The sequence below is a fragment of the Cebidichthys violaceus genome, unplaced genomic scaffold (assembly GCF_023349555.1).
Source record: "Cebidichthys violaceus isolate CVI_PGR_0920_01 unplaced genomic scaffold, fCebVio1.0.p SCAF_5, whole genome shotgun sequence".
Lineage (NCBI taxonomy): Eukaryota > Metazoa > Chordata > Actinopteri > Perciformes > Stichaeidae > Cebidichthys > Cebidichthys violaceus.
The window spans coordinates 13,527,314-13,665,486 of record NW_027176705.1 but is presented as its reverse complement, the minus strand read 5'-3'; the positions used below and the strand labels follow the sequence as shown (position 1 = coordinate 13,665,486).

The window sequence follows — 138,173 nt, the reverse complement described above, 5'->3', positions numbered from 1 at the left end:
TCCGTCCGAGTGATGCAGACAGACAGACACTCCATCCGAGTGAGGCAGACAGACAAACACTCCGTCTAAGTGAGACAAACAGACAGATACTCCGTCTGAGTGACACAACCAGACAGACCGAACCTCCGTCTGAGTGAGACAAACAGACTGTTTGTTTCACTCAGATGGAGTGTTGGTCTGTCTGTCTCACTCAGACGGAGTTTATGTCTGTCTGCGTCACTCAGACGGAGTGTCTGTCCGTTTGTCTCACTCAGACGGAGTGTCTGTCTGTTTGTCTCACTCAGACGGAGTGTTTGTCTGTCGGCCTCACTCAGACGGAGTGTCTGTCTGTCGGCCTCACTCAGATGGAGTGTCTGTCTGTCGGCCTCACTCAGACGGAGTGTCTGTCTGTTTGTGTCACTCAGACGGAGGGTCTGTCTGCGTCACTCAGACGGAGCGTCTGTCTGTCGGTCTCACTCAGACGGAGTGTCGGTCTGTCGGTCTCACTCGGACGGAGTGTCGGCCGGTCTCTTGGTCTCACTCAGACGGAGTGTCGGCCGGTCGGTCTCACTCAGACGGAGTGTCGGTCTGTCTGTCTCACTCAGAGTGAGACTGATCGGCCGACACTCCGCCTGAGTGAGACAGTGAGACCGACCGACCGGCCGACACTCCGTCTGAGTGAGACCGACAGACCGGCCGACACTCCGCCTGGGTGAGGCAATGAGACCGACCGACCGACCGGCACTCCGTCTGAGTGAGACAAACAGACAGACACTCCATTTGAGTGACGCAGACAGACAGACACTCCATCTGAGTGACGCAGTCAGATAGACACTCCGTCTGAGTGACGCAGACAGACAGACACTCCGTCTGAGTGACGCAGACAGACACATACTCCGTCCGAATGACGCAGACAGACACACACTCCGTCCGAGTGATGCAGACAGACAGACACTCCATCCGAGTGAGGCAGACAGACAAACACTCCGTCTAAGTGAGACAAACAGACAGATACTCCGTCTGAGTGACACAAACAGACAGACCGAACCTCCGTCTGAGTGAGACAAACAGACTGTTTGTTTCACTCAGATGGAGTGTTGGTCTGTCTGTCTCACTCAGACGGAGTTTATGTCTGTCTGCGTCACTCAGACGGAGTGTCTGTCCGTTTGTCTCACTCAGACGGAGTGTCTGTCTGTCTGTCTCACTCAGACGGAGTGTTTGTCTGTCGGCCTCACTCAGATGGAGTGTCTGTTTGTCGGCCTCACTCAGATGGAGTGTCTGTCTGTCGGCCTCACTTAGACAGAGTGTCTGTCTGTTTGTGTCACTCAGACGGAGGGTCTGTCTGCGTCACTCAGACGGAGCGTCTGTCTGTCGGTCTCACTCAGACGGAGTGTCGGTCTGTCGGTCTCACTCAGACGGAGTGTCGGCCGGTCGGTCTCACTCAGACGGAGTGTCGGTCTGTCTGTCTCACTCAGAGTGAGACTGATCGGCCGACACTCCGCCTGAGTGAGACAGTGAGACCGACCGACCGGCCGACACTCCGTCTGAGTGAGACCGACAGACCGGCCGACACTCCGCCTGGGTGAGGCAGTGAGACCGACCGACCGACCGACACTCCGTCTGAGTGAGACAAACAGACAGACACTCCATTTGAGTGACGCAGACAGACAGACACTCCATCTGAGTGACGCAGTCAGATAGACACTCCGTCTGAGTGACACAGACAGACAGACACTCCGTCTGAGTGATGCAGACAGACACATACTCCGTCCGAATGACGCAGACAGACACACACTCCGTCCGAGTGATGCAGACAGACAGACACTCCATCCGAGTGAGGCAGACAGACAAACACTCCGTCTAAGTGAGACAAACAGACAGATACTCCGTCTGAGTGACACAACCAGACAGACCGAACCTCCGTCTGAGTGAGACAAACAGACTGTTTGTTTCACTCAGATGGAGTGTTGGTCTGTCTGTCTCACTCAGACGGAGTTTATGTCTGTCTGCGTCACTCAGACGGAGTGTCTGTCCGTTTGTCTCACTCAGACGGAGTGTCTGTCTGTCTGTCTCACTCAGACGGAGTGTTTGTCTGTCGGCCTCACTCAGACGGAGTGTCTGTCTGTCGGCCTCACTCAGATGGAGTGTCTGTCTGTCGGCCTCACTCAGACGGAGTGTCTGTCTGTTTGTGTCACTCAGACGGAGGGTCTGTCTGCATCACTCAGACGGAGCGTCTGTCTGTCGGTCTCACTCAGACGGAGTGTCGGTCTGTCGGTCTCACTCAGACGGAGTGTCGGCCGGTCTGTCGGTCTCACTCAGACGGAGTGTCGGTCTGTCTGTCTCACTCAGACTGAGACTGATCGGCCGACACTCCGCCTGAGTGAGACAGTGAGACCGACCGACCGGCCGACACTCCGCCTGGGTGAGGCAGTGAGACCGACCGACCGACCGACACTCCGTCTGAGTGAGACAAACAGACAGACACTCCATCTGAGTGAGACAAACAGACAGACACTCCATTTAAGTGACGCAGACAGACACACACTCCATCTGAGTGACGCAGTCAGATAGACACTCCGTCTGAGTGACGCAGACAGACAGACACTCCGTCTGAGTGACGCAGACAGACACATACTCCGTCCGAATGACGCAGACAGACACACACTCCGTCCGAGTGATGCAGACAGACAGACACTCCATCCGAGTGAGGCAGACAGACAAACACTCCGTCTAAGTGAGACAAACAGACAGATACTCCGTCTGAGTGACACAAACAGACAGACCGAACCTCCGTCTGAGTGAGACAAACAGACTGTTTGTTTCACTCAGATGGAGTGTTGGTCTGTCTGTCTCACTCAGACGGAGTTTATGTCTGTCTGCGTCACTCAGACGGAGTGTCTGTCCGTTTGTCTCACTCAGACGGAGTGTCTGTCTGTTTGTCTCACTCAGACGGAGTGTTTGTCTGTCGGCCTCACTCAGACGGAGTGTCTGTCTGTCGGCCTCACTCAGATGGAGTGTCTGTCTGTCGGCCTCACTCAGACGGAGTGTCTGTCTGTCGGCCTCACTCAGACGGAGGGTCTGTCTGCGTCACTCAGACGGAGCGTTTGTCTGTCGGTCTCACTCAGACGGAGTGTCGGTCTGTCGGTCTCATTTAGACGGAGTGTCGGCTGGTCTGTCGGTCTCACTCAGACGGAGTGTCGGCTGGTCTGTCTGTCTCACTCAGACGGAGTGTCGGCCGTTCGGTCTCACTCAGATGGAGTGTCGGTCTGTCTGTCTCACTCAGACGGAGTGTATGTCTGTCTGCGTCACTCAGACGGAGTGTCTGTCGGACCGACCGGCCAACACTCCGTCTGAGTGAGACCGACAGACCGGCCGACACTCCGCCTGGGTGAGGCAGTGAGACCGACCGACCAACACTCTGTCTGAGTGAGGCAGTGAGACCGACGGACTGGCCGACACTCCGTCTGAGTGAGACAAACAGACAGACACTCCATCTGAGTGAGACAAACAGACAGACACTCCGTTTGAGTGACGCTGTCAGATAGAAACTCCGTCTGAGTGACTCAAACAGACAGACACTCCGTCTGAGTGACGCAGACAGACAGACACTCCATCCGAATGAGGCAGGCAGACAAACACTCCGTCTAAGTGAGACAAACAGACAGACACTCCGTCTGAGTGACACAAACAGACAGACCGAAACTCCGCCTGAGTGAGACAAACAGACTGTCTGTCTCACTCAGACGCAGTGTATGTCTGTCTGCGTCACTCAGACGGAGTGTCTGTCCTTTTGTCTCACTCAGACGGAGTGTCTGTCTGTTTGTCTCACTCAGACGAAGTGTCGGCTGGTCTGTCGGTCTCACTGCCTCACTTAGGCAGAGTGTCGGTCGGTCTCAATGCCTCACTTAGGCGGAGTGTCGGTTGGTCTCACTGTCTCTCCCAGGCGGAGTGTTGGCCGTTCGGTCGGTCTCACTGCCTCACTCAGGCGGAGTGTCGGTCGGTCTCACTGTCTCACACAGGCGGAGTGTTTGTCTGTTTGTCTCACTCAGGCGGAGTGTCGGTCTGGTTGTCTGTCTCACTCAGGCGGAATGTCGGTCTGGTTGTCTGTCTCACTGATGCGGACTGTCGGTCTGGTTGTCTGTCTCACCCAGACGGAGTGTCGGCCGGTCGGTCGGTCGGTCTCCATACCAACCTTGCAATTTGAAGTCAAAAAGATAACATCAGATGATTTGTCTCTTTATACAGTTGAGACGTTGGCCATTTTAACAGCACTGCAGTGGGTAGAGGAGGTTCGGATAAAAAAGGTAATTGTCTTTTCAGATTCCAGTTCAGCATTATCCTCATTAGAATCATTCACATCCCATAGCAGGCAGGATTTAATTAATAAAATATACGAAACACTGTTCCGACTTAAGAATATGGGTTTGTTTGTATCGTTTATGTGGGTACCAGCACACAGAGGGGTAAAAGAAAATGTAAGAGCAGATAATTTAGCAAAACAAGCTTTAGAAAGTCAGCACAAGATAGCCATTTTATTCAGCAAAGCAGAAGTTGAGGAACTAAATCTAGAAGATGCATTAACCTTGGGGGCAGGAAATGTACTACAATACTTGAAAGAAACAGGATTGAGTAAAAGAATTTAGGTGACCGAAATGATAGAGCTCTTTTTTTTTTCTTTTATTAGTTTTGTTTGTTTGTTTTTTGATTTTGTAAGGGGATAGATACTCTGGTCCACACTCCAATACATTGGAAAGATTGTGGAACACTGGGAAACAAGTCGGAGCACGGCCACCTGGATGGGTTAAAAGTAATGTTCCTGTATGTGTAATGTCTCTTTTACAGGCTTGCCAGCTAGCGGTGGTGACCACGCCGCGGGACGGCCACGCCCTGTGTCTCTTGGGGTCTGGCACAGCTGGCTCAATATGACGACAACCCAAATTCAGACGGGTCAAAGGAAGCCATAGCTGTCTGCATAGTGTGCTCACTGTCTCTGTCTACGGTAACAGTTATGATGGCCTTTTGGAAACGACCTGCTCGTCCACATTAAAGCCCCTTTTTCCTGTTTGCTCAGAACAGAGGTGGTGGCAGGACCGACCGGAGGTTGAAAATCAGAGAGCTGCCAAGCAGTCCATCGCCCAACCAGCAGGAGTGAAGGGGTCCTCTGAGACCAGCGTGGCCAAGAGAGGAGCTAAGCGGACAAATCCAGCCAGAACCCCTGCAGCCAGGTGAGTCGCGCGCTTGGCCGACGTGTTGCGCGGTTGTTTGTTCGCACTGGATGATTTCCTGTGTGATGCTTACTTTTCCTCTCGTCTATCCTGCTGCATATTTATGTCCGGCTTCATGTGGGTTAGCTTCACTGGAACGAGTTTGTTTTCCTCGTAGGAGCTGCAGGGAATTATTTGAATGAAGGAAACATTTTAAAGGTCTTGGAAAGTTTGAGTTTGGCAACGCTTAATTGTGTCAAAAAGAAGTATATTGTATACTGTATATATTCAGTCTGTTGTGTATCAAAACGTAGATTATATGTCTTATGTGTTGTGTCCTGTAGGGGGAGAGCTGGAGCAGCAGCAGCAGTCAGGCCAGAGAGATCAGCCAAACCTTCCAACAAATGAAGCTCTAGCGTAAGTTCAGACAAGAAGACTATACTCATGCATGCCTAAGCCCATAGCTTATTTACCATACATCTGCCGTCACTCCTCATGCATGCATGCATGCACACATTATTTCCTTGTTGTTATTGTTTGGGGCTGTCAATCATGATATCGGCTGTCTAGATCAACTGGTCTCTAGCCAATAGCACAAGGACATCATTAGCATATCATCTTGCCGCTGTCTGTCTTTAAATACGATTGTCTCTCTACCTTCAGTACGTTCACGCTGCTGTTACGGAATCCTCCACCTCCCCATCTCCGCCCAGTCTTCGCAGATTCATCAGCTTCATCAACCTCATCATCCTCATCAGCCACCATCACCACCAGTGTCTGGACTCCACGGAGAGGGATTTATATTGTTGCCGCTCGGGACGATCGCAACTGGATCACAAATCTCCTCGTCGTGTTCAAGCGTCAAAGAAGTTCTGCGTAACTCATGAACGCATCATCTGTCATAATAAATGTTAACTACTTGTTTTTAATTTTATATTCACTTGTCTCTCCTGATTGAACTGCACAAAAGCCCAGCTCCCCACCAACAGGTCTAGACGGGACTGTTGAACCCGAAAAGGTTGAGACAAAAGCATTGAGAGTGACACACATGGATGGATGGAAACCTTTCTACCCCAAAGTCTTAGTTTTTCATGATTGAACAAATGGGATCTGAGATATACGTACATCACCAAATATTAAATTCTCAATCGAAGAGATAAGAGTCACATTGCATCATCACACCTCGCTCTGGTTCTGGTTTCTTTAAACTTTTTTTTTTTTAAAGAATATGTAAATATTAAACAGGTCAAGTATGCAATACAAAAATAGTGTAATTTTGAAACCTCACATATGAGGCATTAAATAACGTCAGCAGCAACTCTTTATTTAATTTTTTACACAATATAATAGTCTGACATACGACCCTAACGTGTGTGTGTGTGTGTGTATATAAACCTTTGACTGTAATATGTCGACAACATGAAAGAAGAATTCTGAACGAGACCAAAGCCTGAAGCAGCTGTTTAGACTCTATTGTGTTCCTAGATAAAGTAATCCTCTAGATAAAGTAATCCTCTAGATAAAGTAACGTAATCCTCTAGATAAAGTAATCCTCTAGATAAAGTAATCCTCTTGACGTTACTTCCTGGTGTTATAAAGGAGCCGTTCATATTAGACACAGGACAATAAGAAAAATGTTTTCTCCAAAAGGCACATTTAATTTCTCAATAAAAAACATTTTAAAAGTGACAACTTGAACAAAACAGGAGAACATCGGCCAACAGTGCAACAAAAGACCAAGAAATGAAATCTTGATCTCTAAAGTCTTCTTCTAAAACTCATTTCTTTTTCCCAATAAAGGCTTTTTTTAATAATATGGGGAATCGCTGTGTTACAGGAATATTTCTCTGCATTACAGGTTAACTCAGCATTCAAGAGACACAATAGAATAAGAACAAAGGATCTCAGAGTTCATTTAAGTAAAATGTTTTTTTTGGCGAAAATTGCAAAAAAACCCATCTAGATGCCAAGAGCTGCAGAAGGACGTCGTTGTCTTCTGATAAAAGACGAGTGAGCCTCACAGAAGTGATTCACTTCCTGTTTGTGTCTCGTACAGATCCGGACCTCCTCGGTCTCGGTCTGCGTCTTTACGCCACGTTGGGTTTGGTGACGATGAGCACGCGGACCGTCTGGTGGAAGCCCGAGCACATCAGTTATGTGATTGGACGCTGCAGCCGATCGGACTGACTGACTGGAGTTTCATACCAGAGTGAAGACGGATCACAGATTAAACTCAAGCTTTATATTTGATATGTTTTCTGATTCACCGTTTGGTTTAAATAGATGTTCATTGTAGTCTGAACAATGGACCACAAAGAACTTTCTTCATTTATTAGAAAGATTTGTCTTTTCATGATCTGATATTTCCCTCAATAACTTTTATTATGGAAACAATTAAAGTCAGAGAGCTTTTTACATCATTTATCATCATTTCATTCAGTCACGTGAGACTGATCATTCCTGAGGGTTTTATACCTTAAATTGAACCTGAAACATTGAGCCTAATACATTTATTCCAGTATTCAAGACAAACCATAATCATATTTTGGGTTAATTAATAATGACGTCACAATCTGAATTTCAAAACGTACAAACGCATTCTGCCTTACAAATCGATCCTGCGCTCATAAACAGGTCACAGTATGTTAAAGATGTAACAGTATACAGAGAGAAAACACCGGTACAGTGATGATTACTGGGTGTCTTTATTAGTTATTAGTAGTATTAGTTACTATTATTAAGTACAGTGATCATGTGAACAGACACAAACTTCTCAAAAGTCTCTCCAGCTGTTAAAGCCGATTGACAGCTCAGCTGTGATCAGCTGTGATCAGTGGCCTCCGTCATCAGAAACAAACGTAGCTTCATGTGATGCAACAGAGGAAAGGACGGCTCATGTCTCTTAAAACCTCTTGGACCCTAGCCCTATTTTTAAGCCCTCGGCTTGAAAATAGCATACCCATAGGATAATGAGAGTAGCGTTGCAACGATAAGGGCTATTTTAATAATTTTGGTATTAAAATAACCCTAACACTTGTGAGATGTGTTGATATGTGTAAATATCAGTATATATGTTACTGGTTAAGAGTACATTAAGATGGCACACAGCACAAATTGAAAATTCTAATTTTCAACTGAAAAAAACAAACAATTTCAGGATATTTCTTTTTAGAAATCATGTAGCTACGAGCTTTCAAGCTCTCCCAGATCATAGAACTATATGTTTAGGGTCTCTATACAAATTTTTACTTTGATAAAGTGAAGCTTTATCTAGTACATCTTGATCTAGTACAGAGAGGTCAGATGAGGTCAACCAAAATGTAATCTTGTTCCAGCTGTACCATTGTAATTTTATATACTATATAATTATATATTTCACTTCTTTTATCACTAATAGTGTTCAATCTATCCAAATGCAGCAGTTTGGCATCATTTTGAGAGCCTGGATCCTCTCTGAGACTGTTAATGTTTGTCATCCATGGGATTTTATCGTCTGAATTCCAGTTATTTTCTTTTATTATTTTTGGATGAATGCGTTAACCCCACCGGTGGGGGCGCTCGGGCCGAAAAGGAAAGCGTATTTCCTCGTTCCTCTCTCCTCGCATGGTTTCCTCCATGCATCCCTGGTGGGAGGGACTAAGACGCAAGGAAAGGACGCAAGTGAGGGAAACGGGGATGCAATTAAGAGACTTGGGATGTACCCCCGGTAGTTTTGGAAAACAACAATGCGCATGCTCAGAGCTCGTTGCCAGGTGACAACCATTTTTTCAATTTTTGTTTTCATTTAATTGGCAAATTGATCAAGTCATGAGGTCTCGAGGTCTGCCTTGTGTTCATTTCGAGAGAGGAGCTTGCAGAGACGACACCAGCTGAGGAGATTTCGTTATGAACCAAACTTCGTATTTTTTTGTCAACACTGCTAATGCTAGCTAGCTAATTCGTTGGACTCATTTCAGCCGCGGTTTTCATCTGGTCTGCAGACGTTTGAAGCTAGCTGAGGACACAGAAGGAGAGCTACACACAGTAAGAGCTGATATAACTACTTCTTATTTGTGTTGTGCTGCTTTGTGTTGTGTGGCCGCCGTGTCATCTCTAAGCCGATATGTTTGTTGTGTCCGTGGTGTTATGTAGAAACATGTCTTTTGCTAACTTTATTAGCCGAACATTAGCTTATTAATACTGAGACTGACTGGATTCCCACTCTAGGTAGCTACTGTTACTTTCCATTTGTGCCATGTTTTTATCTTGAACTAGCTAAAGCCTGCTTGTGTTGCTTGTGTCATTTCTGAGGCGATATGTTTGTTGTGACCGTGGTGTTATGTAGAAAAATGTCTTTTGCTAACTTTATTAGCCGAACATTAGCTTATTAATACTGAGACTGACTGGATTCCCACGCTAGGTACTGTAACTTTCCATTTGTGCCATGTTTTTATCTTGAACTAGCTAAAGCCTGCTTGTGTTGCTTGTGTCATTTCTGAGGCGATATGTTTGTTGTGACCGTGGTGTTATGTAGAAAAATGTCTTTTGCTAACTTTATTAGCCGAACATTAGCTTATTAATACTGAGACTGACTGGATTCCCACGCTAGGTACTGTTACTTTCCATTTGTGCCATGTTTTTATCTTGAACTAGCTAAAGCCTGCTTGTGTTGCTTGTGTCATCTCTGAGGCGATATGTTTGTTGTGACCGTGGTGTTATGTAGAAAAATGTCTTTTGCTAACTTTATTAGCCGAACATTAGCTTATTAATACTGAGACTGACTAGATTCCCACGCTAGGTACTGTAACTTTCCATTTGTGCCATGTTTTTATCTTGAACTAGCTAAAGCCTGCTTGTGTTGGTCGTGTCATCTCTGAGGCGACATGTTTGATGTGTCTCTGGTCCTTTTAGTCTGGGTGGTAGACCCCTGAAAGATTTTACATTCGTTGAAGGTGCTCAGATGTTCCCATTGCTGGGGTGGAAATTGTAATACTTTAGTTAAATTGGTACACTATTGTGCTGATGTAGATGAGTTATGTTTTATTTCCATAAGAGGATTATTTAAACTTTGTTTTTAAAGATTCCTCTTCACTTGCATTGTTTGAAGTGCCATGGTCTTCATCATGTTCTTTATAAGTGAAGTTAACTTTTTAGTAGTGCTGGGCAAGTTAATATCGCGTTAACGCATTAATTAATTAGCTTCAACAATTATTATATCGCGCATTAACGCCGTTTTTTTTAATTTATTATTAAGCGGACATTTTTAGCACAAGAACCGGTGTTATGGTTTAAACAGGGACCCTGTTAACTGGCGACCTTCAGCCGAATGTGTCAATTTGCAACAGCTGCCGTAACTATGACAACAACAGATGCATTGCTTAAATCATAACACCGGGCAGCCAGCAGTGAACCGCTGTTTGTGTGGCGTCTCTTCCGTCTCTTCCTGTTTCTTTCACCTTCATTCCCCTGGGTCCTAAGTCCCTCCCTGTGCAGCCTTTTATCACCCTCTATGTACCAATGTACATTTATAACAAATACCACACATATTACAAGGCACTCAGCGTTGAATATGTGTCTGACCAAAATACCAAAAACCCCCAAAAATAAATGATTAATTTAAATAATTTTTGTAGAGTTTTTAAAGTGTTTTGTTTGGAATATGTATAATAAGCATATCATTTAGTTTTGCTACTGAAAATTTAACAAACATAAAAAAGAGAGAGAAAAAACATGACTGAGCATGACATGAACTGAGATGGACTGAACAAGAGACTGGAGTTATTGATGACTCCACTTCAAGTGCACATGTTGTTGATTTGAACTTCATATTCATGATTTGGTCTACTCATGTGCTGATAAAGCTAAATTCAGTTGTTTAATTTCCATTTGTGCCATGGTCTTCATCTTAACAGACTGGTTGAACCAGCTATAGACTGGTTGTGTAGTGCTGCTTGTGTAGTGCTGCTTGTGTTGTGCTGCTTGTGTTAACTGGCCGCTGTGCCACCTTATTGTTTATTTGTGTTGTGCAGTTTGTTCTTTTTTGGCCGCCGTGCCATCAAGGAGCCGATATTTTTGTTGTGACCCTGGTCCTGCAGCAGGAGTGAAACATTGAAGGCTTGAAATCCTCTTCACCTCATACATTGTGAAGTGCCGTGGACGTCCTCGCTACAGCCTGAACGCAGAAGGAGAGCTACGAACAGTAAGAGCAATTTATTTTAATATGCATTGTGCTTGTGTTGTGTTTTGTGGCCGCCGCGCCATCACAGAGCAGATAGGGTTGTTGTGACTGTGGTGTTATGTAGAAAAATGTCCTTTGCTAGTTTTATTAGCCGAATGTTAGTGTCTCTGTGACACTGTCGGAGTGTCGGTCTGGTTGTCTGTCTCACTCGGTCGGGGTGTCTGTCTCAGTCGGGGTGTCTGTCTGATTGTCTGTCTCAGTCGGGGTGTCTGTCTGGTTGTCTGTCTCAGGCGGAGTGTCTGTCTGGTTGTCTGTGTCAGTCGAATGTCTGTCTGGTTGTCTGTCTCAGTCGGAGTGTCTGTCTGGTTGTCTCTCTCAGTCGGAGTGTCGGTATGGTTTTCTGTCTCAGTCGAGTGTCTGTCTGGTTGTCTGTCTCGGCGGAGTGTCTGTCTGGTTGTCTGTCTCAGGCGGAGTGTCTGTCTGGTTGTCTGTCTCAGTCGGGGTGTCTGTCTGGTTGTCTGTCTCAGTCGGGGTGTCTGTCTGGTTGTGTGTCTCAGTCGGAGTGTCTGTCTGGTTGTCTGTCTCAGTCGGAGTGTCTGTCTGGTTGTCTGTCTCAGTCGGAGTGTCTGTCTGGTTATCTGTCTCGGAGTGTCTGTCTGGTTGTGTGTCTCAGGCGGAGTGTCTGTCTGGTTGTGTGTCTCAGTCGGAGTGTCTGTCTGGTTGTCTGTCTCAGTCGGAGTGTCTGTCTGGTTATCTGTCTCGGAGTGTCTGTCTGGTTGTCTGTCTCAGGCGGAGTGTCTGTCTGGTTGTCTGTCTCAGTCGGGGTGTCTGTCTGGTTGTCTGTCTCAGTCGGGGTGTCTGTCTGGTTGTCTGTCTCAGTCGGGGTGTCTGTCTGGTTGTCTGTCTCAGTCGGGGTGTCTGTCTGGTTGTCTGTCTCAGTCGGGGGTGTCTGTCTGGTTGTCTGTCTCGGAGTGTCTGTCTGGTTGTCTGTCTCAGTCGGTGTGTCTGTCTGATTGTCTGTCTCAGTCGGAGTGTCTGTCTGATTGTCTGTCTCAGGCGGAGTGTCTGTCTGGTTGTCTGTCTCAGTCGGAGTGTCTGTCTGGTTGTCTGTCTCAGTCGGAGTGTCTGTCTGGTTATCTGTCTCAGGCGGAGTGTCTGTCTGGTTGTCTGTCTCAGGCGGAGTGTCTGTCTGGTTGTCTGTCTCAGTCGGGGTGTCTGTCTGGTTGTCTGTCTCAGTCGGGGTGTCTGTCTGGTTGTCTGTCTCAGTCGGGGTGTCTGTCTGGTTGTCTGTCTCAGTCGGGGGTGTCTGTCTGGTTGTCTGTCTCGGAGTGTCTGTCTGGTTGTCTGTCTCAGTCGGAGTGTCTGTCTGATTGTCTGTCTCAGTTGGGGTGTCTGTCTGGTTGTCTGTCTCAGTCGGAGTGTCTGTCTAGTTGTCTGTCTCAGTCGGGGTGTCTGTCTGGTTGTCTGTCTCAGTCGGAGTGTCTGTCTAGTTGTCTGTCTCAGTCGGGGTGTCTGTCTGGTTGTCTGTCTCAGTCGGAGTGTCTGTCTGATTGTCTGTCTCAGTCGGGGTGTATGTCTGGTTGTCTGTCTCAGTCGGAGTGTCTGTCTAGTTGTCTTTCTCAGTCGGGGTGTCTGTCTGGTTGTCTTTCTCAGTCGGGGTTTCTGTCTGGTTGTCTGTCTCAGGCGGAGTGTCTGTCTGGTTGTCTGTCTCAGGCAGAGTGTCGGTCTGGTTGTCTGTCTCACTCAGGCGGAGTGTCGGTCTAGTTGTCTGTCTCACTCAGGCGGAATGTCGGTCTGGTTGTCTGTCTCACTCAGGCGGAGTGTCGGTCTAGTTGTCTGTCTCACTCAGGCGGAATGTCGGTCTGGTTGTCTGTCTCACTCAGGCGGAGTGTCGGTCTAGTTGTCTGTCTCACTCAGGCGGAGTGTCGGTCTAGTTGTCTGTCTCACTCAGGCGGAATGTCGGTCTGGTTGTCTGTCTCACTCAGGCAGAGTGTCGGTCTGTCTGCCTGTCTCACTCAAACGGTGTGTCTGTCTGCCTGTCTCACTCAGGCAGAGTGTCGGCCGGTCGATCGGTAGTGCTACTTGTGTTGTGCTGTTTGTGTTAACTGGCCGCTGTGCCATCTTATTGTTCATTTGTGTTGTGCAGTTTGTTCTTTTTTGGCCGCTGTGCCAGCAAGGAGCCGCTATTTTTGTTGTGACCCTGGTTCTGCAGCTCCGTCTGACTGACGCAGACAGACAAACACTCCGTCTGAGTGACGCAGAGAGACAGACAGACACTCCATCTGTGTGACGCAGACAGACAGACACTCCGTCTGAGTGACGGAGTGTCTGTCTGTCTCACTCAGACGGAGTGTTGGCCGGTCTGTCGGTCTCAATCAGACGGAGTGTCGGCCGGTCGGTCTCACTCAGGCGGAGTGTCGGCCGGTCAGTCTCACTCAGAGTGAGACTGATCGGCCGACACTCCGCCTGAGCGAGACAGTGACACCGACCGACCGGCCGACCCTCCGTCTGAGTGAGACCGACAGACCGGCCGACACTCCGCCTGGGTGAGGCAGTGAGACCGACCGACCAACCGACACTCCGTCTGAGTGAGACAAACAGACAGACACTCCATCTGAGTGAGACAAACAGACAGACACTCCATTTGAGTGACGCAGACAGACAGACACTCCATCTGAGTGACGCAGTCAGATAGACACTCCGTCTGAGTGACGCAGACAGACAGACACTCCGTCTGAGTGACGCAGACAGACACATACTCCGTCCGAATGACGCAGACAGACACACACTCCGTCCGAGTGATGCAGACAGACAGACACTCCATCCGAGTGAGGCAGACAGACAAACACTCCGTCTAAGTGAGACAAACAGACAGATACTCCGTCTGAGTGACACAAACAGACAGACCGAACCTCCGTCTGAGTGAGACAAACAGACTGTTTGTTTCACTCAGATGGAGTGTTGGTCTGTCTGTCTCACTCAGACGGAGTTTATGTCTGTCTGCGTCACTCAGACGGAGTGTCTGTCCGTTTGTCTCACTCAGACGGAGTGTCTGTCTGTCTGTCTCACTCAGACGGAGTGTTTGTCTGTCGGCCTCACTCAGATGGAGTGTCTGTTTGTCGGCCTCACTCAGATGGAGTGTCTGTCTGTCGGCCTCACTTAGACAGAGTGTCTGTCTGTTTGTGTCACTCAGACGGAGGGTCTGTCTGCGTCACTCAGACGGAGCGTCTGTCTGTCGGTCTCACTCAGACGGAGTGTCGGTCTGTCGGTCTCACTCAGACGGAGTGTCGGCCGGTCGGTCTCACTCAGACGGAGTGTCGGTCTGTCTGTCTCACTCAGAGTGAGACTGATCGGCCGACACTCCGCCTGAGTGAGACAGTGAGACCGACCGACCGGCCGACACTCCGTCTGAGTGAGACCGACAGACCGGCCGACACTCCGCCTGGGTGAGGCAGTGAGACCGACCGACCGACCGACACTCCGTCTGAGTGAGACAAACAGACAGACACTCCATTTGAGTGACGCAGACAGACAGACACTCCATCTGAGTGACGCAGTCAGATAGACACTCCGTCTGAGTGACACAGACAGACAGACACTCCGTCTGAGTGATGCAGACAGACACATACTCCGTCCGAATGACGCAGACAGACACACACTCCGTCCGAGTGATGCAGACAGACAGACACTCCATCCGAGTGAGGCAGACAGACAAACACTCCGTCTAAGTGAGACAAACAGACAGATACTCCGTCTGAGTGACACAACCAGACAGACCGAACCTCCGTCTGAGTGAGACAAACAGACTGTTTGTTTCACTCAGATGGAGTGTTGGTCTGTCTGTCTCACTCAGACGGAGTTTATGTCTGTCTGCGTCACTCAGACGGAGTGTCTGTCCGTTTGTCTCACTCAGACGGAGTGTCTGTCTGTCTGTCTCACTCAGACGGAGTGTTTGTCTGTCGGCCTCACTCAGACGGAGTGTCTGTCTGTCGGCCTCACTCAGATGGAGTGTCTGTCTGTCGGCCTCACTCAGACGGAGTGTCTGTCTGTTTGTGTCACTCAGACGGAGGGTCTGTCTGCATCACTCAGACGGAGCGTCTGTCTGTCGGTCTCACTCAGACGGAGTGTCGGTCTGTCGGTCTCACTCAGACGGAGTGTCGGCCGGTCTGTCGGTCTCACTCAGACGGAGTGTCGGTCTGTCTGTCTCACTCAGACTGAGACTGATCGGCCGACACTCCGCCTGAGTGAGACAGTGAGACCGACCGACCGGCCGACACTCCGCCTGGGTGAGGCAGTGAGACCGACCGACCGACCGACACTCCGTCTGAGTGAGACAAACAGACAGACACTCCATCTGAGTGAGACAAACAGACAGACACTCCATTTAAGTGACGCAGACAGACACACACTCCATCTGAGTGACGCAGTCAGATAGACACTCCGTCTGAGTGACGCAGACAGACAGACACTCCGTCTGAGTGACGCAGACAGACACATACTCCGTCCGAATGACGCAGACAGACACACACTCCGTCCGAGTGATGCAGACAGACAGACACTCCATCCGAGTGAGGCAGACAGACAAACACTCCGTCTAAGTGAGACAAACAGACAGATACTCCGTCTGAGTGACACAAACAGACAGACCGAACCTCCGTCTGAGTGAGACAAACAGACTGTTTGTTTCACTCAGATGGAGTGTTGGTCTGTCTGTCTCACTCAGACGGAGTTTATGTCTGTCTGCGTCACTCAGACGGAGTGTCTGTCCGTTTGTCTCACTCAGACGGAGTGTCTGTCTGTTTGTCTCACTCAGACGGAGTGTTTGTCTGTCGGCCTCACTCAGACGGAGTGTCTGTCTGTCGGCCTCACTCAGATGGAGTGTCTGTCTGTCGGCCTCACTCAGACGGAGTGTCTGTCTGTCGGCCTCACTCAGACGGAGGGTCTGTCTGCGTCACTCAGACGGAGCGTTTGTCTGTCGGTCTCACTCAGACGGAGTGTCGGTCTGTCGGTCTCATTTAGACGGAGTGTCGGCTGGTCTGTCGGTCTCACTCAGACGGAGTGTCGGCTGGTCTGTCTGTCTCACTCAGACGGAGTGTCGGCCGTTCGGTCTCACTCAGATGGAGTGTCGGTCTGTCTGTCTCACTCAGACGGAGTGTATGTCTGTCTGCGTCACTCAGACGGAGTGTCTGTCGGACCGACCGGCCAACACTCCGTCTGAGTGAGACCGACAGACCGGCCGACACTCCGCCTGGGTGAGGCAGTGAGACCGACCGACCAACACTCTGTCTGAGTGAGGCAGTGAGACCGACGGACTGGCCGACACTCCGTCTGAGTGAGACAAACAGACAGACACTCCATCTGAGTGAGACAAACAGACAGACACTCCGTTTGAGTGACGCTGTCAGATAGAAACTCCGTCTGAGTGACGCAGACAGACAGACACTCCATCCGAATGAGGCAGGCAGACAAACACTCCGTCTAAGTGAGACAAACAGACAGACACTCCGTCTGAGTGACACAAACAGACAGACCGAAACTCCGCCTGAGTGAGACAAACAGACTGTCTGTCTCACTCAGACGCAGTGTATGTCTGTCTGCGTCACTCAGACGGAGTGTCTGTCCTTTTGTCTCACTCAGACGGAGTGTCTGTCTGTTTGTCTCACTCAGACGAAGTGTCGGCTGGTCTGTCGGTCTCACTGCCTCACTTAGGCAGAGTGTCGGTCGGTCTCAATGCCTCACTTAGGCGGAGTGTCGGTTGGTCTCACTGTCTCTCCCAGGCGGAGTGTTGGCCGTTCGGTCGGTCTCACTGCCTCACTCAGGCGGAGTGTCGGTCGGTCTCACTGTCTCACACAGGCGGAGTGTTTGTCTGTTTGTCTCACTCAGGCGGAGTGTCGGTCTGGTTGTCTGTCTCACTCAGGCGGAATGTCGGTCTGGTTGTCTGTCTCACTGATGTGGACTGTCGGTCTGGTTGTCTGTCTCACCCAGACGGAGTGTCGGCCGGTCGGTCGGTCGGTCTCCATACCAACCTTGCAATTTGAAGTCAAAAAGATAACATCAGATGATTTGTCTCTTTATACAGTTGAGACGTTGGCCATTTTAACAGCACTGCAGTGGGTAGAGGAGGTTCGGATAAAAAAGGTAATTGTCTTTTCAGATTCCAGTTCAGCATTATCCTCATTAGAATCATTCACATCCCATAGCAGGCAGGATTTAATTAATAAAATATACGAAACACTGTTCCGACTTAAGAATATGGGTTTGTTTGTATCGTTTATGTGGGTACCAGCACACAGAGGGGTAAAAGAAAATGTAAGAGCAGATAATTTAGCAAAACAAGCTTTAGAAAGTCAGCACAAGATAGCCATTTTATTCAGCAAAGCAGAAGTTGAGGAACTAAATCTAGAAGATGCATTAACCTTGGGGGCAGGAAATGTACTACAATACTTGAAAGAAACAGGATTGAGTAAAAGAATTTAGGTGACCGAAATGATAGAGCTCTTTTTTTTTTCTTTTATTAGTTTTGTTTGTTTGTTTTTTGATTTTGTAAGGGGATAGATACTCTGGTCCACACTCCAATACATTGGAAAGATTGTGGAACACTGGGAAACAAGTCGGAGCACGGCCACCTGGATGGGTTAAAAGTAATGTTCCTGTATGTGTAATGTCTCTTTTACAGGCTTGCCAGCTAGCGGTGGTGACCACGCCGCGGGACGGCCACGCCCTGTGTCTCTTGGGGTCTGGCACAGCTGGCTCAATATGACGACAACCCAAATTCAGACGGGTCAAAGGAAGCCATAGCTGTCTGCATAGTGTGCTCACTGTCTCTGTCTACGGTAACAGTTATGATGGCCTTTTGGAAACGACCTGCTCGTCCACATTAAAGCCCCTTTTTCCTGTTTGCTCAGAACAGAGGTGGTGGCAGGACCGACCGGAGGTTGAAAATCAGAGAGCTGCCAAGCAGTCCATCGCCCAACCAGCAGGAGTGAAGGGGTCCTCTGAGACCAGCGTGGCCAAGAGAGGAGCTAAGCGGACAAATCCAGCCAGAACCCCTGCAGCCAGGTGAGTCGCGCGCTTGGCCGACGTGTTGCGCGGTTGTTTGTTCGCACTGGATGATTTCCTGTGTGATGCTTACTTTTCCTCTCGTCTATCCTGCTGCATATTTATGTCCGGCTTCATGTGGGTTAGCTTCACTGGAACGAGTTTGTTTTCCTCGTAGGAGCTGCAGGGAATTATTTGAATGAAGGAAACATTTTAAAGGTCTTGGAAAGTTTGAGTTTGGCAACGCTTAATTGTGTCAAAAAGAAGTATATTGTATACTGTATATATTCAGTCTGTTGTGTATCAAAACGTAGATTATATGTCTTATGTGTTGTGTCCTGTAGGGGGAGAGCTGGAGCAGCAGCAGCAGTCAGGCCAGAGAGATCAGCCAAACCTTCCAACAAATGAAGCTCTAGCGTAAGTTCAGACAAGAAGACTATACTCATGCATGCCTAAGCCCATAGCTTATTTACCATACATCTGCCGTCACTCCTCATGCATGCATGCATGCACACATTATTTCCTTGTTGTTATTGTTTGGGGCTGTCAATCATGATATCGGCTGTCTAGATCAACTGGTCTCTAGCCAATAGCACAAGGACATCATTAGCATATCATCTTGCCGCTGTCTGTCTTTAAATACGATTGTCTCTCTACCTTCAGTACGTTCACGCTGCTGTTACGGAATCCTCCACCTCCCCATCTCCGCCCAGTCTTCGCAGATTCATCAGCTTCATCAACCTCATCATCCTCATCAGCCACCATCACCACCAGTGTCTGGACTCCACGGAGAGGGATTTATATTGTTGCCGCTCGGGACGATCGCAACTGGATCACAAATCTCCTCGTCGTGTTCAAGCGTCAAAGAAGTTCTGCGTAACTCATGAACGCATCATCTGTCATAATAAATGTTAACTACTTGTTTTTAATTTTATATTCACTTGTCTCTCCTGATTGAACTGCACAAAAGCCCAGCTCCCCACCAACAGGTCTAGACGGGACTGTTGAACCCGAAAAGGTTGAGACAAAAGCATTGAGAGTGACACACATGGATGGATGGAAACCTTTCTACCCCAAAGTCTTAGTTTTTCATGATTGAACAAATGGGATCTGAGATATACGTACATCACCAAATATTAAATTCTCAATCGAAGAGATAAGAGTCACATTGCATCATCACACCTCGCTCTGGTTCTGGTTTCTTTAAACTTTTTTTTTTTTAAAGAATATGTAAATATTAAACAGGTCAAGTATGCAATACAAAAATAGTGTAATTTTGAAACCTCACATATGAGGCATTAAATAACGTCAGCAGCAACTCTTTATTTAATTTTTTACACAATATAATAGTCTGACATACGACCCTAACGTGTGTGTGTGTGTGTGTATATAAACCTTTGACTGTAATATGTCGACAACATGAAAGAAGAATTCTGAACGAGACCAAAGCCTGAAGCAGCTTTTTAGACTCTATTGTGTTCCTAGATAAAGTAATCCTCTAGATAAAGTAATCCTCTAGATAAAGTAACGTAATCCTCTAGATAAAGTAATCCTCTAGATAAAGTAATCCTCTTGACGTTACTTCCTGGTGTTATAAAGGAGCCGTTCATATTAGACACAGGACAATAAGAAAAATGTTTTCTCCAAAAGGCACATTTAATTTCTCAATAAAAAACATTTTAAAAGTGACAACTTGAACAAAACAGGAGAACATCGGCCAACAGTGCAACAAAAGACCAAGAAATGAAATCTTGATCTCTAAAGTCTTCTTCTAAAACTCATTTCTTTTTCCCAATAAAGGCTTTTTTTAATAATATGGGGAATCGCTGTGTTACAGGAATATTTCTCTGCATTACAGGTTAACTCAGCATTCAAGAGACACAATAGAATAAGAACAAAGGATCTCAGAGTTCATTTAAGTAAAATGTTTTTTTTGGCGAAAATTGCAAAAAAAACAAACATCTAGATGCCAAGAGCTGCAGAAGGACGTCGTTGTCTTCTGATAAAAGACGAGTGAGCCTCACAGAAGTGATTCACTTCCTGTTTGTGTCTCGTACAGATCCGGACCTCCTCGGTCTCGGTCTGCGTCTTCACGCCACGTTGGGTTTGGTGACGATGAGCACGCGGACCGTCTGGTGGAAGCCCGAGCACATCAGTTATGTGATTAGACGCTGCAGCCGATCGGACTGACTGACTGGAGTTTCATACCAGAGTGAAGACGGATCACAGATTAAACTCAAGCTTTATATTTGATATGTTTTCTGATTCACCGTTTGGTTTAAATAGATGTTCATTGTAGTCTGAACAATGGACCACAAAGAACTTTCTTCATTTATTAGAAAGATTTGTCTTTTCATGATCTGATATTTCCCTCAATAACTTTTATTATGGAAACAATTAAAGTCAGAGAGCTTTTTACATCATTTATCATCATTTCATTCAGTCACGTGAGACTGATCATTCCTGAGGGTTTTATACCTTAAATTGAACCTGAAACATTGAGCCTAATACATTTATTCCAGTATTCAAGACAAACCATAATCATATTTTGGGTTAATTAATAATGACGTCACAATCTGAATTTCAAAACGTACAAACGCATTCTGCCTTACAAATCGATCCTGCGCACATAAACAGGTCACAGTATGTTAAAGTTGTAACAGTATACAGAGAGAAAACACCGGTACAGTGATGATTACTGGGTGTCTTTATTAGTTACTAGTAGTATTAGTTACTATTATTAAGTACAGTGATCATGTGAACAGACACAAACTTCTCAAAAGTCTCTCCAGCTGTTAAAGCCGATTGACAGCTCAGCTGTGATCAGCTGTGATCAGTGGCCTCCGTCATCAGAAACAAACGTAGCTTCATGTGATGCAACAGAGGAAAGGACGGCTCATGTCTCTTAAAACCTCTTGGACCCTAGCCCTATTTTTAAGCCCTCGGCTTGAAAATAGCACACCCATAGGATAATGAGAGTAGCGTTGCAACGATAAGGGCTATTTTAATAATTTTGGTATTAAAATAACCCTAACACTTGTGAGATGTGTTGATATGTGTAAATATCAGTATATATGTTACTGGTTAAGAGTAAATTAAGATGGCACACAGCACAAATTGAAAATTCTAATTTTCGACTGAAAAAAAAGCAATTTTAGGATATTTCTTTTTAGAAATCATGTAGCTACGAGCTTTCAAGCTCTCCCAGATCATAGAACTATATGTTTAGGGTCTCTATGAAAAAAATTACTTTGATAAAGTGAAGCTTTATCTAGTACATCTTGATCTAGTACAGAGAGGTCAGATGAGGTCAACCAAAATGTAATCTTGTTCCAGCTGTTCCATTGTAATTTTATATACTATATAATTATATATTTCACTTATTTTATCACTAATAGTGTTCAATATATCCATATACAGCAGTTTGGCATCATTTTGAGAGCCTGGATCCTCTCTGAGACTGTTAATGTTTGTCATCCATGGGATTTTATCGTCTGAATTCCAGTTATTTTTTCCTCCAGGGCCTAACAGACTGTGTGAAGGGCCGATTTGACCCAATGAACCTTCAATAGACAGCCTGCTCTGTTGAGACAACCCAACATTGGCATAAATGTGGCGAGTGGGTCTGCCTAGGGGGCGCTATATGGATTGTGATACTTGGTATTATATGTAGCTTTGTCACGGAGTGTCTGTCTGTCGGCCTCACTCAGACGGAGTGTCGGTCTGTCGGTCTCACTCAGACGGAGTGTCGGTCTGTCGGTCTCACTCAGACGGAGTGTCGGTCTGTCGGTCTCACTCAGGCGGAGTGTCGGCCGGTCTGTCGGTCTGTCGGTCTCACTCAGACGGAGTGACGGTCTGTCTGTCTCACTCAGACGGAGTGAGACCGACTGGCCGACACTCCGTCTGAGTGAGACAGTGAGACCGACCGACCGGCCGACAGTCCGTCTGAGTGAGACCGACAGACCGGCAGACCGGCCGACACTCCGCCTGAGTGAGACAGACAGACACTCCATCTGAGTGAGACAAACAGACAGACACTCCATTTGAATGACGCAGACAGACAGACACTCCATCTGAGTGACGCAGTCAGATAGACACTCCGTCTGAGTGACGCAGACAGACAGACACTCCGTCTGAGTGACGCAGACAGACACATACTCTGTCCGAATGACGCAGACAGACACACACTCCATCCGAGTGAGGCAGACAGACAAACACTCCGTCTAAGTGAGACAAACAGACAGATACTCCGTCTGAGTGACACAAACAGACTGTTTGTTTCACTCAGATGGAGTGTTGGTCTGTCTGTCTCACTCAGACGGAGTGTATGTCTGTCTGCGTCACTCAGACGGAGTGTCTGTCCGTTTGTCTCACACAGACGGAGTGTCTGTCTGTTTGTCTCACTCAGACGGAGTGTTTGTCTGTCGACCTCACTCAGACGGAGGGTCTGTCTGCGTCACTCAGACGGAGTGTCTGTCTGTCGGTCTCACTCAGACGGAGTGTCGGTCTGTCTGTCTCACTCAGATGGAGTGAGACCGACTGGCCGACACAACATTTAATGGTCTTGGAAAGTTTGAGTTTGGCAACGCTTAATTATGTCAAAAAGAAGTCCTGACTGTATATATTCAGTCGTCTGTTGTGTATCAAAACGTAGATTATATGTCTTATGTGTTGTGTCCTGTAGGGGGAGAGCTGGAGCAGCAGCAGCAGTCAGGCCAGAGAGATCAGCCAAACCTTCCAACAAATGAAGCTCTAGCGTAAGTTCAGACAAGAAGACTATACTCATGCATGCCTAAGCCCATAGCTTATTTACCATACATCTGCCGTCACTCCTCATGCATGCACACATTATTTCCTTGTTGTTATTGTTTGGGGCTGTCAATCATGATATCGGCTGTCTAGATCAGCTGGTCTCTAGCCAATAGCACAACGTCACAAGGACATCATTAGCCTATGTCATCTTGCCGCTGTCTGTCTTTAAATATGACCGTCTCTCTACCTTCAGTAATTCATGCTGCTGATACGGAACCCTCCACCTCCCCATCTCCGCCCAGTCTTTGCAGATTCATCAACTCATCATCTTATCAACCTCATCAGCCACCATCACCACCAGTGTCTGGACTCCACGGGGGGATTTATATTGTTAAATCACAACTCAATCACAAATCTCCTCGTCGAGTTCAAGCGCCAAAGAATTTTCTGCGTAACTCATTAACGCATCATCTGTCATAATAAATGTTAACTACTAGTCATTCACTTGTCTCTCCTGATTGAACTATACAAAAGCCCAGCTCCACACCAACAGGTCAAGACAGGACTGTTGCCCCGAAAAGGTTGAGACAGCGGCGGGTAAGGAGAGACAAAAGCATTGAGAGTGACACACATAGATGGATGGAAACCTTTCTACCCCAAAGTCTTAGTTTTTCATGATTTAGAGCCAACAAATGAGATATGAGATATACGTACATCACCAAATATTAAATTCTCAATCTAAGATAACTGAGTCACATTACATCATCACACCTCGCTCTGTTTCTGGTTTCTTTAAACTTTTTTTTTTAAGAATATGTAAATATTAAACAGGTCATGTATGCAATAAAAAAATATTGTAGTTGTGTCATTTTGAAACCTCACATATGAGGCATTAAATAACGTCAGCAGCAACTCTTTATTTAATTTTTTACATGACTTACAAAGTGCTCATGGTAAAGATGAGAGCCTTTATATTGTTACAGTCATTTCTTTTGTAATTGTGCATGCAGCTAAGTTGTGCTTGAAATACAAAGAAAGATAAATTTGTCTGTTTCAATGATTTATTGTAGTTGTTCACTGTTACGTCTTTAGGGTGAACACATTTAAACTTATGTAAACACAGACACACAATTCAGTGTTAAAAATACACTTTCATGTGTCATAAAACGACACTGGGAGTGTCAGATATTTAACACTACTAAAGAGTTAAAATATTAACACTATCCAAAGTGTAAATTTAACTCGGAACCTGTGAGAATTATATAAACACTGGCATAGTGTTAATTTGAACACTAAGCGAGTTGAATTCACACTTCCGATTTTGCTGTGTATGGACCTCAAATGAACAACGTCTTCCGGCAGTAGCAGCCATACTGTTGAGATTTCTTGCGAAACTTTCTAGTCATCTATTAGACTGCAGTTAGAAGCATGCATTCCCCTCCAAACTCAGCCTCATCACTAAAATATACTGACGTCTTGTACAAAAAGGGTTTCAGGCAAACAGTTCATGTGAAACATTTCATTAACAGCTGGATGTTTCTCTTCCTGGTGCTCTTTGGTCATCGTCGTCTCACGACAGCGTGCAGGTGGAGGACTTTGGCTGCTGCTCCAGGATCGATTCACGTCGCAGGTCGTTGGGCAAAGCGCCGTCTGCTCCCCAGAGAGTGAGCTCGTCGTAGATTCCCGTCTCGATCATCTCCTCCTGCCAGGGGATGGAGATGTTCCCAGAGGCAAACTCATCAAAAAAATCCCTGTCCTTGTTGTCTTCCAACTGCACGCCTTTAACCGTGGAGAAGGCCCCGACGTCGCCGATGTCCTTGGCATAAACTGTTTTTGAGTCTGGCACGAAGGGCGGGGTGAGGATCCCTGAGGAGTGTATAAAACAAAAATCATCTCAACACTTTTGACTCAACAGAAAAGTCTCTGTTTTCAACCAGGTCTCAGCACAAGGTGTTCATCAGTGTGTTTTACAGAATGGATGAAAACATGCAAAGACAGATTTCTGTCAATCATCCAATAAATTGGGCGCCTCTAAAAGATGCTGTACCCCCATACATGGAAACGTTTTAAAAATCAAACAAAATGTAGCAAAAACCACAAAAAAGAGACACAAAACAGAGTGAAAGAAATAAGAAAAACACACCTTTAGTTATCTTTTATCAAAAACTGTGTGGGTGTGTTTTGATCCGTTTGATAGTATCCTGGACACATCACAACTGTCCCCACAACTGAATGTTTCTAAATCCTGATTCTCAGCTAGTTAACAACACAAAAACTACAAAAATATCATGTGAAAAAGCCCAAACTGTTCAAACGTGTCACGCTCACTGCTCAAAGTAAGAATCTGATTTACAAAATATGGTTTCAGGACATAAGAAAATATTGGAAACTGCCCAAAGAGAGCATAAAAGCGACATAACTCTCCTCTATGAAATAACCATAACATTCTTCAAGATGTGCATATATGATGCAAATATATGTATGTACTTCAGCAGTATGCAATATGGAAATACTTTTATAAAACTAAATGAATGAGCAAAAAGTAATTAAAACTGTAAAAAGCTGCAGAAACAGATTTGTGCAGACAAAACAGGCAAACGTTGTGAATCTTTACTGATATGAAGTGCAGACCTGCATTGAGTTTCCTCCAGTTGATCTCGCTGAAGAAGGCGTGCGTCCTGATCTCGTCACATGATCCGTTCTTGAAGCCGAGCCTCTTGTCGACCTCTTTGAACAGCAGACCCTCACAGATGGACCGCGCCTTCTCACTGAACTTCTCTGGATACGTTACTGGATCATTCAGAATCCGCTTCTTCACCACCTTGTTCTCCACCTCGAAACAGCACAAAGAAGAATGAGAGATTCATTTGTTCCTCTCATTTAATGAGTCCAACTTTGACACATTTTTCTCTGAAACGTCTAGAAAACGCACCGGACTGTCACACCTGTATGTCAAGCTGGGTTTTTGTCCTGTCTCCACGTTTGTTTTGTGACTTCCTGTTTTATTTTGGAAATTAACTCTCCTCTCGTTTCAGGTTCCTTGCCCTTCCTCATGTGTCACCAGTCTGATTGTCTTCCCTGATTCCTGATTGTGTCCACCTGTTCCCCCACTTCCCTCATGTGTACTTATAGTCTGCGTCTCCCCTTGTCCTGTGCCAGTGTGTCATGTCCTTTCGTCTTGCACACCCGCCCTATGCTAGTATCAAGTCCAAGTCACAGTTTTGTCTGTCCCGAACCTTGTTATTGAGTCCTTGGTTGGCCTTGTGCCGTTTATTGATTCACAGCCCTTAGAATTATTTCAGAGCCTTTTTGTTAGTGACTGATTATTTTCTTGTTTCCTCGGTAAGAGAGATTTTGGTTTTGCATTTTTGCCTTTTTGACTATTCAGCTCTTCGAGTTAAATCAGAGCATTTTACTTGTAGTTTAATACCTTCCTCGAGAAGAGATTTTTGGTTTGGCTTTTGCCGTTTTGACTTTGCAGCTCTTGAGTTAAATCAGAGCATTTTTAGTTCTACTTTGTTATTTTCTTCTTTCCTCGCTAAGAGAGGTTTTTGTTGGCTTCCCGTATTTAATATTGCCCAGCTCCATTAGTTTAGCCAGAGCATTTCCCCGTTCTTCCCTCTTCGGAGGAGTTTTTTGTTTCCAGGGATTTCCCTGTGTATTTTTGTTGGAAATAAAAGATTGTCAGCTGAACCTCTACTCTGCGTCCGAGTCCTCCTCAAGAGCTCCCTTCGTGACACCGGACATTCTTAAGGAATAACCAATCGAGGCATTTACCTGCACAACTCTTATTTTGTATTTATTTGGGGTTATATTCTGGATATTCAGGTTTATGTACAGGCACAGTTATCCGCATATGCTGTACAATACCACTGTAAATCCTCTATAAAGTAAGCATGTACATCAAGGCACATAAATGCTAATAATAAAATCAGTTCTCTTTAACGTTAATGCAGGAGAGAAAAGTAATACTTTTGATACTTGAATTTGATGCTAATTTAAATGTTTTCAGAGGCAAATATTGTCGTTTTGTACACATATAGTTACTTTGCAGATTTTACAAACAAAATATATCATTCATTATAAAATGTGATGCAGTGCTATAGATTAAACAAAACAGCATACAAAGTAGTTGGCTAGAAGTGTCCACAAGTACTTTTACTTTAGTATGTTAATAATGATTTTGTACTGTAGCAAGCACTGTTCCAGTGTATTGGAGTTAATTGGAGGGTGATTCAGACCACCTGTTGTGCAAGGTGTGAGGACAGGCTTCTAATTAGGAAGTGAGAGAAACTTGGTGCATTTCCTCTCTCGGCCAATCAGGGTGTGACGACGCCCTTCCTTTAGGGCTAAAGAGAGGTGGGGAACAACACACTCAGCGCGTTCTGATCCTTCCTTGATTTAATCCAAACCTAATTTTATCAGATTTAGCCAGAAACTCTGGTTTTTAGGTCTTTTTTAGACTTCTTTGCGGTCTTAGTGTGATTCTGAACTTTGTGAAAGTAGAGTGAACATTAGAGAATACCTTTCCATTAGGTTTCCTGCATCAGGGAAAATCTTGGTGCAAAGAGTTTGTGCTTACCTAACGATACACACCCTCTATTTAGTGCATTGGTTTATTTTCACTGAAACCCCAATTATACACATTTCCTTATTATCGAAGAGGCATTTTATTATAGTTGAAGAGGCCTTTGTTCACTGAGAAGAGACTTGTGAGATGTGTTTCTTCAAATATTCCTGTATTATGTGGTTGGAAACGAGTTTTAAGCCTGATCTAAACTGATCTAATCTAGGGAATCTGTATCCACAGAAGTCAAATATTCTACTTGTAACAAAGTACTTCTGCAGAGTGCTACTTTTATTTAAGTGAGAAGTATGAGTACTTCTTCTACCACTGGTTAAATGAGGGCTTCATGTTTCACAGCAGTGTCAGCTTCAGGCCACAAGTGGGCAAAGTTGAGCCATAAAATCTTTAAAAAAAACGTTGCTGTATTACTATGAACATCACTTGACAGAAAGACTAACAGCTAGAAGACTGTGACAAAAAAGACAGCGAGAGAAAAAAAGCACACAATAAATGTAAAAACAGCTCTGAATGTGGATTGAGGATCGGAGAAACAGGTCATATACAGAATATTTACCTTCTCTCCTCGGGTCCTGAAGGGTCCCTTAGCAGCCATAAACTCATACAGAGTGACCCCCAAAGTGAAGTAGTCGACGGAGAAGTTGTACTCTTCTCCTTTCAGCAGCTCAGGAGCCATGAAACCTGCCGACAGTAGAAAAGAGGTTTCAGTTTCACTACATTTGGATAAGTCCTAAATAATAAATACTTAAAAAAAATCTCAAAGAGTCACATTATCAGATTTCACTCCCTTAAAAATACAGCTGCTACTATTAAAAGCTACAGTAAGTCACATATACACCTGTTACTTGAGTATTTCTATTTATACACTACTGTATGTGCTACTTTTACTACACTGCATTTCAGAGGGAAAAGTTCTTACTCCTACGTATGTATTCACTTGTGCAGTGACTGGTTACAGAATTAGTTTGTTCAAATTATTAACTCAGAAAACAAAAGGATTACTTTACATTAAACGATCTAATGTATTGTAGTTCTTGTATACAGTATGTTTGGCGTTGCACCAACCGATTAGGCCGTAGCCAGGGTTTTAGAAATACTGTCTTAATTCCTCCAGGCAGAACACCACCCAACTGAGAAATATCAACAATATGGTATGAGATAATACCAGCTCCAGCATCATGCATAGCATCTATTCATACTGATACACAGTGATTATATTCAGGTCTGGTATTTGTTTTGTTTGTTTGCAGCATTCTTTCAGTCATTCAGGGATCACTGGTTGGTTGGGTGAAGCTACATGTCCTATATTAACTACGGAGTGAGACAGAGCTGTGTGGTTTTGCAGGTGTGGTTGTCGTTCACAGATCCTGTTGTAAGAGCAACTAAATACAGATAAATGTCAGCTTGGTGTTGTTTCAACTGTACCTGGAGTCCCGGCGTAGCCCTTGATTTTGAACTGATAATCAGCCAGCTCCACAGCCAGACCAAGGTCAGAGATACGCACGTTACCTGCGAGAACAAACACACACCTGGGTAAAGTCAAGAGCCGTGCGCGTCACTGATACCAATGTTGACCTGCAGCAATAGGTCTCTGACACGTTTAGCTGTAGTGGCATGATAACGGAAAGACGTCCTTGTGTTGGAAGTGAGACTCAGCGTGTAACGTTACTGAAGGTGTGAAGGTGTGAAGTGTGTTTACACAGCATGTGTGTGCGTGTGTGTGTGTGTGTGTGTGTGTGTGTGTGTGTGTGTGTGTGTGTGTTTTGACCTCAAGAGGACAATAATGAGACATACTTTTTAAAGTCAAGGTGAGGGACTTCATCACAAGTAATATAAGCTAGTATATCTGTTCAAAACTCCAGGAAACCACAGAGTAAAACCACTTATTAAACAAACAAGATATATAACATGTTAATCAGTGAGCTTTTGAGCTGCTGGTAGGTGGATTTTGCCATCTTTGAACAGAACCACGCTAGCCATCCCCCCTTGTTTTCAGTCTTAATGCTAACATTAAGCTTCGCTAACCCTCTCCCGGCTACGACTTCATGTAAAACAGACAGACATGGCAGCGGCATCAAAACTCTTGGCAAGAAAGTGAATGAGCAAATTTCTAAACTGTCAAACTATTGTTTTAATAAAATATTCTATTGGTCCAACCAAATGACAGTATCCCATAATTTACTGTTGAACCAATATGGTGTAAAACTGACCTCTAAAACAAGATTCATCAACAGTACAACAACAAACACACTCATGTACTCATCTTTATGAGTACATGAGTGTCTGACCTTGATTGTCCAGCAGCACGTTCTCTGGTTTGAGGTCTCTGTAGATGATCCTCTTCTGGTGGAGGTGCTCCAGGCCCTGAATGATCTGAGCAGCGTAGTAACAGGCCCGCGGCTCGTCCAACCCCGGGTTGTCCTCATCCACGTTATAAATGTGATACCTGGTGGCCCAATAGAGAGGGTGTAGGGTGTGTAGACCTCTATTTTAACCATACCGTGCGCCAAATTGTTTTCATTTCATTCACACTGACATTTAAAACGATCTGTTAATAAAAAAAAAGAGAATCATCAGGTAACTGGCACCATGTAGCAAACCATTTATTCCATTGTTAAGGCTACATGAAATAACTCAAAAGCCTCAGATTTAAATTTCAATGCATAATCCCTATTTTTAAATATAAACTGTTAACATTGGGATGCAAGACGTCTCAATTAGATTCTGAGAGGCTGAAGCATAAAAGACTGAAATATGCAGATGCTGTGGTCAGTGTATGTCAGTGAGTGAGATCTAACCTCAGGTCTCCTCCGTTCATGATGGTCATGACCAGACACAGCTCTGTTTTTGACTGGAAGGCGTACGCCAAAGAGACAATGAACCTGCTGTGAACTCGAGCCAGGATGCACTTTTCCACCATAGCCCCCTTCAGGACGGGAAGGGACAGCAGAAATGAGCACATGTTTACAGTGTTTACAGCTGTCATCTTCATCGGACATAGTAACGACACACTAACCTGTCTGCACATAATTTATCTTAGTTTGCTGTAAAACGTGTCAGGTTATCAAAGAAACAAGGTGAAGCAATAGCTTAGCTACACTACATTGAAGTCTAATTTCCTCGTAATAAACTTTCTTTCCTTTTCCACACTATAGAAGGTCAATGAATTGACGTTGTCAAGCTTTAGCATGTGCATTAAAACAGGTGTGACACATCTGGAAGCTCTGACATCTGATACTTGAGAATTGGCTGCACAACAGCTTTGCAACATCCAGTCAAGAAACTAATTTCTAAAGATACATGTTTGCATTTGAATGCATCGTTTCAGTCAACTTTCATCAGAAACTCGTTATTCCATATAAAGCGGCCTACACGCAGCTAACCATATTGTATAGTATCGGACGTTGTTCACTTTGGTGCAGCAACATCAGCATTAACAGTATTGTACAGGGAGTTATATTTTGAACATTTTGTTTAATCTGTCAAGGCATAGTAAGCTAATACATTTTGAACAGAAGTTATATTTAGATTGTTTTTATGTCGATTGAGCAGATGATTAGGAAATCCACTCCAGCGCTGCTCCATTTATAAAAATGGCAGGATTGGCACTTTATAAGGAGATCAGCATGCTCTTATGCTGAGGACACTAATCATTTAAGCCAAAGATTGTCTAACGTCTTCTGCAAGCCTTCATGTAGTCACTGAATGTTGTTTAGACGGGGGGATTACAACAAGAAACAAACTAGACCTCAACGTTTGTTTCTGTACAAACTGCAATGTTTACTAGACGGTGATACCTTCTCTTGTGCAGCTACATCTGCAGAAGTTACACTCCTGATGAGAAAGAACTTGTCTTCTTACCTCATTGCCTTTTCTCTTCTTCAGCCTCTTCTTGTTGAGCTTTTTGCAGGCGTACAGTTTCCCCGTGGCCTTCATCTGACAGGCAGACACTTCCCCGAAACCCCCTTTCCCCAAAACACGGAAATCCAAAAACCAATCCTCACCCATGGGCTGCATCTCCAACCACTTCCACTGCAGAAACCTTTTCAGATACATACTCTCCAGGAAGAAGGTGTAGGGCGCTTCCTTGAGAAAGCCCATCACATTGTCCATGGTCTCACTGAAAAGCTCATCCCCGGCCTCTTGGTGTTTCTCTTTGACCTTTGTGATGCCGTTTTCTGGCAGGAAGGGGCAGAAATACTTGGCGTCAGGCTCCATGTACCGGGACAAGATCTTGCTGGCTTTCTTGGCTCGATCCTCATCCTCGGCCATGTTGTATTCCTCAATATCCTTCCACAGGCGGCAGGGGCCTTTATAGTCTTTGTTGGAGTCCAGGAACTCTTGGAAGAGACGTTTGCCGATGGGCTGCTCCACACAGACTGTGTGGAAGCCCAGATCTAAAGTCTCCCGCAGGCCTTCACACACTGTGATGTGAGGCAGCTTCAGGCGGGAGTGGTACTTCCTGTCTCGGTTGGATGCAGGGTTGGCAGTGCCATCAAAGCTCCCGCGGGCTGAGATGTAGGCAGAGTTGGCCACCACTGTCGTCAGGCCACCGATATCCATGGCGACGCAGTTGAAAAGTGAGGAGGAGGGACGGAGAAAAGTGCGAGGTGCAGCAAAAAGCTACAGAGAAGAGATGCAGGAGTGGAGGTGACCAGACGGCACAAAGAAGAGGAAAGCAGCTGAGATGCAGATGATGTGTGATTGATTCCCAGATAAGAACGAGATGTGGTGCAGATTGTGAACTCTTCAGAAGCAGAGGATATTGTACATCCCACCGCTTGCTCGCTGCAGACAGCCACAGAGAGCTCAGTGTTTCCCTGTCATTAAACCTGAGAGTCCCTTTCACACACATGCAGACACACACATGTGGATCTACCTGACTCATCACCTTTCCCCAAAGGGATTTATCCACTCTGTAACACTGTAATGCTTTATCCTGCACAAACCCACGTGCATCCTGTAGAGGAAGAGAAGGGAACAAAACAAAGACTCGGGAAACGTGATGGAGAGGAGAGACAGAAAGGAGGAGGGATGAATGTGGTTATGCATGTAGTGGGCTGGTAATGACAGGAATGCAATGCAGCGAAGCTGAGAGAGAGAGAGACAGAGAGCGAGAGAGAGAGAGAGAGATAAACAAAAGTAGCCTCGGCTATAATAATACGTCTGCACAGTTCTAGTTTTGTATTCTTTTGGTCTTATTTTGTCTATTTAAACCTTATCTCTCTATTCCCTTTTACCGGAAACAAACACCGATCCAATCTAAAAACCTGCAAGGATTCCTCTAATAATTGCTAGCAGTAGCATTTAGCTCAAAGTATCTTTTAAGTCAGAGCTAGCATGGCTGCAGACTTGTAGTCTTGGTTTGTGTTTGTGTCATGGGGCACGTTGGTTTAGAGGGGACGCCCATGGCCGTACAAAAAGACACAGAGAGTTCTAACAATGGTGATAAAGACATAATGATACGGATTATGGGCGCTGGGCTTTGTCATCCATCTGTCCTCTCAGATTTCTGTTGCTTACAATATGATAAAGGTAGAAATGTAACAAATGTAAAAATGCCCTAGTGGGGATGTCATTTAATCAATCTAGTCGATGGAAATCAATTACTGGTAATAATTTATGTTGTGTTACAAGCAGCCATGCTAGCACCTCCGTGGAGTTGTGCTTTAGCACGGCGGTGCTTTGACCTAAATGCTGATGTCAGCATGCTAACATGGCCACAATTGTCACCTTTGGCTCTGGGAACTTGTGATGGGCATTTTTTTTTACCATTTTGATCTAATCTATAACAATATTGTTACAGTATCCAGTCCCGTTAAAATGTCCTCTTTCATAACTGTGAATGTTTAAACCCCAGATCATCTCTTTGGCGGGTACAGAATCAATGAGAGACAGACTTTGGTTTTATGTTTCAGTTCATATGCAGTCGTTCACCTTGACTGTTGTCATCAGTGACCCATGTGGTTCAAGGTGATCCTCAGGTCCCTCTGAGGAGGGACGGACGTTGTTGCTGAAGAAGGAAGTTCCCCTGTTTCTACTTTGTCCCCCCTCAGCCTCCGTACTGCCAGCATGCCCACCTTATCTTGGCCTTATAAATAGTGAACACGAGATAACGCATTCATCACACTCTGGAGCGACGTCCAGGGAGTTTTAGCTTACATAACTGTAAAAGGAAGACAGGGACCAAAAAAGACATAAGAACACACCTGAAAGTGCCTCAAATTCTTTGGGGAGGGACAGGAAGGAGAGAGGAGAAACAAATATCACCGTTTGAATCTCACTGTCAGTGAGGGAGAGAGGAGGAGAAGTAAAAGGTAAAGTTGAGTGAAGGGAAGAAAAGGTCTGCTCATCATGGCCGCCTTGAAGGAGAAGAGGAGTTGTGGGCAACGATGTGAAGACTTTGGTCATTTTGTCTGGAACTCCGATGAAGGGAAGTTAATGGGGAGAACACCAGAGAAATGGGGTAATTATAACTTCATTAACTTCTCTTGTACAACATTAAATAATATAATACAGTGCAGGGGCTCAGTATTAAATACGAGACTGCACGTATCATTTATAAGACTGTAGTTTGTAGCGCTAAGCGCGATTCATTCACTGCTGGTGAGGGTCTGCTTTCTAATTTCACCAGCAGTGACTGAGAAACACGTTACTATAGGCTACTTGTTTTTGACTAACAGCACTTTAAGCACCAGAGGGACCTTTGAATTAAATTAACATGTTTTAATTAATGTTCTTCAGTGAAGCATAAGCTGGCAATGCAGGCTTCCTCCAACAATTAAACAAACAAATATGTATTTTAAAAAAAGGTTTTCATGTCAGTAAAATATGATAAGAATTTTAAGACATAAAATAGTGCAGCATGGTATGTACTTAAATGTATAACTATGCTTTACATTTTATAAGATCTTCTTATGTTTTTGTGAATATAATTTAAACCTGCAAAGCAAATGTGCTTTTACGTTACATCCCACCACTCCATGTGAGCATTGGCATGTAAATGATGCACCACATACATGCAACGCTGTGTGTGTGTGTGTGTGTGTGTGTGTGTGTGTGTGTGTGTGTGTGTGTGTGTGTGTGTGTGTGTGTGTGTGTGTGTGTGTGTGCTACAGTAAAAGATAAACACCCATCATGAACTTATACGAACCGTTCTGTCACTTTTCCTGTACTTTTAATATCACCACAGCGAGTGTGTATGTTTGCAGCTTGTGGACAGAGAAAGATAAGCCTGCTGTTGTGATAAGCCCCCCCCCCCCCTCTGTTTGATCTTACAATCAGAGTAAATTGAGCTCATATCGACAGAGAACACTTTGACCTCTGTGAAGGTGGACATACATTTTTCTCCGTCTCTATTTTACTGTTATTACACTGTGTGTTAATAAAAAACCTCTCGTTCACAGTGTACATCAGTCTGTATTATGTGGCCTTCTACGCGGTGATGACGGCCCTCTTTTCTCTGGCCATCTGGACGCTCATGTACACTTTGGATCCGTACGCCCCGGACTACCAAGACCGGTTAAAATCTCCGGGTAACACAACAACAACAACAACAACAACAACAACATGAGTTAAGACAGTGATGACTTGAAAATTAAACCTCAGTTAACCAGCTGTTTTTTTGCCTCTCTGTTCAGGGGTCATGGTGTGGCCGAACACTTACGGGGAGGAAATTGTTGAAATCAACTACAACACATCAGACAAGGCCAGCTGGATGAAGATGACCAACATCCTTAATGAGTTCCTGAAGCGTTAGTATTTACTTACTCTGCCCTGATGGACCGACACGATTTAATGTAAAAAAAGACATTTAAGTCTGTATTTCTGTCTTTCTCTGTCAGCCTACAATGACACCAAGCAGCTTGAATGTAACAAATATAACTGCACAAAGGGAAAGTACTTCATCCAGGACACCTTCTCTGCCCCTCACCACACCAAGTGGGCATGCCCCTTCATGCAAAGCATGCTGGGAGACTGTTCAGGATTTGAGGACCCGACCTTTGGCTACAACTGCTCCATGCCTTGTGTCATCATTAAGATGAACAGGGTAGGTTTAATCCATTAATAACCTTCTAATATCAGATTAAACAGTAATGACTAAAGTCACATGTTCTGTTTTGTCTCTGCAGATCATCAACTTTTTGCCCACTAATAACACTGACCACGTCCCTTATGTCAACTGCACTGTACTGGTGAGCAACAACTGCAGACACCGACTTTAACGGCATGCATTAAAGAAAATGTGTCTGAAGTTTTACATGTTATTTTCAGGGAGTACTGCAGTGATTTAGACTTGCACTTCTATAAAGTTGGAGGGCTTCCCGAGAGACAAATCAAAGATCATAATTGATGCATCAGAGGCTGAGATATGCAAGTTTTATGAATTTTGAGTCAGTAGCTTTTTCTGAAATCCTGCTGACAAACAAAACAAAACATAACCTCCTTAATGGAGGTAATTATACAACTGTTTTCTCAGGCTGAGTAAACTGATCTTCCTTAGTAAAATTGGTGCCCCATTAAATACGATGAAATTCTGTGTCTATGCTCATGTCTATGTTTAGGAAGGACAAAACAATGTGGACAAAATCGAGTATTTCCCGGAATGTGCAACTATGGATTTATCTTACTTCCCTTACTACGGAAAACTGGCACAGGTGAGCGAGAATCAAGATCTGTTCCTGTCCTTAAAAATGTGCTCTTTAAAAGTAAATCTGAATCACATAAACACACATGCCATGTAAATTTGTGAGATTTAAAGGTGCTGGTAGAAGGAAAGGCTAGCTGCTTCCCCCTGTGGGCAGTCTTAATGCTAAGCTAACAACATACTAATCAGCTTGTGGTATCAATCTTAAGTTATTCTTCTTAAACACAACACTTTCAACAATCTCTGCTTTGCCTCCTTCCTCCTTTTCTTCAGCCTACTTACGTCAACCCGCTGGTGGCCGTTCGGTTCAGCCTGGTCGGAAAGAAGCAAGCCAAGATCCAGTGCAGAGTGGTCTCCAAACAGATCAGCTATGAAAACTTCCACGACCCCTATGAGGGAAAAGTCATCTTCCAAGTCAAAGCAGTGAAATGAGAAGATGCTCTGACATCCCATAATCACGTAACAAGGAACCTTTCAGTGTCGGAGATAGAGCAGGCGTCTACAGATCCACACTGACTGTTATTTAACAACCTTGGAGCCACTTGTATTCAACAGTTTAGGCCCACTTGTAAATGTCTGTGTGGTGCGTTGAAAATAATTTGTCATGCTTTGCTATTTGATTCATGACCTTCTTTGTCATCTGATTTTTTTACCCATGACATAAAAAATAAAATCTATAAATCTATGTGTTGTTATGTAACACGACGCACGTTAACAAACTCCAGCATCTGTCTGCATGTGTCTCTCTCTCCTCTCTTCACAGTCAAGAAAGGAACAACAATCTGAGGACGTCTAAGGGGAAAATACTAGATTCTTGAGGTGGATTTGAGATTTTTTTAAAACAACACTGCAGAAAATGTTGACAAATGTTGCTAATGCAGATGAAAAACCTCAAGTTCTGTTTGGTCTCATCTGGCAGAGTTGCCTGCTTGTAGTTTCGGGATGATTAGATTTAGTAGTGGAAGAAGTCTTCAGATCCTACTAACTACTAACACCACACTGAGAAAATACTCAACTACAAATAAAGTCCTGCATTCAAAACCTTACTTAAGTAAAAATATCTAAGTATTATCAGCTAAATTTACTGAAGTATCAAAAGTAAAAATACTTACTTATACTTTTTAAATATTTAGATTAAGGATGGGAATAATTTTCCCATCACATAAAGGACCACTTCACCCTTCAGTTTATCACAAACATTCTAAATCTCGAGATACGTGGTTTTCACTGGACAAGAAAGGATATTTAAAATAGAAATCCGAAAAGTAACTAAAGCTGTCAGACAAATCTATTGAAGTAAAAGGAACATTTGCCTCTAAAACAAAAGGGAGTAGAGGTTTCAGGTAGCACAAAATGAAAATACTCAAGCAAAGTACAAGAGCCTTGAAATTGTACTTCAGTACCACTGTTGTTTAGTTTACATCAACATAACCAAAACTAACAGCGACAAAGTTGTTACTAAAGCAGGACACTTCTGAAAAATATCTATTCAAATACAGACTGCAGAGTGTTTGTAACTGGTTACGTCTACAGTAACACCGCTAATAGGATGATGATGATGATGATGTTACTCACAAATCTGCTGACTGCAGAGTTTGTGGGTCATCAGCTTACACAATGCAGACACAAACACACACACACAAAGTCACATATGAACAAACCTGTTAATATGTATATGTATGTATGTATGTATATACTGTATATGCCTTCTTGTTTCTTCATGTTGAGATAAGTGATCTTTAACCTGGACAGAGGATTTACATTGTGATATATTGTCTTTAAAAAAGGTGCAATTATATCTAAAATGCTGCAACATTTACTATTAAAACCAAAAGACTACATCCTCGACGGAGGGTTGGGGAGAAATGAAGGGACTGAAGAAAAGCCTGGTGGGACTGAGTGGCTGATATGGAGTTAAGAGAGAGGGAACATATGCAGGTATTGGATGCAGGAGGTAAAAGTGAGATTTAGAAGATTACAGCTTCATGGTCGGTTGGAGGGAAGTCTAGAAATTACAAAGAAATCAGCCATGTGCCCAAAGCACGGAGCAGAGAGTGACCGTCGATATGAGTCGGCCCACTAACTACCTGGACAACATTTAAATGAGTCAATCAAATGAATAGAAGGATGTTTGCAAATCAAAACACATAAAACAGAGCTGCTGTTGTTGTGAATTAAAAAGAGCAGATTCTCAAGAGTTATGAAATTGCTGAGAAACGTGAGAGTGAAAGTTTCCAGTATTGACAGAGAGGATAGAAGACCTGGCTTTCTTTAGCTGTATTAGCTTGTTAGTGGCTTTTGCTTATGTGTTTTACTACGATTAGAAAACTCATTTTCATGTACAGTACTCCAGAGAAAGTACTGCATTCTGGGAGCAGAGTAAATAAAGATCACAAGCGAGACAATTCTTCTTTGTTATCTTATTTTTAATAAATAAATGAATGAATTCATCAACTTAAAAATACATGAACATTTTGATGAGAACAGCATTTCTTTGGGCCTGGGAGCGTCAGTGATGGCCGTTTATACATGATGAAAGCTGAGACGAGGACGTTTACAGCAGATGTCACAGAGGTGCAGAGCAGCGTTGAACAGGCACATAGTTTGACATTCAATGGTAACTAGTGCAGGACTTTCCTTTTAACATCAGTAAATACATAGTGATGAGCATTTTCTCTTCTTGTTAGCTGCCCTCTAATATTTTATTATCTCCATTATTTACTTTTTACTAATGTGTATTATAACAGAGTTTATATAGATTATTTGATTTGACGAGAATGGTGAGCCCAAAAAAATGAATAAATTAAGACAGATATAGTCTTTGTAAAAAGGAATATTTTAGGTAACATTAAAGACCACAGAAAGTCCTCACAGCTTAATTCACAGTAGTACAATGTCTTCAATAAATACAAGTACCATCTATTAAATACAGCAGATAGAAAGTTTGCACTTCAGTAGGGATTTGAATCTGGCATTTGCAATAACCGAAATTTGGCTTAAGACCGAAATAGTAATGTGAGATGGTCAAATATAGGAAAAATGGAAGCAATATAAAATATACAAAAAGTTTTCCCCTATTTAAAACCAACAAACATTTTAAATGTGAAGTTAAACCTTCAGATTTGGTCACTGTGATTTTTACAAGGAATAAACAAAAAGGGGTTGAAAGTGCAGAAACAAAGAAATCATTCATACAGTAGAGAGAAAGAATCTGTTTTTCTTCATAACGCAGGAGAAAGTGCATTAATATTAAGGATATCACAGACTTGTGCTTCTCCAGGGAACTGTGGAGCAGGTGTGCTTCATATCAATCAAAATATTTTGGAATGTGTTTGTCAAATAAGACCTTCAACAGTATAGAGTATCAGTACCTGGATTGTCATGGTTTTACGCTCATGACGTGGAGAAACAGCAGCGAATCTTTCTAAATGGACAATTAAGACTGGACTCTTGCTTCTTGCTGTCGGCGTTGTCGGAGTCACAGAAGAACCTTTTGTCCCAGAAGCCGGTCCGGTGATGTGACTGTTTTGCGTTCGGCCCGGGAAACCCACCTGTGTGTGGTTACTCTCCACAGCACCGGTGCCAGCAGCAGACTGAGGGTGGTGACACTGAGAACCAGCAGGTACACCTGAGCAGAGAGAGACGTAGAAAATAGAGACGGAGAAAATCTAATCATTGTTTTTTACTATTTCTTACTAAAAGACCAGCCTTCAAATAACTCAGTTGTTAAATCATGCAAAAATAATGTATTTTCCAGTTCGAGCCTCTCAAAGATTTGCTGCTCTGACATCATTCTGAAGCTGCATATTTATGTTTTATTCCAGACAACAAAAAGCATTTGAAAATGTCATCTTGGGCCCCAAGAAATTGCCATTATATAGAGTAAGCAGCTAATTGATTAATACAAAAAAATTAAAAAAATTGACAGATTCATTGATAATGAAAATAATAGTTAGTACTAGCAGCCCTACTGTACTTTATTTATAGAGTGCCTTTCAGAACTCTGGTAACAAAATGTTTCACACAAGTCGGCCAAGTAGAAATCAGCACCAATGAAATCAAAACAAATCCCAGCAGTGAATATAAAAATAGACTGGGGCACTGTCTGCCGAGTACAATAACACACACGCACACACACACACACACACACACACACGTATATGTATATGTATATATATATATTCAGTCATCACTGACCTCTCTCGAGATGATGCCAGCCCGACGTGCACGGCTGCTCAAGACGAAGGAGAATTCGCTGACCTGAGCCAGACCGGCTGAGACAATCCAACGTATGTGTCGAGAGCCTGGAGGCAAGATGGCCAACAGCACCAGTACGGCCATCACGAACTGGGAGAAAAATTAGGAGTAAAGCATAAAGAGGAGGGACTGAGAGCGTGGAAAAAAGTGAACTGCAGAAGGAGAGGAGCATAAAGAGAGAAAAATATAAAGGCGGCGTACCTTCATAATGACGAGTGAGAGAGTCAGCACCAGCAGGATGGTGAGTTCATACAGCACAAATGTCGGGAACACGTGGAGACCTGCAGCGTCACACAAACACACAGAGGTGATTCGGGGATGTCTCACCACTGAATAAATGTAACACGATAACAAAGCCGGGGTCTGTCTTAAAGTGACATGTTGCATCTTACCGATAGAGGCGAAGAAGATGATGGCGAGGAAATCTCTGATCGGCTCGATGCATCCCATGACCTCCGTGGTGACCATGTGACCCTGTGTGGACAGCAGAGCTCCGGCGAGGAAACAGCCCAGCTCCATCGAAACATCCAAAAACTCAGTCACCTGCAGTATCAGTCAGCGAGAGGTTAAATCAACACTAACAGCTTCTTCAGGGGGGGATTAAATGATACTGGGAGAGAAAATACCAGAGGTAATCAACGATCAAAAGCAAAGTGCATACCGTCAGCATGACAAAGACAAACGCTGCCATCCCCAGCACCAGGATCTCTTTGTTGCCTTTGCTCTCAGCATGCAGCTTCTTGTAAAACGGGCCAATCAGGTACGATCTGAGGAACAAACACAGCAGCAGCACAGCAGCCAGAGAGACCAGGACCTGGGCCAGGAGGTAAAGCACGCGGAGACTTCCAAACAGCACGCTGTGACTCACAGAAAGGGAACACCAGATTTAAATGAGCCGTGTGTCTGTTTGGTTGAGGAAAGAAAAAAAGAAGAAAAAAAAACGACGGCAAACTGACCTGTCCAAGTCTCCACTCTGTGCCTGGATCATAGTCGGCATGACCGCGATGAAGAGACCGAGCTGAACGTCTTGCATCACTAACATCCCGAGGAGAACGCTGCTGTAGTCCAAATCACCTGTCTCACACACACACACACACACACACACACACACACACACACACACACACACACACACACACACACAGTTGATCATTGTGTCATCAAGATTTGCTCTAAATACAATATTTCTAATTAATACCTACATACCGTCTTTGTCCCCTCTGCTGGCCCCCGCCAGGAAGCGAGACACTAGCGGAGTGCTGGACAGGGAGAGGCAAGTGGAAATGAAGACAGTCTGGGTGGGTCGGATACGCAGGACTTGTCCCCACAACAAACCGGCCGCAATCATCAGCAGACTCAGGTAGCATGACCCCTGGACTGAAGTCTTCCATACCTGCACGCACGCACGCACGCACGCACGCACGCACACACACACACACACACACACACACACACACACACACACACACACACACACACACACACACACACACACACACACACACACACACACAGTATGTAGATCAGCCCACTTTATGAAAGTAAGTAACTAACAAAAAACAGCTACTTTCTAATCTATGAAATAAAGGCCATCAATTAAAACATTCAGGGGAATAAAGTCATTTTTATAAGAAGGTGATTTTCAGGTAACATTAACTTTGAGCTGGACAGATATTGGCAAATTTCCAGGGAAAGTAACATCAAATGTGTAACTATCTAACATTTCATTTGGTGGTTATTTAATCATGAATGTATCAGGAATTTGCTTAAAAAGGGAAGTGTCACCGAAATGAAAGATACAATCACTGTGCACCCATGACATGTATATCAAAGTGCCTTACAATCTAACAATCTGGACATTTAAAGAGCTTCTGTAACCGAAGGCTTTTACAAAAATCACTGTAGCTTCTGAATTGAAGGTACGTAGCTTAAAAAAGGACGTTAAAAATGCCAGTGCATTCACACATTTTGCAGATCCTCGCTCCTTTTGTCACTAATAATATATAAATCAAGTTTGAAGTCATTTCAATTTTGCAAAAAAAACCCACGACATTAGTGTGAGCGGCATACGTCTTAAAGTCTTACACTGCTTGCTAAAACAAACTTTGATGAAAAGGGACTTTATTGCACAATTTTAGTCCTAAACCCAAATCCCTCTTGTTTACCTTTCGAAGTCGCTCAGGTGAGAACTCCAGTCCCACCAAAAAGAGAGTGAAGAACACACCCAACTCCCCCAGAGTCTCCACCTGGACCATCGACTGCAAGACAGACACCGACATGAACAACTAGCACAGACTGACGTCTCATCTGACACACACACACACACACACACACACACACACACACACACACACACACACACACACACACCTTGATGCTGTTGAGGCCAGAGGGACCAAGCAGGACCCCACAGATGATATATCCAAACATGGGAGGAAGTCCGACCAGAGAGCAGATCCAACCACAGGGCAGCGACAGCATCACCACCGACACCAAGTCCTGCACATACAAAGCACGGTTCAACCGTACCGACTATTAGACACAGCACTATGCTACGCCTTACGGAGGATTCAAAACAAATTGGAGCTTCCACTTCTCCTGAATAAATAAAGGGTGATATCTGAGCGGGAGGAACAGACTGGCCTTGATGAAGTGATGGTCTGCTCGTGGCATCGTGGAGTCTCGAGGTTTGGTCAGGACGTACTGGTTGTTCTGCGAGTCGATGAGCATGCTCAGTCCCAGGTCGTCCTCCACCTCCTTCTGCTTGGACTTGTTCTTCCTCTTCCCTCCGTTCTCCTCGTCATCCTCCACTCTCAACACCGCCTCTACGTTTACTCCTTTCATCTGCACAAACGGTGGGTGAGCGCAGAAGGAGGCACAGTTTAAAGCTTTGTCGAACAACAGCGTTTATTTGCAGTCACAAGCTCGTTGGCATCGACACTATTGAATTGACCTGTTTGTTGTTGTCAAAGGCGTGCTCCTCGATCTCCACCTCCAGCCGGTCTGCTGCCTTCCTGACGTCCTCCAGGATCTCATCCAGCATGGACAGAGTCTTATTCTGGGCTAAAGCGCTCTTAACGGCTTCCTGCTGGTGCTTCTCAGCAGCCACCAGCTCCACATACTCCTGTTCCTCCTGACAAGTGAGAGGCAAAGCCCAATAGACAGGTGTGTATTAGCAAGTAGCTTCACACACACGTTAACAGAGATGCATGTGGCAGCATGCACGGGGAAGGGGTGGGCGATGTGGTTGAAATCAATATCATAGTATTTCTCTGCTATTGTCATACATCACAATATGATGTGTTGATAGTTTTGAATTACGATCTGCCTGAAATCATTCATCATGATCTAGAACTGAAGCTAGTGTTAGATTAGCTGCTCGATGGATCACAAATCAACATTTTTGATAATCGATCAGTTATTACAGTTGTTTAATCAAGCAAAAAAAAAAAATGGCTAATGGACCCAGCTCCTCAAATGTGACGATTTGCTGCTTTTATGTGTTTTATATGGTTTTAAATTGAATATCTTTGAGATTGAGGCTGTTGCTCTGCAAAACAAGACATTTTTGAATACGTTACTTTGGGCTTCCAAAACGTGTGGCGGCCATTTTTCATTATTAGTGACATTGTAAAGACTAAACAATTGATCACTTAACCAAACAAATGAGTGAATTACTTAATAATTTAATAATAATAATAATAATATTGAATTATCACACTCGTGGCATCGACATTCACTCTTTGCCTTCGTCGAGATGCGTTTCTACATTCAACATGAACACATTGATAGACATTTGCATCAGAAACAACAATCTCAGTCTCCATGAAACACTGCTGACCTCGGCGCCCTCACCTTTATGGCTGCCTCCCTGAGGGCCTCCAGCCGCTGTCTGCTGCTCTCCTTCATGTTGACCACGTCCCTGTAGTCTCCCTGCAGCGCCCTCTGCAGGCTGTGCACCGCCTGAAACACCAGGTGCTCGCTCTCATTCATCTCCTTCTGGAAAACCTCCAGAGTGTGAACCTGAATGCAAACAGGGAGACAACGGTAAAATATCTGACTGCCTCTTTAACTGAGGCCCCTGTACATGGTCTTCATTTAGAAACACTAGACAAGAGAAGTTCACGTGTCTTCATCAGAGTTTGGACATGAGAAAATGGACAAAATAGATCCAGAAACAATGGGTTAAAAAGGGAGGAATAGTCTCTCATCAAGCACAAATGCAACTTTCTTTCTTCTTCCAGCTTCTCCAATGTGAGAATTTGCTGCTTTTTCTGTTTTGTGTCATTGTAAATTTAATAAACTTTCATTTTGAGCTAATAGTTGGACAGAGGGGTTCTTGGAAATTGCAAAAGGCATTTTTTCACTGTTTTTAAACCACAAGATTAATTGAGTAATGTAAAAAAACAACTGACTGATGAATGAATAATGAAAATAATTATAGGTTGCAGCTCTAATATAACCAGGGCACCTCCTCTCTATACCTGTGAAACTTGATCTGCAAGTATGGAATATGAACAGGCGTTATTGTTCAGCTATGGCGCCAACACACAAAGAGAGACAAAGACAAGTACTTTACCAGGGTTGTATATAAAATAAAGCTAAACAGTCACTGCAAATCACTAGAGGCCCTTTGCTCCATCAACGTATTGTCCGTCTGGTACCTGGAAGAGTCTCTCTGGTTCTGAGAGGGCCGGGTCTCGTCTGACAGCATCGGCAGCGGCTGCCAGCTTCTTGATAACCACATTCTTCTGATGCAGGAGACCCACAAGCGGCTTGCAGTTTCTGGTCAGCCAGCTGTGGCCGTGTGCGGCCCGCTGGCTCCAGTAAAGCTTGATGGCGTGCTGGGCCACCTGGTCCTTCTGCAGCACAGCAAGTGCCCCCGCCGCGCCAAGGCACAGCAGCCAACACACAACCTGCATCCAAACCACTACTTCTGTCTTCACCCGAGCGTGAAGATTGATGAAGAGAAAGAGATCTGGGAAGGGAAAAAGAAAGAGCATGGTTGTTTCAAATTCTGACTGAAAAAAAATATATATATAAGGAGAAGAATTCCACGAAAGAGCTTGCAGTCCAAAAACAATCATAAACAGTCAGCCAGAGAGCCACACTGTGTGTGTGTTCATACACTGTTCTGATGCCCTGAAAATGATTTACCAGCTTTTACCAAATCTGCAGCTGAAAATAGTCTCTAATAAACAGACTATTTACTCGTTTTCTCCGGTTTTTAATTGTCTAGGTCTTGGTGCTAAAAGCCACTGACAGGGCAGAGACATGGGAACGAATTGAGGGATGGACTAACAACTTGTTTGTTTTGGACTTTTCATGAGATTTGTTGACAATAACAACATTTTAGAAATACAGGAATTGCCAGTCATCCCATCAAAGCACAGATGGTGACAGTATTCTTTTGCTAATTTGATATAATCTCTTTTTATGTGGGTTACGCTGTGCTTCTTACTGTCATCTCAGGAGACGGTTTAGTCTTTTGATCACAAGTGAGCAGCTTAAACAAAGGCTGGGTATACCCACCTGTGACCCGCTCCACCAGCTGCTTGAGTAGCTAATTGCACCTTGTACTTCTGTGTTCAGTGCACTGGACTTGACTGAGCACGTCACACGTATATAAATGTCAGTCATGCTTGCTACTCTGCCCTAAAGTGACATCGCGTTTAAGGCCTAGGAGCTGAGCCAATATAAGAAACTGCTTTACTGCACACAGCATGTCCTCCTGGGCCCTGACATCTGGAACACGTAAATGACTGGATGCATATCAACTTGTACTCGAGCAGAACCGCACCTTTGTGAGCATGAGTCAAGCAGAGTGATGTTTACTCCTATGTCCTCCTTCCTACGACTGGATGACTGCAGCCACCCGGGTACTGTTGCTGGAAATCAACAGCACAGATCACATCCTGTTAGCTGGACCAATCTACAACAACAAGGCATATTTCACAAGCTGATCATAAAACTGATTTGTGTGTAAAAGCTAATCTGAAGTGTAGCACTCTGACATATAGTGGAGTAAGTGGCATGAAATATCAACAAGTAAAATAAAAGTAACTCAAAACTGTTGTACTTTTTAGGTACGTTTACTTTCCATTACTGATATGCAATTAAGTTTTGACTGGTTGTCAATTTTGGCTACTAAAAACATGGAGTTTACGCTATACTGATAGATGCAGAACTATAAATACAAACATGCTAAATTTAAAAAAACTGTAAATAGGAAGAAATAATGTCATCACTACAATAAAAAAGCAAAGAAATCATGGCAGCCAGGAGTAACAACATAGAAAGCAGAGCACAGACGAGAAACAGTTTCAGGAAACACCACGGGGAGGTGACATTATGAATTAGTCCGATGTCCCAAACACGGATCACTCAAATGTTTTCACTGAATACATCAATGGCAAAAAGATAAACAAAGAACGGTTGCAACTACCTGCGAAATATGTGCACCGTCCTGGCTCTCAGCTCCACTCCACGACTGAAGGAGAAGCTGAGGAAGAAGGGAACAATCATGCTGTTGTACCGCAGCACCACCACCTCCTCCACCTCCGACACCCCTCCTCCTCTGCCACATAGCTGAAGCCAGCGTCGGTGCGGGCGTTCACCGGCTTACTTGGCGACTAACTTCATGTTTACTTCGACCTCCAACCGTCGGTATCATTATCCGTGCTAGCAAAGGGAATGCTAACGGTCCTTTACTCAGGTAGGTGCGACTCCTGTTGGTCCCTGTCCAAGTTGGACCAGTAGTTTTTTTTTTTTAATGTGTACAGAGTTCAACCTGTTATTCTATTCTGGAGCTGTGCTGCTAAGTTAGCCCTCAAATTCATTGGAGCTGTCAGACCAGCTCCAGCCAGCTGAGCCCACACACTCCCATGACGCCAACGTTAACGCTAACACAACTTTGCTAACGTTAGCTAAATAAGTTAGCTACATTAATACCAGCAACTTCTTCTTGAACAACAGCTCATCGTGACGTTGTGACGCTAAACAGAAACCGCGGCCGAAATTGGACAACTGCTGTCACGACATTGTTTTCTGATGCAAGTTAATAGCGTCAAGATAACTTTGATTCATTTTAAGATTACTTCCGAAACATTTTGATCAGCTTTGATATGGGAGTTGTAGTTTTTTCAGGTGTTATGTTTTCTTGCTCGATCGCGTGACAGCGGTTCCCAGGTTGAATGTACTTTTAGTGGCCACGTGACATTATACAATTTTGTTTTAAATACAACATCAACGCAGTTTAAATGAGTTGCATCCACTGTCGTGCTCACTGAAAACATATTTTAATGTGTTGGTAACAGATAGGTTGATATAAAGTTATGTGACTTTTTTCTTTATTTTTTTTTTCGGTACAAAACAAATTATTCTTTGAGAATAAACTAATAATGGTGTCTATTAATGCAGAAAGCCATTAAGCTAAGGTGTTTCAAAAACTCGGCCTGTGGAATTTCAGCGCTACAGAACTACATTTCCCATTAACCAAGTACCCCTACAGTAGTGCAGTTCTTTTCGCGCATGCGCACCAGGGGTAATTGGATATCAAGTGGGCCAAAACAGCGTGTGATAAAATGGTAGGTAAGAGCTAAAACGAGAAACCGGGGCAATTCTTTAACTCCGTTAAACAAGTACACACACCGATCACGGCTGTCACTGCCGTTAAGGGGACACACCGATAGAGGGGATCGGGGTTGTCCTCGGCCAAGTGTCGCATTGCCAGGGTGATGTGTGTCGGGGATATGAGGGAAATGGAAGGTCAGTTGTTGGTATTTTCAGATTGGACTCCCGCACTTGCCGCACGTACCTTTCCCTTTTTGGTAACTAGCCTGTGGTGCTGCACGCCGTCAGCAGAGAGCCTGCAGGATCAGACTGCCCCCCTTCCGAGGGAAAGTGGGTCACCAAACCCTGGCCTGTCACGGCGGATTTGCTGTTTGATCATCGGGTGGGTCAGGTCTGCAGTTCTGCAAAGACGTGCGATCCTCCCGATGACCGTCTCTAGATAAAATTAACACGATGAGGTATTTTTTTTTAACTAACGGAACATGGCGGTGGTGCATTTGGAAGTGACGGTGTTTCCCTTTCCCTTAATAGTTCTACTAATGTACAGGCTGCTGCATGGCATGTCCCATGGCACGAGTCTCACTTTTTAAATCACCAGATCTTATATTCATGGCACGTGTTATTGAAGTGTAATCCACCTCTAACGGTGTTTGTGCGCAGATTAAGTGCGGGGACTAGTTTCCAGCCTGGAGATTTGAATATAAATCAAATCCTTGCACTCTCCAGGAAAGTTTATCCCGTGTGTCTCTAACTCCACATGCATGTCTGTGCATCCCATTCACCCAAGGACGGACTACCACTTGTCCCAGGTGTCCAGTCCCTCAGGGATCCTGAAGGCCCCCAGGTTGTGTTTATAGCACTTGTGATAATTAGATTATTACTATGGTTACATGCACCACTAATGCACGGTAAAAACTCTGCTTTTTAACATAACCTCTCAAAGCCCTTTGTCAAAATTCAGCTTTAATTATTTTGATATTTCACTTGATATTGTGCTGACAGGTAGCATTCAGTGTGAAAATGTGTTGGGGGGGGGGGGGATGTGTGTGTAGTAACCTAACAGGCCCACACTGTTACTAGGTTACTAAAGCCCTGCATTTACCTTTTTGTGCGCCCGCTTGTTTTTACAGCACAAGTTGAAGTCTTCGCAGAAGGACAAGGTTCGGCAGTTCATGTCCTTCACACAGGCCGGGGAGAGGACAGCCGTGTACTGCCTGACGCAGAATGACTGGAAACTAGAGGTCGCCACAGACAACTACTTCCAGAATCCAGACCTCTACTACAAGGAATCCATGAAAACCACAGTGGACCGCAAGAAGCTGGATCAGCTCTACAACAGATACAAAGGCAAGGGGCTCCGCAACGAGTGTTGATGTTGGCGCAGTTTGCTCCGTCCTGTTTTTTTTGCTCACTCTTCTCGGCATGTCTTTGCAGACCCCCAGGATGAGAACAAGATAGGCATTGATGGGATCCAGCAGTTCTGCGATGACCTGACGCTGGACCCGGCTAGCATGAGCATACTTGTGGTGGCGTGGAAGTTCCGAGCGGCCACGCAGTGCGAGTTCAGCAGGAAAGAGTTCCTGGATGGCATGGCTGAGCTAGGGTGAGCAACGCAGACGACACTGAAATCCACAGTCTTTGATCCTCTGCACATTTATTAAGGAGATGTTTATTAAGGAGATGTTTATTACAGTGTGATTTTTAAGTAGCGAGCAGTTGTTTGTTTTTTATGAGCCCAAATATTGAATCTAAAATATTCTGTTAAATGTGAGTCCTACAACAGCTAACATGGTGAGAAACCTCAGGTGTTAAAGTACTGGTTTGTGTTCACCGCTACTCATAATAACAGGATTATTTTTATTTTTTTTCCTCTCAATGTCTCCTCTAGCTGTGACAGTCCTGAGAAACTCAAGGCGATCCTCCCCAGACTAGAGCAGGACCTGAAAGACACAGGGAAGTTTAAAGACTTCTACCAGTTTACCTTTAATTTTGCCAAGAACCCCGGCCAGAAAGGTTTAGGTAAGCATGAACAACATGAGAGCAGGTAGAAAAAGAAACGCTTGTCTCATTGGGTTTTGCCAAAACAAAATCGTGAAATCTCACTCTTACTTTGTGTCCTAGACCTGGAGATGGCCGTTGCTTACTGGAATCTAGTTCTCACAGGTCGCTTCAAGTTTTTGGATCTCTGGAACCGCTTCCTGCTGGTGAGAGAGGACGTCTTTGTTTTCACCCTGTTATTTACTTTTTGTATGTCAGCGGGATATTACACACATCTATATATAGATTACCAAATATTTTGTATATTCTTTCAGTGCTATATTCTGTCCATGTCGCTTTCAAGAAGCAAAAGTATTGCAAACAAGTTGACAAGAGTACAGTCAAATACAACAACAACAACAACAACAAATAACCAGAGACTACATTCAACGTGACAAATGCCAACAGTGACTTAAGTTGAATTGACTTTCAATGCACAGGGATTTCTAAGAGTCTCTTTTATCTCCTGCTCTTTTCCTGCGACTGCGCTGCGTTCAGGAGCATCACAAGCGCTCGATTCCCAAGGACACGTGGAACCTCCTCCTGGACTTCGGCAACATGATCACAGACGACATGTCAAACTACGATGAGGAAGGTGAGCTTGTTAAAGAAGTCCTTCTTGTAGATTACGTTGAGACGTGTCTAATATTCAGTGTTATTTTTCCCTCTCTCCTCAGGGGCATGGCCTGTCCTCATAGATGACTTTGTGGAGTTTGCTCGGCCGATTGTGACGAGTAAGCGCAACATAACATAGTGTTTGCACCGGCGTCGTGCGGCGAACGGAGTTTGTGTTTCTCCCGATTTTCTTCTTTTTTTGAATGAGGATTTTTATACAAATGAGCCAAAAAAAGAGAGTACTTCTCAATCAGCCTGTCCGCAGCTTGTCGTTAAGATTGATCTTTCAACTGCATAAGATGCCTTGACTGGGGAGTGACCTGAGACACCAGCCCAGAGAGGAGAGCCGGAGGGGAATCAACAGGAGGGAGATAGTCTTTTTTTTTTTTTCTGTTTGTTTGACAAGAACAGACTTTTGAAATTGCAATATGGAAATGATAGGTCACCCATCGCCCATGGGTGTGGCTTCAACACTGCTGCTGCCGCTGCGGACTTGGCTCACTAACCTGCACCCTCGGCACAGTGAGGAGGGACGGTGACGGTGAACTCTCGGCACACGCAGAGGATTAAGTTATAGATGCAGTAGGATGTGTCCATTGTGAATGGAACAGTGTGTTTTTAAAATCTGCATGGAGCGCTCTACGTTATTTTCACTGAGATCGTGAATGTGTTGCTCTCTAACAATCACACCGAGAGCTGTGTGTGTGTGTGTGTGTGTGTGTGTGTGTGTGTGTGTGTGTGTGTGTGTGTGTGTGTGTGTGTGTGTGTGTGTGTGTGTGTGTGTGTGTGTGTGTGTGTGTGTGTGTTTTAGGGTTGGGGTTAAACATATTGCCTCTTTTACAATACAATGCTAAATACTTTCATTTGGTTTGATTATAACTAGAGCGTAAGAAATTATGATTCACCTTAACTGAGCGACGGTGGGGAAAAAGTTCAGCTCCACATCTTGTATTCTCACTGAGGACTGGACAGAGCGGCATGCTTTTCTAGTTCAGCACCAGCAGAATCACTGTTGTTACATCAGTAACACGCTGAACCCATAGGAGTAACAACAGATTCAGCTTTGGAGGAACAAATGTATACCTGAGAAAACAGGTGACGGCATTTAGAATCATGATTAGTACATAAGAAGCTTTTAGGATCCTCACCTTCAAAACTCTTCTGCCTTTTGGTTGACTTTAGTTTCGCAGTGTGTGAACTGCTGTACACAACTGACTGACTGTTTTCTATTATCCAGGTGATTTGCCGACTCTGCAAACTGCACTGATTCACACTTTTTTTTCTGTTGTAGGTTTTCTTTTATCAGGCAGCACTGAGCTACCCAGCTAGTCGGTTCACTCGGACGTAGGTTTCACATACACACTAGACTGAAATGAACATCTGCATCCCAGCTACGATTATTTTTAACTGTTTGTTTACACTGTTTGAGGTTTAGGTCTGTTTGCTTTCCACAGATTAGCGCCACAGCACTACTAAAGAGAAAGAGAAAAAAAAAACATGTCACTTTGAGAACCACGCCTGTGCTGCCCTCTAGGGGTGCTGTGCTTCTCCTTCACACAATATTTAGTGTTGCTCTTCAAGTGTAGTTCTAAACACTAAATGCGTCCTGCTTTCTTGGTTAGAGAGTGTGACAGAAGGTAGAGCTCAGGTACCAGTCTTCCTCTCCCAGTCACCGTGAGCAGCAGGCGGCTCCCTGCACTTGCATCAGTGTTTGCCATCTAACTATGCCAACTTCTTCTGCCAATTGTCGTCACCGTGATACGACCTTTGCCATGTGTTGAAATAAGGATGGTTTATTTCCCCGCATCAAATTTCTCATTCAACTACAGGGGAAATAATTGCCTTTTGTTTTCCTTAAGTTGACAAATGTGTGTTTTTAAGTTTTCGTATTTATGTAAACGGAGGTCAATCATAAACTGGTGGTGGTGTGCATGAAGTAGACTTTTCAGAAGTTTAAGGCAAATCAGGATGATTATGATTTCAGTCAAAGACACCAGCTTCATCACGACTGTCAAACAGTCCCTGTAGTAGCAGCTGGTAAATGTGACATATTGTTCATCTTTGTAACTAGTCAAGTTAGATAAGTGAAATATCCAATGTGACTTTCTGGCTGTCAAAGTTGTGCACAAACTTTTCTCGGTCAGGACGGCACGACGGTGCGAAAGCTTTTCCCACTTGATCGTTGTTGACTTCATCATCCGACGTCGTCTGTGGTTCAGGAGCGAGAAAAAAAACGTGACGTCTCTTAGTATTCGGTTCGCTAATATGGTACATTTGGTACGTTTCTATTTGTCAAAATGTGTGGTCAACTGTTTCAAGTCATGCAGATCATTCTTATCAAAACAGTATTATTTTTGCCGGCAAGAAAACAGGTATTTACAGAATGTTATGTTTTGTCACAGAAGCATAAAGTACATTGTTTTCTTCAAGAGAAGTTGTCAATAAAGCATGTTGTTTTTAACAGCCTTGTGAAAGACGTGCCTCTGTAGGAACAGCAGCGAGTTCTGACGGCAAATGTGCGTTTCGTTGTCAGAAACAAAGGTATTGAATGCTGGTCAGCAGCATTGTGTTGTGCTAAAATCAGTGTCCCGATATTCAAAATGTTCTGACATCAATATGAATGCAAAATTGCAGCTAAAATATACAACTTTAATTGATTGAAGAAAACTCTTCACTCATGTAAGACAAGAATGTCAGCAACTTATTTTGTTAGTTTTTATTTAGAAAATGTGTATTCTGTTAAATGTTTATATGTTGTACCACTAAAGGGTCAACAACATGATGACGAGGAGTTCAGCCAGCCATTCATGATACTATGCAGAAGTTATTTATGTCCAATAGAAGCCCAGAAGAGAGATGGAACAACGTAATGGCACTAAGGAATGAAACAAAAACAATCTCCATATTCCTGCTGACAACCACTGCCCTACTGTGTGTGTGTGTGTGTGTGTGTGTGTGTGTGTTAGAGAGTGTATGTGAAATGTCAGCTTGGTAACAGTTGTCCCTTATCAGGTTGCATTCCTGCTGCATATCCTCCTCATCATCATCATCATCATTGGCTCCTCTGGTAAAGCTTTGTCTACTGTTACTCTGGGTATGTTCAGGGCGACATTCACCAACAGATACATTTAATGAATGAAAGGTTGGTGACAACTAATTGTGTCAAAAGGGTTACAATCGAGATGTTAGGTGAAGATTAAAGAAGCTGAGAGGGAGGGGATCTCTTGGATGCAGTGTGCAGAACTGGAGAGGAGATTATCTGATGTCAGGGAAGGAGGTGACTAACAAAGACATTTAAGATAGTGATGTAAAGACTGGAGAGTTGAGCTTCAACAAAGGAGGAGGCAAGCAAGTGGAGTGGGGATGATACTCCATTCTTGCCCTCCTCCCATGGGACCGGTTGGGATGTCAACAAGGTCCAGCACCAGCTGACGGGCTTACGCTCCAATCCAACAGCACATTAGCATCTCTTCCCATTACCACTCCACACCCGGCCATCCAGCTTTGAGGCTTTGGGGCCATGGGGATTGCCTTATTAGGAGACACCTGATCACAGCTGAACTCCCCGCTGCCCAACACAAAGAAGCTGTGGCTGATAACGCGATGCTTGTGTCTGTGTGTGCGCGTGCACCCGCCCCTGGAACTGAGAGTGCGTGTTTGTGTGTGAGACAACTGATGAGAAACTAGACGAGAGCTCTGAGGGTGGGAAGGTGGCAGAGCTTGTTATGTAGTGGAGACAGGTCCATAGTAGCTCCACGTCAAGCGGAAATCTTCAAATTGGGAGAGCTGGTGAGGCTGTTTGAAGTTCTTCAGGATGTTTTGGGGCAAGGGAGTTTGTTCCGTTTGCATTGTTCTGTGACTTTGAGTTCGCTGAAGGTGGTGAAGAAAAAGTACAGCTGAAAGGAGCCAATCTAAATCCCTGGAGAAGATCTTTTTCAGCTGGGTTAGCCAACGTGAGCAGAGCCCAGTATCATGGAGAAATTCAAGGCAGCCATGGTTCTGGGTGCCGTTGGAGATGCCTTGGGCTACCGAAAGGGCCGTTGGGAAGGCTGCATCTCAGGCAAGAAGATCCAAGAGGAACTGGTCTCTCTGGGGGGACTTGGGGCCCAGAAACTGGACCCTGACAACTGGCCCCTCAGTGATGCAACGCTGATGCACATCACCACAGCAGAGGCACTGGTAACGGGTACGTTTAGGATTAATGATTGTCAAAGAGGAAGATTAGAGAGCGGAATTCGTAGCAAGAGTAGACACTCATTGCCTTCTTTCTTCTGTCTAACTTCACACAAAATCAAAACCTTTCATTTTTTATCTGTTCAATGAAATATAGACACAACGTTAGACATGGCTACATTTAAGAGGACCAGAATAGCTTCTTCTATACAGTCAAAGGAAGCTGCTAATCGCTAACTGGCAGGTCGTTTTTGAATGACAACGGGGTGACGTATCGTAATCCATTATTGCCACATGGTCATCAAAGATAAAATGTCAGTAGAAGCCTACCTACAGATAAGTCAAATGTCATCTCAAGCCCCCCCGGCAGGGCGGCCAGGAGTATCCGGGACAGAAAAGTCCAAAATAGACTACTTTGGAAGATCTCCTTTACTGAACAATAGCAGGTCAGACTGCTCCATAATCTACCGGTGTCATGTTTGGCTGCAGATGCGGCTCAAAGCCAATGACAGCGGCACTGTGCAATGGTGATGACATCTATTGAGATTAGGAAGCCCTATTTAGACACAATCCAGCATGCCTGTACACATACTCACACATACAACTCATGCAGTGGACAGAAAGTTGTAAATGTCAGTGTTTGCTTTGTCAATCTTCTTACCAGCATACAGAATAACTTAGGGTAAAAGGAAATATCAACAGCAGATATACGGTTACACATTCTTTTCTGAGGCAGAGAACAAAGAACTTCAATTTGACTTCTATACTCCGCAGCAGCTGTGTGACAGAATCTGAACCACAGTCCAGTCAAGAATGTGAAAGTCCCTGTCTTTCATCAAAATCCTTGATCATCAAATTAGAAGTTTGTCCACATAGACTCTCTCTCTGTCTCATACGCAGACACAAACAGTACACGCATAACCTAAATTCTAGCAGGATGGCTGTGGGGTCGGCTCGTGGATCCCAGTTGACCTCATGGTGTGTGGAAGTGACTCCACTCGCCTCGATGGCATGCTGGTCCTAATCTGTGGCGTGGCAGGCTGAGGCTAAACTTAGCCCACTGCAGCACCACTCATCTCGCCTTGCATGCCAATCATGAATGACTCTCAGTCACTGTGTGTGTGTGTGTGTGTCCAGATTACTGGTGTCTGGAGGATCTGTACCGGGAGCTGGTGCGTCTCTATGTTGAAGCCATGGTGTCTCTCCAGGGCAGAGCCCCTGATCCTGCCACAGTGGAGGGATGCGTTCACCTCAAACCTCACAACTTCCTGCTCGCCTGGCATACACCCTTCAATGAAAAAGGTCATTGGAGATTTTATATATATATATATATATATATATATATATATATATATATATATATATATATATATATATATATATATTTTTTTTTTTTTTATTTCCAACATTTAAGTATATGAAAATTTGTGTCTGGATGTGTGCACACGTGTCTGTGTTCAGGGTCTGGTTTCGGGGCAGCTGCCAAGGCCATGTGTGTGGGTATGAGATACTGGCAACCTGAGAGAATAGACAGCCTGGTGGAGGTCAGCATTGAGATCGGCAGGATGACCCACAACCACCCCACAGGTGACAATGTTAGCAGTCTCTAAATTGCCCACACTAAGCATCTCTAATTACATTTCACCTGCAATAACAAGTATTTACTTCTAGCTTAATTGGTGAGTTTGACATGTCAGTGACTTGTGGCGTCACTCTTGGCTTCAGGATTCCTAGGCGCCATGACCACGGCACTGTTTGCATCCTATGCGATCCAGGGGAAAGCTCCCGTGACTTGGGGCCGCGAGCTCATGAAAGTCATCCCTCTGGCTGAGGAGTACTGCAGGAAGACCATACGACACATGTCAGGTCAGACTGCGTTTCTGTCTGCGTTAGTGACGGGCCACATCATTTTACAGTTGGGCTGATTGATCCAGGTCAACTGAAGCTTCTTTGTAAAAAAGATAAACAGGAGTTTGTCATAACAGTTTCCTGAGTTTGTTATGCACATCTGTCTGAGAGAGTAGGACCATCAGATGCACTGCAAAAACCTGACCTCATAATAACACTATATACAAGACACAATAACCTAACAAGTAACATTTCAGTGAGATTAAAAGACTTGATTTAAGACAATACATCTTGGATATCTTGTTTAGTAAAAATACAGCAATGCAGGCTAAATATGAAACACAACACTTCCTCATACTAGTGAAATATAGCTAGATCATTTCTTATCTAGAAAGGCCTAAATACTACATCTTATTTCAAGAAATCTTACCAATCAAATGTTCACTTATTGCATCCACGGATTATTTTTTTTTAATTATTTCAAGCAAAAACCCCTTATATAAGTTGTTTTCTTCTTTTTTTCAAACCTTATTTCTGAAGTGGCCTTTTCCTGTGTGAAACCAGTAATGTGTGTTTGTGCACTCATATGCAGAGTATCAGGAAAACTGGTTCTACTTTGAGGCCAAGTGGCAGTTTTACCTGGAAGAGAGAGAGATAGAGAAGGAAGGACAGAACAAACCCTCCTTTCCTGATCCCTATGATGCTGAGGAGACTGACAAAGTAAATCTTGCCTATCTGTCACACACACACACACACACACACACACACACACACACACACAAAACCATACATTAAGAAAAGCTTACATTCAGGTTTTTGCGTAACAAAACCCCTAACAGGAGCTGTGTGCTGCTGTCACTCTGTTCTCGTCCATTCAGATTTATAAGCGCTGGAGCTCAGAGGGCCGTGCGGGACGCAGAGGCCATGATGCCCCCATGATCGCTTACGATGCCCTTCTGGCGGCAGGGAGTGACTGGGCTGAACTGTGTAAACGAGCCATGTTCCATGGAGGTGAGAACCTGCACGACAGTTTAAAAAACAGACGGATAAAACACTGCTCACTGTGACTTCTGTGAAAATGCTGTTTGTTTGTTTTTTAAGGTGAGAGTGAAGCCACAGGCCTGATCGCAGGGTGTTTCTTTGGCCTCATGTACGGCCTGAGTCAGGTTCCCCCAGGACTGTACCAGGATTTGGACAAAAGAGAGCGTCTGGAGGAGCTGGGAGAAAAGCTTTACAAAGCAGCATCTGCAGAGAAGTGCACAGACAAGTAAACCTGCTCTTCACTGACCTGGCTGGCTATCAGAGGAGCTGCACATGGCTGTCAAACTGCTAACCTTTGTCCCATCTAGCCTCTAGTCCCTTGGCAGTATCGCAATAGTCTTAGGTGGCATCCTGTCCTCTTCTTGCCTCTGTTACCCTCAACTTCTTGAATTTTGCTTTACACAGGCCTGTCATGAATTGGAAAAGTTGAGGCACCGATCACCTATAGGTTTGGGGCAGTGGAACCTCAAAAGGGAGACCAATTAGGGTATTGACCTTCAGCTTATTTCCTGTGAGGTCATCTCTCAGGAGCTACATCTGCAATCCATAAATGACAGAACTGTGGGGGGAAAGAAAACACTTCTGTCTTTATAACTTTTATTTTAACTGAGAATAGTAGGCTAGTTTACATCTAGATAATTTTCTTCTCTGACCTTTTCCTTTTCTAAAGCTAACCTGTATTAACAAGAAGCACATGGTCATGTTGTGTCATGTAGTATCTAATTCCTCAAAACATTGTGAAAACTTGATTAAGCCTAACTGATTTTAAGATACGTCTCTGCCTGCAGTAAGTTTCAATAGTTTTAATCTACATACATCTTGGTTTTTTTAAAGCATGCAACATACGGTGGGATTTATTGAAATGATTTGAACTTTTATGCATAATGTTATTGAGCTGTAGAGTAGTAATCATTGTATCTATACTGTGATCATTTATGATTTGCACTGTGATGCTCTTATCAGGGCATTAGTGTACATTGTGAAAGCACCGTGACATGGTGAATATTAATATGATATGAACATTAAAATGGACTCATAAATATAAATCATGCATGAAGTGCCTGTCTCTCTTTATCTTAACTACAGCATTTATTTTGATGGACAGCTTGTCTCCTACTTGATTTTCTCTTCTTGCTGCACAACCCTCCTCTGCAATCCCTCTGAACTAATCACCTGTAACAAGTTCACACTGCTAGAGCACTTCACTTCAAGTCTGAACATTGTATCTCCACTACTTTGCTGCAAGAGTGGAATGACTTCTGGTACATCCAGTTCAAGTAGAAGTACTCTTTATTGAGTCAAATAACTCTCAGGTTGAAGATTAATACGTAAAACATAAATTAAATAATTAGATTACTGCAGTCCCATATTTAGAAACTGGTAAAATGGTGTGGTGCCATTATTCTATTAATTACGGTAATTCCTGTCTAGGCTACTCTATCTACTTAAATACACAAAACAGTACAATAAAATGAAAAGGCTATGCTGGGGTTTGGGTATCATCCTTCAACTCTGCTGTCAGTAACCGTAACTAATCAGGTATATGCTTACCTGCAGATGGCTACAGGGATTAAGTTTTGCATGTCCTCTATTCTCCATAGACCAGATTCTCGGAAAACCAGTATCTGCCCTGATGCCAGTATGTTGAGGAAGTTGATTAGAGACCGCAACTGCCGTCCTGTTCTCCGAGGGATTCTGGAGAGTCTCCTGCATTACCTAACACAGGATCTGCCCAAGTGGACCACCAGGAACAGAAACCCGGAGAAGCCAGGGTCGGATATTGTAGTTGAAAGAAACACATGTTGGCCTGATCAGGGAGTTGAGCATCTTCAGGTAAGTTGCACTACTGTTGAGCTCCCTAAAGAGGATAACATGATCAAGAGAAAGACTGCTGAGACAGGTTCCAATATCCCTGAAAAGCATTGGACAGATCCACGAAAAGACAGGTTTGGAGGAGAGCAAAAAGCAGGAGGATTAATACAACGGCGTCTTACCACGTTCCAGCTCCTCCAATCCAAATTCATACGGGCCACACCCAAACCTCCCATCACCCACCACAGGGAGGTAGGAACTCTGTCCTCTAGCAGAGGAGTGGCAGGAAAAGTCAACCACTGCCAAGACAGTGAGCATGACATTCACAAGAAGGAGTGGACTAGAAGAGATCGAGGACTGAAGACGGGGGGCAGAGTGAAAGATATCGTAGCCAAGTTTGCCGTGGCTGAGCAAAAAGAAAAGGGAGAGAACGCGCTGAAGAAACAGCCAATCAAACCAATGACGGTCGGAAGAGGGAGCCTCCTATCTTCCTTGATGGAGAGGTTTGAGTCCATAGCCACTGTATGTACGAGACGTGACTTGAAATGTTCACATGAAAAGCCATCTGCAGGAGTCAAGGTGACAAGTAGTAAAAGACAGAGGGTACCTTGTCATGAAAGTAAGCTCCTGCAAGCACTAGATCAAACTGTTCACAAACGAAACCAACGCAAGCAAATGAAAAGTAAATCTGTTGGATGGCAGTTGAAAGGACATCAAACTACAAATGGGCAGGAACAAAAACAACAGCAGGCAGAGGCCGCTTTAACAAAAGTCAACTCAAACCTGGAAGAAAAATTTAATTTAAAAACGGGGAGCGAGCACTCGGATGAAAACTCTGAAGCTCACTGCTCATTGAACTGTGTAAAAGATCAAGCTTGTGATAACGATGTTATGGGTTGGAAGTCAGAGGAATATGGTGACATTCAGGCTAGAGGAGAAGAAACTAGTATCACCAACAAGTTAAAATATGCACATCTAGAGCTGCTGTGTTTAACATGCGTCACCGAGCAGTTGCTCCCTGAGCCTTACAGGCTTCTTCCACAGGTAGAAGCCCAAGTGACGTGTCATGTGGCGACCGTCGTGACCTGCTGTCCTGTGTGGTTCACATGTGTAGATTCCTCTCCTAAACCATATTCTGTGGAATCATCAGAAAGCTCACACTTGGAAAAGATACCTAACTTAAGAACAGAAGTTCCTCATAGAGATCCACAATACATGAGCACAGGTGAAGCTTCCACTGCAGCTACTGAAGGGAGATGCCCTCTTGAGCCCAAAATTGAGGGATTTTCTACATATAAAGGCCACGACCACGTGGAGAACGGAGCAGAGGAAGATCCAACCAAAGCTGTGACCGTTCAAAGAAGGTTGCCCAAGTACGTCATCCCGTGTGTTTGTAGATTTGAACAAGATGTCGATGATTCCTCCCCTCAATCAGCGTCGCCCCCTGAAACTAAAACTCCTTTGGATGCAACACCACCACCACACTCTGATACTTCTATGATTGCTTTCAATGCCAGATTGGAGACAAGGGGAACTAATCATCCTCCTAATAACATGAAGGCACAAACCCTTGTAACAACAAAAAAGAAACCAACAGAGGGTCAACCACGTGAACAAGGCAGGGAGGTCGGGGAGGTCGGAGAAGAAGTGAAGACAATGGACATAAAAGACACAAATGTGTCACAAAGTTTTCGACTTTCTGAGGACACTGCCTGTGAGGCTGTGTTTGAAGACAGAGAGGCGTCTGCTGTAACATCACCAAAGATTCAACCTGAGAGAGACAATCCAAAACAGAGACCAAAGTACAGATCTTTGGTCTCATGTGTAAATTCCTCTCCTAAACTGTATTCTGTGGAATCATCAGAAAGCTCACACTTGGAAAAGATACCTAACTTAACTACAGAAGTTCCTCATAGAGCCCCACAATACATGAGCACAGGTGAAGCTTCCACTGCAGCTACTGAAGGGAGATGCCCTCTTGAGCCCAAAATTGAGGGACTTTCTACATTTAAAGGCCACGACCACGTGGAGAACGGAGCAGAGGAAGATCCAACCAAAGCTGTGACCGTTCAGAGAAGGTTGCCCAAGTACGTCATCCCGTATGTTTGTAGATTTGAACAAGATGTCGATGATTCCTCACCTCAATCAGCGTCGCCCCCTGAAACTAAAACTCCTTTGGATGCAACACCACCACCATCACACTCTGATACTTCTATGATTGCTTTCAATGCCGGATCGGCGACAAGGGGAACTAATCGGTGTCCTCCTAATAACATGAAGGCACAAACCCTTATAACAACAAAAAAGAAACCAACAGAGGGTCAACCATGTGAACAATGCAGGGAGATTGGGGAGGGAGGAGAAGAAGTGAAGACAATGGACATAAAAGACACAAGTGTGCCGCAAAGTTTTCGACTTTCTGAGGACACTGCCTGTGAGGCTGTTTTTGAAGACAGAGAGGCGTCTGCTGTAACATCACCAAAGATTCAACCTGAGAGAGACAATCCAAAACAGAGACCAAAGTACAGGTCTTTGGTCTCATGTGTAGATTCCTCTCCTAAACTGTATTCTGTGGAATCATCAGAAAGCTCACACTTGGAAAAGATACCTAACATAAGGACAGAAGTTCCTCATAGAGCCCCACAATACATGAGCACAGGTGAAGCTTCCACTGCAGCTACTGAAGGGAGATGCCCTTTAGAACCCAAAATTGAGGGACTTTCTACATATAAAGGCCACGACCACGTAAAGAACAGAGCAGAGGAAGATCCAACCAAAGCTGTGACCGTTCAGAGAAGGTTGCCCAAGTACGTCATCCCATATGTTTGTAGATTTGAACAAGATGTCGATAATTCCTCACCTCAATCAGCGTTGCCCCCTGAAACTAAAACTCCTTTGGATGCAACACCACCATCACACTCTGATACTTCTATGATTGCTTTCAACGCCAGATTGGCGACAAGGGGAACTAATCGTCCTCCTAATAACATGAAGGCACAAACCCTTATAACAACAAAAAAGAAACCAACAGAGGGTCAACCATGTGAACAGGATAGGGAGGTCAGGGAGGGAGGAGAAGAAGTGAAGACAATGGACATAAAAGACACAAGTGTGCCGCAACGTTTTCGACTTTCTGAGGACACTGCCTGTGAGGCTGTGTTTGAAGACAGAGAGGCGTCTGCTGTAACATCACCAAAGATTCAACCTGAGAGAGACAATCCAAAACAGAGACCAAAGTACAGATCTTTGGTCTCATGTGTAGATTCCTCTCCTAAACTATATTCTGTGGAATCATCAGAAAGCTCACACTTGGAAAAGATACCTAACTTAAGGACAGACGTTCCTCATAGAGATCCACAATACATGAGCACAGGTGAAGCTTCCACTGCAGCTACTGAAGGGAGATGCCCTTTAGAGCCCAAAATTGAGGGATTTTCTACATATAAAGGCCACGACCACGTGGAGAACGGAGCAGAGGAAGATCCAACCAAAGCTGTGACCGTTCAGAGAAGGATGCCCAAGTACGTCATCCCATATGTTTGTAGATTTGAACAAGGTGTCGATGATTCCTCCCCTCAATCAGCGTCGCCCCCTGAAACTAAAACTCCTTTGGATGCAACACCACCACCACACTCTGATACTTCTATGACTGCTTTTAATGCCAGATTGGCGACAAGGGGAACTAATCGTCCTCCTAATAACATGAAGGCACAAACCCTTATAACAACAAAAAAGAAACCAACAGAGGGTCAACCATGTGAACAGGATAGGGAGGTCGGGGAGGTCGGAGAAGAAGTGAAGACAATGGACATAAAAGACACAAGTGTGCCGCAAAGTTTTCGACTTTCTGAGGACACTGCCTGTGAGGCTGTGTTTGAAGACAGAGAGGCGTCTGCTTTAACATTACCAAAGATTCAACCTGAGAGAGACAATCTAAAACAGAGACCAAAGTACAGAACCATCAACTACGGGGATCCTTCAGTCAAACAAACATATAAACCCAAAGTAATACGATTTACTGACACCTTCACCTTCTAGGTTGGTAACTATTGAACGCACAGTGATGCACAATCGTATCTCACGGTCTCAACTGTTTCCTTTCACGGATACTGTGCAAGGAGTTCAAGTCAAGATTTCAGCTACTTTCAGTGTATCTTCATACATCAGCAACGATACACAGTTTATACACAGTTACAGCTCTGCTAAAGAGCAGTGGGAGCAACAAGTGAAACTGGTGTTTTTCATCCATGAGCTAGTACATACTATAAATATTGGGCCTCAATTGCTCATGCAAAAAATCCATTGCAAACACTTATCTGGTGTGTACGTTTATCACAACATTGTTGATTCAAAGATTATTTCATATTTCAATAGGCTTGTATTAAAAGTCATTCAGTGTATTTGCATAGTAACTCCTAAAAGGACTCTACAGGATAAGATATTTAAAAAAGAGATCACTTCAGTCCAAAGACTTGATGACTGTTTGTTTTTTTATTGTTGCACAAAAATCTGTCATTATCTGTTCTATTTGCATAAATTGGAGCATGAACAAGTAGAGCACACTGCATGATATGATGAAGCCTGGGTATTAGAAGATGAGTTTGACTGTAAACAGCTTTACATTTCGAGGTGTTATTCAATATAGATCTATTTTAATCCAGCCATCCATTATCCGGGGCCGGGCCGGGTCCAGATGCCTCTCTCCACAGCAGCGTTTCCCAGCTCCTCCTGGGGAGGCGGTCCAAAGCCAAATAGTTTCATTGTCAGGGTCACGCTGCTCAAGTTTAACTGTATGCTGTATTATTTTCAACGATATCACATGCAAAACTCTCTTTTCTTTCTCTATTACTAAAAACAAGCATCACAGTATTATCATTGTTTAAATAAACATCTCAAAACTACAATAACATTCTATGAATGCTGCTTAATTCATTCATTATTGTCACAGTGGAATATGGTAATGGTAGTAGTATTTGCAACCCTCGATTGAGCTCAAGTACAATTTTGGATACTAACTGGCTGCAGTGTGTATTGATTATTTAATGAGGGACCGGACGACTGTATGGTCATTTTCATGATCTTCAATCAAATCAAACGAGGACACGGGGACGACTTCCCTGAACAGATGAATGGCTGCACACAGCGGTGCCAAACATGTCAGTGGTTGGAGGCTCATCTTGTTCCCACAGATCTAACTCTGCCTACCAGTAGGATTACACTACTGCTGAAACATGAGTCTGTATTTGGATTTACTTTGGTATTTTCACAAGGGGATGAGAGATCGACGCCTAGATGATACATCATCCGTCCATCCCAAGGCTTATCCTGGCAGCAGTGGTGATGAAGAGTATGGTGTTGTTATTGAGTGTCTATATGTCAGAAGTGTAGGTAGGGTTAAGCATGACTTTCAACAGTGAACAACATACAACGCAGTCATATACACACACACCCACACACTGAACTATCTTTGTGGTGTTTATGGAAATTAAACAAATCCAAAAAGTGTTCATTACTTCACCTCTTTTTACACCAACCACATCACCCCGTTATTTTTCATTTTCTAAACTACTACAAATCTACCAAAATCACAAATCTGCCTCAGAAGGCTTTGCAATCTCTACACACATCCTCTGTCCCAGGACCCTCACATCAGTAGAAGGAAGACACCTTATGAAGAGCAACAGAGGAGGGATCCCTCTCCCAGGATGGACAGAAGTGCAATAGATGTCATGTGTACAGACATAAATATATTTATTTAATGATAATATCATCTCATCAAAAGAAATAATACATTCATCAAAGGTTTCCACATGGATGTAAAGCTGTGCTGCTGGGACAGAAAGAGATACACCAGTGAGTGGCATGACCAGTGGGTCTGGTTTATTTATTAATTCATGAATTCATCTATCTATTTGAACTCTATGTTATCTGTAAATTCCCAAATGATGATCGTGGGAGCTCTAAATCACCCATGCAGCAGACATGTTTTTATTTGACTGGAGCAACGCTGCCCAGCAGTCTCAGGTGAACAGATGCGTGTACCTGTGTGCTACGTGGCTGCCCTGGAGAGGGCGCGGCTACATGGCATATTTGCTGCCTTCACGTGTTGTCGGACCTACTAACGCCGTTGAGAGCAAACGGGGTGACCATCGACTGGGGGTGACCCTGGTAGACGTTTTTAGATCAGGGAGTTGCCGATGTGTGTGAAGTTGTTTGCCGTGTCTGTGTCAGCAGTACATATTAACGTGGTATGTTAAATGGCGAATAAATGTTTTGCAAAATGTTCTGAAATGTCACATTTTTTTTTGTCATTTCTATCTAAATGGGGACAGATGTTGCTTAGTGCAAATCAATGGTTGCTTTGAGGTTATATAGGAAATATACGAAGTGATAAATATGTGTTACAGAACAGTAAAAACAGTGCTGTCAAAAAAGGGCGTTTTCTTGTCAATGTGGTCACTAGTTTCTAGTATGTCTACTATGGATGTATGTCTACATGCTGAAGGACATATAACAGCAAAAACACGAGCGACGCCAAAATTGAACCTCAATCTGATGCAGACCCTCTCAGCTCCACTATGTTTCTAACCAACGCGCCATGAATGCAACATAAATCCCATTTCGCCATTCCCAGCTCTGAAGTGGGATGTTCCGGGAATCACTCGAAAGCAGCATTAGGTGTGATTGACGTGTGTCCTGGGTGCAAACGTCACGAGTCCCAAATCCTCCATGAAGTCACCAACGTCAGTAGGTCTGGACAGGACAAGTGGAAGGGACTTGTATCTGGACTACAGTCGTTAAGTGTGGAGGCGGTTGTTGCTACAGGCCGGTCAGTTGCACTCCGAGCAGCAGGTGCATGTGGATGGGGACAAAACTCACGGCAAACTCCGCTCTCTCCACACGGCCTGAACACCGGCGAATCGATACATATTTGAGGATACGAGCGAAAACAAAAAAGATAACTTTGTTTTGAGGGGAAAGCGTAAAGAATGCTTCTCCCTGCTTCATAACGTTAGCATGGGGGGGAAAGTGCAGCGTCTTGTCCCGTCTCTCGGCACGCAAACACGGAGAAAAGTTAACGCTGAACGCGAACTTACTTCGACATTCACGAGTGTTGCAAACTTTTGAATTGTTGCCTTGGCTGTTTTTTTTGGGGGGTGGGGGAGAAAAGCAACACGGTGGATTACATGTTGAGACTCTAGCACAGATTTTCAGGATATCTCCGGAGCAGAAGAGGCAATGGAGAAGAAGAACAAGGCGACCGATCGGACCCTAACCCCGGACAGTAGAGCTCAAGACAGGGTGGACAGGTAACGATGGACTTTTGAACGGTCGATGTCTCATCTTATGGAGTTTGTGAGGCTAATAATTTATCTGAGAGGTAAATCCAGAGGCATGCTATTCTACCCCTCAGTTTGGGGGAATTGGAAGCAGTCACGTTAGCCAACGTAGCTTTAAACGTTACTACAGTTGTTCTTAGTTACTACACACTATTACAGAAATGTCGTTATACTTTGTGGTATTTTAACAAATTGCGGGAACTCTTGGTATCTTTTCCTCCCATACGTTTTTCGAATGCAAGTCAATGTGAAATGTGCAGGGTTAACTTTTAATGCGAGCCTCAGCATGTCTCTGTAATAAGGACTCAGTTGACTAATAGAGGTGAAGATTCAACTTCATGCCATTAAAGCTGCTCTCTGTGGTTTCTAATAGTTTGTACACACTTATTGTATATCAATGACGGTAGACTAAATATTAGGAACAACATACTCAAAAATGTACCATAAAGTTCAATCATCTCTCTAAAACAATTGCAACACAAACTGAACGTTATATTATTTTATCTTGTATCAAATATGCATCATATAACAATAAAGCATGTTTGGCTTTATGCTTGAAATCTACACTCTGATCTCTGCAGATCATATTAGATGTTGTTGTGTTTTTTAAAGAAGGGAAGCTGTTGCACAGATAACCCAAACCAACAGCTGAAGTCAGGGCCCACATTCACACACTCCACTCCGATACAGCTCATGTGTGGACTCTCCTTTGTTTTGACAACAGGGTTGTTCTCAGATGAGGAACATAACATTTGCTTAATGATACCTTTTCTTTTTTTTTCTCCACCCAGTATTGGCAGAGACTCCCTAGTTAGAGCCTGCACTGTGTGTAGTAAACACAATATAAATATATACTGTGTGTGTATATATATATATATATGTTTATGTTTAGAACAGAGGTCTTCCTCATTGCTGGGGGCTGTAGGTGCATTTCTTCTTCAGGGATGACTTTGCTCTTGCTCAAGGGTTAAGCTGCAGGAAGATTATCGTGTTACTTAAGGAATTAGTTTGAGCCACCTGCACCCACAACTTTATTCATCCACAACCCGATTGTAGACGTAGGTAATGCAGAAACACATGCTATATAATATTACATTACACCACCTTTTTATGCCTGAATGAGGGGCTAAGTAAGTGGGGATGACAAGGCCTGAGCAGTTAAATGATACTGGACTAACTAATTACAATGATTGTCTTTACAAAAGACAGGATTTTTTTTATGACACCAAGTAAAATATAAGGCACACATATTTTAAATTCATTATGAATGAAATGTTATGTTCCGTGCTCAGCCAGAGTCTGTCTTCAGTCGGGCCTCAAATACATTAAATAACATTGTAGTACACCAGCATTCGTACGCCGGTGCTCTCTGACTGATTTTGTTGAGTGTGTTTGAGGTCGATGGTGCTCTCATCCCTCGATGTGTTTCATTCATGTTGTTAACGGTTTCTTGCTCTCTTGCCTTTTGGCTCAGCGTGGATCCGTTCGGCTTTCAGCGCTCAAAGCACTTTGACTACGAGTCGTATGAGGAGCTCATGTCCGAGTATCTGGTTGTGCTCACCCGGCGATCCATCAAGTGGTCCAAGCTACTGAAGGGCAAAACCAAGGTGCAGAGGAATGTCAAACGTGAGTGTGAGAGCTGAACACACGCTGCTATCCTAGCAGAGTCATGACGCTGAACTACAGTGACATGTTCCTCCTCTCCTTCAGTAAAGCGCTATGTTCGTAAGGGCATTCCCAACGAGCACCGGGCTCTGGTCTGGATGGCAACCAGCGGGGCTCAAGACCAGCTAGAGAAGAACCCGGGACACTACCAGTCCCTGCTCAGAGCCCAGCACGACCCCAAACTGGTGGAGACCATCTGCACAGGTGGGGCCCTGAACCGTTTCTCATGTGCCCATATGTCCACTCAGACGTCCTTAAAGGCCCTGACACGCACTAAGCCCACCTCAAAGAACCAGCCCTTCTGTTAGAGAACCGTGATCAGGGTGTATAACTGTTTCTAATCCAAAAATCACCATGAACATACAAAACTAATTGGCCAATTATTGTCACTCCAATGTCATTTTGATTTAAAAAAAAGGCTCATTATTGCCCGTAAAGGTTTTGTTTTTGGTCTAAATGAGTAAAAATACCATTTTGTTTTGAATACCCAGTCAGAGAATTCTTTCTCTCTGACTGCCTCTGAGGCTGATGCAGTCATTATGCTGATTCGGCTGAACAGGTGCTGACTACAGCCAGCAGCCAGCCACACCTGGCACACTGATTACCAACAGTTTTTGGTGGCCAAGGGTTCTGGAAAGTTATCACGGCCACAATCATTCTGTCCTCTGCCTGTGAGATTGTGAGGTAAACAACACTTTAGGCTGTAAGTACCCGGGTCACGTTACAAAGTAGCACCAGAAATGTGTCCTTGCATGTATAGAAGTACGTTTACCTCTGCACCACCCGTGGGCCCTCCATTTAGTATTTAATAACTCTGGTAAAACAGGGAATATATTTGAGCTAGCTGTGTGTCTGGGAAATGATCAAATATCCAACGAAACAACACAACATACATTAGGACGTTTTTCTAGCTTTTCCAGCACAAAACAACATATAAAAAGGTTATTCAGCTATTTCAGTTTGCATTTAGACGTCATTTGAACCCAAGACTGATGTAGACTGTCTTGCTTCTTCTTTTAGACAAAGTTGCTGTCACGCAGCCATAATCACACAGCACTAAAGTACAAGTTTCTGTGTGCTCTTTTTCTTTCAGACTTGAACAGAACATTTCCAGACAACGTCCAGTTCCAAAAGACGGCCAACCCATGTCTGCAGAAGGCTCTGTACAATGTGCTGCTGGCTTATGGCCACCACAACCCAGCTGTGGGCTACTGTCAGGTAATACTACTGCCTAGATCCAGCCTATCAGGATTAGATCCATTATCAGTGTGGATTATAGGAAATAAAACATGCAAAACTGACTTAAATACGTACTCTGATATTTATTAGCTGAAGTAAAGAAGACAATGTATATTTGAGTGGGTGTAATCATTATCATCCTGAAGAGTCTTTTATGTTAGTGACTGCACAAGTACTCTGTAAGGCCTCTCTGAAGGCTGTTTGTGTCAGCATAGCCTACGTTAATCATTAGCATTTGAAAGGCAAATCTCGTTCACCAGAGCGTTCACGGTCTGGTTTGCAATTCAAATAGGCAGCAGGGCCGTGTTGATGGGTCCATCTCTTATGAAGTATAACTAGAACCCATCAATCTGTAATTATAGGCAGAGTGTTTCACTTTGAGTGTTTTGTCTCTTTGTTTCATGTCCAGTGCACACTCACTGCTCTCTGTCCGGGATGCTTCATTAAAGAGCTCTACCCTCTCCTATAGAACCTGCTCAGACTGGATCACAGGATGCATGTGTGACCCGAGTCTCTTTTTGTCTTCAGGGGATGAACTTCGTAGCTGGGTATCTACTTATCATCACAAAAGACGAAGAGAAGTCCTTCTGGCTGATGGACGCACTACTCGGTAGAATTCTACCAGGTGGGTGTGAGACCAGCTCAGTACTGCAGGAGGTCTTTATCTGTCTGTGGCTTAAGACCTGCAGTATGTTGTCACTTGTGTCGTGGACCCACTCAAACAAGGAAATGTCACAATATAAATTCATTGAATGAGTGATGTCTAACGCGTGTGTGTGTGTGTGTGTGTGTGTGTGTGTGTGTGTGTGTGTGTGTGTGTGTGTGTGTGTGTGTGTGTGTGTGTGTGTGTGTGTGTGGTTACAGACTACTACACTCCAGGTATGCTGGGGCTGAAGACGGACCAGGAGGTGTTGGGGGAACTGGTGAAAGTTAAAATCCCCGGAGTCTGGCAGACCATGACGGATCACAATGTGATGTGGACCTTGGTGGTCTCCCGATGGTTCATCTGTCTCTTCATAGACGTCTTGCCGGTAGAGGTGAGGGTTTCACAGTGCCGACATCATGGAAGTCCTGACATCGTGACTGCACTGTATTTGTTCTATATTTTACCTTGAGTCACAACTGCTTTCTACAAAGCTTTAGGAGAGCTTGCTGTGGCAGGTCAGAGACATGTTCTGGTTATTGGGATTTATACAATATGAAATGTCAAAGTTATTGTAAACTTTGACATTTTGTTGTTAAAATGTGCTTCTAATTACTAAAACACTCAAAGCTCTGTCAAAGCACACTGTTCAAAAACACTCTTCAGTAAATCCATGAGCTTCGTTCAAGCGCTGCTCTTAGTGGATTCAAAAACAAATGTAAAAAAATAAGCTTTTTGTTCTTCCTCTTCTTCCAGCGTGGAATGGCTAACCTACCACATAAACAGTCCTTGTTGTTGCTTAACTCCTTCTGTTGGCCGAGGGACGGGCGGGGACTGTTATGTTTGTTCTCCAAGTACACATGGAGAGCTTCACGAGGAGGGCGTGACACCTGCAGATGTTCATGCTATTCCCTCAGCAGACAGTGCGGCCAGAATATTAAATGTTTTCTTTTTTTCTTTTCTTTTCTTTCTTTCTTAATATATGTGTGTGTGTGTGTGTGTGTGTGTGTGTGTGTGTGTGTGTGTGTGTGTGTGTGTGTGTGTATATATATATATATATAATTTATTTATTTATTTATTTTTTACAGTAAGTGGGTGGACCCAGTCACCATTGTATCACTACATTTAATTAGTTCCAATCCTCGTTTTTGTATTGGCCGGATATCACTCTGGACACAGACGCTAGGTGGCGCTATAAAGGTAGTTTTTAATCCGCCACTAAACACTACTCCACTACGTCTCAGAGGTACAAATTGTACTTTTACTCCACTACGTCTCAGAGGTACAAATTGTACTTTTACTCCACTACGTCTCAGAGGTACATATTGTACTTTTACTCCACTACGTCTCAGAGGTACAAATTGTACTTTTACTCCACTACGTCTCAGAGGTAGATATTGTACTTTTACTCCACTTCGTCTCAGAGGTACATATTGTACTGTACTGTAGTAAAACCACTTGCGAGTGAGCAGGGGGAAACTTTGCGAGTTGAAGAACAGTGATAGAAGTCGTGCAGCAGGGGACGCTCCTCGTCCTCAAAGCATGGTTTGCTCCTCGTAGACTTGCTTGCAGTGATGTGAAAGCGCTCGTAACAGTAATTTGCGTGCGCGGCTGTGTGGATCTCATTTGTGCTCGCAGATATTGACAGTGATTTGCTCTCATACTGTCTTACTTTCATCTTTTTGCACTGCAGTTAAAGTGTTTGTTCAAACAGCAGGTTGAACTTCAAATTGTGCATCCCTGTGTTCACTGGTGGGATTCACCTCTCTGTTCCCGTTTCTCTGCAGACAGTGCTGCGGATTTGGGATTGCTTGTTCTACGAGGGTTCTAAAATCCTGTTCCGTGTCGCTCTGACACTGATGCACCACAACCAGGCTCTGATTGAGGAGGCCCAGTCGCTGCCGGACGTCTGCCAAAACTTCAAGCAGATCACCCACGGGCCATTTGTTGACCAATGCCACACTTTCATGCAGGTAAAAGAAAAGAGAGGAATCCCATCACTGCTCATTAAGAGCGTCACTCACACATGTCCCTTATTAACTGTCTTTAATCCCATAATCCTGGTGTTTCCTGCCCTTCCTAGAACATCTTCATTGAACCAGGAAGTCTCTCCATGGCAACCTTGACTAAGCTGCGGGCGACATGGCGATCTCGTTTCGTTGCAGAAGAATCCTGAACCAAACTCGACTGCCTGTTGCCCAAACTCAATACACATTCCACTGGGATGAGCACCCGACAGCTCGTTTGCACCTTTTTGTACCGACTAAATGTCACAGTGACTACTACATACTGTCGAGTTTATTGTCTTAAACATTTTTTCAGACCATCATGCAGCCCAAGTGTGAATACATGCTGTAATGAGATTATTCTTAGCAATGTGCTGTACAAGCTGATTATTCCATTTTAAATGAACATGTAGTTTCTTCCTCTTTTGTTATATTTTGCACTTTACTCCAGAAAGTCAGAGACACTGTAGAGAAAAGGCTCAGCAGGTCAGATAAATCACGTGTTGCACACTGTAAGCACAGCCAAGACGCCCACTGTGTTTCACACTGAATGGTAAATGAAGACAAAACTGCATGCTGGTACTACTTGCTGTGGTAATCAAATGTGAATTATGGTGATTTCATGACAAACGTATTTGTTCAAACATTTAAAAATCTGATTCATGTACTTATTGGTTGTGTTTAGTCTTTAGTTCCAATCCTCGATCATTAACTCAAGTGCATTATGATGAAATGAATGAAGTAGAATTGAAAGGGCTGCTCTCTTTTTCGGACAAAGGTGTGTCCAGTTTGGTCTGTTTGGGTTGTGGCACTGACATCACATTTTGTTGCACTGGTCAAAAGTAACCTGGGTGTTGATCCCGGCTGTGAGTATTCAGTGTAATGTACTCCTGGTTACACAGCTAAGAGTAGTCAGCCATGTTTAAGTCACACACACACACACGTTAAATCATAAAAGGTACAGTAGCATGAACCCCCCCCCCCCCCCTGAAAAAACACATCAGTGCTGGAGTTTTAAGATTTTTATTAACTTTCAGTAAGATGCATAATAGAAAACGAGATCAAACCATTTTCTATAAAAATAAAAGATCAACTCACTACAATTCATATTGACATTTCTTTAAGGGGAAAGTCGGGAAAAAGCAAGAATGGAAAAATAATCCATGCACCTGTTCACTTGTAATGTTAAATACATTTTAGTAATGCAGTTAAAGCAGCTCTCCACCTTTTTATCGTCATAATTACCAGACTGTGTTTAGTTTGAATCAGGACCGTCTCCTCTGTGGAGGAAGAGGACTGGGAAAGACACTCAAGGACTTTCCTTTTCTTAGACAATTATCTTTAGCGGGTTTAAAAAATAAATGCTAGTGAGCATGTCGTCAGAATAAAACTCCACCTATCTTGACATTTCTTTACTTGCGCACACAAACCATAGGAACTTAGAAAAAGATCTTCGTTCTACAGTTCATTTGACTCTCCTGCCTCTTTAATTGCATATTGACAGATTTTTTTCAAAAATAAATAATTACATAAAAACAGCAGTTCAAGCAAATTCAACCAATTCCGAGAACTTAATGGAACAAGAGCCAGCAGCTGGCGGTGAACTCGCTACAGAAAATTCCAACTGCCTCCATCCTTGTGTAAAGACTCTGTCCTCTCGGGATTCATCGGGACGCAAACCATCTTAAGCTAGCAGGTCTTTGGCTTCTCATCATCTCACAGAGAAAGGAAAATAAAAATATCCAGAGGTCACATAGGATATGCAAAAAAAACATGCACTTGCCACACAGTAACAACTGCTTCCATTCACTCATGCCCGTCTCTCTCCCCGGTTCAGATGGTCTGGTACCCAGCATGGCTCCTCTTCCTGCCTATTAGATACGCAACCAGGACGATCAGCACCAGGCCGGCAAGAGCTGCTCCCACAATGATGGGGATGAGCATCTGGTCTTGGTCCATCTGACACTCCTCCGCTGGAGACGGAAACAAAATGATACAAGTTAACATTGTATTGCAGGATTTTGCATCTGGATAACAACAGGTTAAAGAAAGCGTTTTTACCTGTGGCGAACTGGTCGGTGGTGACTTCAAAGGGTTGGACCTGCAGTCTGAACGTGTTCAGAGAGAAGGTTGGCACGACGAACAGAGTCTGCTCTGCGTTGCACATGTAGGAGCGGCCCAGCGTGCTCCGCAGGTAGTCCAGACTAGTGTTGCTGGCTGAGATGGGAACTGTGGAGACAGACGGATCAGCAACAGTTGAATTAAGCAAATCAAGAGACGAGTCAAAAAAGTATGTTGCTTATGACAAATGACATACCAGTCGCGTCTGACCAATCAGCGAGCAGAGTTACCCCACTCAGGTGGTATTTGTTGCTCGTGGAGTTCTGTGGACGGGAGGAAGACGGGTTTGAATAAATGTCCCCAAACACGCAAACATAAACAAACTGACCATGCAGCTAATGTCACAAAGGGACGATCTTACCAGAGTGAAGGTGAAGTTGAGCGTGGTGCTTCCTCCCTGTGTCAAAACCAAGGAAGCGCTGCTGGCTTCACATGATCCAGATGAACGCGTCAGATTGGGAGTCAGGTTGACTAAGTCTTGGATAGTCTGGCGTAGTAGACAAAAGTTTTGGTTTTACCTGAAGTTTGTTGTGCAGAGTAGACTGACCGTATTTATTCATCATCTTTTACCTTATTCTGAGAGAGAGAGAAATAGGAGACGTTGAGCTGCAGTCCCATTTGGGCCAGGAGACACACGGTGCCGTTGCGGTTGTTCACAGAGTAGGTGCCCCGCTCAGGCGTTCCCGGCGGGGTCGGTGCCGGAGCTGCGGTTGTCGTCGTACCGGCAGTGGTAGGTGGAGCTGTAGTGGTGGTCTGATCTGCCGCACATACGCTTTCTGTGACGAGAGGAATGACAGAGAAATGTGTAATCGAGCGTAGAGACGCAGGTCAAAACAACCTCATCGGACATCGGAATGGTACCTGTTGGACTCAGGTCATTTCCTGACATGTACGCCTCCAGCCTCATGTCGGAGAAAGTCACAGCTGCTTCACCGAGTCCAAACGTGGAGGCGCTCACGCAGCGGTAGGTGGTGTTGATCGTCGCCTGGATCCCAACCGAAGACGACACCACAGTGACCACATCTAGGACGAGTAAAAACATACAACAAATGACTAATACGTCTATATGTGTTCATGGTGGCTTTACTAGCAAGTTTGAAATGTGGTTTAGCAACTATTACTTTCTTTATTTCTGATAAACTTCTTTATATTATGGTCACACCATAACTCAAGCTTTCCCTGTGTTCCCCCTCCCTGGCATCCAGCTCCACCCTGCTCACACACCTGCCTGCAATCTGCACTCAACGCACCAGTTACCAATCATCTCATTAGCTCTGCAGTGTATAAGTACCCCAGCTCTCCTTACAGTACTTGCCACAGTGTTGTCAACTCTCCTGTCGTAAACACCTGATGGCTGAACAGAAAGTTCTTCTTGCGTTTTTTTTGCCGGTCCAACTCATTTACTTTAAATATTAAGATCTGGTGTGAATGTCATTGTCTATACAAGCATCACATCCATTTAGCCACACTTGAAACTGAACCTGCTCTGCTCTGTTAACAGTTTGCTGCGGTGTTCGCTCTCACCGGAGCTGTTGGCTTCCGGGAAGATGGAGGCGTCACTGAGGTTGTACTGCAGCGTCAGGTTAGCGACGCTGTACAGACTGCCACTGGTTGAGAAGCTCAGGCCCAGCGCGTGGCCCGGTCCGAACACCGCCACCAGCCACGGCGACTTGTCGTCTGTGCCGCATGAGCTGCTCACTGCGTCGACCGTGGAGGAGTCGGGCAGAGGGACCTGCACTGTACTCTGAGGAAAGACGAGCGATGAGACCGGCGTTCACAAAGAGATGATCAATTTGAGCTGCTTTCAGAGATGGAGGCGTTGCCGTCTCTTTACATACCGTGCTGCTGGAGGTGTTGTATGTGATGGAGAACGTTGCAGAGAGCTCGGCCTTAATGCAGGTGGAGTTCCCCTCCTTCACCTCGAGAGTAACCGCCTGAATGCAGCCTGTAGAGGAGAACGTGATGAGCAGGGAGGCGCAGCAGAGAAATAATACGGAAAATAATTTCCATAAATGAGAAACATCTTGAAAAACAAACTCACTTGAAATTTAAATACACTGAAAAAAAATACATTTTCAGGTGTCTTTCTCCAATATCTTGGGCAAATAGTAGTAATCACAGTTAAACTAACTTTATTGTATTGATATTAGAATACACACTTGTGTGTTTATTACGTAATCATGATCTGGGTCTTCTGGTTTGTATTGGACTTGCCTGGTTATAACAGTCACAGCACGAGTACAGATAACAGCGGTGACGACATACGACGACACCATGCCCAACAACTACACAATAAAGCAGTTCACACAAAACACCACCAGAGGTCTGCAGACAGCCGAGTGAGAGCCAAGACCACACACTCACCCTGACTTTGAGGTTAACAGAGCTACTTGTAACAAGTGTAACCGAACCTCTCCTGGCAATGGAGTCAGGAGGAGTCATACTTGTTGGCTTGACCCGCCTGGCAACTTCCACAATTGCGTGGTATTAATACCTTCATCCCTCGGAAACCTCCAAGTCACAGTTCTGTGACTGTGTGTGTGACAGTGGCTGTAGTTCCCAAACATATTGTTTGAATACTAAGGTGGCTTTTCATTTAGCCCACAAATCAAACTATTAAAAAAACAATGTTCTCACCCATTTTCATATACGGGAGTTTCACACCTTGCTTCACACTTCCCAGAATGTCGACACAGGAGTTGAGGCGGAGCTGAGGCCGCTTTTGGTTAACAGCACAGATTCTTATGTAATGTACTGTATGTTATTAGATTGTTTTATTTCTTTATTTGGGTAAATAAATAATGATCCTGCCCACTGGCCATCAACACTAGCGGGTTTCAAAATTCACTTGCCACTATAAATAATATATTTCAAAGAAGAATTTGTGTAATTAAAAAGAAAGCTCCAAATAGTAGCTGGTTACATTGCTGAGAGACAGATCTATTTAGCATTTGGCTCGTGGGCCATGATATTGGTTCTAATGTCATAACTCACTTATTGCTCAGCTGACTGAGCTCCTCCCTCTTTCATATTCTTCATCTTGAACTTTCTCCCTTAATATCATTGATTGTGAAGAGCAGTGTGCTTCACTCTGTCAGTCACACAGTCCTCCTCCTCTGCTGCGATGCTGAAACCTGACCCCAGTGCCACCTCTCTGTCCACCCTGTAAACACGCAGCAGACGCTTTACACAACACTGCAATCTGATCATGAGGTGAAAGCGCCTGTGTGTACAAAGTATTGAGCTACAGATAGCAGCGTTAGACAGTCGGCGTGGAGAAGATAGCAAAACAGAAAGGCATCCCAACTCTGCCGCTTGTGTTGAGAGGTAATGCTGCTGCAGGCGGGCTGTGAACTCTAAGGTCACCAGGGCCTGTGGAAAGCAAAACTGAACACCAAGTCAACTATTATTATACTATACTTTATTAAGTAAGAGTATTAGATGGTAACAAATACACTGCAACTACTCGACAACTGCATTGGCCTGTTTTTCTTTGTCAGCAGCCAGGGGTCTGTGCGTGTGTGTGTGTGTGTTCAGACAGATTAAACTGGTTCTAAACTAACACCGTCAGTAGGCCTCCACTGGGCTGTGTGCAACACAAAGCCATCACAGTGGTCACGTGAAGCTCTCCAATGATACAACAAAGAGGCCAATCTGCTGGTCCACAGCAGTAACACTTCCTGGGTGTTACATTGGAATAGAATAATAGTGTTCTCCAGTGACTGCTGTGTTTTTCACACAACCTACCTGAGGTTCACGTGGAGCAGCACTGATCCACTTTTTGGTCAAACTTGGAGGGATAACGTCTCCACTGGTTACCGGCCTACACCAGGAAGTCCCTTGTTAATATAATATATCATTTCTGCTAGTGGTACCTTCACACTCGAGTGACGTTACACACATGACTACGTTATAGCTATGACGTTACATTTCAACAACTATTAACCGACTAACGGTTATTTTCACTGTCGGTTAACCTGATTTAGCGACGACCTGTTTCAGCTGCACGAGGGAACATCTAAGCTAGGTGAGGTTAACCTGTTCACAACGACACCGACACCTCAACCGACCAACGGTCAGGTATGCGTGACGTCGTTCAGTCCGACGGCGATGAGAAGCTTTTTCACAAACGGAAAAACACTCACCTAAATCCGCAAACCAGGCGATGATGAGCGCGGCCAAAGCGTGAGAGAGTTTCATCCTTCCAGCGCGGTTTTTTCCTTTCTTTTGTTTTGCCGCTGTAGCGGAGAAATACAAGCCCGGAGAGGAGGAGGTGTTGTCGCAGGTGGGTCTACGCGGAGAACTGCACCTGACTCTACGGACCGTTAGCTAAAAACTGTGGCGTCGCTGCTGTTCTTCTTCTTCCTGTTGATGTTTACGTCGCTCTGCCGTGTGAGTACACGGGTAAGAGTTGTCGAGTGAATACTCCTAAAGCACGTCCTGCTAACAGAAGCTATCAATAAACGCGGTTGGATGTCGGTGACAGCTAAAAGGGACTGAATAAACCAAACGTCTCTGTCATGTGAACTGGCAGAGCTCAGAGCCACCCAGTCACGTGAGACCACCCAGTCACGTGAGACCACCACCCTCCGTTCTTCCACGATCGCTGTACGAGGCTATACTAATAGACACACTGTCTACTGCTCCATTAACAAAAGCTAAATGTTACAGTAGAGTAGAGCAATAGTTAACACGGTTTTGTCCCTTGTAAGAGGTTTGCTGCTGAATAAGACTTACAGACTTACATAACTGTACATAATGTCGGGTGGGTGTAAAGAGACAACTAATGAGAAGAAAAAAAAGTTAACTTCCAGGAATAGCATTTCAACTCCCCTTCGGAGAACTCACACGAAAAATACCAAACCAAATTCATACACAATGGAAAATTCAATTGCTGCCTGGTGAAAGGGGTGAATATAGGAAGGCGCACTTGAACATGATTTTGTAAAAGATCAAAGGTGTATCAAATGTACTGAATGATCTGGATTACATATTTCTATATGGGATTGTAGCATGTGAGAGTCCACACACAAACCCTGAGCTGTGTTGTGGGTAAGTCAGCTGACACCATCATCAATTCACGAGGGTGTGCAAAAACCCAAGGAGGAACGCAAAGGCTGCTTTAATGCTGCTGCCCGGGATTTATCAGGGCCCCGCTACATTCTGCCTGAATAGCTCGACCACGCTCCTTCACAAAGACATGTCGTTTTCTTGTCTTACAACGACGCTAAGAGGCTAAGATAGTTACCTCTTTGTTTAAGCTCCATTTCACAATCTTACAAAAGCTGTACATTCCCTGCTGTGATAGTGAGAGTATTAAGAAGTACCCTTTCGGTTCTATCTTCCTGTTACTTGAGATGTTAAAATCCTGAATTGCTCATTTCTGTCAAAGGGGAAATGTATGGAAAGAGATCAGACTCCTTTCTTATTGTATCATTTAAGGCTGAGTGACACAAACTAGAAAAGGACAACATATATGTTGTGTGTAGAAACTTTCTGATAGAAGTATTGGCCATGTTTTGATATTTAAACTGCACACCACAAATAGTAGCTGCATATTAGACAAACATCCTTGGTACTCATCAGCTGCCCATATTCCACTAGTACTCAGATTAGACTAAAGGAGTTGTACACTGTCCACATGATGAAGTACATAGCAAGTTGATGCTGACAGAGGCAACATGTGTTCATATAAAAAAACACTTCCACTAGCTGTTTATCTACAAATCATCCATTGAATCATTAAATATCCATTTATTCAGGTTCACTTTTCTCACTCTTACATAGAATACAATCTGATCTACAAAAAACCGTCAGCACATGACATTTGGACATTTTGGTCAAAACATATAAGATACCCAAAGAAATACCCAATTGGCTCTGCCGGCCAGTCGTTTAACTTCTGTGTTACAAGCGATGAACCCTCCCCTCCGACCCAAACACGTCTGACCCACTTCATCCATCTCAAGTCTCTTCTTCTGCAGCCGTTTCTCTGCCAAATCAAGCAACCAACCAACGAGGGTCACACTCAGCAGTTTATGCAACCATTCATAAAGTGAACGCCTTGAACAAAAACAAAACAAAACAAAAAATCTTAAAACTCAAAAGACAAACCAACTATGGTAGAAAATAAGTGATTTTAGAACGACGTGGTGGAGAAAAAAAAAATCCAAATCCCAGGGAGGAGAAAAAAAACTAAACAAAAACAGATGAAAGTGCTAGTTATTTTCATTTGAGTTTTGCATTAGCAGTTTTGTAAGTCCATCACCAACCCTGGGCCACCCACTAAAGATGACGCAGGGTGGGAACAGTACAGCCAAGTCTCTCTCGTCTCTCTGGAGCTCTGTGGGATCTGGACGCTGCGTCCAGGATTGTGGATGGAGGGAAAGACGGGCACCAGAGGAGAGCCAGGTGGCTGAAGGGCTGTAATGCTGTTTTCGGGGGGGCCAGCTGTACGCTTGCTTTGAGGAAAGCACGGCAGTTAACAGTGGAGTCCCTTCAGGCAACATAGTGGTACTGGTTAGGAGTCTCCTTGTCACGTTCCATGTAGTCTCTGTCTATGAGCGACTCGATCCGCTTCTTCAGATCACCCGGCTGTGGAGAGGAAAGCAAGTCAGATGCTGATGCGCGTGCGTGCGTGCGTGCGTGCGTGCGTGTGTGTAAAAATGGAAATAGTGAGAATAAGATGCTAAGATATGTCACCTTTACAGGGAACTTCAGCTGGTTGTAGAGCTCTGATACCAGAAGGTTGTGACTGAGGGTCTTCCTCATCTTCATGATGCGCACCACAGCGGCATCGATCTGATACTGCCTGTCTTGAAACACTCGCTCTGTGGTGCTTACCTGCTCCTCTACCTGCAAGGGAAATGCGTTTCAAAATGGATAAGAACCAACCTTTTGCATAGGAGACAAAAATAAAAAGTGTGTGAAGAAAAATAAATGTGCCAGTATTTTTTATTTTTTTTTACCGTTTCCTTCATCTGGATCTGGTTGATCTTTATGCGGAACAGTTTGTGTTTGAAATCATTGTTGAAATTAAAACGGTCTCCGTCTTCCACGTCTTTCCCTCGAGGGTTCTTGTTGAGGACGCGTGCTTTTCCACAGGCCAGGGACTGCAGCGTGCGCCTGAGCTCTTCCTCCTCTGTGCGTGGACGAGAGAGAAAGAGAGATTGTGATACAGAGCTCTTAAACAATAGAATAACTGTGCTACATGTTCAAAAGACGGGTGTAAACCTATGCCGGTGGCGGTGCGAATCTCCTCCATGCTGAATTCTTCTCCCTCGTTAAACATCAGCAGCACCAGCGTCTGGAACAGCGAGACCTGCAGCTCCTTTTTACCCTGCAGGATGAAGTAGGAGAACTTCAGACGTTTTCTCAAGCCCATTTGTCTCTCTTCTGAATGTTAGGAGGCCCCGGGGCCCTTACCTCTTTGAACTCCGCCTTCAGTACAGCGTGGCCCAGTGTGGGCTGCCACTGCAGCTTCCTCCCACTGTGCTTCCCCAGGTAGAACAGCTTGAACACCTCCTGGAGTTTTACCATCTACCCAAAACATAAAGAGGTGAACCGTGTACCCAGACCTTATCTGTGTCCTTATCACAGTTAGCTCAGAGTTCATCAGTAGGATGACACGATCAGCACAACACAGTCAACCTATGTGAACTTTTCTTTTGACAATGTTTTCCTCAATAACTCCACCATGTTGCCCACATACTGTAAACCAAACCGCTTCCATGACTCAATGTGCGGCATAAAGCGCAGTGTGGACAAAGAGAGAGATGCTTACCTCTGGGGGCAAGTGGACCTCCATGGGTGTGTATGAAGGCCAGTAGCCCATAGTGAGGATGTTGACGGTGAGTTCTATGTTGCTTGGCTCGCTCTGGTTCTGGATATACTGAGCAGAAATATAACTTTTTCAATTACACATGAAAAGCCCAGTAAAGGACAGCCCAGTGGAATGCATACACATACTGTAAACACGGTGCCCATGCTTTAAAGCTACTCAAGCGTGTCCATGTGCACAGAGACAGGAAGTACCTGTTTGAACTGGATCATGATGTCTTTGGACAGCTCCATGTCTTTGAACATCCCCTCTAGCTTACTGGTAAATGCTGCTCCGCATTCTGGAGGAAGTCAAACCCACAAAATATCACAACCGACTTGTTCTCACTATCTCAGGATTTGCGTCTTCTGTTCATCTATAATACTGGGAATTCATTTGCTAATTCAAGATACTTTGGACTCACCATGTTTGAGCTTGGAGAGCATCGACTTTTCAGCGTCAACAGACGCACTCTTGCCGACCAGCAGACGCTTGGCCAAGTCCTTCTTATAAAAAGCTTCAAACACATCTTTTCCTGGAGGGAGACAACAGTAGGTCTCATCAGAGTGTAACAAGCGTCACAGTGATTAGTAACACTATTTGACTGAGAAAGCGCACACAGGTAGCGTAACTGACCGTGTATGAAGCGGAAGATTATCATTATCTTATCCAGGATTCTCTCCAGCTCCTCCTCTGTAGCCTCTTTGTTCCCTGCTCTTAACTTTGAATCCACATATTTAGCTAGACGGGAAGCAATAACCAAAGAGAGCCGTTACCACATGCTGGAACTAATGAAAGCAACGTTAAAATGTATCCGAGCTCGACTGCCACGGCATGCCATTCATTTGCCTGACCCACCGATAAGTTCCGCAGGTTTGTTGGGCCTCTTGTTGATAAAGGTCTCGAAGGCCTCCTTCATGGCGTTGATGAATCCCTCGTTCCGCGTGAAGCAGCTCTGTGCCACGTTGTCCATCTTGTCCTTAAAGTCCAGCAGGTCTTGCACCATGTCCTTGTCTTTCTCTGGGGTGCATACGATCTCTCCGCCGAAGGACTGCAACCAGAGAAAAGGTTCAACAATGTTGGGACACATTTTCCCTTTATGGATGCCTCTGTGTATATTGGTTGAGCTGTGTTTCTATACCTTTATGTAATCTCTCCAGAACTGCAGCAGAGTGGGGAGTCCTCCCTTCACCTTGCTGAAGAGCTGGTAGAGGAGGGCCAGCTCGGTCGCTCGATTCCCATCCAGCAGGGTGCCCAGACCTGGCACAGAAATATCAAAACAAATAAACTTAAACTGCATCTAAAGAGGTTCATGTTCATGAGGCTTGATGAAGATTTGAATCAGCAAACAAAACAGTGCATAAGGTAATGGAAACCAACAGGAGGACGTCACAAACTACAGCCTCAAATAACACCGTAGAGTGGAATCAATCATCTGCTGGCCCAGTTCCACAAAAATGTATTTCATAAATGTATTACATATTGCCGCACACAAACACGCATGTTAATGTAGAGCACTTATTGAAGTCTTTCATGCACACGCACCTTTTTGTAGCATTGCAGTTATGTGTTCTCCTAAGAGCTGTTTCTCAACACAGCTGATAAGTGGTTTCCTGCGAAATAATGAGAAAGAAAATGAGGAAATGTATCCAAACGATACATATCAGTCCTTTGATTTAATCTCACCTCCTGACATTTTTGCACAGCAAATGTTCTTGTTGTTCATCAATTATTTGTTGAAAGCTGAGGTTACAGCTAAAGCTCTGGGGTCACTGATTTGAAGCTCTGATGTATGGCCCTTGCATGTTTACCCTTCAATAGTATTTTTACTCAATAAGTTCAAAATGTTTTAAATTGTAGAGTGCTACAAATTTACAATTAAGTGATGAGTAAAAAACTAAAACCCAGAGTATTAAGAATTACTAAGAAGATGTTGAGGCATCTTCACGTGAAAATATTTCAAATAATGATAATAAACAGTGTACTGGACATTTAATGTAGATAGTCCTTTGTACTGGAAATGTAAGCAGCAAATACATCAGTGTACTGTATTTATTTCGAGTGACACCTCCAAAAATTCAAAGAGGCCCCTAATGATACGGAATAGCAGAAACACCCTGCTTTAATGTTTGAAAAATAAATGATAATTAATGGTTAATTATGCCTCTGCTTATTTTCTTCCCTTTGTCTCAGTTTTATGTCATAATAACATAACAGAAGATTAAAAAAAACAACTAATTACTGAGTGCTCTGGTCGAGGTAGCTCATGATACGATCGTTCTCCTCCTCCAACCGATGAGCCACATGGTGCAGGTACTCCGGCACCTGGACGCATACGAACACACATATTCAGAGGATTTACAGGTGAGAAACACAGCCGTGGCAATAAGTGTAGAACAGGTCACAGATTAATAAATCGTAGATGCATTAATACTCTCACTCACGTCTCTCTCCTGCGTCAGTCGCTGTCCCTCCGCTGCGTACAGGCGATTGGTCTCAGTCAAAAACCTCTCCTCAAAGGAGTCTTTGTAAACCTTAACGCACGTTAGACAGAAGTTAAAAACAATGACACGCGCTCCGTCTATTTGCTCCTGGTCAGCTTAGTGCGGTGATGAACAGGTGGTCGGGTACCTGTAGGTCTGACAGCATCCCCAGCAGGCTCCTGATCAGACTCCGGTCTACCGTCTCGCCATTTCGCTCCAGTTCGATCTGCTCCAGAATGCCGTCTACTGTTCGCTTCTGAACCGCACCGTCGCTCACGATGTGGGTACGAAACAATTCCAACCCAGTGTCCCTGCAAAGCATACGTAACATCAGCGTCCTGCTGTAAGCACACCGTAACAAACACAGCATTGAATGAACTAACTTTACCAGATGGAGGGGAGTAGGGAGTTCTGGAGCACATAGGTACGATCCAGGAAGAGAAAGATACTTCGGATCATTATCTATAAAGAGAAAAACAGTCTTAAAAGGACACTCTCCTGTGAGTGGACCATGTGATATGCATACATGTCAAACATCACACTCACCGTTTGCCTGCAGTGGTCCTGCCAGCAGCGATTCATTCGCTTTAGGAAGGAAAGGTTGTCCAAAGACTCTGTGAGCTCCATGTTAAGGAACAATCTTCCAATCACTTGTGTCACAACAAACAACAAATAAATGTATATTTTAAGTCCAGTCTGCCTAAAACAAAGCATAAAACAGGGAACTAGGGGACATCAATGAAAAGCTATATTATTTGATTGCTTATAATCTGAGAGAAATTATGTTGTTATTCATCGTCATGTTTTACTGTACAATACATCAAGCATCATCTGCAAGTGACAGCCACTGCCTGTTAGCCCCATCGTTGTAAACTTGTTGTATATTGGCCTCTTGTGAGAAAACACTGCAACGACACCTGAGGTGTGACAGGACAGCCCAGACTTCCTAAATTAAGATTAAAGCCAACAAGGTAACTAAAAAAACAACCACACACATTTACAATCACTGTCAAAACCGCAGATTTATGATAAAGAAAATGAGCATTTTGATATGAGAAAAGGATCAAATTAGATTGTTTTAAGGTAACATACCTACTGTCAAGGAAGTCTCTCTTTCACAATGTAAGAACACCTCAATCTGCATCCTATTTGTCCCAAAATCACAACATGTTTCCACAGGTTTGACACAAGAGTGATAGTTGAAAAAAGGATATTCTCTAAACTGTTTGATCTGGGCCTGCACGTGATCTTCACAGACCTGCCGTAGCTGCTTGTACAGCGTGGGGGAGACTTTGTACGAACAGAGGTTTTCTACCGCCTTCAAGAGAGAGAGAGAGAGACAAGAGCACAAGACAAACAGCAGAGTGAACACTTGATTCACAAGGATCAGACAGCTGGTTAACAAATTATGAGCACTCCAACATTACAACAACATTTCTGTTTTTAGATTTGGCCACTGGCTTCCATTCATTTTAGTAAAGTTTGTAAATCCACTTTTTGTATGTGGTCAAATCAATATGCACATTCATGTATAACAGAAACAAAAGTAAAAGTAGAGATTCTGTTTATGATAGATTACCTCTTATATTATATGGGACAGAAAATATATAAAATCCACAAACCTGATAGAGCTCTTCCAGATTGTACTTGATAGAGGTGCTGTTCTGGATGGCACCCACTGCATCCCGTAGCTTCAACCACGTGTCCTCAGTGTAGTTCTCGGCTAACTTTGGCCTGTCTGTTACAAACAAAAACAGCAACAATGTTGATTTATACACAGTGGGAACTGCCAAACAGGAACTCATTAATGCAAACTGAAACAATAGCGACATTTGGACAGAACACAGTTTGAGGTATTTAAAACAAACATAAGTCAAAGGTTTGGAAACCACCAGTTGTGATAGTTTATGGTCCAGTAGCATTTTCCAAAGGAGTCTATCAAATGTAAAAAGAAATAAAAATGTGACGGGATGTAATTTTTTTTTACTTAACTCCTCACCAACATCTGCAATAAGTAGTATTGAATATAATCTTGTTTAAACATGCAAAGAGATAAACTGCAATCTTAGTTTCTTTAAGTAGTTGAAAAGTTGGATATTGTTCCGAAGAAGTTTGCACATATGTAGAGAAAGCTTACAGTTTTATATATTTGTTAACTTTTTTGTGGAGTCTCTGTAGCCAATGAAATATGATTTATTAGTATGTAATGCATATCAGCACATGCCTGCTGAGCTGACTATATGAAAAGGTGACTTTATGTTAACCAAGGACGAATTACTACCTGATGAACACCTTTTTATTTTTTTGTATAAACAATCTATAAAACGAAAAAGAAGAAAGTTGTCAAGTGATGTCCTGCGCACAAACACTGTTTTATATATAACAGTATTACCTTGATTAGCCTAAGACCTGAAGTAGGCTACTGCACCCAATATGTGCAATTGGGACAACCAGAACTTGTGAAAGGCTTTAAAATCATCAGGCCCCATGAAATCAGTGCATCAAGCATAAAAACAAACAACCTAAATCGCTGAGATGCATCGGTGTGATTACAAACCCTTTACAAAGCTGACGTGCCAATTAGATCAGTCACGTCAACAATGTGTTCACTGCCCAGAGACAGACAACTTTTTCACAGTATAATCTAATAGTTAAATCATCTGTCGTATTAAGATAAATTGATCTAACTGATGCTGTCATATAACGAAGATAAAAACAATCAGTAACGTTACCTTTGAAATTTTTGATGACTAATTTCTTTGAAGCGCCACTTTTGCTTGAGGCCACAGCAGAGGTCCTGGCCATCCCGTTGGTGTTGTGCTCCGTTATAGCGGAGAAGCTGGCTCTCTTGTCCTGTCGGGTGTCTTCTGCCATTATCAGATTAGCGCTTCGGTTTAACGCCGTATGCTCCAAGTGTTTTTGCTAAGTACTGTTCACGTTAGATTGTTCAGTCGCCTGTTTATTTACTGTGAGCGACACAGACTCTTTGTTGAACCGGTTGTCTTTGGGTGGACAGCACAGGCAGTCGCAGTATATCTAATACACATGTACAAACAAACACTGACTAACGTTGGGTTAATCAATCAGAAAACATAACTACCGTAAGCTCAGTAAACAGATAGCTAGCTAACAGTGTGTCATCTGAAACTGCAGCACACTGTAGCTACCAGCTCTCGTCCTCACCACAACACTTTAGCTTTAGCTTGTTTAGGCTAGTCCATGCCCACCGCGACTATTTACAGATTTCAACGAGTTCAATTATTGCATTTTGCGACAGCATACACGCACGTAAAAGCGACATAGCTAGCGTTAATATAACAGACCCATATTAAAGGTGGCTTTCTTTACCGACATAACGTTAGCTAGCTAGCACAACAAAATGGCTTTTCTTAGACAGTTCGGTTGAACAGGTGCATCTTGGGTGAAAAGCGGCCGAGTTGCGTTCAGAGACAGTTTGAACTTTCACAGTCAGTAACAGTTTATTTTTTTGCAGTTCTCAAAACGTAAAATAAAACTCACTATATTTAATTATACTGCACAGAACAACACTCTATTTGTCCTGACAAAGGCAGTAACTCACTAAAAACAATGTCCCTGTGAGTCACAAGTAAGTAAGGATATGATAAGATAATCCTTTATTAGTCCTGCAGTGGGGGAATTTACAGGATTACAGCAGCATAGAGGACAGTGCAAACAAGAGACAGAGTAAAAAAACAAGCTCAAAACAATTATATATAAGTAAATAAGTAATACAAAAGTAAGGATTATTAAATAAGTAAAAAAGTAAACAATCCAGACAGAATAACTGTTGTGTTGCAATATTATATATACAGACAGAATAATTGTAGTATTGCACAGTGTATTTATATTGCATAGATTTTTAGTGTTGTTAGTGTTGTTGAAGTAGTAGTAGTATTAAGCATTTACTTATGACTCACATGGTCATTAGTTTACACTTTACCACAGTGTAGAAATACGCTGTTACACGTGAAAGTCCTGCATTCAAAATCAGAAGTAACAGACATATTTGCATCAGAATACCTATAGATCTCATTATGCAAAATAGCCTGTTTCAGAATAATATTCATATCACTGGATTATAATTAGTGATGCATTAACGTGTACATGATTTTAAATGTTTCAACCACGTTATATACCACCTAGTAGCTTAATCTATAATAACACATTGAGTAAGCACTTAACAATAACAGTAATGTAATTCCAATATAATAATAATAATGATCATAAAGCTGATATATCAGTAACTTTGTAAAGACAGATATCACAATACAACAAATTCATGTAAACAGACTTTTCACAACAGGCATTTGACTTGTCATAGCATTGAAACTACAGGTGGAATGATATCAATGCTGTTGTTTTCCATTAAGTGTCCGAATGAGCTATTCCAGTGAGCTAGTATGCACAATACCAGGACCTCACCTGTGCAATGCAATCAATAATGTTATTTAACACACTTGACATATCAAAATGTCGTCTGTGAAATAGGTCTATTAGGAAATATTGTGAAAATGTTCATGTCTGTCCTCAGCACGTCACCCACTTGCATCTAATACTTGCTTTTACAACACACACATAGATCTTTGGCACCCTCCACAACATGTGTATGAGTGAACAAACTAGTGAGCATTTGCTCTCATAATTAAAGATGATAATGTTGAAAACATATTTATTTATTAATGATTAATTTTTGGGGGTGGAAATATATGAGGTCAGTTTGAAATGTGTTGAGAAACCTAACAACTTTGCGCCTTGCTAAGACGGTCTTGAACGCACCCCTGTATCAGCTGCAACCAGCAGGAGTTTAGTGCAAATGGGCGGCGTTTTATACTGGACGAGGAAGACCTAAAGCTACCGTTCAAGCTGTATTTTTGCCTGGTGCCGACCCGAGCACTATGGCTATATTAATGTTTGCAAGTAAATGTACGTCGTGGCGGCTGTGTTTGGAGCGCTGAGGCTCGCTTGTTTGCGGTGATCCGGCCTGCCGTCCTGAGCGCTGTGTGCAGCGGTAGGTATGCTTGCGCCAACAGCTCCGAGAGAAACTAGGGAGTGAGTTGGTGCGCAGAGTCTTTGACAGAGCATCATCTCAAGGGAGAGGAGGCCTGTTGGAAAATAGGTGATTTTTCCTTTGGACATACGACCAATGACCACTTTCTTTAACCACGTTGGAAATCCAGCTCAGTGTTGATTAGCTTGCTAGCATCGGCATCACTGGTCTCTTTAAGCTAAGGTTAGCCTAGCTAGCTGGCCCAGAAGCTGCCGAATATAAGCAATTTAAATCTGACCACGACTTCCTCGCATGCTTAATATGTCTTAACCTACGAACAAATTAGTCTTCCACCAGACAGCCGGTGTTAACCAGTGCACTGTTTAGCTAACGGCTGGTGTTAGCCTTTAGCTAGCTAGCTAGCTAGCTAGCGTTAACGTCTTTAGCTGTCACCATTGAAGCAACCTTACATGAGAGAATATGTCAGCTAATGTTTTCCAGAACTGTTTAAAATAAACCCAAGCTTGTCTCAACATGAAACCTGTTTAGGAAATAGGACTGACTTATCTTTACGACATTACTCAGGAGGTTTTTGGTAAGGATGTGAACTAGCTAACATTATACAATAGTGGGGAAGGAGCTAAGTTACCACAACAGGGCAGACTTTAAAGATAACTTTAACATTCATGACTAAGAACATAAACACTTAATTCATTTTAATATTGTCAACTATATAGATGACTATAGAACCTAGGCCATAAGTAGTATTTTTATAATAGTATCACCAACCCCAGAGTGCCCAGCCCATAAGTGGGTGTACATGACTCAACTTGTATTACAGGCCAAGAAAGAAGAAAACAAAAGGAAAGCAATGCAGAACATATCCATATGAGTCAGAACATATGAGATTAACTTATTAAACACACAACACTTTCATATGTTCATTGTAAACAACCCGTATCTTAATCATATGCTGATACTTAATGTCGTATTGTAATCTACAGTCATCATTCCACAGCCAAATGCTCAATGCCAAATCTTAACTGAGAACAAACCAACTGTCTGCTGTTGAGGTGATATAGAATGCTGCTTACAACGCTTCTCATTTTATTAGTCAATTCATTGTTTGGTCTATCAAATGTCATAAAATTGGGTGAGAAATGTTTGCTACAATTTCCCAGAGCTCCAGGACAATGTTTTACCCAACCAACACTTCAAAACATTAAGATAGAAAGAATGTTTTGGATTTTTAATTCACACTCGTCTGTTATTATCATTTAAGGTAAATCAGTCAGAAATGAGCCAACGTTTTTTCTGTCTAAAAGCAGAATACATCCAGAGTCTGCTGTGAATGAGGGACACGTCCATAGTTATATTGCCAGTGACTTCACAAGAATATTTTGCAGCATACTGTCAATGTGATGGTGTCATTTGTGTGCAGTTTTGTTGATGCCTGTCTGTTTTGCATCCTCTAGTGTAGATGCCTTGGCTGAGATGAGTGTGAAGGCTTTTGAGCTAGTCCCCGCTGTGGAGCGAGATCTCCTCATGGGCGACAAGGCTCGCATCAACATCGAGTGCATTGAATGCTGTGGAAAACACTTGTACATGGGCACCAACGACTGCTTCATCCATCACTTCCTGCTGGACGAGGTCACTTCCTCCAAAGGGAAGCTGAGTTACTCGGCTCAGAAGCTGCTGCACAAATACCTTGGGCTCAAGAAACCGGTTGCTGAGCTTCGCGCCGCCTCCGCGTTGGAGCGTCTGATCGTGCTCTGTGATGGAATAGTCTTCCTGGTCGACATGGTGACACTGGAGACCGTGCCCTCGGCGGCGGGAGGCGGAGCCAAGATCAGAGGCGTGACGGCATTTTGCATTAACGAGAACCCTGTGAACGGTGACCCGTTCTGTGTGGAAATGGGTGTGCTCTCCTCCAAGCGCCGCATGGTGCAGATTTACATGGTGTACGAGGACAGAGTGCAGCTGGTCAAAGAGGTGTCCACTCCTGAGCAGCCCTGTGCCGTCAGCGTTGACGGTTACTTCTTGTGCCTGGCCCTCGCCACACAGTACATGATTCTGAACTACAACACAGGAGCCTCCCAGGACCTCTTCCCTTACAACAGTGAAGGGAGGAGACCCATTGTGAAGAGGATCGGCAGGGAGGAGTTCCTCTTAGCAGCACCTGGTGGTCTGGGTAAGTCGGGACCAAACCAGGGCATCTGCAGGAATTAAAAAGCACTGAATTTAGCTCCCTCAGCTATTAAAAAGCTGTGCATTTTGCATGCACTTCACTCACAGTGGGTGAATTTTAGCAGAAATTTTAATTATCTATAATATTGATTTTTTTTTATTTTTTTTATTTTTTATTTTTTAAATACTGCTGGGAAGTATTGACAAAAATGTGAATAAATGTCCATACATTTAATTTCCATATTTTTTGGCATTTTTCTCTCTACTGATTTTCCATCATTCTTCGACCTGTATGACTGAAAAAGATACTAAATTGCATTTTCTCTAGTATTAAAATGATCTTTAAAAATTCTTAAATTTTGTCAACAGAAATGAAAGCTTTCGGTAGTTTTTTCCTTTTTGTCCTCTACTCAATGATTGCAACTAAGAACATTTATCATGCATGTAAATCTAACTTTCATAGCCTGTGTGTGTCTGCTGTTAGTTTTTGTAACATTAGGAGTACTTGTATGACTTAAGAGTGTTTCATGACAGATTCCTGTTTATCTTCTATCTATTTCAAATTGTCTCTCCACATCCCTCCCCAGGAATGTTTGCCAATGCAGAAGGCGTATCTCAACGGGCTCCAGTCAACTGGTCAGAGAGCGTGATCGGTGCCGCTGTGTGTTTCCCGTACGTGGTCGCTTTGGATGAAAGCTTCATCACCATCCACAGCATGTTGGACCAACAGCTAAAACAAACCCTTTCATTCAGGGATGGACACATTCTGCAAGACTTTGAAGGTATCTTTGCATATTGCTTTCTCAAGGATTTTGTCGTCTAATGAAACCAAATATTTATTAAAATAAATCTGAAGGACTGATTATCTGATTGATGTTCATGCATTTTGCCATTATTCATTTAGGTTGTAACACATTTAATGGTCAAAAAAGGTCAACAAGCTCCCTTAATAATACACTTGTTTGAAATATTGTAATAAGAAGGTGAAGAAGTGATGTCTGAAGTTTCACCTGACCGTAGCATAATGTTTATTATGCATTAGATCCTGCCTCCTGCAGGTGTACTCATTAACATGTATCAACCATGTTGCCATTTATGACAATGCCATTTTGTATATATAGTTGCTATTGTTGCTACACTCGCTATTATTTTTTTTTAACCAAGGTATTTTCTGAGATGCTTATCGTACTATGAAAATCTCAAACTATTACAACCACAGTTTTTATTTGTCGAGTGCTTCCTTGTTGCTCACAGATCTGTGAAAATTGTAAAACAGGCCTGTTATTCAGTAGTCCAGGGAGGGAAGGAGTCACTGCTCTGGCCGGCCGGACTGAGAAACCAAAACCGTTTTAGGTACTTTTTAGTGCACTGGAGTCTTAATGGAATGTGGAGCACGAGCAACCTCTTCCTGTTACAAGTGAAGCGCTACACATGAAGCTGTCTCTCCCCAGAGCTAAAGACGATTTAAAAGTGTAAACCACAGGATTAAGATTAATAAGAGTCTGTTGGTTGGGGTGTCACATATTTGTGGCTGTTTTGAGAGTGTTGAAGTCCTGACCTGTGAGTGTTGTGTGTTTTTAGGAAAGGTCATTCTGGCCTCCACTAAGGCAGTGTATGTCCTGGTGCCGCTGCCCCTGGAGAGACAGATCCAGGACTTACTGGCCAGCCACAGAGTGGAGGAGGCGCTCGTCCTCACAGAGGGAGCACAGCAGAATATTCCCAAAGACAAGTTCCAGGTAACAATCATCGTGTTGGATGGTGTTACGTGCGATTCATTGACGATAGATAGATAGATAGATAGATAGATAGATAGATAGATACTTTATTAATCCTGCAAGGGGAAATTGTTTCGCTACGGCAGCATTTATGGTACGGGTAAAACAATCAAAATATCAGAGTAAAAAATATTGAATATAAAAATGCACAATATATACAATGAAATAGAATAATATTAAAATTAATGAACTAAACAATAGTGCAAATATTTAACCAAACAAAACAAACAACAGTGTAACATAATCACAATCAGTGATAATATGATAACTTTGCCTGAGCTGAGATATTTTAATGTAATCTATTACATCATTGACCGTATGATGTCTGGGTGTTCACTTGAACAATAAACTGGACTGATCACACGCACTCTACAAAAAGGGTCAGAGCAGACTCTATCTGCTGAGGAGACTCGGGTCACTCCTGAGGACCTTCTTTGACTCCGTGGTGGCATCAGCCATCTTTTATGGAGCGGTCTGCTGGGGTGGCAGCATCTCGACAGCTGACAGGAACAGACTCAACAAACTGATCAAGAAGGCCAGCAGTGATGGACAACACCTCCCACCCCATGCGGGACGCCTTGGCAGCTCTGTGCAGCTCCTTCAGCCACCGGGTGATTCACCCCCGGTGTGTGAAGGAGAGGCACCGCAGGTCCTTCCTTCCTGCTGCTGTCAGGCTGCACAACCAGCTGTGCTCCCAGTAGACCACACAACACCAACAACACTAAACAATCGGTGCAATATTTACACTGTGCAATAAAAAATACTCTGTCTGTATATATAAGATTTTTTGTTATATTTAGTAATTGTGGACTTTTGTACTTTTTTTTTTTACTTAGTTGATATTCTTTACTGTTTATTACTATTTATAATACTTGCTGCTCTTGTTTTTTACCATGTCTCTTGTTTGCACTGTCCACTTTGCTGCTGTGATCCTGTAAATGTCCCCACTGCGGGACTAATAAAGGATTATCTTATCTTATTTTGCTCAACTGAAAAAAAACCCAATTGTCTCATACTTTCTCATTCTGCACGTACAGATTTTGCACAAAAGAATCCTGCAGCAGGCAGGTTTCATACAGTTTGGCCAACTTCAGTTTCTAGAAGCAAAAGAACACTTCAGGTAAGAGTTTAAGTCTGTGTTACTTTGTTTGTTAAAACTGTTTGTTTGAGAACAGCTCTGTGTTGACGTGGGATTTAACGGTCCGTGGCAGCAACATGTTACCTCGTCCATAAAAAAGGGTTTATTCATTAATATTGAAATAGTGTTTGTTTGTGCAGTACACTCTGGAATTTAAAAATGTATTTTATTCGTCTATCAATCAATGTGTACTTTTCTGCCACACTAATGCACATTTCATTTTTTGAAATTATTAATGTTAGGGGAAAAAATGTTTTTGCAGCTATGAGGTGTTGTGTGCATTCTAACACTGCTTTCTTCTTCCTCTAGTTTTTGGCTCTCAGTTCTTGGTTGCTTTCCTCACTCGTTTTTTTTTGCTACCTTTTCTATTTGCAGGAAGGGTCAGCTGGATGTGCAGGAGTTGATCTCTCTCTACCCACTGCTGCTGCCCGCGTCCTCCTCTTTCACACGCTGCCACCCTCCCCTCCACGAGTTTGCAGATCTCAACCACCTGGCACAGGGCGACCAGGAAAAAGTGCTGCGATGCAAGAAATTCCTCATCACTTATTTGGGAGAGGTAAACGGAGTAAAATAAAATACATTTTGGAGCAAGATCCCTATGTCAGAGGAGCTGGTAATACCCCACATGCATTGCATCATGTTTTTGTTATTCTTGCACACAGGTACGAAGCACAGAGGTGGCCAATGGCTGTAGAGAGGACGTGGACACTGCACTGTTAAAGCTGTATGCCGAACAGGACCACGACAGCCTTCTAGACCTGCTAGCTTCAGACAACGCCTGCGTACTAGCAGACAGCGTCCCATGGCTGGAGAAATATCACAAGTGTGTATACCTTCCCTTTTTGGTTTTGAGTTGAGCCTTTTAAGAACAAGTTATTATAATTAATCATGTTATGAAAAACACAAAAAATCGCAGACATTTCATAGTTTCAAGAGCTTTCACATTCTATAGACGGGCTATTATTGGAATGGACACACAAATACAATTCATCTGAGACGGCATCCACACATTTAGAAAATTGATAAAGAGTGATCAGGGTAAATTGGTTCTCTCAGTTTGATGGTGTCATATGCTAACAGCTGGTAATTAGCACTTTGAATCAGTTTATTTCCTACAGGGACGAGGGAGAGGTTGTGCTTCATTCAGTCTTTTTCACCCTCATAGATATTTTGCACTTGGACTGCTCTATCGTTATAACGGTCAGGATTCAGCAGCGCTTCAGGTACGCCTCAAATGCGTCCGTTATGTTTTTCTCACCGAAGAATCGGCACCAACACAATGTTTTAGGTTTTTTAACACATTCCCTCTTTATTTTGTCTGACAGCTGTGGATTCGAGTGGCAGACGGGGATCTGCAGGACTCCACAAGATCTGACCTCTACGAGTACATTGTGGACTTTCTCTGCTCCTGCTCCACTCTGGACCTTGTGTGGAAGTATGCAGACTGGGCCTTGCGGAAGGATCCCACGGTAGGTTACCAGGACCTTAAATTATCTCAAGATTATTAGTGCGGGTCAAATTTAAACCAGTTGCATTAATGTTTATCTAACTTTCAATTATTTATTAAAGGAAAATGCCCATTGAGGAACCGAAAATAAAACGGCAAATTAGCCAAGAGGACTAGTTTTCAGATGATAAAGGATAAAACCATACAAATCTGTATTTTAAAGAAAAGAAGAAAACATTTTATACTGATCTCATGTTTTGAATGAAGTGGTAGAGCTAAAGTGTTCACCCATCTTCCTTTGTATTTGTTCATAGATAGGTGTCCACATCTTTACTAAGAGGCCTGTCAGTAAAGAGCTTCCAGAACTAAACCCTGATGATGTCATCTCTTACCTGGGAAAGCACAGCCAGGCACTGCTTCTCTACCTGGAACACCTGGTGCTGGAGAGACAGATAAAGGTACAAGGACTATTTTTAATAAACATTCAGATTAAGGTAATTTGAAAAAATGCTGCTTAATCAAGTACAAATCTGAATATTGCAATCAATTTGAACATTTTAATTTGAAGAGAACTGTTTTTGCTATAATTCTTTTCATCCAATAAAGTTGGTTGACTTCAGATTGTTATCTTCTGTGTTTGTGGATGCAGAAAGAGAAGGTCCACACACACCTGGCCGTGTTGTACCTGGAGAAGGTCTTGTCACTGCTGTCGCAGTCGCCAGCAGATGAAGAGCAGATCTCCAGAGCCAGAGAGAAGCTCCAAGCTCTGCTCAGGGTGTCCAACCTTTACCGTGCGCCGTTTCTTTTAGGTGAGTCACAGGTCTGAAGCTGCAACCACAACTTGGATGTTTTCTATATAATACTTGCAGTATTTTACCCAGCTCTTTGAAGACTGAAGTGATTTAGCTTGTTTTAGTGCAACCACAACTGTCATCTTATATATTGTGTGACAGATTGTAGCAGCATGACTACAATCTAGACTTGGTGCAGGTCTGGCTGTAAAGGTGACTCGACAATCCTTTTTATAGCAAGAGACCTATATGTAGGTTTTGACCCTTAATGTTTCATGTTCTTCTGCTCTGTTTAGGTAAGATGGAGAACTGTGAACAACTGCTGCTAGAGCGTGCGACACTACATGGAAAGCTGGAGGAGCACGATAAAGCGCTGCATCTATTGGTGCACAAGCTGAGAGACTTCCCGTCTGCCGAGGCCTTCTGTATATGGGCCTCTTCCTGTCGGGATTCGGCGTACCGACAGCAGCTGTTCCACCTGCTCTTGGGGGTTTATCTAGACGGGGACCCTCCAGGAGAAGCCCAGGCTGCCGCAGGTGGAGGTGGCGACCTGGAGATGGCAGCGGTGGACCTCCTAAATCGACACGGCGAGGTGTTCGACGCAGTCCGGGTCCTGCGCGTGCTCCCCGAGGGCTGGTCACTGCAGCTGCTGCGGCCCTTTCTGGGTCGAGCCATCAGGGCCAGTATGCATGGCTGCCGCACCTCCCAGATCGCTCTGGGGCTCGCCCACTCTGAAAACCTTCAACTGCTGCACGACAGGGTGAGAAACGCACCGAACACCATTCAGAAACATGCAAATTAGTGCGATAGATAAATGCTTTCTTCTTCCTCCGACTGCTGTACTTGTTTAGTGTGTCGATTCACAGGGTAGGACACCATCATTTATTAGATTATGTTCTTACCAAGTTTGTTATTGAAACGATAAGAGCATTAGTTTCACAAAGGGTTGACAGCAATAATACTGATGTTAACAGACATCTGTGAAGGTACATTTCCCTCAATACTTCTCAAATAGATGGAGAAATTAAATAATAAACACCTGAAGCAGAGCTGCATTGTTGTTTAATCGATAGACGATCTGCAACTATTTATTTTTATTATTATCGATAAATGTTTTAAGTCATTTACAGAACAAAAATCCCAAACATTTGCTGCTCCAGCTTCCCAAAGTATTTGGTGCTTTGTGTTGTCATGCATTATAGTAAACTGAATATATTTGCGTTTTGGACTGCTTGTAAAATAAAACAAGATGTACATCTTTATTTCATTGACCAAATGTTTAATCAAGAAATTAGTTTGCTAATGAATTGATTACAAAAATAGTTCTTCGTCGTCGACGTTTTCTAAAATTTTAAACTCGTAAGTTTTCTTTCTCGCTATGAGTGTCCTAATAATTGGGCGGAGGGGGGAGCAGAACAAATGAATAATTCTTGGTAGGTTATTCATCTGAACCTTTACCAGAAATTTGACTTGGCAGATTGTCCTATTGAGTGAGAATTAAAATGTAATTCTTTCTTTGTCATGAAAATGTTTGAGTTGATTATAAAAACAGAATAACAAACATTCACATTTAGTGTTAACACATTCTGACAAGTCACCATATATTGTCTTAATCAGCTCAGGGATTATTCCATTTTCTCTTGATTTTTAACATCTGTAGTGTTTCTTTGTGCTCATTGCTGCTTTACGTCATCGTAACTCTTCTGTCATGTATTTTCTCCTCAGTTGAAAGACCGCAAGAAACCAATCGTTGTGTCTGAGAAGAAAGGATGCCACCTGTGCCACAACACCTTCAGTGAGCCCGACGTGGTGTGTCTGCCAGGTGGAGTGCCTGTCCACACCCACTGTGTCGCCCAGAGAGTAAGAGACTCTCCCACAAAGAGACAGTTAACTAATAGCAGTAACCATACGTGAGACTTGACCCTTCAGATTGCTCTGTGATCAGAGACACCAAACTAAAGCAGGACATACTGAGGACTGTGGGGGGGGCGGGGTAACAAAAAGCACAGAACACTCATTGCCGTAGCAGAGTTGGCCATGGAGCTGATGAGAAACACAAAGAAAGCTGTGCGAGTGTGTCAGACTGTGCGTTTTTAATAAAAGTTAGGCCTCGTTCAGGGCTGCCGTTGGCTTGTAAGATGATGGAGCGACCTCCCAAACACAACTGGACGTGGTTAATTTGCATCGCTGCCTCCCTGAGGTAGGTGATGATTTGCCTGTAGAGCAGGGAAGTGAGATGCGATCACAAGTGGTCCCTGGAGATGCATTTCTAATTCTAATAGTGTGAACTGACGGGTTAGAGCGGTCCACTTGTGATCGGATCACCTAAGACTCGTTAGTGCCAGGCCTGAACGGGGACTAAGAAACAACAGTTTAGTCACCCGGACCTTTAATCCATTTAAACAGAGAATGAATCACAGACAGGCTCCGGGGCTTTTCTATGGGTTCAGGGCTGTACCGGTCATCCTCTCTGCTTGAACAGTTTTTAAACCTGAACTTGAGAAACTGCTTGAGCTGCAGAACACACAATATTTGAAACCTGTTGCAAAGATTTGCAAAGCATGCATAGTATTACCACTCTTACAGTTCCGGTCTCATCACCTCATTATGGGTATTGTATTAATATTGTCCTAACTTGCACATTGCAAGGTTAGGTTTTAATGTGAAATACTACAGAGATTCATCAGTACTGATGGAAACTGAGTCTTTTATGTCCGTCTTTTACTGTGTGGGATCTGTACTGACTGCTGCTTTATTTCCCCCCCCCCCCCCCCCCCCCCCCAGCTATAAGGGCACTGGATGTTGTGTTCACAGTAATTCAGTTCAACAGTTTGATCCAAACCTATTAGTTATCATGGTTGGAAACTTTGTCTCAGTGTGTCGTCTGTGGCGCAACGACGGTGTAAGACACTACATGAAATCACTGCTCCTCTACTCATCAGCGCGTGTACCTGGGGAGTCCGTACTCACACCGCATCAAGGACCAAATCAGATTAACTCTCTAAAACTTGCACAAATCGGATAACATTTACTGACAGCACATCAGTAGACGCATTGTGAAACTTGGCGGCAAATGTTGCGGCTCAGATATCAGTGGCAGATGTGTAGAGTCTCGTGTGAAATCAAGCTCCATGTCTTGTTTTGAGTAACAAATGAATAAATCAAGAGGGATCCTCTCCGCCCGCCTGCTGTCATAGATCCATTGTGTTTGTTTGGCTAGGAAACGTACTGTGATAAACATATTTAACTTAATTAATGGGAAAGCCAATGTAGTTGTTTTTCTTCTGAAATCAAATTTGACTCCAGAGGGGGGTCTTCAGGACGGACACGGAGGTCATTTGTTCCAAACATTTTCAATTTCAATATCGGAGACATTTTACATTAATTAATTCACCTCTTGTTATCATGCTCTGTGGGTTAATTAGGTATTTGTTTCACAATTTACAGCAGCAATGTGTACAATGTCTAAAACAAACTAAATCAACTACAGGTGGAACATGATGGGAAATAGTATTCTTTATTCTTTATAACTATTCTACTAAATACCCTGAATATCCTTTTTCAATGATGGTTAAAAAACTATATTGAGCTGTTTGGAACAAATCTTTATTCACCACAACACAATCCATTAACACATCTTGGTTAAAAGGAAGAGCTTTGTGGATGAAACATCCTGCTGTTGCATCACACTGTGACAGTGTACAGGACTTGCATGAAAACCTCCAGATTAAGCACTTTTTACGGCGTTCATAACGAAAGTAGCGAATAACTGTCAGAGAAAAATGGTCGTCTCATACTGCATGGCATTGCACTGCATGTGACTCTATTTTAATTTTTTTTTTTTATTTTGAAAATTAAGTCGAAACAAAACCCACATCTTTGATCGCTCAAGAACAACACGTCAGCTCTCATAACTGCCAGAGCTTTATCTTTTACCGTTTCACCATGACATCCTTCTCAACAATGTGAGTATCATTTCATAAAGAGGGCCTAACATTTGACAAGACAGACCACCGCTTTGTCCTTTAGTGCTTTCCAAAAGTCGGGTATGGGTCCGATAACAAAGTGCAGCAATTGTGTTAACAGGCAACAATCGGAGACGTATCCCTAAATGTGTGCTGGAGGTGAAGCTTTGCTAAAAACGATGTTTATCGTCCTATCTCATTTTTTGTGATGTCTCACAAATTGTGCTATCAGAGGTGGCAGAAGACGTGTGAAATTTATAACGGCGCAATGAGATTCAAACCCTGAGTAAAACTAAACCTGGTTATGCAAAGTTGCTTTACCCAGAATACACTCTTTATAAAGTTAAATCATTTTTCATATTTAACACCCGTCTCTCATCCTAGAGATGTGCTACTGTCAGCCTTCAGTGAAGATGCCTCCCCAGATTTACAGTTAAATAAAACAACCGGCTATTTCAACGGTTGTAACTTCTCTATGATCAGAAGCCGTTATGCTATAATCTTACTCTTTACACATTACAGACTCTACAAGGTATTCACTCAAACCGAGAAAATTAAGCCTCCATCGACTATTTGTTAGCATTGCCATTTTCTGAGTAGGCAAAACCCAAAGGAGCAGAAGTGTCTCCTCAGCTGTTTATTTTGAACTAATTTACATTCGTCCAACCGTCTCCTGTTGTGGGTGTTGCTTGTTTCTCTGGTGCCTGTGCTGTTGATGCTAGCCTTCTGTGATTGCAACACATTTCTGTGACGGAATTCTGTGCAAACCTTGGGACTATTTTTCTAACACAGAGATCTGAATGTTCTATGTTCTGATTCTGTAGACTTCACTCACTTTCCATGACGGGAATTCACAGCTTATGCACAACTCAACAGTTTAAGTGTAGCTTGCTTGAAAGGCCTCCTAACCATGACTTCAAATAATTTAAAACAGTACATTTGTGTAAAAAAAAAAAATACAATTGTATTTTATAATTATATGTATATACTGCATTTGTACTCGTTTGTTGCTTTCTAAATCAATGCCAATGTGGATGGAGTGTACAAACTGTAAATCCGTCCCATTTTAATAAACATGAAACTATATATCAAATCATCTCAAGTGTCTCAATTTCACATTTCACACCTACAAGTAATTCCCATGTATGTTTTGGCGTGACTATTTTTTTTTTTCCCTCTTGACAATGAACGTCCTGCAGGCTTACCTGAGATGACAACAAAAAATGAAATAGGGAATGATGAAGAGCGTTGTTTATTTAGCTTTAGCATTTCTTTGAATTTCAATTAACTTCTTTCTGAAAGTGGATCAAAGAATAATCATGGATTTTAGGAAAAAACTTCATGTCTGACATGTATGACACCATATAATTGTAAGTGGCTGCAGGTTTGTTGTAGTGTCGAGGCAGACTCCTAAAGTAAAAGTAAAAAAAAAACTAAAATGTCTTTCTTCATTCTTAGAAAGCACTAAGCTGATAGGTTTTCTCTTTTGATGCTGAAAATGTGTTCCATTGTTTATTACCAAGTACAAGTTCAGCTGAGCCATTGGAGCGTATTTGTTTTATGGTTTTAATGCTTTTATTGAACCACATTTGATTTACTAGTTTGGTTTTAGGCCAGACTGCAAGAAAAAAATGTCAGACTTCTTTTGAAGTTAAACCAAGTTATTGCTTTGAGACCATTTCAAATATGTGTTGTATATATCATTAGTGGAACAGTTTACCCGGCTTATAAGGTTATAGCTTTAACCTCTTATACCCTCGGCCTCTGGCTCAAAAATGAAATGCCCAGAATGAAAACAACAAATTGGAAAAACTAATAATTAACAAATAAATAATGTAAAAATAATAATTGCTTACATAGCTGACATTTGCTGACGCACTCCAACCATTTATATACAGTCCATGCATTTAGTAAATAAAAGGTTTCTGTGTCAGGCTGTATTTTTGTAGATATGACACTTTTATTGTGAAAGCACTCACATACCGGAAGTGGCATGCCTTCTGGCGGAAGTTGAAGAAGCAATTTAGCAATGGCAGCGACCTTGTGCAGGGCATGCTTTTCACAACAGTTTGATTAGTTACCCACCTTAAAATGCTCGTTCATCGGACACACGAAGTGACAGTTTGGTGTTTATAGTGTCCTTTTCAACGATAGCATCATGTTTTCCTTCATCAAGGTGGCTGTCGGCGGTTTAACCGGTATCTGTCGAGCACACGGTCACCAACAAGGTAACACAAGTTAGCTAGCGTTAACGTTACAGTGACATTTACGTCAACAATGCAACAAAACTAGCTCCTAATGTGATTATTCATTGCGTGAGAGATGTATGTATGAACTGTTTGTTTCAACAAGGGCTGTACACATTAATAAGCATTGCTGTGACGTTAAATGCCAGTGATGGACACAATTGTATTTTTTAACTTCTGGTAACAAGTGTTACATGTCACCTGTAAAACAACGTAAAAGTAAACCAGTTATTGTAGTAGTGAATCAGCATGCAGAGCAATGACGTAAAGACAATAATGAAGATACTACATTGTCAGGTATCAACCACTGACATGCTGCAGCACGTACATAATATAAATGCGGAAGCAATACATATATATATATATATATAAAGTAAAAATATTGATTTCTATAACGTTTGTGAGCCACAGTGCAAGTCAGAAAGACAGACAAGCTATTTAAAAAAAAAAATGTACACATTTAAACTGAGTAGTATACTATTAGCATATATATATATATATATATATATATATATATATATATATATATATATATATATATATATATATGACAGTTCTTTATTGTGCTGTTTTTTCCACAGGTCTTTTACACAGCCACCTGAAAGTCCTAGCCGCTGGCCTGAAGACACACGAAACCCCTCCAGACTACAGCGGTAACCCTTCATCCTCTTCATCCTCTTCATCCTCTCCATTGTTATGTGTATACATGTACACCGTAAAGGGGAAGACGTGGGGGGAAAAAACACACTCTAGAGAGTTCCACAGACTTTGTTCAAGTAGAAATGTTTGCGTGACGCTGTATGTTTATGTTCATGATTCCCTCCTCTTGTTTTCACCTCTGAAGATGTGGTGCTGCCGGAGAAACCCAAACTGAAGTTCATGAACAAGGTGCCTAACTTTAAGAAAGCAAAGAAAGAGATGAAGAAGCTTCGGGATATCCAAGGCCCAGCGAGGGCAGCAAATACCTTCACGACAGGACAGTACGCTATTGTGGTCAGTGCATTTATATTAACACTTCTGTTTAGTGCTGGAAGCATTAAAGTCTATGAACATTATGTTAGCTGCAATATTTTATAACGTGCCTTTTAATATTACAGCCTCTGTAACTGTATATTAGCAACTGTTGCATATTGCATGTTGAAACATTTCTAACTCCACGCTAAAGACATTTAACGTGACTTCCCTCTTTCTTTCTTGCTGCTCAGGCCATGGGAGGGGGCTACCTTCATTGGGGTCACATAGAGATGATCCGTCTAACCGTCAACCGCAAGATGGATCCCCGTACTACATTTGCCCGCTGGCGCATCAATGGCCCATATAAGCCCGTCACACGTAAAGGTCTGGGTCAGCGCATGGGTGGGGGCAAGGGAGCCATCGACCACTATGTGACGCCTGTCCGCTACGGCCGTTTGATTGTGGAAGTGGGCGGAAAGGTGGAGCTGGGGGAGGTTGAGCATATCTTGATTGAAGTGGCAAAGAAGCTACCCTTCCCGGCCAAGGTGAGATGACTGATACTGTGCTTCAGCCATTAGTGTCTAATATATACTTAAATGATTTCAGGTGATTTAGTTTGAGCACAAAGCATATTTTTGGTGATTCATTTGTATGTATGCACTCAGTTGCCAGTTTATTAGGCACACCTTGCTGCAGTCTAACACAACATTCCTTCAATAAATCCTACATCAATGAAACTGTTTTAGAGAGGCGTTGATTCAACTTAATGGTCATTTTGAGGGCTACAGTTTGTGGTGCTGTTAAATTGATTTGCTGGATACTTACAGGTATTTCTCTTTATTTTGTCCAGCCCATTCATATCAACGAGGGTGGGCTAAATAACAGAAACACCTCTTTTCTCCTTTTATTGAAAAATCCATATATGAATGCAAATATTTTTTTCAACTTAAACTTTTGACTTCATTCAGTCCATTCTGAGTGAGTGTGCATTTAAGGATCCACGTGAAGTAACAATAAGCAAAATGCATTTAATATGCATTTAATTTAAATAGCTGAAAAATAAGCCAATAATGAATTGTGTTCTTCCTATAGGTGATGAGCAGAGAGAGCCTAGCAGCCCTGCAGAAGAAGCATGCTGATATGGAGCAGAACAACCAGAATCCCTGGACCTTCAAGGAGATAGCGCGCGGCAACATGCTGGGTATCAGGAAGGTGCTCAGCCCCTTTGACCTGCACAACCATGGACGCTTCACAGGCAAATTTCACCTCCCATGGAGGGTGTGACGGACCTGAGGGACAGAAATGGACAGTGTCACACTGAAACACCTACCAGACCACACCATGGAAGAAGCAACCAATACAAACAGCCATATTTGGGAATTTTTCTTTTGTATGCAAACATATTTTGTTAAAAGGGATATGTCTTCCTTTTCTGCTTCAAAAAACAATAAACTAGATTATGTATTTCAGTATCACATGGGAGCTCAATCATCCTGACATTGTTGAATTTGAAGGTCTTTCTTTCTAATCGGCTGCAAAAAGAGTGAAAAAAAAATCAACATATTTCAATAAGTTAGGAAGAAATAAAAAATAAAAAAATTCCATTGCAGAAGTATTAAGTCTTTCTTACACGTTTTGTAATAGGTTGAATGGAGATGATCTGTTTCTATTTAAGTTGTAACAAGTGATTATATGTTTAATGTGGAAATCCAACTGTTTGTTTGTTAATTTACGTGTAAAATATAAAGCAGTATGAGAAAAAACAAAGACAAAAATGCATGCAACCAAAAAAACAAAGTAGCTAGGGTTTACCTGTACCTGTGCTCCCATTTGTTGTAATAACACGTTATACTTGAGTTGTATTTGGCGATGGTATTGAAGTAAATAACATTTTTCTAATGAATGGGTACATTTTGTACCTGTAAAATTCAACAATTACATTTTCCATTAGCATTAGACAGCACCTCTACATGACCCAGATGTCCGAAACACTGAAGCACAACAAAGCTGTTTTATCTTAGATACGACAAGCTGTTCGTTTTTCACCAGCCAATATATACGCTTAGAATATGAACACAGAAACCCAACTGTGCTGCTTCGTGTTTCCAGAGAGGCTGATTATAAAAACCACAATGGCCTCGAGACACTGTAGCGTGGTATTCTATTCCCTGCGTCAGAGCTTACAGGGAGCGTTTTCGTCGTGGCGTTGTGAGAATACAACCATTGAACGCTTTTTATTTTTCAGGCTGCTCCTTTTTGCCGATAGGTAAAAACTTAATTGAGTCCTCAATAACAAGCCTCCCTATGTTATGTTTGGCCCTTGTAGTATAATTGCAGTTTGAGAGGAATTAGCTGCCTGTCAAGCGACACTCCGGGGAAATCCATAGTGTATCCACGCATGCGCGTTGAATGTAACCGTTCGAAAACAGCAGCGCGAAAAAAAGTAGCTCGGCTGTTGACAACTTGTCTAGTTTGCGATTGTATTCGTAAAGATGTGATATATTTGTGTCTTGACGGTTTATAACGTGTTTTAGCGTAAGGTCTTGATTTGTACAACAAGACAGCTGTCTCCGTGAATTGTTGCTCAGTTAGCGTTATGTTAGTCTAGCTAGCTAGGCGTTAAAACATTGCTTTACGTTAACGTTGCATATGCTTTAAACTAACGCTAACTGTTAGCTATCGTTAGCAGTTATGAAGCCCGTAAGAGGTTCCAACCGGGCCGCATCAAAAGCACCTAACGTGAAACGCAAGAACAAAAAAACGGATCAGACGACGGAGCGACACGCATCGGAGCATCCGGTAAGATGTGTAGACACTCCAGCTGATGTTGACTAACCTGTGTGTCGGCATAGTTCTGCCAGTCTCCTGTTACCTCACTTGTGACGTAACATCACACATTGCTAATGTTTTACAGAGCCATGGCAAGGGGACCCAGCCGAAACCAGCGAAGAAGAGGAAAGGTTAGAAAAGCTCCTGTCTATGCAGATGTATAAGTTACATGTGAGATAAAGCAGGGATACAAATGCAGCACACTAAGACAGAGTTTGGCCACAAAGCAAACCAACCGCACTGCTGTCACTTTATGTTTTACTGTGTTGTTCCTATTCGTGTCCTGACAAAGCTGAAGGCTCCTCTTCAGTCCCCAGTAAAGTCAAAGGTGAGGACAAGTGGAAGCCGATGCCGGTATCCTCCATCAATGCTCTGGAGAACATACTGGACTTGTCAATACTGTGAGTTTCACTGTGTTGATTTACACCTAAGCACTCATTGTTCTTACTCTGAAAAGTAGTGTTCTCCTGCCAAGTTGATGTATCATTATCAGATTAGCCAATTATTGATTTATTTATCGGCCTCAAACATCCAGTATGGGTCGGGTTATAATTGTACTAATTTTACTCAGCCAGCCTCAATTTCCCCCTCAATGCTGAGAGGCACGTCAATGACTGCATGCAATGAATAACAGTATAAATCAACTAAGGACACTTTGTTTGTTTTTCCCAGAGCAACTCTGGCTTTGAGGCGGAAAGAGAAGAAAGAGAGCCAGGAACATCTGAACATGATGAAAACCAGGTGAGCAAGAAGTCTGAAATGAAGATGTGAATAAAAGGCATGAACCAGGGGCTTGTACTACGGAGCAGGATTTGAGGTTTGTGAGGTAACTTCTGACCGGGGCACATTGCTATGGAACGTATGCTTTTGTTTGACTTACCAAGTGGATAACTATTTCCCCCTAAGCTATTGTTTAGGGGGGATTGTGGTTGTTAGGATTAGTTAAAACAGATAATCCAAAAACACCCTGGGTATGTGGAGTTTGCTTCGTAGTACAGGCCTCTGCTCTCTTGCATATTTACTAACGCCTCCATTGACATTTAAAGAATAGGAGCAACAGAAAATATGACTTGACATATCCTCACATCATCATGATATGAATGCAGTGAAAGTCGATGAACAGACATTAAATATCACCAATCCCTAATTATTAATTTGACCTTTTAGAATCAATTCAAATGTCGTTATTTCAAAGAAATTCAACCGAAAAAAACAATGATTGTCAAGGATCATGTCTTTTTTGTTGTTGTTGCTGATTTCATTTCCCAAACTCTTCTAGGTTTCTTGCTCAATGTGCAGAACTCAAAGTTCCATTGCAAACCAAACCCGATTTACAGCGATCATCTCAACGGCACCAAGAGGAGGCCAAGAAGTCTGTGTTTGGAAAGACGACTCTGAGCACTCTGGAGGTAAGAACTACTGTGGTGTGAGGAGGCCGCTACAGCTCCACTGTGATGCTCAAAACAACATTCCAGTTCATTCACCTCTTTTATTGCTTTATCTGCTATGTGTGTAATGTGTATGTAGAAGTCTGCCGTGAGTAATTTTATGTGTGGGAATTTTCCTTAGTTTTCTATGAGCAATAATGCTATTAACAAATAAATCAAATGCACGGGTTCTTAAGTGATATCCCTGCCGTTGTGGTCTGGAAATACAATCCAGAGTCGTCTTATTCTGAGACGAGACCTTTAAAAAGAGATCTTGAGTACTGCAACACTGGCTGCAGTCCTAAATGCAATAAACAGCATGATAATCCAATAAGTAACTACCTTTTTAGAAGGTGTGTGTGTGTGTGTGTGTGTGTGTGTGTGTGTGTGTGTGTGTGTGTGTGTGTGTGTGTGTGTGTGTGTGTGTGTGTGTGTGTGTGTGTGTGTGTGAGTGAGAGAATCAGTGCATTTTATTATCTGCAGCATAAGTAAGTAAGCGGTGTCTGTAATCGTGTTCCATGGCGTCTTGTGGTCTTCTCTGGGTTCTCAGGCAGACCTGAAGGGTGTGGTCCGTGCTCTGGAGAGGACAGACGAGCAGACCGTCTCCTTACAGCACTCGTGCAGCATGCTGAGGGACCAGGTGGAGGAGGAGGAGGAGAGAGCTAAAGAGGTGCGAAACACTCACGCATGGCAGCATACAGAAAGAAAAAGCATAAACATAACAAACATTTTTTTTATTGTATGGCAGTATTTTGTTTCTATCACTATCCCTTTATCCTGTACCCAGAGAGAAAAGAGGTTGACGGCATTTTGCTGCACACATCTCAGCCTGTTTGTCATTTTGAGTCTGCACTCCTGTTGATTCAGTTGAACAGCGTGCTGAAACGTGGCCGTTATGTGGGGGCCGACATAATGGGTGTATTCTTATTCAAACAGGAAATGTCTGTATCTCATTTGAAAGCAGAGCTTTGCAGCATCCTTACTGTACGTTTACCTAATCTATTAGATGATGACCATAAAATACAGATTATTGTACTCATGTAGTCTCGTCCTTCCGGCCTGTGTTCACACAGATTTTACAGCTAGCTGAAAAAGCGGATCTCAATCTTCCCCCGCTTCCTCCACAAAAAGATGAAACAACATTAGAGGTGAGCGTGCACAAAACACAATTTCACAAAATCTAGTATCAGCTTGACTTGTCCCTGTTGCATAAGAGCTGTTTTCACCAGCATTCATACTGTTCCATCACTTTCTTGTGAATAAGATGTGGTCAAAACGTCTGAGTGAGCACTTCCTCTACAACGTTGCGGGACGGTCTGAACATGCTCTGTTGTGCAACTTTTCTGTAATATTATGAAAAAGATGTGAAATGTGTCTTACGAAAGGTAGAGAGGGGATGTGACATCTGTTGTTTTGTGTTGTCTGGCTTGATCTTATTAACGGTATAAAGCTTTGTTCTTAAGGTTCAGAGAACATGTTGCAGAACATCGTAGCGGCAGTGTTTGATCATTTTTGTTTTTACTCAGGCTCGATTGAGAAACATTATACCAGACAGCGAGTCTCAGACCACAGCTCGGAAACTGGGAGAAGTCCTGCAGAAACCCGAGGCCGCTCAGGACGCCCAGGCGCTGCTTCTCCAGGCCCACAACATGGCCGATCGGCTCTTCAACCCGATCACTGCTGCACCTTGTTCGTACAGGAACCTCACCAAATCTCTGCTTTCACAGGTCTTTGACTGATTGAAGACGTTTGCCCGTGTGCACACATTGTTTGGAACTTTGGTGTTCGAGGAAATATTACTCTGTCTTAACATTACTCAATTCCACTTTTTGTGGTTGTGGAACACCTGCAATAATCAAATTAAACCCCCCCAAAAATGTCTGACCTTGGTTTTAACAGTAGTAGTAGTACTAAGTACTCTGTTTTGACTCGTTTCAACAGAATTGCGTGAAACAGCTTGGGTTTATGTAAACTTCCTGTCAGCTGATGTTATTCACATAAAGTTCAGATATCCATCTACTCATTAATCCAGCCTGAACACATTAACTTCCTTAAAGGAACACTGTACTTGTAAATAAAGACAAACTGGTTGTTCATTATTGAAATTCTTCCCCATTGACCTTGAAGTCACGAGTGCATGCTGTTGACAAGTAAATACTGACTGCATGATCAGATGTAATTAAACATATAAATACATTGACTTTTGTTTACTTATGTTTTAATGTAGAAAGAAAATGCATGTAAAGTGCTTCCATTAATTACAGTTGTATTGATTGTGTGGACTGTTACAGAACAGGTGTGTTTTTATAAACAATAATAATAAAGCTATCTCTGCATTAATTATAGTCCAGTTAGACATGTGGTGAGATCATGATCCTGCATCGTATCTACTTCATGCTCAGCACCATGTGCTTCGTCCTCTACACATCATACATTCATTGGTTTAATAATAGGCACAACTAGCACCAGTCAGATTTATAGACGAGGACCTGCTTAGTCTGGACATCTTGGTGGATCTGAGTCACTGTTGATACTGATAAGAAAAACTCAGTTTCACGTTCCTTGGAACAGAGATAGTACTTGTGGGCTTAACAGTGCGTCATCTTAAAAGGACTACATTCAAGACAAGTTTACCCTGGGGCAAGGAGACCGACATTGGCAAATAATTCTTTGTAGACTTTGGCTTGTCATTTACCATGGAGGCGTTCCTTGTCCATTAAGCAACAGACAAGATGATTCATGAATTCACTTTAATGCCAAAATATGACCCTGCCTTTAGCGTGCTGCAACAGAAGCTGCATTTCTGGAGTCTTCAGTCATGTACTTTCACTGACAACACATACGTCCATATATCTCCTCAGCTGACAGCAGAGATACCGAGCCGGGTTCAGTGTTTGATGGGATGTTATTCCTCCTTATGCACTTCACTGTTGTAACTGTCACTCTTATGGGCTGTCTGACAAATCACTGGACATATGTCTTTAAAATCACAGTATCAGGCGCCATCGATCCAAGTCAAATCAAACTTTTTCATGCCAAGGACCCCCCCCCATTGTTACATGAGAAACCAACAGTGGTTGAAATCAAAACTGATCTTACTAAGATCACTTTGAGTCGTGATCCAATCAGTCAACAGGATTTCACCTCTACATATAGAAATATGATATAAATAAAATTCACTTATTTGTCCATTTGCTGTGGCTTTTGGACCCATTTGGAAAACAGCGGCTATATTAGTGGTTATATTAAGACATTGCACATTTAAAAAAAAAAAAATAAGGCATTTATGATTTTAACATGAAAACGACTCCAACTTTCTGAACATTAAAACGCTGTTGACCTCTCAACTACATTTGCGAGTTTTTGAGTGAGCTCTTCAGTGACTTCCTGCGAATGGATTCTGAGGAGTCATCGTTGAAAAGTCTTTCAATAGTGGAGACGAGTGAAGCTCTGATAGCACGGCCCAAGCCTCGGGCTGCAAACACATACAGCACCGGGTTCAGAGCACACTTGATGTACACCAGGAACAGAGATATGTATTTGCCAATGACCGCTCCTCTATACAGCGTGGCCCGTTCAGGTCGTCCCTGAGCCAGGGCCTGCACGAACCGACACACGAAATATGGCACCCAGCAGGTGAGGAAGAGGAGCATGGTTAAAAACAGCACGTGGTACATCCGGGTCATCCTGCGGGCCGTTGAAGGGGTGGAGGAGGAGGTGGGGGTCAGGGGCACCGCTTGCTGAATGGTGAGCACTACAGCCAGGTTACTTACCAAGAACACCAGCAGGGGCAAGATGAAACCTGCTATTGTTTCTGTTACGAACAGCCCCACGTTAAACGTCCCGCTCTCCTCGCACTGGTATTTCCCGTTTCGGTTCTCCAGGACGGCAAAGTGGAGGTACGGGGCGGACAAGACGGTGGCTATCAGCCATACGACGCCGCAGGCCAGAGGAACGGCCCAGTAGGGGCGTCGCAGTCGAGCCCACACGGGCCTCAGCAGACACAGGCATCGCTCCAGGGCCACCGCGCAGAGGAGGAAAGCGGAGGCGTAGAGCCCCAGACCGCGCAGGAACATGACCAGGTGGCAGAAGATGCGTCCGAACGGCCAGCTGTAGTTGTGAGCGACGTAGCCCAACATTAGGGGGATACGCAGGAGCAGCACCAGGTCGGCCAGGGCCAGGTTCAGGACATAGATTCGGAAACTGCTGGCGGCGCGCGTCTCCTCGCCGCTTCCTCTGCGCACCAGGTTGCGATTATGCCGCAGACCAAGAGCCCAAACCACCAGGCCATTCAGAGGTACACCCACCTTAAGAAACCAAGAGAACCAATGCAGGAGGACAGACTTTTAAAGCAATAGACATTTTTGGGGGGAAATTACACACGTTTTTTTGTGATATTGCAGAAAGCTGCAGCCAATTAGCTCAGCATAGCATGAAGAATAAAATGAGGACACAGTTAGCTCAGTCCAAAAGTAAAAACATCTGCATACCTGCACCTCCAAAACTCACTAATAAACACGCTATATCTCGGTACAATAAACAAAGTATGAAAATGAGAAGTTGTGGTTTTATGAGTGGTTATGTGACTGTTTCTTGGCCAAACTCCAGGAAATCACTGCTCAACGCCAAGAAATAGTCTCAGATATAACACCTGTTAAAAGTAAGACATCTTGTTTTTTTACACTAGATGTTTTTGTGCAGTTTTAACAAACAAGGTTACCATAAACCATTACCATTACCATAAACCCTGAACAAGGTTGTTTTTGGCCCCCAAACGTCATAACCAATAGATGATCCCAACTATGATTGTGTACCGTTCATTATGCAGCTCCTTTTTCAATCTTCCATCCAAATGTGAAGTGGTAATGTTCGATATCTAAAGAGGATTTCTCACCAGGAAGATGAGCACAGTAGCTGCCATTTGGACTCCCCGGACTGCCTCCGCCTGCCAAGAGCTGCTGGAGCTGCTGGAGTTGACTGCATGGACAGACAACTGTGTCCCATTCATGTCGGCCATTGAGACGAGGAGCTGAAACAGGGGAGACACTGATTCATGTCACAGATGCATAGTTTTTTTTTCTCTCCTCTGAAATTTGACTAGAAATGAAAAAAACATCACAAAATGAAAGCCATTCATTTGAGCATTGACAAAGATGTGGAACATGCCTAAATAAATATGAATTTCACATGTGTCAGTTGCCTAAAACACAGACTGACAGATGTCCACACCACACCAACATCACACCACACACTTCCTTCCTTATATTTGCACATTTGTGTTTCCTTGCTGAGAAATCTTCTGTGTTGCAGCTAACATTAAAAGTCAACTGTAGATTATGTATTTTAGTTTAATATTAAGAGAGCGTAGCAATGCAATCTATGTCAAATCTCTCCCACGCCGCCAAACACACTTGCTTTTTTTGTATCACTTAAGGAGACTTTGCAATGACTTACATTCCTTTGCTGCTTCAACGTAACCCCAGGTGTACCCCCAAACCACTCCTTAGCCTTAGAGTCCCCACAATGTGACTGCCTGATTTTCATAAGCACACGCATACACACACTTACAGGACTTGTGTCAGGTGTTGTATCAGCAGTAAAGATTACAGAGAAAGGAATCTGTTATTTTCTCCCGCTGCCACTGTGGCCCCAAGGCCCTGCCTGAATGTACATGTAAACCGGCCGGTTTTTGTGTGCAGCTGGAATGAGAGCAGCATGCATGCAAACACTCCTGTGTTAATGAATACGCCTCCTTGGTGCTCCAAGCTGTAGCAGCACTGCTAACCTGTGCCAAAGTTACCGGTAGCCATTGAGGCTCCCTGATTAATAGCTCACCAAATTCAGATTCCTACAATCTACAGGAACCAAGAAGTTTAGGATTTATGATCCATCTGTGTTTTTAAAGTCAGTGTTCAAAAGCTTTTGTTTAAAAAAAAAAACATCATTTGGGTGTTATTTAAAGAGTTTGCCTCTTACCTGCTTTATTTGCCTTGCGTGTGGGAGAAATGGAGCAGCGATAAAGAAATAAGGAGCGGCCACTTGCTGTTATAATCTCTCTCTCTCTCTCTTGCTCTCTCTTGCTCTCTCTTGCTCTCTCTCTTCCTTTCTCTCTCTTTCTCTATTTCCTGTAGGTGATTGCAACACACACTCCTTCCTTTGTACATATCTATAAACATCAAAACATCAATTTCAATACTATTATTTTTCAACAAAATGTCATTTCCTCTGCACCAAAAGGATAAAATCAACTGCTCGATTTGAGTGAACATTAACCTCGGAGGCATAAAATGTAACAAAGTTATACATTAAACTTCCAACTGGGACAAAGTTAAAAAACCTTTTATAAACGAGACCTATTTGCAGGCCTCAGCTCGAATAAAGATAAGAAATACCTAATTAAGTGTATAATTAAATACAATTTTTTTTTTTTTTTTAATATATTTTTGAGATGAGAAAAATCATGGAACTATCAGTATACATGTTACAGGTTAACATAAGATAAGGATGGAACACAGCACAACTTGGAAAATTCAAAAGCTCGCTCTGGAAAAACAGCAATTTCAGGATATTGTTTTTTGGAAAGTATGGAAATCCAAGATTTTAAATATTCCCAGCTCTTATAACAACTGATAAAGGCTCTATATACACAGCTATACATAGATACAGTGAAACATTTATAAAATATAGAGCATATAAAATTAAAAAACTGATTAAATATTCCAATATTTGAATAAAAAAATATTTTTTAAATTCAAAAACACTCTATATCACTTCTATCTATCACTCCTGATGTTCAATGAATCAAAAGACAGAAGATTGGACCTTTTTTGAGTGTTTTAAGCTCTTTCTAAGCCCTTTTTAGTTGTTTAGTTTATGGTCACATACTGCTTCAGATTCAGCCATTCTCTCTCTGTTCAGGGCTGTATCTCAGCCCCCCCTTCTCCGATTTTCACCATTGAGACCTCCTTCGAAGCGTAGGAGCCAATAGAATTGCCTGGAAAAGAAAGCTAGATGATTGACAGCACTATTAGCCAATGGGAATGATAAACGTCCCATCTGATGGCAGATCTGAAATCTAATTTGCTGAGCTTCCAACCCTCCCAAGAAGCCGAGGAGTGTCGGAGAGACACGAATCGAACGGATTCACACGGAGCACCAGCAGCTGGACATACCAAGCAGTGCAAGTACGGAGATATTTCATTTTTTCGCTGAGATTCGACCAAAAGTACAATATTCGATGAAAGCTGTGTGACTTTTTGTGTTCGAAGCTGAATATCTCTGCGATGGTTTACCGGAGAGAGAAATGGAAACTATGTCCGTAATCTCCGTCAGGCGGACATGCTTTTTCATGCTGCATGTTCGTAGGTAGCACGTTGCTAACGGAGTGTAGCAGCTGTTTTCTCCGGTCTTTTCCAGTCATATCGAGTATGATTTATGATATTTTGTTATTTGTTTGCTTGGCTGATGGGAGATGTGTTTGTCTCATGTAGAAGTGACCTAGTTCATGTTGTTCCCAGGACGCTGAGGTTTCTGCAGAACTATAACATCATTATATTCGTTCTTCGTGGGTTCTCTGCCAGTTACTTTTAACACAAAACTCTCTAAGTTTTTATGTACTCTGCGTCCAAATGGGGGACCCTCGGGTTTATAAGGTTTTAAAGAGGTAGAAAGGATTGAAAATATTGTTTACTTTTAGACTCCTATGATTTTTATACAATTGTCTTATCGGTAAGGAACCTAATTGTTGTACTCTCTTTAGTGGCGCACATTTATGTTCTCCAATTTAGTTCTTTATTCCTCTGCTTGTTGTCCTGGACAAAACTTTTTGATAACTGGTGATTTGTTCACTTTTTACCTTAATTAGATTGTAGATTGTGAGAGATGTGACGGAAAATGAGTTGAGTGAGAAAGAATGACATCAAACGAAGGTTTCTGCAGATTAGACTCCTAAACCAGCATGATGCACCATATCACACACATTGTTTCTGTCTTTCATTTCTTTTATCCCCTCTCTTTACTCTATTCTTGTATTTTGGCATTTTACACTGTGGATGTTGGATGAATATGTAAAAACTAAAGAACTGAAATAAATGTTTACCTGCTGTACTTTTTATGCATGGTGATCAAATTAATGAAGCTGTGGCACCAAGAAGTCATGATATTGGGTTGATTAGACTTAGAAAAATGATAGCAACAAAGTGACAATTAATATTATTGAATAGATTTGAAGTCTTGTGATACTGATTTAAACTTATATTTAAAGAATTAAGTTAGGTACATATAAATAAGAATAGCAATGTAAATGTGTTGAATTAAGCAAAACTGTGCTAAAATATGAGTTGATATAATTTATTTTATTAAATTAATCCAAATCATTTGTATCCAGATATTTAGTAAGCTTATTTTAATTTCCCTCAAATAATCAGTACATAAATTAATTTCACCCAGATATTGAGTAAATCAAAATTACTTTTGCTCAGATTCTTAATGAATATAAATCATTTTTTCTTGAGAAATTGATTTGGATTTACTTATTATTTTTGTTTAGATTTAGTGAATTTATTCAATAATAATTGTTGCCATCATGTTTTTAAGTAACCAATGGTCACATTTTGTAGGGCTCCATTAGCCCAGTCATTCCCAAAGACTGGGATTTTTTTTTGTCACTAAATAAATTTGCTTTCATAGTGTTTTATTTAACATTTATATCTGCAGTACACATTTGAACCACATGAGGGAGCCTGAATGTTTGTACAGTGCTGATAATGTAGCCTATTCATAAATATATAAATACATATATCTATGGTTTACCTATTAAAGATTACATAAGGTGATGCTGAAATTGCAGTAAAGATGGATATGAACTGTCCTCCACCCATAAATTCTCTCTTCTCAGCATTTATAGATAAGGCCTAGTGTGAATTTGATTCACACTAGTGAATTTGAATGTGAATTTCTTTAATGATTTTCATCATTAAAGAAATGATGAAAAGTAAGTATCAGTATGTATCAGTGTTTGCTACGAGGACAACTGACTTCTCTATTGCATCTGAATCCACAACATGTTTGAGTTTTTATAATCAAGCTGCAATAGTTGACCTTCACCAGTAGATGGTAGTGCTGCTCATTCTCCAGACAATGAGGACATCTTTTGTCCTTTCTTTCTTTTTTTGTGTGATGACTCTAAATACACGAGGCGTTTTAAAGGACTCACATCGAGAATGAATTAGACAATTGCTTTAGTCATTTTGGGGGATTTTGTTGTCTCGCTTGACACCTTTGATCAAGTACTGACATATGTCTTTTGCAAATGTGTGTCTACTGAGTCCTGAAAAAGGCCCTTTTCTGAAGAACATTCTGGTTATCAGTCACTTTCATTTTAATTTAAACTGTAAGCATACGAACAGAATTAAGATCATCAGAATGTGTCTTTGTTAGGCTTTTTTTTGGTGTTGTAATCAGATTTTCTTTGTTCATTTATTAACAGCAAAAAACAAAACAACATAACCGCAATGTCAATGTTTATTATCCATTCTGCATTCAGCACCACTTTTGATCCATCAACGCATTTATTAGTCAATTATTACATAACACATGACCAGGAGTGGATGTATGAGACTATTTCATACTTCAGAACATTCACCGGAGCAGACATTGGCTAAAATGACTCTTCTAGAACTCAAACAGGGTTGGTTTCATGTTTCAATGTGGAGCAATATAAATTTTTGACTAATTATTGCTGCTTGTGTGCGAGAGAAGATTGTCAAAATGAATTAGTTTCATTTCTTTTAATTGTCCTTTAATTGTTCTTACATCAGCTGAGTGGTTACAAAACACTCGACTAATGAAACCCTCAGTGGTGGAAGAAGTATTTTAATGTTAAAAAAAATCACAATTTATTAGTTTAGTTAAGTTTTGTAATAATAATTAGATCTGTAAACTAACAAGTATCTGAAGTTATCAAGTACATGTAGTGGATTAAAAAGTACAGTATTTGCCTCCAATTTATAGTGGAGTTGAAGTAAATGAACCTCAAACTGACTTACATTAGTACTTAAAGGACTAGTGTGTAGGATCTGGTAGCATCTAGCGCTGAGATTGTAGATTTCATCCAACTGAAACTTCTCCCGTGTGTCTAGGATGTACCAAATGGTGAATGGCCCTCTGTAGAGCCCGTGTTCGGTTTGTCCATTCTGGGCTTCTGTAGAAACATGGCGACCGGCTCCATGAAGAGGACTCGCTCTGTATGTAGACATAAACTGCTCATTCTAAGGCAATTAAAACACAATGAATCATATTTTCCTCTGATTTTACATTAAAGTAAACATACTTTATAATGTTATATTCCATTTTTGCCCCTTATTAAGATCCCCCTTAATGCTACACACTGTGTACAGTACTTAGTGATTGTACTTGAATGTACCACTGGAAACCAATTTAAACACTTATTAGAGACTAAATAAACCAGAAAATAATAACAAAAAAGAAAAAAAGAAAATCAAGTTGGATTACACATCCATAAAGGAAACAATCATAAATGGCCATACAACATTTTAGATTTATTTATTATGATTACATGTGGATTTTGGAATACATGTGAGGATGTGAAACATGTTATGCTTGTGAATAGATTCATTGAAATAGACACAGTGTGGAGGTCACTTGCTGTCCTTTTAATCTCTCTTAGTATTCTGATGATTCTGATGGTTGGCGGCCACTAAAAGGAGAAAACACAAGTAACAAGCTTTTGCTTGAATTAATATCTTTCAAACACAGAAATGAACCAAATTAAGTATGAAACAGAAGCAGTTTGTGGCTGAAATGTTGCCATGTCAGCTAATTTCCATGATATCAAAGTGACAAAACCTCATATTAGTAAAGCCTATTAGTTACATAAATGTTTATGTTGTTATAAATATTGACTGTCATTTTTTAACATTTAATTTAAGTTCACATTTCATTTGTCTTTTAACATCTCAAGACTGATGTTTTTTTAATTGTAGTGATTATTTGAGCTTATGAACTCATATATACAGGTGCTGGTCATATAATTAGAATATCATCAAAAAGTTGATTTATTTCACTAATTCCATTCAAAAAGTGAAACTTGTCTATTATATTCATTCATTACACAGACTGATATATTTCAAATGTTTATTTCTTTTAATTTTGATGATTATAACTGACAACTAAGGAAAATCCCAAATTCAGTATCTCAGAAAATTAGAATATTACTTAAGACCAATACAAAGAAAGGATTTTTAGAAATTCTTGGCCAACTGAAAAGTATGAACATGAAAAGTATGAGCATGTACAGCACTCAATACTTAGTTGGGGCTCCTTTTGCCTGAATTACTGCAGCAATGCGACGTGGCATGGAGTCGATCAGTCTGTGGCACTGCTCAGGTGTTATGAGAGCCCAGGTTGCTCTGATAGTGGCCTTCAGCTCTTCTGCATTGTTGGGTCTGGCATTTCGCATCATCCTCTTCACAATACCCCATAGATTTTCTATGGGATTCAGGTCAGGTGAGTTTGCTGGCCAATTAAGAACAGGGATACCATGGTGCTTAAACCAGGTACTGGTTGCTTTGGCACTGTGTGCAGGTGCCAAGTCCTGTTGGAAAATGAAATCTGCATCTCCATAAAGTTGGTCAGCAGCAGGAAGCATGAAGTGCTCTAAAACTTCCTGGTATACGGCTGCGTTGATCTTGGACCTCAGAAAACACAGTGGACCAACACCAGCAGATGACATGGCACCCCAAACCATCACTGACTGTGGAAACTTTACACTGGACCTCAAGCAACGTGGATTGTGTGTCTCTCCTCTCTTCCTCCAGACTCTGGGACCTTGATTTCCAAAGGAAATGCAAAATTTACTTTCATCAGAGAACATAACTTTGGACCACTCAGCAGCAGTCCAGTCCTTTTTGTCTTTAGCCCAGGCGAGACGCTTCTGACGCTGTCTGTTGTTCAAGAGTGGCTTGACACAAGGAATGCGACAGCTGAAACCCATGTCTTGCATACATCTGTGCGTAGTGGTTCTTGAAGCACTGACTCCAGCTGCAGTCCACTCTTTCTGAATCTCCCCCACATTTCTGAATCGGTTTTGTTTCACAATCCTCTCCAGGGTGCGGTTATCCCTATTGCTTGTACACTTTTTTTCTACCACATCTTTTCCTTCCCTTCGCCTCTCTATTAATGTGCTTGGACACAGAGCTCTGTGAACAGCCAGCCTCTTTTGCAATGACCTTTTGTGTCTTGCCCTCCTTGTGCAAGGTGTCAATGGTCGTCTTTTGGACAACTGTCAAGTCAGCAGTCCTCCCCATGATTGTGTAGCCTACAGAACTAGACTGAGAGACCATTTAAAGGCCTTTGCAGGTGTTTTGAGTTAATTAGCTGATTAGAGTGTGGCACCAGGTATCTTCAATATTGAACCTTTTCACAGTATTCTAATTTTCTGAGATACTGAATTTGGGATTTTCCTTAGTTGTCAGTTATAATCATCAAAATTAAAAGAAATAAACATTTGAAATATATCAGTCTGTGTGTAATGAATGAATATAATAGACAAGTTTCACTTTTTGAATGGAATTAGTGATATATATATATATATATATATATATATATATATATATATATATATCATTTTACTGTCTTGAAACCTTTTATTTTGTTCTAAAGCATAAAAAATGCTTTAAAGTTAAATTGTACGAAAGTAAATTATTTACTATATTAATATGTTTTAATACATATATTATGTGTGTCTGCAAATCTTTGAAAAACCCCCCAATTCCATTCATTTTGAAAAAAAAGTGACATTTAGCTGTGCAACTAAACTAGTCTGATTTAAATTTCACTGAATCAGTCGATGTGGATCAGATCCAATAACCAATGAAATTGAGAAGTGTGCGTGTATTCAAAGTAGTCTGTGGAATTGAATCATTCAGAACCAGCGTTGGTCTTTCCAGCTCACCCACACTTCCTTTAAACCTGCTAATTTTAGCTGAAGGGGTTTTGGTCGGTGAAACCAAGCACTTGTAGTACGTCACTGTGAAAGAGAAGGAATAGTGTTATGTGTGCTAGTGTTTATCAGTTGTTTCATTTTGTTTCGGAATAAAAACAAAAGCTGCTTTTGGTCTGAGAAAGATGTTGTTGATGATGTGAAAATAATTTGCATGTCTCTGTCGGAAAACAAACACACTTTGAGGACGACGACATAGAGAGCTGGAGATGTTATCAGATCACATCAGCTGTACGTCTGTTGGGCCTCTCATGCGCATACCACATGTGACAGGAAAACAGAGAGCGGTTTGCCCACGTGGAAACACTGACAGAGAGCTCCGCGCTGTAGAGACAGAGAGACAAAGACTTGACATGAATACAACACATAAAATCATTTTGCTCTAATAGACAAACTTTGACCCTGGCTTTCGTTTCTGGTTTCCACCGTAGTAGCTCAAAAAAGAATTGAAAGTAGGCAAGGATATGAATGAAGATGACAAAGATCTATATTTTGCCACTTCACTTGAATTTCAAAAAAAGATTAGGATCTGCTTTCCCCTTAACATCTGAATATGATGTCAGTTCCTCTCTTTCTGTATCTCAACACATATCTTTTCACATGATATAACATTGTCTGATCACCAAGACAATACACAACCTTTCTTTTTAAGTGAAAAGGGAAAATGAAAAGCAACTTTCTCCCTAAATTTGTACTTATGAGAGGGATTAGACAAAAAAAAAGCCAGAAAGAAGAAGTGAGGATAGCGTTTGAAGCCTCCTCAGCTGGCATATTACACATCGTGATTTCCAGTACATAGGGGAGGGTCCCTATCGCGTCTCTGCTCCTTCCCCCGCCTCCTCATGTACTTTCAGTCCTTTCTCTTCAACTACTACACCGCTGATGTGTCTTTTCAAACGTGTTTCCTCTTTAACACACTCACAGGAATGAGATGTAGCCTACACGACACACGTCCACCGTATGAGTGTAAGAAAAGAGAAGTTTGTTGCGTGAAGCCAAAGTGTGCTCTTCTCAGTGCTGGAGAAGAGGAGGAGGGGAGGGATAGAGAGTGAGAATGGATGGGGAGGCACCTTGTCTTCTCAGAAACAGAGCAGTATGACTTGGTTACTTGGTTACCACAAGCAAACACTGCGGGCAGCGAGATTCTGGGCCAGTTCATAGGCGGCATCTATACGATATGTAACGAGGATAGTGTGCAGGAATACAGTCATTTAGTGGAAAAGGGTCTCTGTCAAAATCCCCACTGGTGACACTCCCTTAACTGTTGAACAGAAATCCAATTCATTTCACGACCCTGCACAGTCATAATGCTCATTGATTGGACAGGTGGCTTGATAAGAAATGGGTCTGTAATATGTGCGTGAGTAAATATCACTGCGACTTCAGTGAAATGGTCGGAGATCATTTAAGGACAAACGGTATGTTCTTTTAGTGAGATATCTCAACAACTAATGGAAAAATTATATAGATATTCATGGTTCCCAGATGATGTCTCCTAATGATTTTCTGACTTTTCCTCTAATGTCACGATCACGTCAACATTACAACTCGTCCAACACTTTGGTTTATTACCAAATACCAGAACTAATGACTTTCATTCTCAGTACTTGTGTTTAGTGCTAATTAGCTAATGATAGCATGCTAACATATGGCTTGACTATGTTGTAATTCTATTATGTTCTGTACACATGACATCTATTGCACTTGTGGCCATCCTGGGAGAGGGATCCCTCCTCTGTTGAACTCCTGGAGGTTTTTTTTTTCCTTTTGTTTCCCGTAAAAGGTTTTTTTGGGGGGAGGTGGTGAACATTATACCTTCTCAAAGAATGCTTCACCCACAAAGTGACCATTTGTATATCAATTACTCACCCTGTGTTGCCTTGAATTCTTGAAGAAAACTTTGCTTTTCTCGCATGCTTTCACAGAGAACAAAGACTCTGAGAACAGAGTAAATCCTGACTGAACTGATGTGAATGGAGGCCAGGTTAAACAACAGCAAAACAAATCAGAAAATCTGTTTACAAACTGTAACCCAGCTTGAGCAGTATAACCCAAGTCTCATTTATCAATGCTTGGTGCTGCGAAAACACATGCATCTTTGCTAAAATCGTACTATTTAAAACACTTCTTCCACTACTGTCTCCTGTGTGTGGGTCCATGCAAATAGTTATGTCAGAGTTAGCAAACTGATGCTTTGATATAGTTTTGCTGTTGTTAAACCTGGACCTCATTTACCCATTTAGGCTCATTTTGTGGGTGAAGTATTACTTTAAAGGAGACATATTGTCCTCATTTACAAGAATTTCTTCTACAACATGTTTACATGCTTTGATTAAAAAAGTCTTTATTTGTCTCTCACTGTCTATCTGAATATACCTGTAATCAATGACACAATCACGCACCCTTTTAGATTGTTTCAACAGAATTGCGTTGCTAGGCAGCTTGGGTCCATGTTTACTTCCTGTCGGTTGGTGTCATTCACACACAATGCAACCAGATGTAAACTGGGACACATCTGCAGACGTTTAAAACTGTGAAGTGGTCTGTCCATTGAACAGTTGTGACATCACAACTGTGACATCACAACTGTGACATCACAACTGTACGGAAATCCTAAAGGCTGGTTTAAAGGCACCGTTTCTGAATACTGTGTATTGCTCCATGGATTTAGGGTTTCGATACTTTCACAGTATCTATATAGCATTTATAATAATTAAAGTCTCACTTTTTACAATATGGGACCTTTAATGTCATCATGTTAGCGTGCTGATGTTAACATTTAGCTTATACCACCAGTGTCTGAAGTACAGCTTCAAAGAGCTGCTAGCAAGGCTGTAAACTCGTACGCTGTGTCTCACATCCACACTACAAACTAATTCTCAGCAGGTTTTTAGTATACAGAGTTTCCACACTGGAAAAGTGACTTTGTTTGTAATACACTCAAACCAGACCATGTAAACACAGGGGAATGCACAAAGGAAAAAGAGAAGCTGCTGGTGGTGAGACACCCACAATATATATCTCCAGCGACAAAAATATGCATTAAATCTCAAAGATATTTTGCTTTCAATTGTTGAGGTTTAACTTGCAGTCTAAAGATGCTGTTTGATGGATGTCTGACATTGTTCATATAGTGTAATTTCCTAAATGTTTAAAGAAGTGTTATTTATTTTGCATGCTAAATGCTAAAACTGTGTAAATATGAGGATTAGTACTCTATGAATTAATGACACAGCTTCTGTCTTATTTCTTGAGGGGAAATGAAGAAACTCTTATTTTTCTAAAGTCCTCTTTATTTATCCATCTTTTCTCTTTACTGAGCCGACTTACACTTAGTTTTAATTGTCACATCCATATAGAATTTGACCTCAGATGCTCTTTGACTTAATTCATCTGTCGTTTTATTAAATCTCTCTGAATATCACATTGAAATAATTTCATATGAGTTTGAAGAGGTTCATTTTTTACACATGTTGCTGAAACGCAGCGAGACATTTAATCTATTTTCCTTTGACTTGTTTCATATTTGAACATGTAATTGAATTCAAATAATTCATGATGTCAAACTGCTATTGTCGACATAGCTGTGAATAACCTGTTTAAAATCCAAGAAGTGAATACATTTTCTCTTCTGTAGGCAACATTTACATAAAAGATATATGGCATCTTACTGCAAATTGTGTGTTTTTCTTTTTAATCGTCATTCTGTTAGAAGGGGGATTTCAGATGAGTCACACACAAGTGTATAAAAGACAAATGCAGAAGGTGGAGAGCAGACAGAAGAGAGAGGGAGAGAGAGAGAGAGAGAGAGAGAGAGAGAGAGAGAGACACAGCAGAGAAGATGGAGAGAGACACCTGTTGCTGAAAGAGGAAGTGGAGACCGGTCAGTAACTACCTAACTAACTAACTACCATTTCAACAAACACACAGACAAAATTACTTCCTGACAACACCTTAACTCAGATTAGTATCTCCTCAGCCAGAATCGAAATACATCCGCACCTGCTACTTCCTGCTAGACCTCGTAACGTCTCTGGAGGGAGATAATAGAAACAAAACTTTACTGATAGTTCCAGCTGATAGTCACACCTGGACCGTTTCAGTCTTTCAAAACTCGGCGAACACTCGTTCAAGAACCGGATTTAAGCTTCAATCTCACAGAACCCTTTAGAGGGTCACAAACATATTTCAGAGCTACAGAAATGTATCTAGGAATTATAGAAGGTACCAAACATACCAGGGTGAATTACAGGGAGAGGTAACTCTTAAAGTGACAATCCTTAAGATTTCAGTCCTGGTTGATTTAAAATTTCTTCTAGCAGTTTTTAGAACTGAGTGCAAAGTTAATTTTGTTTGTTTGTATATGATAAATAAAAAGTGTAATACAGCACAAATTCTGGAAATGTTGCAGTAGACACCCGGTTCGTAATATTGCAAATATGTAAACATTGCAATACTGTCATCAGTTTGCTATAGACTCAATCACCATTGTGTTACCTCCTTTGGCAATAGATAGTGACCTAGCAGACATTTATTTAAATGAAAATCTTCAAGATTGACACTTTAAATGATGTCTCCTCAAACTTAAAACTGAAGTTGTTTAAGGGAAAATATGTGGAGGATAGTGAGAGAATTGGGGTTCAAATTTGCTAAATGTGTTTAGTGATGTATTGTTTTCTAATCAATGGGGCAGCGGAGTGAGAGTGTAGAGATGACAGCATTTTTCCTTCAAAGTCTTTTTGTTAATGTAGGTTAATCATTCTGATTAAGTACAAAATGTTAAAATGGTTGTGTTGTATTCAGTTAAATGTGAGGCAGTTTATTAGTTGCCCATTCTTCAATATCATTGCTGTTGTTACTGTTACCTAGGTCACCACAAACAACAACAATGGCCAGTTATTGCCAGTGGTGGAAGAAGTACTCAGCTCTTTTACTTCAGTAAAGTAGCAATACCACAGTGTAGAAATACTCTGTTACAAGTAATAGTCCTGCATTCATAATTTAATACTTTATACAAAATGTTAATGAACTGTAAATGTTCTGCATACAGAATGATAAATATTATATATAAATCATAATTATTGAAGCATTCATGTGTACATCACTTTAGTGTTGCAGCTGATGAAGGAGGGGCTGTTAAAAACATTTTTTGTACTGCCGGGCAGCTTGTGGATTTATCCATAATGATACTTGTGAATGAAACAAATGCAAATCTCCTCTCAAAGCCAACCAATGCTAAGTGTGTCTGTCACCCCCTGCAGGATATCCTCAACAGCCTGAACACCAACAGTGAGGTAAGCCCGTGGACGATGAAACAGCCTTCAAATCAGGTCCCAGGTTGAGGTTAATGCTAATCGTGATAGGGGTTGTTCATTATCAGACACCTAACATGTTAGCATTAGCTTCACTTTGGGAGATCTCACTTAAAAAACATCCAACACTTCCACCTCTGGTGCTGGTTTACTGGGACGAGAGAGTCATCATTCAACCAAGGAACGATGCCTGAACAGACAAGAAGTGAAACAAGAGTGGACTAACACACACACACACACACACACACACACACACACACACACACACACACACAGGACTATCTGGCTCTCTGTGAAGATTTCAAGATGCTGCAGTCGTAGTACTTTAAAAGTTCTCAGCATATCTTTTTTGTATATTTTTATTTGATGCATCACAGATTGGAGTTGCAACCTTTGCAACATGATTTCAAATGTAATCCCACATACAGCAGTTACTTTGTTTTATCCAACCTCCTCTCAGGCATGTGCAGATTGACTCATTTATGATTTATTGAAGTATGTATCAGGTTTACAGCACAACTCTGCACATTATAGCTTTAATTTAAGAGAGGTCTGATCACCCAGATTAAGCTTGCTTTAAAATAATGTATCCTTTTGAAAATCATATACAAGTGTTTCTTTTATAACATATTACTTCAAAATCTAACTAAACATGATTTAGTTACAGTAAATGCATCGTCACAAAGTTGAAAACAATTATTAACACTTGAAAATGCCTGTGTTTTGGCTTTCACATCATGATATGAAATAGACCATAATCTGTCCTCTGTTGTGCTCAATTTACCCATTGTGAATAAATTAGCTCCACCAGAGATACCTGTATCTAAAACTGCAGCAATTCAAAACAAAGACGTGCAGAGATGTATTATGTGATTAAGTTCCCTTTGTTTCATATTGGGTGTATTCATTTGTTTTACTGTGGGTCTTTTGCTCTTGGTAAGTTGACAAATGCTTCGAACAAAAACTGGATTTGTACAGTTCCTCTGACACCTAAATCAGCCTTGTACATGTTATTATGCTGAATGAATGACATGGAAATAAAATTAAAATAAAAGTTTGTCTCACTCTGACCTGTATCATTTTATGTTTACATGAGAAAACATCTCTGCATCTGTTTTCTTCTGTGCAGTCCATGTTATATAAATTAAAAAATAAATAAAATTAATTATAAATATGGAAAGATGCTGCACTTTGAACTCACTTGCAGCCCAGTCAGTTCCTAGCAGAGACACAGACAAATTCTTTGCCGTTCAGCCGCCATTTGTTGTGCTTTGTGGGGCTTTAGTCTTACGACAGAAGCCCTGTGCAATCTTTTAAACCACTTTGTCATTAGTTCAAATTCTCTGAAAATGAAGGGATTACAGCCATGGCTCTTTAAACGCAGAATACACAGGGTTTTAAAGAAAATACACTCATCCCAGCCCATCCATAATGATGATTGTACATTCATTGATCCACAAAATAATGAAGCTCAGGCACACAGTATTTCCCAAAATCATATGGTTAATGGTTTTTCTATTTTTTATTTGAGGAACTTACTCAATATTCAGAGGCAGATGGACATTTTTATGACCTGATCCTTATTAAAGTCTGTGTGTTCTGGGTAGAGTATGTTAATTTATGGTTATCACTGAGTCAGAGCTCGTCTCTCTGTTTGTCACCACATCAATGGGGAGACCACCAAATGCAAACAAATCTATTCTCTCATGTCCTGAACTTCCTCAAATGGTTACTTCACTGAGAATAATTAAATCTTTCAGTTAAAAAATGAATACAAACAATATCTAAAAAATATATATTAAAGGCAACTCTGATGTAATTAGCATGGTAAATAATCATTAATGCAAACATGAGTAGGTTTTCCAGATACACAAAAAAATATATATTCACATATCTCAAAACACATATTTTAACTTGCAAATAAAATACTTGAACTATTAGCTCAGAGAGAATAAATTGTACTCTTTTTGCAGATGTTTTTTTTTTAATATTATATTTCTAAAAAGTATTGAGAGGGTAAACCCAACCCTCTACCATTTCCACCAATTAAATAAAGCGTTTAATTGATCTCATACTGATCTCAGTATCTTAAGACAAACTGTGCCAACCAGCCCCGGTCTCCCTTACAGTACGCATGAGCCAGTGTATGGGCGGACCGGTCAGTCAGCTGATGACTGAAATACTCCTCACAGTCTCTGTCCCCAATACATGCATTTCGTCACACGAATGATTTTCTAGCCAATTACGCACAATGTGGAAAATCTCACACAACTGCAGGAGGAGGACTCGCAACTTGGTGGGAATGCGTCCTGTGCGCGCACCTGGAGCCGCCGGAGACATGCAGAGGCAACACATTTTAGCCGCTTTCCACTCTGTTTTATGATACTGAGACGCTTTGGACCTGCGATTTATTCCTGTGATGGGGAGAATCACATGCAGCTGCGCCGCCGTGATCCTGCTGGCCGTCATCAGCTCATGTCGTGCAGTCACTCTGGAGTCCATCCACTGGAGCAGCTCCAACACGAAGTAAGTGCACGAAGCAGTTTCACACTTGAGAGATGGTGGTGATACGCACTGCTGCTGCTGCTGCTGCTTTGTGCTTGTAGTTGATCCAGTTAATCACAGGATAAAACCATTTTACTGAAAACCATCATACCACAGTTTTGATATGTCAAAAGAGTGACTCTAGAGCGACAACAATTCTCCCATTGATCACAGAAAACTTTGATAATCGATTAATCGTTTGAATTGATTTGATGAGGCATACATTCTGTGGCCTCAGCTTCTCAAATGTGATGTTTTGTATCATGGTAAATTGAATGGGCTGCAACTATAGCTATTATTTTCTTTACCAATACATTTGCGGATTCATTTCCTGATAGATTGATTCATGTTTAGAGTTTTCCAATGTCTGAAAATTCCTTAAGTGCAAGATCTTCAAATGACTTGTTTTGTTTGAAACGACCTTAAATATAATCGGTTTACTGTCACACAAGACAAAGAAAAGCAACACATTCTCACGACCGAGAGGCTGACACTAGAGGACTTATTTAAATTTTTGCTTGAATCGATTATCAAAATAATTTGTGGTCGACGAATCGTTCCAGCTTTAAAGTGTAATGTCTTTGTTTCTTAAACAAAACATTTGAAGGTGTCACCTTTGGGGCCTTTTCTGAACTTGATTAGACATTTTTCTTTGCTGAATGAAACTGATGCTTTTTATACTTCATCTTATCTCACACACAGATTTAATCCGGGTCAGGGTCTGGTCCTGTATCCTCAGATCGGGGATAAGATGGACATTGTGTGTCCCCGGGCGGATGCTTCCTCGGGGGGAAAGGAGGAGTTCTACCGAGTGTACCTGGTCTCCAGGAGCCAGATGGAGAGCTGCACCATCGCCAAGACGGACACGCCGCTGCTGAACTGCGACAAGCCTCACCAGGACGTAAAGTTCACCTTCAAGTTCCAGGAGTTCAGCCCCAACCTGTGGGGTCTGGAGTTCCTCAAGGGGAGGGACTATTATATCACCTGTGAGTCACTGTGTGCAACCTCACGGCTCATATTCAGCTCGAACATGACATCAGAGTGTATGTTTCTGTGCACACGGACACTTAAAAATCAGTAGAACACAGTCACAAGCCGCTGCTTCCTACAGGTGGATTCAAATCAATGCTAGCAACTGTTTCTTTGTTCCTCGTGGGTGAAGAGGAAGCCATCATCCTTAGCTCCCTCTCAATTTGTCAATTTGCGTGAGAGTCAAAAACATTGTGGCCTCGTTATTTGGCCGCTGACGGTTGAACCAGCATCTTAGTGGCAAGTGATGCATGAGATAGAGAGCAAGTCTGACCATGTAGCCTCATCCACCTCACCACGCTCTGACAGCACACTTCGCTCTGGCAGGCTAGTGTGATTCCAAGGGCTTACATGCCCCAAATCACACAAGGCTTTTACAGCATCAGGCAGATTTGATGGGAGCTTTCATGGCAACGTGGCTTGTAGACTGTGAGATGTTGTTATCTGACCTAAATGCTGCTAACAAGTCTATATGTGTGTGTGTGTGTGTGTGTGTGGGGGGGGGGGGGGGGGGGGGGGGGGGGGGGGGGGGCGACGGGTTGAACAAGAGTTCTTGGTGTGTGTGTGGGTGTATGTGTGTGTGTGTGTGTGTGTGTGTTTGTGTGTGTGTGTGTGTGTGTGTGTGTGTGTGTGTGTGTGTGTCTGAATATATTTAGCAATTTCTATGTAAGTGAAAATTTGAAAATGTTCTCTTTCACTTTGTCCAACACACGTTTTGAATTTAGAGGTAAGGCGATTTGTCAGTTCAACAAGCAAATTTGATCTGTAACTATATTGATGATTAATTAATAGTTTAAGTCCTTGCAAAATACATCTTCTCCAGTTCCTGCTTCTTAAATATGAGGATTTGTTGCTTTTGTTCTGTCTGATATTTATCGTTTTGATTTTGGAGTGCTGATCAGACAAAACAAGAACTATATCTCTTTGGGCTCTGGGAACTCATGATGAAAAAATGTATTAATTATTATTTGGTGCAGCCTTGTGTGTGATTATCTGCATACTGCATGCAACATCACAGTGTAGCTGCATTATGTCGCCAACGTGTTGCAACATTCAGCAACTGGCTAAACCGTCTGCAAAGAAATCATAATGGAACTCTGCATTGCTTGATAATCTTGTATTATGATGGTTGCATGAAATATAAAATGTTAAACATTACTCGATAATGTTTGCCTCCCCTCTGTCTCTCTCTGCATGTCAGCCACCTCTGCAGGCTCTCTGCAGGGTCTGGATAATACTAATGGAGGGGTGTGCAGAACCAAATCCATGAAGCTGGTGCTGAGAGTCGGCCAAAGTAAGTACTTTGTGTGTGTGTGTGTGTGTGTGTGTGTGTGTGTGTGTGTGTGTGTGTGTGTGTGTGTGTGTGTGTGTCTAAAGCTGGGTGCGTGAATGAAGGAGAAACTGATTAACTGACAAATGATGCTAAAGGAACAATGACAACAATTGTTTCACTCTGCTTTTATATGTGCAATGCAATAATATCACTCCTCTCTGGAATCATTAAGTAGTCAGATAATCTCGATCATCTATTCATTCTCTTGAAGAGAGATTGCCGTCATGAATTATTGCAAATCCCTAATTCAAACCGCTGGCAGCTTAAGGCCATCAGTATAATCCTGCATGCGATCATTCGGGCTGTCAATCATCTTTTTCCTCCTGTAGAAACATCAAAATAAGCCAATAGTTTTAGAATTTTTTGCGTCACATTAATAACGTAGATTATGAACATATTCACTGCCATTACTTTAAATATCTAAAAGATTGATCCCAGTACCAACACAGAAACATTGTTTTCTTCATTTCTTTAACTATCGATACGTTACTATGGTGGTGTGATTTGTTCTTCTATTAGGCACGTTATCTTATATATGATGAAACAAGCATTTATAGTTGTGTTTTGGTGTGTTTTGGAGTTAAGCAGATACATTAAACAGATGCTGTGTTTCTGTGTGTGTTGCTAAAAACTTTAAAAGCTGAATTTTTTAAAGCTCCAACGTGTAATTTGTGACCTCATAAATGTGAAGTGATTCATATAAATTATTTAAGGATTTGAGATGAAAAATATGCATTTTGTGTGTTTCTCAACTGATCATAACTGCAAATATGGGGCTGTTTTCCTGCTGTGTTTACAAACCGCAACTGATGTAAACAAACCTTTTAACAGCCACAGAAAACATTAATAACTCAGATTTAGTTGTAATCTCGTCTTAATCTCTCTACATATTCAAATTCCTGCAGTTTCCATTCTTGTGTTTAGATTTTTGGTTGGGTCACGACACTTCTGTTTAGGTCTGGATTTATGGATTGAGCATTTTAAGTTAATTTGTACATTCATGCTAAATGTGGTGTGAGTAAAATTCAATTATTGCCAACAGTGAATGAATACTATACAGAAATGTTGATTAATGTGTGTTGTCCTTATAAATTAATAAATGAAATGAAATCAGTAAAAAAAAAATCTTAGAAGGAAGAAAGTCCAATTTAGTTTTATCCATATCACTTAAAGGCCAATGTATATGCGTGTTTACTGCACAACTTCTCTTGCTTGTATTTGTTTGGGAAACTGCTCAGTGTCATTTGCACATTAGAAAATGTAAATCTATGGTGTCAAATGAATTCCAGCAGTTATTCTGTGATTTGAAAAGTGCTGTGTGGTCCTCTTTTTCTGCAGGCATCTATAATTTAATTCAAACTTCCATCTTACTACACTCAAAGAGACACTTCAGCAATTTAATATTGCACTTCCATAAAGCTGAGGGACTTGTGAGGAAAAGTAGCAGTAAAGCAACAAGAAAATACTCCATTACAAGTAAAAGCCCTACAAGAAATATCTTTCTTCAGTAAAAGTACAAAAGTATTATCAACAATATATAAAGTGACATTAGTAGATGGCTAATACCAATGCATCAATGTGTAAGCAGCATCTCCTATTGTTGTCTCGTTGATGTGGAGCTATACCTTTGACTACTTTATATACAGTTAGGTTGTTTTACGATATCATAAAACTGTAGAAATGGTTTTAGGTTTTTGATTTCCTACATTTCCCAAAATTCCTTTTGTAAATAAAAACCCAGAGAAAGGATTCGAATCGGCTGAATTCTGTTATGCATGCAGAGAAAGTGAATGCTTTTGTGATTCCAGTCAAGAAAGAAACGAGAATCCCAGTCGTGACTCAGAACACAACTTCTGTGGTCTATTTAGGTTAGTGGTGCACTTTTACCTGAATGACTGCCAGTGGAAAATACTCTCTTAAAGGAAAACCTCTTTTTGCTCTGATCCTGACACCAAATACTAATGATTCAACAGACGTCAGTATAGTTACAATAGGAACATTTTTGACATAACCCCACCTGCACTCACCACCATGCAGGGAAAATTAGGAGATGTGAAGCGTTTTGCTGCTAATAGCTATGTGTTGTGATTTTATTTTCCAGACTCTTCAGATCCAACTTCAACCCTCCAGGAGTCCCCCACTAGGTTCCCACCCACACGACCGAAGTCCAAGTCCAAGGACCCCTCTGTGAAAGAAAAGGACAGTAAAAGCAAAACTGGTATGAAGACGAAGCAAAAATGCAGCCTGGAGAATATGTAGAGGTGTACCATTAAGTTCAGACATATTTGATCTTTACAATCTTTAAGATTAGATATATTTTTGCATGTTTTAGCCTGTTAACAACGTGTGGCGAAAAGGGCATTTTTAAAAAAGGCTGAATATTTTCCTAAAATAATGGAGCACAACAGTCTTTAGCCATTGTTAACCAAACATGAGTAAATATTTGTTGAGGACTAATTTCAGCCACAAAGCAGGAAAGTATATGTGGAATCGAGTCAAAATAAACTACAGTGCCCATATTCATCTAAACGAAGACGCTCAATGCAACAGTGGGACCCATTAATGTGTTTCTAATTGTTTCTGCTCTATGGTGCAGAGGAAACAGGCCAATGACATGAAATCATTATTGGTTTTACTCTTTTGTTTTGTTGACTAACAGAAATGAGATATATTCTTTAGCTTTACTGACTAACGTCACGGATTACGTTTTTTGTTTTCTTATTTTCTCTACACTGGAGGAAAGGAATAATACATTAAACAATCTTTTAAAGTGTGCTTTGGAAAGTAAATTCAAATCTTTGTGATTTGGGTTAAACAGGCACACACATGCAACAACGCTAATATAGACAGAGCTTTTTGAATTTCATTTTGTTATTGATTTGCTCCAGAAAGGGAAATATGTTTCTTTACTTCTGACAAATGGAAAAAATGTATGAAGTATGAAAAATCCTATAAATTGTACCGACGCTGATATACTTAATATATATCCTGTCCCAAATCCACACTACAGATTGATTCTTGGCAGGTTTCTAGTGTGTTAACGCTCGAAAAGAGCCTAATTAAATTACAATCAAACCAGACAGCATACAGACTGAATATGTTTGAGTGCTGTTGATGCACACTATTCTATCACAATGCAATTCACAAAGGAATTGGAGGTGCAGCTCTTGATGTGTATGTCTGAAGGATAATTGGCTTTCCGGTTTGATTGAAAACCAACATCACACATCATTTCTTGTTAAAACGGCTAACACCATTTACCGGTTCCATTTTCTGACTTGTTCCCAAACCTTTCTATTCGGAGAAAAGCAACATGTTGTTTACCAGTAAGACACTAAAGATTAGAGCATATATCCTCTGGAGTCCAGCTTTGCCTGAGGGTCTTCATGTTAACATATACTGATCAGGCTGTGCAAACTGAGAGGAATTTATTTTAAATGTCTGTGTCGTGTGCCCTAGTTCACGCTTTCATCTCATGTTCCTCTTTTCTGTCTCTCCTCTGTTTCTTGTGACAGACTCAGAAACGGGACAAACAAACCCCAGTGGCGGCGGTGGCTTCGAGCCAGGCCTGTTGATGTGGGTTGTCTGTGGCTGTGTGATCCTCCTCCTGGTCATCATAATTATGCTGGTCGTGCTGTGGAGGCACCGTCGCCGTCGCCTTGTCCCAGAGAGCCAGCAGTCTGCCTCCGTGTCCCTCAACACTTTGGCCGTGGCAAAGCGGGACAGCATCGGCAGCGACTACAACGACTCGGACCGCAGCGACGCTGTCTTTCCTCTGCGGGCTTCTGACAGCATGATCTGTCGTCATTATGAGCGCGTGAGCAGCGACTACGGGCCCCCTGTGTACATCGTTCAGGAGATAACGCCCCAGAGTCCCACCAACATCTACTACAAAGTCTGACGTCTGCTGCTCTAATGCCACTCTGTGGCTGGTAATCCTCCACTGTCTGGGACACACAGACACACATCCATTGCTTTAGTTTGAAAGTTTGTAGCACGTGATGGGAAGAAAAGTCACGACCAAAAGTCCTCATACACACATCGGAGAGCTGTATGCACTGACCACCTACTTTTTCTTATACAGTACATCTGTCACAAGTGCAAACCGTTTTCTTTTCTTGGTAGTGTGAAGAGAGACAATCAGAGAGGAGCTTTATGTGTCATATCATTGCATTCCACTACATTTCAGAGGGAAATATTGTGCTTTTTCCTTCACTACATTAATTTGGCAGCAGCCAGTTGGTTGTTACTTTGCAGATTAAGACTTTGCCTAGAAAACATATCACGAGTTTATATAATAAGTTGCATTTTACCCAACAGCATGTAAAGTACTTACAACGAGCTCCACCTCAATCAACTAGTAAACTTATGAGAAATAATAATCCAATAACATAATCTATAATAGTATAACACTAGGGGCCCTTTTTTTTTTTTAAGATTACTTTACTTTAAGTACATTAAATGAAGCAAGTAGTAATAATATTTACAAACAAAACTTATGAAGAACTTTGGATAGTTTAAGTCAGCCGTCACAAAAATGAATCAAGGACTGTTTTGATAACTAATTAATTGTCAAACATTTCCTTCTTTCAGCTCCTGGAATATGACGCTTTGCTGCTTTTCTTTGTCTTAGATGGCATTAAACTAAATCATCTTGAGACTTGAAGGTTTTCAAGCCTTTTTTTACTTAGGTAAAGCATCTGAGTACTACTTCCACCACAGGAAAATGCCAGTTTGTTATGTTTATATTTCTCAAACAAAAGAAAAACAATATTTCCTCACTTCCACTGCCCATGGCAGCCTCATTTGAACAGTAAATGTGCTTTTTATTTAATTTATTGATACATCTGCAAAAAAGACTGATTGCACTCCAACACACCAAATGTGAGAGCACTTAAATGGGATTTTCTGAATTGGGTAAACTTTGTTTGAAATGCTGTTCAGTACAATGGATCCTTCTGTTCCAAGCTGCTTTCATTTCATGTCACCATGTCAGCAAACATAACTCTTTGTAAGCAGCGCCCAATATAAAGCCAGGGGGCCGTCCTTAAAAAAAGTAATTATAACATGGGAAATGGTTTTGTTTCTCGTTAAAGGAGTGAGAGTTAAAGAAAATGGACAGGTTGTCAGTAGTCTTTTCTTCAGTGTCTGTCTTCTCTTTCCAAAACCAACAAGAGCAATAGTAAACGTGACGGACAAACAGACAATTAATGGAAATAATGGAGAAATTAAAGTTTTCAGTTACAGTTTCCCTCGTGGTTACAAAATGACTAAGCAGCACAGTGTGAAGACTTCAAACAATAGTAGCAGCACCACTATCTGCATACAGCTAGATTTGCGACCATCATGGTCCCCCTCAGCAATTATAGCCACTGTGTTATATTTAAAGGACTTTTAGATGTTTTCATTGGTAAGTGTTTTAGCTGTGGTTGATGTGACACAAACTTTAAACTCAAAACAGTTTTCTGAATGATTCTGGGTGGGTAGACGCTGCCCAAATGAGCATGTCTCGTCATTATTTAATGGTGCTCATGGGATAGTGATTGCCATTCTGCAGTGAACAGCACCATGATGAGTTTTTTTTCTCCATGTCATATTAGGTTGAATGGACAAAAAAAGGACAAAAGATACAGAGAAGGCGCCACATAAACATCTCTGATTGGTTCTTTCTCCAAACCCCTTCACTCATGAAGATGTTTAACAGCTCTAGTGTCATCGTTGCAGTTCAACAAATTTGTGTAATTTACCTGCAAGCTATGAACCTATCTGTAAAGGTAATGGAAATATTTTTATATAAATATAAAAACACTCATTTAATTGTCCCACAGTGTCTCCTGAGGCTCTGTGCACGGCATCCATGGGTGAACATGTTTCATGCTCCTTCAGCCACATCATGCCGCACATTTTCAACCTGTCAGCTTCCATGAGCTTCCTCTCCACCAGGGACACTGTTGCCTCTGAAAACCAGACTGGAGGATCTCCAGAACGTGTGCTCTTGACTGTGCATCCAACAAGAACACTGCTCAGCTCACATTAAACCAGTTCCAATCAGAAAATATCAGTAAACTGCCATTTCTTTTCTTACAACTTTGGAGTGACCTATGGTTATGTCTTCCGTAATGCACTACTTTTCT

At 42.4% G+C, this 138,173-nt stretch overlaps 13 protein-coding genes and 2 long non-coding RNA genes across 24 annotated transcripts; 10 read left to right on the top strand and 5 right to left on the bottom strand.

Annotated features, from left to right (window-relative positions):
- The first annotated feature begins 3,682 nt into the window (after positions 1 to 3,682).
- On the top strand, positions 3,683 to 6,117 carry LOC137887609 (uncharacterized). The gene is made up of 3 exons (XR_011105062.1): positions 3,683 to 5,204; positions 5,528 to 5,600; positions 5,847 to 6,117. It is a non-coding gene; the product is annotated as an uncharacterized lncRNA (long non-coding RNA).
- Positions 6,118 to 16,900: 10,783 nt separating this feature from the next.
- On the top strand, positions 16,901 to 19,312 carry LOC137887599 (uncharacterized). The gene is made up of 3 exons (XR_011105060.1): positions 16,901 to 18,399; positions 18,723 to 18,795; positions 19,042 to 19,312. It is a non-coding gene; the product is annotated as an uncharacterized lncRNA (long non-coding RNA).
- Positions 19,313 to 24,619: 5,307 nt separating this feature from the next.
- Positions 24,620 to 32,283, bottom strand: grk1a (G protein-coupled receptor kinase 1 a). Its single transcript, XM_068730523.1, has 7 exons — positions 31,577 to 32,283; positions 30,514 to 30,641; positions 30,004 to 30,161; positions 29,141 to 29,224; positions 28,272 to 28,396; positions 25,762 to 25,963; positions 24,620 to 24,996 (listed from the first exon to the last, which is right to left on the bottom strand). The coding sequence occupies exons 1-7, from the start codon at positions 32,276 to 32,278 to the stop codon at positions 24,701 to 24,703; spliced, it is 1,695 nt and encodes a 564-aa protein (XP_068586624.1). The 5' UTR covers positions 32,279 to 32,283; the 3' UTR covers positions 24,620 to 24,700.
- A 1,573-nt stretch (positions 32,284 to 33,856) lies between these two features.
- On the top strand, positions 33,857 to 37,081 carry LOC137887545 (potassium-transporting ATPase subunit beta-like). 2 transcript variants are annotated; one of them, XM_068730624.1, is made up of 7 exons: positions 33,857 to 34,181; positions 35,122 to 35,250; positions 35,356 to 35,469; positions 35,560 to 35,765; positions 35,848 to 35,910; positions 36,280 to 36,372; positions 36,636 to 37,081. In XM_068730624.1, exons 1-7 carry the CDS (start codon positions 34,070 to 34,072, stop codon positions 36,792 to 36,794), a joined length of 876 nt encoding a protein of 291 aa, XP_068586725.1. In that variant the 5' UTR covers positions 33,857 to 34,069; the 3' UTR covers positions 36,795 to 37,081. The 2 variants fall into 2 exon arrangements, with proteins under 2 accessions (XP_068586725.1, XP_068586727.1); XM_068730626.1 differs by lacking the exon at positions 35,848 to 35,910.
- Positions 37,082 to 38,776: 1,695 nt separating this feature from the next.
- On the bottom strand, positions 38,777 to 47,717 carry tmco3 (transmembrane and coiled-coil domains 3). Of its 2 annotated transcripts, none has more exons than XM_068730522.1 (15): positions 47,065 to 47,717; positions 46,420 to 46,551; positions 45,284 to 45,597; positions 44,475 to 44,642; positions 43,573 to 43,752; positions 43,263 to 43,463; positions 42,990 to 43,118; positions 42,785 to 42,877; positions 41,826 to 42,012; positions 41,576 to 41,693; positions 41,281 to 41,476; positions 41,012 to 41,162; positions 40,821 to 40,900; positions 40,560 to 40,709; positions 38,777 to 39,990 (listed from the first exon to the last, which is right to left on the bottom strand). In XM_068730522.1, the coding sequence occupies exons 3-15, from the start codon at positions 45,539 to 45,541 to the stop codon at positions 39,841 to 39,843; spliced, it is 2,061 nt and encodes a 686-aa protein (XP_068586623.1). In that variant the 5' UTR covers positions 45,542 to 45,597; positions 46,420 to 46,551; positions 47,065 to 47,717; the 3' UTR covers positions 38,777 to 39,840. The 2 variants fall into 2 exon arrangements, with proteins under 2 accessions (XP_068586623.1, XP_068586622.1); XM_068730521.1 differs by having other exon boundaries at positions 46,420 to 46,507.
- Positions 47,217 to 53,306, top strand: dcun1d2b (DCN1, defective in cullin neddylation 1, domain containing 2b). Of its 5 annotated transcripts, none has more exons than XM_068730526.1 (7): positions 47,217 to 47,334; positions 49,322 to 49,538; positions 49,626 to 49,794; positions 50,080 to 50,210; positions 50,313 to 50,395; positions 50,727 to 50,823; positions 50,906 to 53,306. In XM_068730526.1, exons 2-7 carry the CDS (start codon positions 49,364 to 49,366, stop codon positions 50,980 to 50,982), a joined length of 732 nt encoding a protein of 243 aa, XP_068586627.1. In that variant the 5' UTR covers positions 47,217 to 47,334; positions 49,322 to 49,363; the 3' UTR covers positions 50,983 to 53,306. The 5 variants fall into 5 exon arrangements, with proteins under 5 accessions (XP_068586627.1, XP_068586626.1, XP_068586628.1 ...); XM_068730525.1 differs by lacking the exon at positions 47,217 to 47,334 and adding an exon at positions 48,159 to 48,205; XM_068730527.1 differs by lacking the exon at positions 47,217 to 47,334 and adding an exon at positions 48,171 to 48,209.
- A 973-nt stretch (positions 53,307 to 54,279) lies between these two features.
- On the top strand, positions 54,280 to 64,629 carry adprhl1 (ADP-ribosylhydrolase like 1). Its single transcript, XM_068730524.1, has 7 exons — positions 54,280 to 55,029; positions 56,154 to 56,318; positions 56,478 to 56,603; positions 56,742 to 56,882; positions 57,457 to 57,584; positions 57,743 to 57,875; positions 57,966 to 64,629. The coding sequence occupies exons 1-7, from the start codon at positions 54,816 to 54,818 to the stop codon at positions 58,133 to 58,135; spliced, it is 1,077 nt and encodes a 358-aa protein (XP_068586625.1). The 5' UTR covers positions 54,280 to 54,815; the 3' UTR covers positions 58,136 to 64,629.
- A 1,768-nt stretch (positions 64,630 to 66,397) lies between these two features.
- Positions 66,398 to 73,277, top strand: grtp1a (growth hormone regulated TBC protein 1a). The gene is made up of 8 exons (XM_068730179.1): positions 66,398 to 67,027; positions 68,532 to 68,683; positions 68,768 to 68,926; positions 69,816 to 69,940; positions 70,490 to 70,586; positions 70,826 to 70,998; positions 72,392 to 72,577; positions 72,688 to 73,277. The coding sequence occupies exons 1-8, from the start codon at positions 66,957 to 66,959 to the stop codon at positions 72,778 to 72,780; spliced, it is 1,056 nt and encodes a 351-aa protein (XP_068586280.1). The 5' UTR covers positions 66,398 to 66,956; the 3' UTR covers positions 72,781 to 73,277.
- Positions 73,278 to 73,617: 340 nt separating this feature from the next.
- On the bottom strand, positions 73,618 to 79,273 carry lamp1a (lysosomal associated membrane protein 1a). The gene is made up of 9 exons (XM_068730178.1): positions 78,877 to 79,273; positions 76,570 to 76,676; positions 76,256 to 76,475; positions 75,593 to 75,754; positions 75,302 to 75,507; positions 75,093 to 75,218; positions 74,928 to 74,994; positions 74,672 to 74,839; positions 73,618 to 74,583 (listed from the first exon to the last, which is right to left on the bottom strand). Exons 1-9 carry the CDS (start codon positions 78,929 to 78,931, stop codon positions 74,444 to 74,446), a joined length of 1,251 nt encoding a protein of 416 aa, XP_068586279.1. The 5' UTR covers positions 78,932 to 79,273; the 3' UTR covers positions 73,618 to 74,443.
- Positions 79,274 to 80,470: 1,197 nt separating this feature from the next.
- cul4a (cullin 4A) lies at positions 80,471 to 88,438 on the bottom strand. The gene is made up of 20 exons (XM_068730595.1): positions 87,766 to 88,438; positions 86,656 to 86,771; positions 86,248 to 86,351; positions 85,580 to 85,649; positions 85,422 to 85,495; positions 85,182 to 85,344; positions 84,995 to 85,084; positions 84,793 to 84,875; positions 84,096 to 84,163; positions 83,692 to 83,810; positions 83,409 to 83,601; positions 83,187 to 83,291; positions 82,975 to 83,085; positions 82,766 to 82,851; positions 82,515 to 82,622; positions 82,157 to 82,270; positions 81,965 to 82,070; positions 81,700 to 81,872; positions 81,434 to 81,586; positions 80,471 to 81,325 (listed from the first exon to the last, which is right to left on the bottom strand). The coding sequence occupies exons 1-20, from the start codon at positions 87,905 to 87,907 to the stop codon at positions 81,230 to 81,232; spliced, it is 2,274 nt and encodes a 757-aa protein (XP_068586696.1). The 5' UTR covers positions 87,908 to 88,438; the 3' UTR covers positions 80,471 to 81,229.
- A 1,421-nt stretch (positions 88,439 to 89,859) lies between these two features.
- On the top strand, positions 89,860 to 100,563 carry tgfbrap1 (transforming growth factor, beta receptor associated protein 1). Of its 3 annotated transcripts, none has more exons than XM_068730598.1 (13): positions 89,860 to 90,062; positions 91,522 to 92,232; positions 92,816 to 93,010; positions 93,810 to 93,964; positions 95,041 to 95,123; positions 95,517 to 95,697; positions 95,804 to 95,964; positions 96,307 to 96,364; positions 96,467 to 96,610; positions 96,903 to 97,046; positions 97,238 to 97,397; positions 97,676 to 98,139; positions 99,105 to 100,563. In XM_068730598.1, exons 2-13 carry the CDS (start codon positions 91,536 to 91,538, stop codon positions 99,291 to 99,293), a joined length of 2,631 nt encoding a protein of 876 aa, XP_068586699.1. In that variant the 5' UTR covers positions 89,860 to 90,062; positions 91,522 to 91,535; the 3' UTR covers positions 99,294 to 100,563. The 3 variants fall into 3 exon arrangements, with proteins under 3 accessions (XP_068586699.1, XP_068586698.1, XP_068586697.1); XM_068730597.1 differs by having other exon boundaries at positions 91,517 to 92,232; XM_068730596.1 differs by having other exon boundaries at positions 89,860 to 90,170; positions 91,517 to 92,232.
- Positions 100,564 to 103,354: 2,791 nt separating this feature from the next.
- mrpl16 (mitochondrial ribosomal protein L16) lies at positions 103,355 to 106,156 on the top strand. The gene is made up of 5 exons (XM_068731127.1): positions 103,355 to 103,572; positions 104,172 to 104,243; positions 104,435 to 104,583; positions 104,796 to 105,089; positions 105,637 to 106,156. The coding sequence occupies exons 1-5, from the start codon at positions 103,503 to 103,505 to the stop codon at positions 105,826 to 105,828; spliced, it is 777 nt and encodes a 258-aa protein (XP_068587228.1). The 5' UTR covers positions 103,355 to 103,502; the 3' UTR covers positions 105,829 to 106,156.
- An 829-nt stretch (positions 106,157 to 106,985) lies between these two features.
- On the top strand, positions 106,986 to 111,140 carry cenpq (centromere protein Q). Of its 2 annotated transcripts, none has more exons than XM_068731112.1 (8): positions 106,986 to 107,343; positions 107,459 to 107,504; positions 107,684 to 107,774; positions 108,046 to 108,114; positions 108,653 to 108,782; positions 109,351 to 109,470; positions 109,874 to 109,948; positions 110,327 to 111,140. In XM_068731112.1, exons 1-8 carry the CDS (start codon positions 107,236 to 107,238, stop codon positions 110,537 to 110,539), a joined length of 852 nt encoding a protein of 283 aa, XP_068587213.1. In that variant the 5' UTR covers positions 106,986 to 107,235; the 3' UTR covers positions 110,540 to 111,140. The 2 variants fall into 2 exon arrangements, with proteins under 2 accessions (XP_068587213.1, XP_068587212.1); XM_068731111.1 differs by having other exon boundaries at positions 107,666 to 107,774.
- Positions 111,141 to 111,533: 393 nt separating this feature from the next.
- Positions 111,534 to 114,890, bottom strand: LOC137887868 (prostaglandin D2 receptor 2). Its single transcript, XM_068731109.1, has 3 exons — positions 114,777 to 114,890; positions 113,695 to 113,829; positions 111,534 to 113,107 (listed from the first exon to the last, which is right to left on the bottom strand). Exons 2-3 carry the CDS (start codon positions 113,815 to 113,817, stop codon positions 112,148 to 112,150), a joined length of 1,083 nt encoding a protein of 360 aa, XP_068587210.1. The 5' UTR covers positions 113,818 to 113,829; positions 114,777 to 114,890; the 3' UTR covers positions 111,534 to 112,147.
- A 14,662-nt stretch (positions 114,891 to 129,552) lies between these two features.
- On the top strand, positions 129,553 to 135,940 carry LOC137887639 (ephrin-B2a-like). The gene is made up of 5 exons (XM_068730756.1): positions 129,553 to 129,659; positions 130,380 to 130,663; positions 131,908 to 132,000; positions 134,141 to 134,257; positions 135,555 to 135,940. Exons 1-5 carry the CDS (start codon positions 129,553 to 129,555, stop codon positions 135,938 to 135,940), a joined length of 987 nt encoding a protein of 328 aa, XP_068586857.1.
- Positions 135,941 to 138,173: the final 2,233 nt, after the last annotated feature.

What these genes read in the sequence shown, in the direction of transcription:
- grk1a (XM_068730523.1), bottom strand. Translation starts at nt 32,278, where the DNA reads ATGGATATCGGTGGCCTGACGACAGTGGTGGCCAACTCTGCCTACATC. An exon ending in ATGAACGGAGGAGACCTGAG is followed by an intron (nt 30,162 to 30,513) that starts GTTAGATCTCAC and finishes TTGGGCCACCAG; the next exon opens with GTATCACATTTATAACGTGG. An exon ending in CGTGCTGCTGGACAATCAAG is followed by an intron (nt 29,225 to 30,003) that starts GTCAGACACTCA and finishes TTGTTCTCGCAG; the next exon opens with GTAACGTGCGTATCTCTGAC.
- LOC137887545 (XM_068730624.1), top strand. Translation starts at nt 34,070, where the DNA reads ATGGCCGCCTTGAAGGAGAAGAGGAGTTGTGGGCAACGATGTGAAGAC. An exon ending in GAGAACACCAGAGAAATGGG is followed by an intron (nt 34,182 to 35,121) that starts GTAATTATAACT and finishes TCTCGTTCACAG; the next exon opens with TGTACATCAGTCTGTATTAT. An exon ending in ACTACGGAAAACTGGCACAG is followed by an intron (nt 36,373 to 36,635) that starts GTGAGCGAGAAT and finishes CCTTTTCTTCAG; the next exon opens with CCTACTTACGTCAACCCGCT.
- tmco3 (XM_068730522.1), bottom strand. Translation starts at nt 45,541, where the DNA reads ATGCAGGTTGTGTGTTGGCTGCTGTGCCTTGGCGCGGCGGGGGCACTT. An exon ending in CAGCAGAGGGGACAAAGACG is followed by an intron (nt 41,694 to 41,825) that starts GTATGTAGGTAT and finishes TGTGTGAGACAG; the next exon opens with GTGATTTGGACTACAGCAGC. An exon ending in CAGAGTGGAGACTTGGACAG is followed by an intron (nt 41,477 to 41,575) that starts GTCAGTTTGCCG and finishes TGTGAGTCACAG; the next exon opens with CGTGCTGTTTGGAAGTCTCC.
- dcun1d2b (XM_068730525.1), top strand. An exon ending in TCTGGAACCGCTTCCTGCTG is followed by an intron (nt 50,396 to 50,726) that starts GTGAGAGAGGAC and finishes CGCTGCGTTCAG; the next exon opens with GAGCATCACAAGCGCTCGAT. An exon ending in GTCAAACTACGATGAGGAAG is followed by an intron (nt 50,824 to 50,905) that starts GTGAGCTTGTTA and finishes CTCTCTCCTCAG; the next exon opens with GGGCATGGCCTGTCCTCATA.
- adprhl1 (XM_068730524.1), top strand. Translation starts at nt 54,816, where the DNA reads ATGGAGAAATTCAAGGCAGCCATGGTTCTGGGTGCCGTTGGAGATGCC. An exon ending in AGCAGAGGCACTGGTAACGG is followed by an intron (nt 55,030 to 56,153) that starts GTACGTTTAGGA and finishes GTGTGTGTCCAG; the next exon opens with ATTACTGGTGTCTGGAGGAT. An exon ending in GACCCACAACCACCCCACAG is followed by an intron (nt 56,604 to 56,741) that starts GTGACAATGTTA and finishes TCTTGGCTTCAG; the next exon opens with GATTCCTAGGCGCCATGACC.
- grtp1a (XM_068730179.1), top strand. Translation starts at nt 66,957, where the DNA reads ATGGAGAAGAAGAACAAGGCGACCGATCGGACCCTAACCCCGGACAGT. An exon ending in GCTCAAGACAGGGTGGACAG is followed by an intron (nt 67,028 to 68,531) that starts GTAACGATGGAC and finishes CTTTTGGCTCAG; the next exon opens with CGTGGATCCGTTCGGCTTTC. An exon ending in TAGACGTCTTGCCGGTAGAG is followed by an intron (nt 70,999 to 72,391) that starts GTGAGGGTTTCA and finishes GTTTCTCTGCAG; the next exon opens with ACAGTGCTGCGGATTTGGGA.
- lamp1a (XM_068730178.1), bottom strand. Translation starts at nt 78,931, where the DNA reads ATGAAACTCTCTCACGCTTTGGCCGCGCTCATCATCGCCTGGTTTGCG. An exon ending in CGCCTGGTTTGCGGATTTAG is followed by an intron (nt 76,677 to 78,876) that starts GTGAGTGTTTTT and finishes TCTCCTCTACAG; the next exon opens with GCTGCATTCAGGCGGTTACT. An exon ending in TCTCTCTCTCTCAGAATAAG is followed by an intron (nt 75,219 to 75,301) that starts GTAAAAGATGAT and finishes CTACTACGCCAG; the next exon opens with ACTATCCAAGACTTAGTCAA.
- cul4a (XM_068730595.1), bottom strand. Translation starts at nt 87,907, where the DNA reads ATGGCAGAAGACACCCGACAGGACAAGAGAGCCAGCTTCTCCGCTATA. An exon ending in TCCCTACTCCCCTCCATCTG is followed by an intron (nt 85,345 to 85,421) that starts GTAAAGTTAGTT and finishes TATGCTTTGCAG; the next exon opens with GGACACTGGGTTGGAATTGT. An exon ending in TACCTCGACCAGAGCACTCA is followed by an intron (nt 84,164 to 84,792) that starts GTAATTAGTTGT and finishes ATTATTTCGCAG; the next exon opens with GAAACCACTTATCAGCTGTG.
- tgfbrap1 (XM_068730598.1), top strand. Translation starts at nt 91,536, where the DNA reads ATGAGTGTGAAGGCTTTTGAGCTAGTCCCCGCTGTGGAGCGAGATCTC. An exon ending in TTCCCAAAGACAAGTTCCAG is followed by an intron (nt 93,965 to 95,040) that starts GTAACAATCATC and finishes CTGCACGTACAG; the next exon opens with ATTTTGCACAAAAGAATCCT. An exon ending in TGGCTGGAGAAATATCACAA is followed by an intron (nt 95,965 to 96,306) that starts GTGTGTATACCT and finishes TCACCCTCATAG; the next exon opens with ATATTTTGCACTTGGACTGC.
- mrpl16 (XM_068731127.1), top strand. Translation starts at nt 103,503, where the DNA reads ATGTTTTCCTTCATCAAGGTGGCTGTCGGCGGTTTAACCGGTATCTGT. An exon ending in AGCACACGGTCACCAACAAG is followed by an intron (nt 103,573 to 104,171) that starts GTAACACAAGTT and finishes TTTTTTCCACAG; the next exon opens with GTCTTTTACACAGCCACCTG. An exon ending in AACCCCTCCAGACTACAGCG is followed by an intron (nt 104,244 to 104,434) that starts GTAACCCTTCAT and finishes TCACCTCTGAAG; the next exon opens with ATGTGGTGCTGCCGGAGAAA.
- cenpq (XM_068731111.1), top strand. Translation starts at nt 107,236, where the DNA reads ATGAAGCCCGTAAGAGGTTCCAACCGGGCCGCATCAAAAGCACCTAAC. An exon ending in GACACGCATCGGAGCATCCG is followed by an intron (nt 107,344 to 107,458) that starts GTAAGATGTGTA and finishes AATGTTTTACAG; the next exon opens with AGCCATGGCAAGGGGACCCA. An exon ending in CTGAACATGATGAAAACCAG is followed by an intron (nt 108,115 to 108,652) that starts GTGAGCAAGAAG and finishes AAACTCTTCTAG; the next exon opens with GTTTCTTGCTCAATGTGCAG.
- LOC137887868 (XM_068731109.1), bottom strand. Translation starts at nt 113,817, where the DNA reads ATGGCCGACATGAATGGGACACAGTTGTCTGTCCATGCAGTCAACTCC. An exon ending in CTACTGTGCTCATCTTCCTG is followed by an intron (nt 113,108 to 113,694) that starts GTGAGAAATCCT and finishes TGGTTTCTTAAG; the next exon opens with GTGGGTGTACCTCTGAATGG.
- LOC137887639 (XM_068730756.1), top strand. Translation starts at nt 129,553, where the DNA reads ATGGGGAGAATCACATGCAGCTGCGCCGCCGTGATCCTGCTGGCCGTC. An exon ending in TGGAGCAGCTCCAACACGAA is followed by an intron (nt 129,660 to 130,379) that starts GTAAGTGCACGA and finishes TCTCACACACAG; the next exon opens with ATTTAATCCGGGTCAGGGTC. An exon ending in GGACAGTAAAAGCAAAACTG is followed by an intron (nt 134,258 to 135,554) that starts GTATGAAGACGA and finishes TTCTTGTGACAG; the next exon opens with ACTCAGAAACGGGACAAACA.